The sequence below is a fragment of the Hemitrygon akajei genome, chromosome 2 (assembly GCF_048418815.1).
Source record: "Hemitrygon akajei chromosome 2, sHemAka1.3, whole genome shotgun sequence".
Classification (NCBI taxonomy): Eukaryota; Metazoa; Chordata; class Chondrichthyes; order Myliobatiformes; family Dasyatidae; genus Hemitrygon; species Hemitrygon akajei.
The window spans coordinates 187,751,684-187,873,579 of record NC_133125.1 but is presented as its reverse complement, the minus strand read 5'-3'; the positions used below and the strand labels follow the sequence as shown (position 1 = coordinate 187,873,579).

At 46.1% G+C, this 121,896-nt stretch overlaps 1 protein-coding gene and 1 pseudogene across 1 annotated transcript; both read right to left on the bottom strand.

Annotated features, from left to right (window-relative positions):
* Window positions 1–2,437: 2,437 nt before the first annotated feature.
* On the bottom strand, window positions 2,438–69,342 carry LOC140721658 (E3 ubiquitin-protein ligase TRIM39-like). Its single transcript, XM_073036462.1, has 9 exons — window positions 68,932–69,342; window positions 67,865–67,960; window positions 18,871–18,981; window positions 14,799–15,305; window positions 14,625–14,720; window positions 13,974–14,207; window positions 13,245–13,267; window positions 13,030–13,148; window positions 2,438–3,054 (listed from the first exon to the last, which is right to left on the bottom strand). The coding sequence occupies exons 1-9, from the start codon at window positions 69,340–69,342 to the stop codon at window positions 2,522–2,524; spliced, it is 2,130 nt and encodes a 709-aa protein (XP_072892563.1). The 3' UTR covers window positions 2,438–2,521.
* A 19,949-nt stretch (window positions 69,343–89,291) lies between these two features.
* On the bottom strand, window positions 89,292–98,589 carry LOC140719185 (zinc-binding protein A33-like; annotated as a pseudogene).
* Window positions 98,590–121,896: the final 23,307 nt, after the last annotated feature.

The window sequence follows — 121,896 nt, the reverse complement described above, 5'->3', positions numbered from 1 at the left end:
TCCTCTCCACCCTCTCCATCCGCCCATCACCCACACACTCCTCCCCACACTCTCCATCTGTCCATCACCCACACATTCCTCCACACCCTGTCCATCTGCCCATCACCCACACACACTCCTCCCCAACTCTCCATCTGCCCATCACCCACACACTCCTCCCCAGCCTCTGCATCTGCCCATCACCCACACACTCCTCCCCCACCCTCTCCATATGCCCATCACCCACACAGTCCTCCCCAACCTCTCCATCTGTTCATCACCCACACTCTCCTCCCCACCCTCTCCATCTGCCCATCACCCACACACTCCTCCCCACCCTCTCCATCTGCCCATCACACACACACTCCTCCCCACCCTCTCCATCTGCCCATCACCCACACACTCCTCTCCACCCTCTCCATCCGCCCATCACCCACACACTCCTCCCCACACTCGCCATCTGTCCATCACCCACACACTCCTCCACACCCTGTCCATCTGCCCATCACCCACACACACTCCTCCCCAACTCTCCATCTGCCCATCACCCACACACTCCTCCCCAGCCTCTGCATCTGCCCATCACCCACACACTCCTCCCCCACCCTCTCCATATGCCCATCACCCACACACTCCTCCCCACCATCTCCATCTGCCCATCACCCACACACTCCTCCCCACCATCTCCATCTGCCCATCACCCACACACACTCCTCCCCAACTCTCCATCTGCCCTTCACCCACACTCTCCTCCCACCCTCTCGATCTGCCAATCACCCACACACTCCTCCCCACCGTCTCCATCGGCCCATCACCCACAACCCTCCCCACACTGCTGATCGGCCCATCACCCACAATGATCAGCACCCTCTCCATCTGCCCATCCCCTGCACACTCCTCCCCACCCTGTCCAACTGCCCATCGTCTGCACACTCCTCCCCACCCTTTCCATCTGCCCATCACCCACACACTCCTCCCCAACCCTCTCCATCTACCCATCACCCACACACTCCTCCCACCCTCTCCATCTGCCCATCTCCCACACTCAGCCCCACCTCTCCATCTGCCCATCACCCACACACTCCTCCCCACCATCTCCATCTGCCCATCACCCACACACTCCTCCCCACCCTCTCCATCTGCCCATCACCCACACACTCCTCCCCACCATCTCCATCTGCCCATCACCCACACACTACTCCCCACCTTCTCCATCGGCCCATCACCCACACACTCCTCCCCACCCTCTCCATCTGCCCATCACCCACACACTACTCCCCACCTTGTCCATCGGCCCATCACCCACAACTCTCCCCACACTGTTGATCGGCCCATCACCCACAATGATCAGCACCCTCTCCATCTGCCCATCCCCTGCACACTCCTCCCCACCCTCTCCAACTGCCCATCGTCTGCACACTCCTTCCACCCTCTCCATCTGCCCATTCCCTGCACACTCCTCCCCACCCTCTCCAACTGCCCATCGTCTGCACACTCCTCCCCACCCATTCCATCTGCCCATCGTCTGCACACTCCTCCCCAACCGTCTCCATCTGCCCATCACCCACACACTCCTCCCCACCCTCTCCATCTGCGCATCACCCACACACTCCTCCCCACCCTCTCCATCTGCCCATCCCCCACACACTCCTCCCCACACTCTCCATCTACACATCACCCACACACTCCTCCCCACCTCTCCATCTGCCCATCACCCACACACTCTTCGCCACTCTCTCCATCTGCCCATCACGCACCCTCCTCCCACCCTCTCCATCTGCCCAACACCCACACTCTCCTCCCCATCCTCTCTATCTGCCCATCACCCACACACTCCTCCCTACCCTCTCCATCTGCCCATCACCCACACACTCCTCCCCACCTTCTCCATCTGCCCATCACCGACACACTCCTCCCCACCCTCTCCATCTGTCTATCACTCAAACACTCCTCCCCCCCTCTCCATCTGCCCATCACCCACACACTCCTCCCCACCCTCTCCATCTGCCCGTTACCCACACACTCCTCCCCACCTCCCTCCCTTTACTCAGGGGTGCACTTTCCCCTCCTATCAGATTCCAAAATCTTCAGTCACTGACACCTCTCACCTCCCAGTTTCTGACACATTTCCACCCCTCCCACATCTATTACCCCTCACCTGGATCCGCCCATCACCTGCCAATTACCCTCCACAGAAGTAACCGGACAGACTGGGAGACCCAGGTGCTTTGTGTGTTACCACCACTACATGTCCCGTGTTACCAAGATTCACCCTGACCTCCCTCTGCCAGTCAGCACCACCACCACTTGCCCCAGTTACCCTGTCAGTCCCGGTAGACTTTAGCACCCGGGGGAGCCGGGGAGCTGAGGACCCGCCGCCCGCGGCTGCTGCTGAATCCACAGTGTTTCTGTTCCGTTGACGGATGTGGTGAACGAGTTAAAATTAATGGATCGATAATTCTCACATCGTGTTTATTTCACTCTCCGCACATTTATATTTACACTGACTTACTCCTGACGCCGGTCCCGGGACCCGACCCGTTTACAGACCCGGACCGGAACCGGAGCAGATTCTCAGCCACTCGTTTTTATTCCAAGGCCCGAAGAAAGGATAAAGTTTCTCCGTGAATTTATTCTCGGTGAAGGTGTGGAGATGGGACTTGGTCTCCGCGTTGTAAAATGAAACTGTCCCGGACTCGTAACTGAGATAAACTCCCACCCTCCCGGGGATGGGACCGGCAGGGAGACGGGACTCAGGGTAGGTGTAAACCCACATCACGTCATCAATCCGCGCGATGATCCAGAATCCGGTCTCCGGACTCGGTGTGACCCCTCCCTTCCTCTCCACAGACTCTGCGGCGACTCCCAGATACCACCACCGATTCCCCGTCACCTCCACCTCCCAGTAATGTCTCCCCGATGTGAATCCCTCCGATCCCAGCACACAATGCCAGTTTGTGAACCTCTTCCCGGTGTCAGGGAGATTCCTCCATGTCTCGGTGCATCTCACACTCTTCCGATCCTCAGACACCTCGAGCCGCGGATTCGCCGTTTCCACATCCAGGGTGACAGAGACTGGGGGGAGAAGCAGAGAATTAGAGAGTCCCCGGGGATCGGGGGGGAGACTCGGGCAGCGCGGCCCCGGGGATCGGGGGGAGACTCGGGCAGCGCGGCCCCGGGGATCGGGGGGAGACTCGGGCAGCGCGGCCCCGGGGATCGGGGGGAGACTCGGGCAGCGCGGCCCCAGGGATCGGGGGGGAGACTCGGGCAGCGCGGCCCCGGGGATCGGGGGGAGACTCGGGCAGCGCGGCCCCGGGGATCGGGGGGGGGGGGGAGACTCGGGCAGCGCGGCCCCGGGATCGGGGGGAGACTCGGGCAGCGCGGCCCCGGGGATCGGGGGGAGACTCGGGCAGCGCGGCCCCGGGACCGGGGGGAGAGGCCGCTGGGCCTCAGGCGCAGTTGGGTGGGCGACAGGACCCTTTCCCGGGGTTTTACCCAAACACAGCGGATGGAGAACCGGCATCTTCCTGAGGTTTTTCCTCGACATGGAGAGCGGATTTTCCTCTATCAACAAACACAAAATTCTGGAGGATCTCAGCTGGTTCCGGAGTTCAGAGTTCAATTCCAACACCATCTGTAAGGAGTTTGTACTTTCTCCCTGTCACCTTGTGCATTTCCAATGAGTGCTCCCAATTCATCCCTCAGATTGGGGAGGAGTGGACAGGGAGGAAGACCATCATTACTTGCAGTTGGATCTGGGGCAGCTGGGAAAATGGGCTGAAAAGTGTCAGCTGGAATTTAATGCAGACAAGTGTGAGCTGTTGCTCTTCGGTAGGACCCCAGTGTCGGTCTTTCACAGTGAATGGTCGGGCACTGAGGACTCTGTTCCACAGCAGATCGGGGAAAACAGGTCCAGAATACACCGAAAGTGGTGTTACAGGTAGATAGGGTCATAAAAAAAGCTTTTCTTTGGCCTTCATAAATCAAAGTATTGAGTACAGGAGATGGATGTTATGTTGAAGTTGTATGAGATGTTGGTGAGGCCTAATTTTGAATATATTGCGCAGGTTCAGTCAATGACCTACAGGAAAGATGTAAACAAGTTTAAAATTGTCATGCGGGGAGGTTGGGAACGGACCCAAAAGCAAGACACAGACACTGAACTACCAGGAATAGGACTGGGCATGAGAAGGAAGCAAGGGAAGTGAGGAAGAAAGGATGCTGGAGATGACACAGGCCCCGAACGAGGCAAGGATTCCGGGCCTGGGCTAGGACTAGACGAGGATAGTGGAACCAGGACATGGAACTGAGAACTAGGAGCCTAGGCTTGGGCTTCAAGCCAGAGACTGCACAAGGACCCAGAACCTGGGTCTTGACTCTGGCTCGGACTCCAGAACCAGGTGAGGAAAAGACGTGGCTACAGGACGAGGAGAGTCACAGGACGGGACGAGAGACTCCCGGACAGGACAAGGGAATCCCAGCACAGGACGAGAGAATCCCAGCACCGGGCTAGGCAAGGTATTCCTGTGCTGGGTGAGGCACCTGGACATGATGAGAACACAGAGCCTTGGTCAAGGAAGGACAGGAACGCAGAACACAGAGCCTGGGTCGATTGAGAACAGGAACGCAGAACACAGAGGTCTAATTTGGAATATTGTGTACAGTTTTGGTCACCTACCTACAGGAAGGATGTAAACAAGTTTGAAAGAGTACAGAGAAAATTTCCAGGGATGTAGCTGGGATTGGAGGACCTGAGTCATAAGGAAAGATTGAATAGTTTAGGACTTTATTCCTGTAACATAGAAGACTGAGAGGAGATTTGATAGAGGTATACAAAATTATGAGGGGTATAGATAGGGTAAATGCAAGCAGGCTTTTTCCATGGCGGTTGGGTGGGATTACAACTAGAGGTCATGGGTTAAAGGTGAAAGATGAAAAGTTTAAGGGGAAGATGAGGGGAAACTGCTTCATTCAGAGGGTTGTGAGAGTGTGGAACCAGCTGCCAGCCCAAGTGGTACAAGCAAGCTTGATTTAAACATTTAAGAGAAGTTTGGACGGTACATGGATGGTCGGAGTTGGAGGACCATGGTCCCGGTGCAGGTCGATGGGAGCAGGTAGTTTAAATGCTTCGGTATAGACCAGATGGGCTGAAGGGCCTGTGCTGTTCGTTTCTATCACTCTGTGACATTCATATGTAACGGGGAGTTTTTTTCTTTTTCTTTGTTACTGTGTATGTAATCAAAATGGCGTCTTTGTTTTGTTACAAGTAGGAATGCTGGCGCCTGTATTAATAGTAGGAATGCTAGTGTCTTTGTTATGATAAGTGCTGGAAGCTTGTTTGGGACTATAAACTGATTGTTGGCGGGGCTTTTGGGGGGTCGGCACGATGGAGTGAGAGAGAGAGGACGGGATGCTGGAAGATGGGCGACGGTACGGACCCCGAGCGGGGGGTCCCCGGCCCAAGGTTTTCGGTGAGGAGAGGAGACGGAGACAGAGGAGTGTGGAGAGACTGGTCGATCACCGTGGGGGTCCCAGGAGGCGGGTCGAGAAATTCGGAGGGGATCGAATACCAGAAGACTTCAGTAATTGAGCTCCAACGGTTGTGCACGAAGTGGTTTGGACTTTGATTTTGGCGCCTTTTCTTTTTTTCTCTCTTATTCATATATACTGTATCGTTAATAATCGCTTAGTTATAGTAATCTTTATAAATTGTACTCATTTAATCGCATAAGGTGTACTGTCTGTGTTTTTTGGGGAGGCGGGGACATCACACAGCATCCACACCAGCTGATTACCCAGTTTGGCGGGGCCGAAGGCTGCTCCCCCTAGACTAGAACGAGTTTGAGCGATGCCTGAGGTGACCCAGGGGTTACATTGTGGGGGCTCGTCCGGGATTGATTTCTGTGGAAGCTGTGTGATCGCCCTCTTTAAATTGTGTCTGCGGCGAAGAGCTGGTGTGCCTTTGTGGGTGTGCGATTGCCGGTTATCTCTGCATGTGTGTTGGGTGGGGTGGCTGCTGTTGGTAGCCCGGGGGTCGTTGTTCGAGTTCCGACTAGCGCTGACGAAATGGTGGTGGTACCATGGGTTGTCCGTACTGTTTGGAGAGTGAGGAGTGACAGGTTGGGATGTTTCAACTATGGTGGGCTCCGCCCGGTTGTTGGAATAACGTCCAGCCCTAAAGGGGCGGAGACATGGGCGGAGCAGACCGCTCAGTTGTTGGGTGAGTGGCAGTGCTTGGCTGAGGGAAAGCGACAGGGATTGGTTGAAAGTTTGAGTAGGCGGGCTGGTAGCGTTGTTAGAACTGTCGGGCGCAATTATCTCGAAGTGACAGCTGCCAGTTCTGGGAAAGTGTGGGAAAATGCGTGTGGTTCGACTGGAAGTCAAATGCCGCAGCTGGGGGGCTTACCATATCCGTGGCAGGAGATTGGTGGGAAGTTTTTAGGGTATCCCTTTTGGTTAGGAGGGCAGATAAATTGCTTGCGGAGACAGGGGGATCTGTCAAGGGGATCAGTTGTTCCGTTGATTCGAGAGATGTCGGGAAACTTAGAGGAGGCCCAGTGGGGGAACGGCTTGGGGTCTCTGGGGGAGCACGTTCCCAGCAATGTACCAAGGAACTCCCGCAAGGAACAGACCCTATTCCTGAAGGCTTAGAGGGACCACGCACTCAGGTGTTGTTACGGATGGATGGAAGTCAAGTTAAAGCCATCCTCGGCACCGGGGCACCGGTTAAGTTGCTGTACAGTTTGTTTTATAACCGCTTTTGGAAGCCTTTACCCTTGATGACATTGACGGCACTGGAGATTTGGGGTACCAGTGCCGGTGATTATAAAGACGACGGTTGTTGGTCAGTGAAAATGGACTTCTTAGAGGCAAATGTGGAGGTGACTGAGGTTCGTGAATCGTTAATGCTGATGTGTCCGGACACTGTTGAGACGGGCAGCGTTTCGGTTATGGAGAGAACCAATATCCTGTTGGTGCGCTTGGGGGCCTGCCCGGAGGAGGCGGGTGAGAGCTGTTTGGAGGCATTATCGATGCACCCAGAGTTTCGAGCTGCTTGTGCGGACGTGTGTAGCAGCATTGGGCCAATACCGAATTCAAACGAGAGCCGGTGGTGGTATGGCCTGGAGGAGTATCTGAGGGTGAGACCCTCTTAGTGGACGCTGCGAAATACCACCAGGGAGGGGAGTTGACTGCTGAAGACACCTCGGTGAGGCAGAGGTTGCGGCGACTGGCCCCTACAGCGTGGCAGACGTAGGCAGCGTGTGTGTGGATTATATTGGGCCCTAGAGGCGATGGCCTATCTGAGTGGTGCGAAGAGGTTTAAGGTGCTGGATCTGAGGAGTGGATGTTGCCAGATCCCAATGAGCGAGGCCGCCAAGGAGAAGACGGTGGTTAAAAGTTTCCTAGGAGTCTTTCCGGTCCGAAAAGAAACCACAGGGTATCTCCGGAGCCCTTGCAACCTTCCTGCAGGGCATGTGGAAGACCATGGGGTGTGGAGGTGTTTGGAATTTTGACGTATGTGGATGATCTCCTGGTATTTGGATTTGCCTCAGGAGAATATGAAGTGAGGTCGTTGCTGGAGCGGCTGAGAACTACAGAGTTACAGTGTTTTCTGGACACGTGCCAGGGCTGGCGAAGGTCGCAGCTCGTGAGTGTCTGTCTCTACGGAATCAAGTTTGAAATGAAGACAGAGAGACCGGAGAGAGTGATCTGGAACCATTTGAAAGACTTACAAGTTGGAGAGAACGAAGAAAGTTGTGTGACTGAGGGCCACAGCGAACAGAGCCTGGAGAAGGGAGTTTGCGGAGGTGAAGAAATTGCGGACAAATCTCGGAAGGGGGAAGCGGTAGCTTGAAGGGAACCTGAAGATGACCATCGACAGTTCAAATGAAGTGCAAAACCTGAAGGTTGATCTGGAAGAAGTCATGAGGAGAAAAAAAAAAGAAGCTGGAGAGAAGTGCAGTGAATACTGAACTGGAGGGTGACCAATCTTTAACTGCTGCTTTTCAGGTCGGGGTGGAAGAAGCTGTTGGAGTAACTGCATTCCAGATTGAGATGGCTGGGATGCAGGAGTCAGAACTGCTGAGCCAGGGGCCAGAGAAGATGATAATCTAAATTGCAGGAGGCTGAAGAGACTGCAGGAGCAGTGCAGGTCACGTGTTTCCGTTTGGAGAAGATCAAACAGCAGCTACCGATCAAAGAAATGAGGATGAATACGGATTCAAAGGCTGATGGCTGGATGTGTGGTACATGCTGCCTTTTGCTGACTTTCCCTCGATTGAGGAAGAGACCTTTGGCCCTTCTTCCACTGAGTCAGGTGTAGTGGGGAGGGTTAGCTGTGTGCAGTGTGGGGTATGAGTGAGAGATTGAAAGAGGAGTTGGTAGTGGACCCAAGGTATTCCAGCCTAAGGGTTTAGGTGAGGGGGGTACGGAGGTCTCAGAAGGGTTTGGGAACGCCCAGATAGTTGGCCTATATAGCGCCTAAGGAACAGGGCGTGAGGTTTACTGTGTGGGGAGGAGATGTCACTGCTGGTGTTTGGGTTATGGTGTGTTGGCAGGAAAGGTGACGAGTTATCTAATAGTCATGAGGACATGACTTTTATTTGGTGGGGGGAGAGTGTAACGGGGTTTTTTTTTCTTTTTCTTTGTTACTGTGTATGTAATCAAAATGGCGTCTTTGTTTTGTTACAAGTAGGAATGCTGGCGCCTGTGTTAATAGTAGGAATGCTAGCGTCTTTGTTATGATAAGTGCTGGAAGCTTGTTTGGGACTATAAACTGATTGTTGGCGGGGATTTTGGGGAGTCGGCACGATGGAGTGAGAGAGAGAGGACGGGGTGCTGGAAGCTGGGCGACGGTACGGACCCCGAGCGGGGGTCCCCGGCCCAAGGTTTTCGGTGAGGAGAGGAGACGGAGACAGAGGAGTGTGGAGCGACTGGTCGATCACCGTGGGGGTCCCAGGAGGCGGGTCGAGGAAGTCGGAGGGGATCGAATACCAGAAGACTTCAGTAATTGAGCTCCAACGGTTGTGCACGAAGTGGTTTGGACTTTGATTTTGGCGCCTTTTCTTTTTTTCTCTCTTATTCATATATACTGTATCGTTAGTAATCGCTTAGTTATAGTAATCTTTATAAATTGTACTCATTTAATCGCATAAGGTGTACTGTCTGTGTTTTTTGGGGAGGCGGGGACATCACACAGCATCCACACCAGCTGATTACCCAGTTTGGCGGGGCCGAAGGCTGCTCCCCCTAGACTAGAACGAGTTTGAGCGATGCCTGAGGTGACCCAGGGGTTACACATACAAAGACATAACGGTTTGTAGGTTAAATGGTCATTGTACATTGCCCCATGATTAGGCTGGTTTTAAATAGTTGGGGTGCTGGGTGGAGCGGGTCGTTGGACTGGGACGGCCTGTTTCACACTGTCTCTAAATAAATAAATAACCTCTTCACTGTCCATGAAACCACCAATTTTAGAGTCCTTCACAAACCTACTAAACACGTCACCTACATTCTCTCCAAATCATTCATATGAATGATGAAAAACAGTGGACCCAGCACCGATCCCTGCAGCACAACCACTGGTCACAGGACTCCACCCAGACAACTCTGTATCCTATTCCAGATCGTACTGTCTCCCATGTGATCTAACTCTCTGCTACCTTGTCAAATCCCTCGCTAAACTCCATGGAGACGATGTCTACTGCACTTTCATCAGCTGTAATTTATTTATTGAGATACAGCACGGAATAGGCCCTTCCAGCCCTTTGACCCCCACCACCCAGAAACCCCTGATTTAATCCGAGCCTGACCATGGGACAAGTTACAATGACCCCCAGCACCCAGCAACCCCTGATTAAATCCGAGCCTGACCATGGGACAAGTTACAATGACCCCCACCACCCAGCAACCCCTGATTTAATCCGAGCCTGACCATGGGACAAGTTACAATGACCCCCACCACCCAGCAACCCCTGATTTAATCCGAGCCTGACCATGGGACAAGTTACAATGACCCCCACCACCCAGCAATCCCTGATTTAGAACGGGTTAATTGGATTGTGGGAAGAAGCGGAGAACCTGAAGGAAACCCCCACAGTGCAAGTTACAATTACCAATTTACTTGCCACCCGGTACGGGTTTGGACTGTGAAACCGGAGAACCCGTAGGAAATCCACACGGTCACAGGGAGAACGTACAAACTCCTCACAGGCAGTGACGGGACATGAACCCGGGTCACTGGTACTGTAAACCGTTGTGCTAACCACTATGCTACCGTACCGTCCATGCAGAAAACCAAGCTGGGTCTCCCTGATTAGTCCGTACCTTTCCAAATGAATGTAGATCCTGTCTCTCAGAATCCCCTCCATTAATGAACCCACCTCTGACTTTAGGCTCACCGGTCTGTACTTCCCAGGTTTTTCCCTACAGTCAATCTTCAACAAATGTTCAAAATTAGTCTCCCTCCAGTCTTCTGGCCCCTCACCCGTAGTTATCGATGACACACATATCTCCAAAAGGGCCTCTCAATTTCTTCCTGAGCTTCTCACAATGTCCTGGGATACACTTGATCAGGACCTGGGGATTTATCGACCCTTCTGCATTTTAGGACCTGCAGCACATTTGCTTCTGTAATGTGGTAGAAAATGAAGTCGATCATCTTCTGTAACACGGGGGAATTGAGGGCCCTGTGGAACTGGCACAGAAGAGGAGCTGAGCCCTGGGACTGAGAAATGATGACAGGGAGGTTTAGAAGGATAAGGGCCAAATGCAGGTAAACAGACTGGGAGGTGATCTGACAGAAATATATAAGGTTATGAGGGGTGTAGATTGAGCAGAGGAGAAGGGGAGTGATGAGACAGGAGTCTGAAGTGACTGTGGACTGAAGATTGGTGAAAGATGGCAGGCAGCTTGTTCCAGGTAGCGGAAGGGTGGGGAGTGTGGACTGTGGAGTTGGGAGACACTGGGAAGTGAATGACAGGTGGAGACCAACACAGTGAAAGTTTTGATCGCTAGTCGGAGCGGGGTTGCAGGTAAGTTTGGGAGATGGGAAGGTCGAGACAGCTGTGGGAGGGTGAGAAACAGGAGCACAAAGGCTAACCTGTACTGGAATCTGATCACTAAAGGAGGTTCTACTCTATCTGCCCAAAGGGGAACTTCCCAGTGGCCAAACATTTTAATTCCCATTCCAAAATGTCGGTCCATGGCCACCTCTTGCGCCAAGATGAGGCCATCCTCAGGATGGAGGAGAACACCTTGTATTCTGCCGGGGTAGCCTCTGACCTGATGGCATGAATATTGATTTCCTCTTCAGGTAAATTTTTTCTCACCTCCCTCCCCTCTTCTTCTATTCCCCACTCTGGCCTTTAACCTCTTCTCACCTCCCTGTCACTACTCCCTGGGTCCCCTCCTTCCCTTTCTCTTATGGTCCACTCTCCTCTCCAATCAGATTCTTTCTTCTCCAGCCCTTTAACTTTCCCACCCCCCCCCCCCCGGCTTCACCTATCACCTTCTCGCTAGCCTCTCACCCCTCTCCCCACCTTTTTTATTCCGGCATCTCCCCCCCACTTCAATTTTAGTCCTGAAGAAGGATCACAGCCCAAAACATCAACTGTTTATTCATTACAATAGATGCTGTCTGACCTGCTGAGTTCCTCCAGCATTTTGTGTGTGTTGATTTGGAATTCCAGCATCTGCAGACTTTTTCCTGTTTATGACAATGGGAACCATTAGGGGAGAGATGAATGGCAGATGGAACCAGGACCAGATGGGGGAGATGTGGTGAACTGTGTGTGTAGATGGAAACAGAAGGTGAAGGGGGATGAATATGGGTGTTAAGGGTCTCCTTTCCCACAAACCCTCTCCCCATAGCCCCCCATTAGGACAGAGGATGAATTTGCAGAGACTCTGGCAGATATATTTGCTTCACATTTCCCCACAGGTGAGCTGCTGGAAGACGGGAGGGTGGCTCAGGTGCTGCCGTAAGAACGGCTGGAAGGTCACACCAGGGAACTCCAGGGGAGTCCAGAACTAGAGGGCAGAGATTGAAGGTGAGAGGGGAAAGTTTTTCAAGGGATCTGCAGGGCAACTTCCTCACGGTGAGGGAAGTGGGTACGTGTGGAATTTGCTGCCAAAGGAAGCCGTAGAAAGAGGTAAAATTAAAATATTATAAGATCAATTTAGACAGGTACAACAATAGGCAATGGTTAGAAGGATATGGGACAAACACACGGAAATGTGTCTGTGTCTCTGACAATGTGTCCCACTCCGATGGTGCATTTGCATATTATCAATATATCAATGTATCATTGTGTGCGTGTGTGTTGGTTGTGGTAAATATCAGTGAGTGTGTGTACACAATGAAGGTGAGTGTGCATATTGAACTATTTGGATGTTACAGTGTGTCTTCACATGTCCAGTGTGTGTTGACAATGTGTGACACGTGTGTGAATTGTTCAAATAGAAACCATTCACTGTGTCTGAAGAGAATAGTTTCCAGGTTACTGAGGGGATTAACAATGTGCAATGTTGAGACTCTGACTACAATCTGCTGAACCTTCTTGAGAATGTGTGTGAGGGAGATTTGCCAGACCAGTTATGCTGTGTCCACCAATGTTAAAGCTGGTTGGTGTGTCTGGGCTCAGTCTCAATGTGGTGGTTTGATCACAACAGTGAGACTGGCGAGTCCAGCAGGGGGCAGAGCTGAGTCAATCAGACTGCGGTCACGGACAGGTCAGACAGGGTGAGAGGCTCGAAGGACTGGTGTATTATTCTGACAATCCCCGTCACCACAGTGATACCAGATTTTATCCTCTTTAATGACATTAATGGAATATTAATTCCAGAGCTACCATGTCAGGATTCAAACCCGTGCATTGGTTTGTTTGTCCAGTGCAAATGGGATCAGGATGCAGTGATTCGACCAGTGAATTGTTTGTATATTTGCCCCTGGTTTGGTGTGTTCAAGGGTCTGACATCTCCAGCTGACCATGTGGCAGTGATGCCTCCCGGCAGGTGGGGTTGGTGCCGGAATGAATCTGTATGTTTTACCTCGATTAATGCCGTCAAACGCTTCTCCCAATGCTGTGTCGAACAAATAGGGGTGATAGAATTTTTCAACCAGCAGGGCACCGTCTGTCACTGACAATGTCTTGTCATTATCGCCAATCCTGTAAATATTATACATCTGGTTATAAACTGAACATCAGTGATATTTGAACTATTTTACAAATCCACACAGAGTTTCGGTCAAGACCATGTCCTACCTCCTCTTCCGACGAGCTTCCTCCTGAAATAAATCAAACACAGATCTCAATTGACTGAGACTGACCATCGGCATCCGAACAGCAGGAATCTGAGACAAGTTATTACAAGCTGCTGAAAATTCTCACTTAACTCTCTCCCACTGAAACGAATGGAGAAAGAGGAGAACCACGGGAGAAAGTAGAAGGAATGTTTATGAAATTTATACCATAACTGAGAGGATGGAACTTGCAGGAGAGATTGGACAGGTTGTGTATTTTTATCTGGATATGATGTCAGGGAGGATCAGATGGAGGAATTTAAACCTCTGAATGGATTTGATGGGATGGGAGTGGAGAAAATATTTCTCCTTGTCTGAGACCAATAGTCAAAGATAAAGCATCAGTTAGTTGTTAATAAATCCCACAAGAAATGAGGTGAAGAGAATATCAGAAACACACTCACAGCCTATGACTGTAACTGGGTGTTACTCTGAGTATCGGGGATATTATACGTGGGAATCACAGAAACGACCACCAGCTCAGTGCTCTGATCAGGGTAACTCATTCCCGAGAAGGTTGCAGACTGTCCTGTGATGTACAGATGTTGTGGGAGGCCGGTTTGGGACAATGACAATTCTGAACAGTCAGGACGTCCACATGGTGGAAATCAGTTTCCAGCTACACTATTTGAGATAAATTACATCATATTGTGACTGGGCACTTTTACAGATCCAAACTTAAATCGCTCACCATGAGGAATGTGATATTTTCTTGTTGATCCATCCGTTCCTGTAACTTTGTGATTTCCTCCTGGATGGAACTTAAATTCTCTTGAATCTTTCGAAGATTTTTCTCCATTGGATTCAGAGTCCTCTCCTCTTCTTCCCTGAGATCTCGCAGTGCACGCTGCTCTTTTTCAGTGAGAACCCGGCGCAGTTCAGCAAAATGGGATGTGATCTGGGACTGAAGACTGTGTGTCTGTTCCTGTCAAATGAAAGGAGAGGCTAGTTTACTATTTGAGGCTATTTTTTGTATTTCCTTCTGACATGGAAGGTAACCATTCAGCCCATTAAAGTTTATGCTGGTTCTCAGAACAATCCCCTCCATCACATTCCCCCACATCTCCCTGAAACATATACTCCGTCTCTGACCCACTAACCCCGACCTGAATCACAGACCACCCAACGTCACAAGGTTAATTACAGTCGCCAATTTACCGTTCAACCATGCAATGTCGGCTAAAGGAAGGTACTGGATACAGGGAGAACATGCAAACTCCACGCAGACCGCTCCAAGGGTCAGGATCGATCCCAGGTTACTGGGGCTGCGATGCTCTGCTATTCTGCATTAAAGGGAACAAAACTACACAGCGAATTTGTAAATTCTGTTCAGGAGCCTCACCTGAACTCCAGAAATCTTCTCTTTCTGTTGTTGCTCCATTTCCTCGAAGTCCGATTTTTTTTTAGTGAGAGAGTCTAAGGAAGATTTAACCCGACCCTGGGAATCAGAGAGTAAAGACATTAGACCAAAATCTTCAACTAAGTAAACAGCTGATCAAAACCTGGTTAGTTTTACCTTGTAGATTTCAACGGCTTCGTTAACCGGCATGAAGTTGTGAGACTTGTGTTCCCGCGCAGTCGCACAGATCAGGCATATCAGTGTCTCGTCCATCTCACAAAACAGCTTCAGTTCTTCCCCATGTTTCTCGCAGTGAAGTTTACTTTCCTCCTCTTTCGGATTCAGGTTTAGTTTTCGAGCTTTCTCAGACAGATTTGCCAAGGCCCGATTGACCCTGAGGGTGCGGTCCGCAATCTCCTCTCTACATTCCGGGCAGCGGTTTCTCTGCTCCCTTTCCCAACACTGTGTGATACAGGAGCGGCAGTAGTTGTGTCCACACTCCAGTATAACCGGATCGGTGAAGAAATCCAGGCAGATGGGACAAATTACCTCCTCGGTTAAACTCTCGACCTGTCCTTTCGAAGCCATGTTAACTCCCGATACTTCCCGGTTCAGGGTCCTTTCACTTCCAGGGAGCTGCTGAACGCCTGCGGTACCGCGGCTGTCCACCAGGGGCGCTGCAGTCTGGGGAATGAATGTTCCTTTTCAGTGAAGCAGGAATCGTGTTCATTTCCACAGCAGCGATCAGAAACACATTAAACAAGTCTAACATAGATAAAGCCGGAGAGAAAAGCTTGGTTCAGTCTACGGCAGAACTGAAAGGGCAAGTCCTGAAAAGAGAGACACAAGGGACTGTAAATGCAAGAGTCTGGAAGGAACTAAGCGAGTCAGACATCATTTGTGGAGAAAAATAGACAGAAGATATTCCGGGTTGAGACAGTCCAGACGAAGGTTCTCTACGCGAAATGTCAATTGCCCATTTCTCTCCACAGTTGCTGCCTGACCCTCGGTGTTCCTCCAAAAGCACGTTTCGTTTAGCTGGAGGACTAAAGAGAGACTGAGGTGTAAAAACAGTGAATAATGTAAATTTATAGCAACTATTAAATCAGTTAATGGTATGGGACACGGGATGTGGAGGGAATCTGCTGTGAGGAGACTGATGCTGTGCCGATGACAAAGATGTGTCTGCAGGAATCACCACAGGACTGGACATTGCACGTCACAGTGTGGAAAACATTCAACTCCTGATTTCCATTTCCCTGCTTGACCCGGCCCGGCTCCAAAGATCTGGTCTCACTTGTTCGGAACAGGGTCAACGTGTGGAAATGATTTCCCCGCCTGTCTTCTGAACCCCATCAGCCCCAGAGAGCAGGGGCACTGGGCTGGAATCTCCACTCACAAACACAGGAGATTCTGCAGATGCTGGAATTCCAGAGCAACACACACAATATCCTGGAGGAACTCAGCCGGTCAGGCAGCATATGGAGAGGAATAAACTGCGTTCAAGGGTCTCGGTCTGAAACGAGGACTGTTATCCTCTCCACAGCTGCTGCCTGACCCCCTGAGTTCCTCCAGTATTTTGAGTGTGTTGCTCTGCAATCTCCACGTCGCTGAGTCTGACAGTCTTCATCAGGCAGCGTCCACAACAGCAGCTCGAGGGACAGAGGGACTGGGGGTTGGATTGTGGGTGTGGGGACCCGTCTCCCACTTAAACACGGTTCAGATGGAGCAGCACGGAAAGAACCTGCCAGACAGCAGTGGTGAGTTTCGGGAACAAGTCAGTTTATTCAGACCCTGTTACAGTGAGCATTGGGAAACACTTCGAGTGTGATCTCAAAGATACTCCACTGAGTCAATAATCGTACGGGTTCCTGTTATACAATGGTGACGTGGATTTCACAAAAAATCATCAGAAACCTACATTTCTCTGTAGTATTCAGCCTTTGATTATTTCTATGTGGTGTCTCTCTATCTCACTGACAGTCATTTCCCAATGCTCTCTGTAATTCATTGTCTTCATTTCTGACCCTGTTTTCCTGCCGTGACTCTCCTTATCTGATGATAAACTCTCCTGCCGTGGTCTGCGATCCAACCTCCACCTGTTTACCTTTGATCCAGTGAGCTTCACCTTGCTGACTGAACACGTCCACAGTCTAATCACTGACCTGACTGTCATATCGTCACCTCTCAGTCACCTTCTCCCTTGGTCTAATTAATTTTACCATCATTCCCCAGATTGTAAGGCACCTAGTTTAAATATTTAAGAATTTTCCCAATTCTCATGATTCCCAGAGATTCCTTCCTCAGACATCTGTTATGATACCAGCCCCCTCCTTTGTGAGAATTGCAAGAGCCCTAGTGAAAGGGGGGTCAATGACCCGAGAGAGAGAGCAAGAGAGAGAGAGAGACATACTGAATGGACACAGGAAATGGAAAGACAGCGACGAGCTGGATACCGCATTCCACTGGGACAAAAGCTGGCGACTGTGGCATTGTTCTCAGGAGACACCTGGGAACTGCAGACGTGCCAACTCGCAGGGACATTGTAAAGCCCTCGGGTAAAGTGGGCTGGTTGAGAGAGAGATTGCATCACCTGCAACCTGATTGACACCTGAGATCCCGTGAGGCAGTATAAAGAAGGGTCTGAAAGAGGACCACCCTCAGACGCACCAAGGAGACACCGAGAAGCACGATGCCGCTTCCCGTGGGAACGGGAAGCCATTTTGAAGGAAGCCACGTGCGTTAAATTCCGAATGCGGGGTTTGTGGCTAGAACCAACGGAAAACCGCTTTTATTTAACACCAGGGAAGCCAAATCCTCTGAGGCTGAGGATTTGATTCATAAAGACAACGGCAAGTGTTCTCTTTTCCTAACAATCTCTCTTCTCTCTCTCCAACACGTGAAACCAAAAGGGAAAAGCCTGCAGACTTCAGAGTGACTCTTTATATTTCCAATTGGACTCAGTGTTATACCCTAGACAACGAAAGAGCTTATTTCTGAGTGATTATTAATGTACCTGCGTTTTAGATTGAGTATTGACGCATGTTATCTGAATGTTTGTATTAACCTTAATTTTTGTGCCCCTTTATTAATAAAACTTTTGAAAACAGTACCATTGGACTTCAACTGACATATCTATCTTTGCTGGTAAGTGAAACCAGTTACTGGTTTCATAACACATCACTGCCTGACACTGTGTGGTGTGATTATCACTTGCCACCTATCAGCCCAGGCCTGGATATTGTCCAGGTCTTGCTGCATTTGTGTTGTGGGCTGCTTCATTACCTGAGGGGTGGCAGATGGTGCTGAACATTGTGTCGTCATCAGTGACCATCCCGACCTCTGACCTTACGATGGACAGAAGGTCGTTGAGGAAGCAGCTGAGGGTGTTTGGGCTGAGGACTCTGTCCTGAGGAGTTCCTGCAGAGATGTCCCGTGGCTGCGATGATCGGCTCCCAACACCACAACCATCTTCTTTGTGCCGGGGATGACACACAGATTCCCACTGATTCCCCCATTATTCCTTCACTTGCACTATTTATTTTATAATTCATAGTGATGTTATGTCTCTGCACTGCACTGCTGCTGAAAGCAACACATTTCACATCATATATAACAGAGATAATTAACCCGATTCTGATTCTGTTTCTGCAGATCTGGAGTTTTTGTACCAGGTTGCTCTTTCAGTCCATGCAGTGATCTTATGCTCCATTGGATCAGTTTGTCTGCATAAACAATCGTAGTAGTGTGTTTCTGTAAACACTCTGACAGTAAACCAAGTTCATGCAAGGTGTCATACATTAGAGCTCAGTCCGATAGAAACTGTTCTGAAGAGAGTCTGTTGAACAGACCTTCACAGCGTTTTCTGTCACTCCCAGATCTTGATTCATCCTTCATTGCTTTTTCAAAATAAAAACACAGTGCTTCATCATTTTGCCACACTGCTGAAACTGTTCGAAACGAGCCAGCTATCTACCTGGTGCCCAGAACACAGACTATTTTGTAAATGTGTTGTTCTACTTGAGAGACACATTCAGACAGTTCCTTTTGATTTAGAGGTGATCTACTGTAAACAGAGTACAATTTGTCCATTAAATGATTGGAAATGATTTATTCCATGAACTTCTCTCACAGAATCACCTACTGCAAGTTGTAATCTGTGATTAAGACAGGGCCAAATTATCACATCAGGGTAATGTTCCTTGAGAATTGTAGCAACACTAGATTTGACACCAAGCATTACACTTACCCCATCACTAGCCAATGCTACAAGGTTCTGTTTCAAGTAAGAGTCATCAAACCCATGGTTATTGAGACAGTTCAATCGTTTCAGCTTTCTGATCAGGCTGTTCAATGAGATCTAAAAACAGAAAATGGGGATCACCTTCCTTATCACTTTCACATTTCAAATAAACTATTAGGACAGTCTCAATGCTCAGGCTTCTTGATTCATCAAACAGAACAGAAAATTTGTCATTTATCTGCTTGATATGCTGGCAAATTTGCTTTTTCATATTAATGGTTCTGCGATTAATCATCTCTGTAACACCAGTGTGGGAATGCAGTCCCATTCCAATGTCAATGCCATTTTTTACTGAAGCTCCAATAAGCCAAAGTGATCAGAGTATGGTCTGTCATTCTGAGCTAAATAATATGCAGAACGAAAAATTTCAGCTTCTTTCTGCTTTATTGTGCGAATGCTCGATTTGTTCTGACCGACCTTACGGCCCAATTCGGCAAGCGACATGTCAATTTAAAAAGATATCAGAGCCTGGACTGACACCATCTTACTGCCCTCTACTGTGCCTATTGTCTTGTTTATTATTTATTGTAATGCCCGCACTGTCTTGTGCACTTTACGCAGTCCTGGGTAGGTCTGTAGTCTAGTGTAGTTTTTGTATTGTTTCATGCAGCACCATGGTCCTGAAAACGTTGTCTCGTGTTTACTGTGTACTGTACCAGCAATTATGGTCGAAATGACAATAAAAAGTGACTTGACTTGACTTGAAGCAGAAAATAGCACAATGAATCTTAAATATCATTTTCGGTATACCCGGTATGGCCAGCAGGGGGCGGAATTGCTCCAGTTATTCGCTCTCACTCTCTGCTTTCACCCAGTCGGGACGGAGTGTGTCAACAGATGCCAAGTGCACACTCGCCGCTCCCCACTGTCCAGCAGGGGTTGTGGGGAATCACTCTGGTACACCTCCCCCCCCCCCCATCCTTACCAGGGAGGGAGCATCACAGACTGAGGAGATCACAAGCGAAACCCTCTGGTTTGCTTGGCTGTGTAATTCTCGGGAAGATAATGTCTGGTCTCGTCAAACTTGTGAGATCGAGACGGTTCTCCCACCCCAAACCCCGGTTTGTGTGGATGCTGTGTAATTTGCCACCCTGTTAGATATTAGTGCCACGGAGTAACCGACAGTACACTGCATTCGAATAAAGGAAATATATTTATGTATCTTAACTAAAGGGTTAGTAAAGAAAAACTAATTAAAATAGCCCTTCTCTTTTTGTTTTCCAAATGTCAGTCAAATGTTCACAAGTTGGAGCTCAACGTTTCACCATATTCACCCATCCTCAATCGGTCTCGGCACCGGACCCTCGAATCACGGTCCGGCACCGGATCGAATCTCACGACCTGTTCTCTCTGGAATCTTCTCTCTTCATTGGGGCCAAACAAAAGTCCCAATCCCAACTTCAGTGTCCCTCACCAGAGAAACCTCCCCTAGTTCCACCATCCTGACTGGATGACACACATTCCTCATCATCCCTTATCTTGAACAATGAGCCGAACAGGCTGAGAGCAGAACAGACTGATCTCACAGAGCTGCTGAATGAAATACCTACCGCAGAACAGGAAAAACGTGACCCAGGGCGTTACACAAGGTACAGAAGTCTGGGAACACGGTGACTCAGCAGCTGTCGAGGCAAAAGTCAGCAAGAGCTGACACAGGCATTATAGACAGTCAGAGTCTCTTTATCCTCAGCGTGGGAAAGTCAGATACTACAGGGAGTGAATATAAGGTGAGAGGAGAAGGTTTAAAGCAGATTGATGAGGCAAGTTTATTTTTTACACAGAGAATGGTCGGTGTAGGTGCCTATGTTGTCGGGAGGTGGTGGAAACAATACAACAACAACATTTCAGTGGCATTCAGACAGACACATGAACAGACAGGGCTAATGGCGGGTTGTGGCCAGATACAGGCCACACCTGGACACATCAGGATGCTCTTTATCGAAGCCAGCTCAGCATTCAATACTGTCATCCTCTCAAAACTAATCACTAAACTTCAAGATCTTGGCCTCAATAACTTCTTGTGCAATTGGATCCTCAATTTCTGCGCTTGTCCACCCTTGTCAGGTCAGATTGGCAACATCTCCTCCACAACCTCCATCAGCTCAGATGCACCACAAGGCTGTGTTCTTGGACCCTGCTCAACTCGATTTACACTCCTGACTGTGGCTGAGCACAGCTCCAATGCCAGGGTTAAGTTTGCTGGTGACACCACTATCTCAGGCCAGTCAAAGGTGGTGATGAATCAGCATATCGCAGGAGATTGAAAATCTGGCTGAGAGGCACCAGAACAACAACCTCCTAATGTCAGCAAGACTGAGGAGCTGATTATTGACTTCGGGAAGAGGAAACTAGAGCTCCACGAACCAGTCCACACTGGAGGATCGGAGGTGGAGAGGGTCGGCCACTTTAAATTCCTCAGTGTTATCATTTCGGAGGAACTGATTGGGGCCCAGCACAATTACGAAGAAAGCAGACAGCATGTCTGTTTCCTCTGGGGTTAGCGAAGATTTATCACAACATCTAAAACCTTGACAAACTTATATAGGTGAGTGGTGGAGAGCATATTGACTGGCTGCATCACAGTCTGGTCTGGAATCACCAATACCCCAGCACTGAGCACATCTACACAGACCATTGTTGCAGGAAAGCTGCACACCCCCACCACCCGGCCCATGCTCTCTTCCCACTGCTGCCATCAGGACCCACATGATCCAGTTCAGATTCACCCTAACCCTAACCCCCACCACCCGGCCCATGCTCTCTTCCCACTGCTGCCATCAGGACCCACATGATCCAGTTCAGATTCACCCTAACCCTAACCCCCACCACCCGGCCCATGCTCTCTTCCCACTGCTGCCATCAGGACCCACATGATCCAGTTCAGATTCACCCTAACCCTAACCCCCACCACCCGGCCCATGCTCTCTTCCCACTGCTGCCATCAGGACCCACATGATCCAGTTCAGATTCACCCTAACCCCCACCACCCGGCCCATGCTCTCTTCCCACTGCTGCCATCAGGACCCACATGATCCAGTTCAGATTCACCCTAACCCCCACCACCCGGCCCATGCTCTCTTCCCACTGCTGCCATCAGGACCCACATGATCCAGTTCAGATTCACCCTAACCCTAACCCCCACCACCCGGCCCATGCTCTCTTCCCACTGCTGCCATCAGGACCCACATGATCCAGTTCAGATTCACCCTAACCCTAACACCCACCACCCGGCCCATGCTCTCTTCCCACTGCTGCCATCAGGACCCACATGATCCAGTTCAGATTCACCCTAACCCTAACCCCCACCACCCGGCCCATGCTCTCTTCCCACTGCTGCCATCAGGACCCACATGATCCAGTTCAGATTCACCCTAACCCTAACCCCCACCACCCGGCCCATGCTCTCTTCCCACTGCTGCCATCAGGACCCACATGATCCAGTTCAGATTCACCCTAACCCTAACCCCCACCACCCGGCCCATGCTCTCTTCCCACTGCTGCCATCAGGACCCACATGATCCAGTTCAGATTCACCCTAACCCTAACCCCCACCACCCGGCCCATGCTCTCTTCCCACTGCTGCCATCAGGACCCACATGATCCAGTTCAGATTCACCCTAACCCTAACACCCACCACCCGGCCCATGCTCTCTTCCCACTGCTGCCATCAGGACCCACATGATCCAGTTCAGATTCACCCTAACCCCCACCACCCGGCCCATGCTCTCTTCCCACTGCTGCCATCAGGACCCACATGATCCAGTTCAGATTCACCCTAACCCTAACCCCCACCACCCGGCCCATGCTCTCTTCCCACTGCTGCCATCAGGACCCACATGATCCAGTTCAGATTCACCCTAACCCTAACCCCCACCACCCGGCCCATGCTCTCTTCCCACTGCTGCCATCAGGACCCACATGATCCAGTTCAGATTCACCCTAACCCTAACCCCCACCACCCAGCCCATGCTCTCTTCCCACTGCTGTCATCAGGACCCACATGATCCAGTTCAGATTCACCCTAACCCCCACCACCCGGCCCATGCTCTCTTCCCACTGCTGCCATCAGGACCCACATGATCCAGTTCAGATTCACCCTAACCCCCACCACCCGGCCCATGCTCTCTTCCCACTGCTGTCATCAGGACCCACATGATCCAGTTCAGATTCACCCTAACCCTAACCCCCACCACCCGGCCCATGCTCTCTTCCCACTGCTGCCATCAGGACCCACATGATCCAGTTCAGATTCACCCTAACCCTAACCCCCACCACCCGGCCCATGCTCTCTTCCCACTGCTGCCATCAGGACCCACATGATCCAGTTCAGATTCACCCTAACCCTAACCCCCACCACCCGGCCCATGCTCTCTTCCCACTGCTGCCATCAGGACCCACATGATCCAGTTCAGATTCACCCTAACCCTAACACCCACCACCCGGCCCATGCTCTCTTCCCACTGCTGCCATCAGGACCCACATGATCCAGTTCAGATTCACCCTAACCCTAACCCCCACCACCCGGCCCATGCTCTCTTCCCACTGCTGCCATCAGGACCCACATGATCCAGTTCAGATTCACCCTAACCCTAACCCCCACCACCCGGCCCATGCTCTCTTCCCACTGCTGCCATCAGGACCCACATGATCCAGTTCAGATTCACCCTAACCCTAACCCCCACCACCCGGCCCATGCTCTCTTCCCACTGCTGCCATCAGGACCCACATGATCCAGTTCAGATTCACCCTAACCCTAACCCCCACCACCCGGCCCATGCTCTCTTCCCACTGCTGCCATCAGGACCCACATGATCCAGTTCAGATTCACCCTAACCCTAACACCCACCACCCGGCCCATGCTCTCTTCCCACTGCTGCCATCAGGACCCACATGATCCAGTTCAGATTCACCCTAACCCCCACCACCCGGCCCATGCTCTCTTCCCACTGCTGCCATCAGGACCCACATGATCCAGTTCAGATTCACCCTAACCCTAACCCCCACCACCCGGCCCATGCTCTCTTCCCACTGCTGCCATCAGGACCCACATGATCCAGTTCAGATTCACCCTAACCCTAACCCCCACCACCCGGCCCATGCTCTCTTCCCACTGCTGCCATCAGGACCCACATGATCCAGTTCAGATTCACCCTAACCCTAACCCCCACCACCCAGCCCATGCTCTCTTCCCACTGCTGTCATCAGGACCCACATGATCCAGTTCAGATTCACCCTAACCCCCACCACCCGGCCCATGCTCTCTTCCCACTGCTGCCATCAGGACCCACATGATCCAGTTCAGATTCACCCTAACTCCCACCACCCGGCCCATGCTCTCTTCCCACTGCTGTCATCAGGACCCACATGATCCAGTTCAGATTCACCCTAACCCTAACCCCCACCACCCGGCCCATGCTCTCTTCCCACTGCTGCCATCAGGACCCACATGATCCAGTTCAGATTCACCCTAACCCTAACCCCCACCACCCGGCCCATGCTCTCTTCCCACTGCTGCCATCAGGACCCACATGATCCAGTTCAGATTCACCCTAACCCTAACCCCCACCACCCGGCCCATGCTCTCTTCCCACTGCTGCCATCAGGACCCACATGATCCAGTTCAGATTCACCCTAACCCTAACACCCACCACCCGGCCCATGCTCTCTTCCCACTGCTGCCATCAGGACCCACATGATCCAGTTCAGATTCACCCTAACCCCCACCACCCGGCCCATGCTCTCTTCCCACTGCTGCCATCAGGACCCACATGATCCAGTTCAGATTCACCCTAACCCCCACCACCCGGCCCATGCTCTCTTCCCACTGCTGCCATCAGGACCCACATGATCCAGTTCAGATAACTTCAGATTCACTCGCCCCATCACTGAACTGTTCCCACAACCTCTGGACTCACTTTCAAGTACACCTCATCTCATGTTCTTGATATTATTCTTTATTTATTTATTACCATTTCTTGTTTTTCTTTCTCTTTGTATTGGCAGTTTGTTGTCTTTTGCACACTGGCTGTCTGCCCTGTTTGTGCAATCTTTCATTGATTCTATTGTGATTGTTGGATTTATTGATTATGCCGACAAGAAAATGATTCTCAGGTTTGTATATGGTGACATATATGTAGTTTGACAATAAATTTACTTTGAACTTTGTACTGAATACAGTGAACATGGGGGACAGAGGATGTTCTACACAGAGTGCATTGGTTACCCCTGTGTAATCGAACAGACCGAAGGCCAAAATATTAAATGGCACAAATGTAGATATCCGTATTAAGAAGTTGAGAAATAGCAGCAGATGAGGCCATTTGGCCCCTTGTGCCTACCTTGTCCTTCACTCAGAACGTGGCTGACCTTTGACCTCAGAGCCACTTTCCTGCACCATCCCCATCATCACGGGGCCCCAGAAATCCAGAAACCTTGTGGAGCGAATTCCAAAGTGTCACTGCATTCTGGGTGGGGAAATTTCTCATCTCAGTCCTGCAGAGGCAACCTCTGAGTCTGTGATCTCTTGTTCCACACATCAGCCAGGTGAAACATTATTCCTGCCTCTGCTCTGTCAATAACCTGTGAGATTGTGCCTGTCTCAATCAGTCCACATCTTATTCTTCTAAATCTGAGACAGGCCCAGTCAGTGTAAGCTCCCTGAGGACACTGCATAGAGGATAAGACTTGAAAGTGAGAGGGTCAAAGTTGAATCAGGATGTTATGTTTCAGGACATTACTGTTCTCCTCACTGAATTCCTCATTTTAAATGTCCTTCTCCATAGAAGTATTTATTTCAGACCTCACCCATCTGCTGTATCTCCACACACAGATGACCACACTGATCCTTCAAGGGACATATTCCCTCACTAGTTACTCATTTTTCCCGACAGATTCACAGAATCTGTTAAAGCTATCTCATCTCATCTTTTTGCCCTTCTGATTTCCCTCTTCAGTGTACTCCTACATTCCTTCTATTCCTCAAGGGAATCGCTTCATCCCTGTTACTTTCACCTGACAAACAACTCCGTCATGTTCCTGACCAGATCCTCAATAACCCTCATCAGCCAGGGTTCCCTCATCCCACCAGTGTTGCCCTTCACTCTAACAGAACATGCAGATACTGAACCCTTCCAAACTCTGATAAGGATCCTCACTCACTAGATGTCCTTTACTTGGGAACACCCTCCTGTTCTACACCTCCATTTACTCCCTGGCCTTTTCTGTCCTTCCTCAGTTCAGTCTGTCCATTGATCTGAAGAGAAATAGGGAGAGAAAAGGTCCCCTTCTGGATCTGTGACTGTGTGATCCTGAGTGAGGTCTGGTTCCCGTCATCTCAGTTTACCGTGGAGAAGAGAATGGAAGCTGGTGTATGTCAGGAAGAGAATAAATGGTATTGTCCTAAAGAATGACAAGTGACGAAGTGCTCAAAGTCTTAAACACGTAAAGCTGGATAAACTCCTAGGGTCGGATCAAGTCCTTCCTCGGACTTCGTGGGGAAACAGGAAATAAATTGCTGGGAACACACACAAAATGCTGGAGGAACGCAGCAGGCCAGGCAGCATCTATAGGAAAAATCACTGTCAACGTTTCGGGTCGAGACCCTTCGGCAGGACTGGAGAAAAGAAGCTGAGGAGTCAGAGTAAGAAGGTGGGGGAGGGGAGTGAGAACCTCCAGGTGATAGGTGAAACCTGGAGGGCGAGGGGAGAGAGAACCTCCAGGTGATAGGTGAAACCTGGAGGGGGAGGGGAGAGAGAACCTCCAGGTGATAGGTGAAACCTGGAGGGGGAGGGGAGAGAGAACCTCCAGGTGATAGGTGAAACCTGGAGGGGGAGTGGAGAGAGAACCTCCAGGTGATAGGTGAAACCTGGAGGGGGAGGGGAGAGAGAACCTCCAGGTGATAGGTGAAACCTGGAGGGGGAGTGGAGAGAGAACCTCCAGGTGATGGGTGAAACCTGGAGGGGGAGGGGAGAGAGAACCTCCAGGTGATGGGTGAAACCTGGAGCGGGAGGGGAGAGAGAACCTTCAGGTGATGGGTGAAACCTGGAGGGGGAGTGGAGAGAGAACCTCCAGGTGATGGGTGAAACCTGGAGGGGGAGGGGAGAGAGAACCTCCAGGTGATCGGTGAAACCTGGAGGGGGATGGGAGAGAGAACCTCCAGGTGATAGGTGAAACCTGGAGGGGGAGGGGAGAGAGAACCTCCAGGTGATAGGTGAAACCTGGAAGGGGAGGGGAGAGAGAACCTCCAGGTGATAGGTGAAACCTGGAGGGGGAGGGGAGAGAGAACCTCCAGGTGATGGGTGAAACCTGGAGCGGGAGGGGAGAGAGAACCTCCAGGTGATAGGTGAAACCTGGAGGGGGAGGGGAGAGAGAACCTCCAGGTGATGGGTGAAACCTGGAGCGGGAGGGGAGAGAGAACCTCCAGGTGATAGGTGAAACCTGGAGCGGGAGGGGAGAGAGAACCTCCAGGTGATAGGTGAAACCTGGAGGGCGAGGGGAGAGAGAACCTCCAGGTGATAGGTGAAACCTGGAGGGGAGGGGAGAGAGAACCTCCAGGTGATAGGTGAAACCTGGAGGGGGAGGGATGAAGCAAAGAGCTGGGTAGTTGATTGGGAAGATTAGAAGCCTCCCTCTGGTGCTCCTCCCCCCCCCCTTTTCTTTCTTCCATGACCTTCTGTCTCTTTCACCAATCAACATCCCAGCTCCTTACTTCATCCCTCCCCCTCCAGGTTTCGTCTGTCACCTTGTGGTTTTCTCTCCCCTCGCCACACCTTTTAAATCTACTCCTCAGCTTTTTTCTCAAATCCTGCCAAAGGGCTTCAGCCCAAAACATCGACTTTTTTCCCATAGACGCTGCCTGGCCTGCTGAGTTCCTCCAGCATTTTGTGTGTGATGTCCTGGGGGATGGTGGTCCTTAATGTCACCTTGTTGAGGCATCACCTTTTGGAAATGTCCTCGGTGGTGGGAGATCTGTGCCCATGATGGAGCTGGCTGACTCTGATCCTGTGCAGCGGCCCCTCCACACCAGACAGTGATGTATCCAGTTAGAATGCTCTCCACAGTACATCTGTAGAAATTTAGTGATAGACCAAGTTTCCCCAACTCCTAACGAAATACAGCCACAGTTGTGCCTTCTTTGTATTTGCGTCAATAGGTTGGTCCTAGGGTAGATGATCAGAGATGTTGACACCCAGTGACTTGAAAACTGCTCACCCTTTCTTCTGCTGATTCCTCAATGATGGCTGATGTGTGTTTCCTGGAATTCCCCTTCCTGAAGTCCACAATCAAATACTTGGTGTTACTGAACTCAGGACATCCCTCTCGCTTCCTTGTGTGTTTACAATCTTGCCATCAAAACAACAATCTTCGCCCTCCATTTAGACCACTTATTTCCAGTTTCATTATGATATCCAACCAAGAGTCTTCTGCCCTGGTATTTTCATCATCAAGTCAAGTCACTTTTTATTGTCACTTCGACCATAACTGCTGGTACAGTACACAGTAAAAACGAGACAACGTTTTTCCGGACCATCGTGCTACAAGAAACAGTACAAAAACTACACTGAACTACGTAAAAACAACACAGAAAACAAACTACACTAGACTACAGACCTATCCAGGACTGTATAAAGTTCACAAAACAGTGCAGGCATTACAATAAATAATCAACAAGGCAATAGGGCAGTAAATTGGTGTCAGTCCAGGCTCTGGGTATTGAGGAGTCTGATGGCTTGGGGGAAGAAAGAATGTATTTCCCCATCAGGTAATTTTGAAAATGGAATGCGTGGGGTGTCCAGTGAGGGGTAGCACCTCTGGTAAAGGGCTTGCTCTATTTATTCTGGGGCAGCTCGCTCACCTTCGGGACCTCACTAGACACTCTGCTCTCAACTATGGCTCCAAGTTGGTGTTTGCATGTGACAGCAGCTACACCCTGGTGTAAAACATCAACAGCCAGGCTAATCCAGGGTAGCTGGTGGATCTCATACCCCACTGAGAGAGGGACATGCTTGTGAAATCAACTCTGGCTAACTTGGTGAATGAGATCAACGGTGAGATCCAATGGCCATGAACACTAATGTCTTAGAACAGAAAATCCTACAAAAGTAGTGGATTCGGCCCAATACATCACAACCATTGAACACATCTGCATGAAACACTCTCCTAGGAAAGCACAGCCATCATCAAATATCCTCAGCACCCAGGCCACGCCCTTTTCTCGTGCTGCCATCTGGTAGAAAGAACAAGTGCCTCAGGACTCAGACCACCAGGATCAAGAACAGTTACTGCCGCTCAAGAATCAGGCTCTTGAACAAAAGAGGATGACTGCACTCATCAATTGAGATGTTCCCACAACCAATGATCTCATTTTAAGGACTCCTTATCTTATATTTCATGCTCTCAAGATTTATTGCTGTTGTTATGTATGTACCACAGCTCTGAGGGGCCGAAGGGTGTGAGGGTAGCCCCCTCCTTTGTGAGAATTGCAAGATCACTATTGAGTCAATTCAGGAGACACAGGAAATGAGAGAGAGACAGGCAGAATCCACAAAAGGGTTGGAATGTGTCCTGCCTCCTGGCAGACCCATTGATACCGGCCATTGTCTCTTGGAGACAAATTTGTGGATTGGGGGACTATGCTACCTGCAGCCCTCGGGCAAAGTGGGCTGGTTGAGAGAGAGATTGCATCATCCCAACCTGATTGACATCTGCTACCCGGAGAGTCCAGATAAAAAGAGGGACTGTAGAGACGGCCCCTCAGACACACCAGAAGAGACGCTAGCGATCCCGTAATAACGGGCAGCCATTTGAAGGAAGCCACGTGTGTTCGGTTCCCGTGCCTGGGAGCCGGTGGCTGATACCACAGAGACGATTTTCTTGAACTAACAACGGGGAACCAACTCCCCCGACACATCGGATCGGCCTCATCAAAAGACCCGGGCAAGTTTCTCTTCTCACAAATCTCTCTCTCTCCAACAAGTGAAAACCCAGCGGTCCCCAAAGGCTAAAGCCTGCATGAACTGAGAGACTTTTATATTTCCATCGGGCAATATATTATACCCTAGACAAACGATAGAGCCATTTCTTATTGATGATTATTACTATACCCGTGCTTTAGATTGAGTATTGACGACGTATATTATCTGAATGTTTGTATTAACTTTATTTTTGTGCCCCTTTATAAATAAAGACTTTTAAAAATAGTACCATCAGATTTCAACGGACCTCTCTATCTTTGCTGGTAAGTGACCCAGTTACGGGGTACGTAACAACTTGGGGGCTCGTCCGGGATTTGAAACCAAATTGGAGGGCCAGTGAATCGGGATTGTAAGCCCAAACTTGGATCTGGTACGCGGGTAGCCAGACGGGAAACCAGCAAAGATGGACGTGGATGAATTTATGGAAAACCCGACTCTGGGGGCGCTAGAGGCGGCCACCAAATCAGACTTGGTAAATTTGGCAAAGGGGTTAAGCCTCACAGAGGTGAGGTCGTCAATGAAAAAGCAGGAGGTGCGAAGGGCCATAACTCAGTATTACATTGCGAAGAATGTGTTTGCAGCTGAGGTATTGGAAAATATCCCTGAAAAGGTACCAGCTAGTGGGACGACTCAGTTAGAGTTGGAGAAATTAAGGTGGGAACATGAAATTAAGCTAAAAGAGCTGGACGCAGCTGAGAAGGAGAAGGAAAGAGCTGAGAAGGAGAAGGAAAGGGCTGAGAAGGAGAGGGAGGCAGAGAGAGAGAGGAAACATGCCTTGGAGATGGAGAAGTTAAAGCAAGAGCCACGAAGTCAGGGGTCGGACAGAGATGAGCGGTTTGATGTTAGTCGGGCGTTGAGGTTGGTACCCCCGTTCGAGGAGACGGATGTTGATAGTTATTTCTTGCTTTTTGAAAAGGTGGCAGTGAATCAGAAGTGGCCCAGAGCACAGTGGGTGGCGTTGTTACAAAGTGTGTTAAGAGGGAAGGCACAGCGGGCATATGTGGCATTGTCCACGGAAGGGGAAGAGAATTATGACCAAGTAAAGGCGGCCATTTTACGGGGTTACGAGCTAGTACCTGAAGCCTATAGACAAAAGTTCAGAAATTTACGGAAAGGGTGGAATCAGACGTATACCGAGTTTGCCCATGAGAAGGGGGTGCTCTTGGACCGTTGGTGCACCGCAGAAATAGTGGACGAGGATTATGGGCGTCTCAGGGAGTTAATTTTGATTGAGGAATTTAAAGGGTGTGTTCCAGAGGAGATCCGGATGTATTTGAATGAGAAGCCGAATAAGTCCATCTCAGAATTTGCTAGGTTCGCAGATTAATATGCCCTAACCCACAAGACAAAGTTTTCCTCGACAAAAAGTTACCCGAGGGACCGTGGGAACAATCGAGAAAGTCCGCCGGCTGAAGCAGAGGTCCCGCCGGGAGCTAGTGGTAAGGTTGGGGGGAAAAGGCCAGGCGGCCAGAGATTTCCGGGCTTAACCTGTTTTAATTGTGGGAAGAGCGGGCATGTTGCATCTCGGTGCTTTGCTCCGAGGAGGGAGACGGGAAAAGGGAAAGCAGCAGTCCCTATCGGATGTGCCATGGTAATCAGTAAATCGACAAGAGAGCCCCGGGTAGACAGAGTACAAGAGGGGTCTGAGACTTGTCTGTCACACGGGACCGTGTCTTTGAGGAAGGGGGACCCACCAATTCCCGTACGAATCTGGAGAGACACGGGGGCTGAGCTGTCGTTGATCAGCCGTAAGGTACTCGAGTTTGGTCGAAAAAAAGGCATGGTAGCGGTGAAGGGGATAAATAAAAGGATAGAAATGGTGTCCTTACATAAGGTCATTATGGATTGTGAGCTGGTGTATGGACCAGTTGAAATAGGGGTGCCATCAGAATTCCTGAGAACTGACTCCTCCTTGGTAACGATTTAGCCGGGGGTAAGGTTTGGGCCGCCATGACGCTGATCAAACCCCCTATGCGTGTTGAGGCTCCGCCCCTAGCTCCCAAGAGCTATCCCGCATGTGCGGTCACTCGCAGCCTGTCGAGAGCGGCAGCTGAGACCGAGAGCAGTTTAAATCTGGCCAGTTTTGATTTGGCCGAGACGTTTTTACCGACGCTGTGCCACGAGGGTTTAGAGGGTGGTAAAGCGAAGAGTGGTAAAGTGCAAGAGGGTAAGGGAGAAGAGGTAGATCTGCCCTTAAAGAGGGGCAAGGTTCTAGAGGCAGAAAATAAAGATGAGGAACCGTTAGAGCGGTTAAGAGGTCCAGAGTTGGACATGGATGATCTGTCTGGTGTGGCAGACCTGTTTGACGAAGTTGAAAATTCTAAAGGTGTTCCCGACAATGAAATGAGGGCAGTCCTAGATGAAAAGGGTGCCCTTGCCTTGAAGAAGTCTGCTGGGTTGGCAGATGAGGTTGTTTCAGCCCGTGGGGTTGAGTTTACTCTGGAAGGGAGTCGCCCAGAGAGTAACTGGGAGGATCAGGGGAATTTAGAATTTGAAAAAGGTATGGGTATTGAAAGCCTGGAAGAGGTCAATGTCCCGTTTGAGTGTGTCCAAGATGGGGATGCATGTGGTCCTGAACCTAGTCACGGAGCTCAGAAAAAGTCTGAGGTATTTGATTCAGCTGAACGAGACGGCCGTCCGTTTGGGTCAGATAGACTTGGTTCAGTGGAAAAGGGGTTAACCCTGGTAATCGTGGGAAGTGAGAGTTCCCCGAGGTTTGTGCTCGAAGGGGTGGTGAAACTTAATGCGGAGCTCCAGACTGGGGAGATAAATATTATTAGTGAAGGAGACGGGAAATCTGCAGTTCCCAAATTGAATGAAGAAATGTTAAACCCTGCAGATCGCTTACAGATTAAGCCGGGAGATGCCGGGGCCCCCCACCCTATTGTTATTCCAGAATGGGGTGTGACGAGGCAGAATCTGAAATGCTGCTTGAACAAAGAGTTCGAATTAAAAACCCATAGCCTGAAGGGTCCTGACGAGAGGGCTGGCCACCTGTGTAAAATTAAAGAATTGGGTGGAAATGGTCTAAGTTTGGGACACGGTGTTGATAAAATAACCCCTGTGAACGAGGCGGGCGGAAGTTTACCTCGCCAAACTACCCGAGTTCCTCCCGTAGGAACTCACCAGAAAAGAGACGATGGTTAATGAAGGGCGCCATTTTTAAATAGCCCAGCCGGTTGTACGGGATTTCAGCAAAGCATGTGAATAATAAAGACAAACCCCTTGGAAGCCTGCCTGTTAAGTTGAAAGCAACATAACGATTGATATTTGCATGACCTGTGGTAGCATACACGTAAGCTTAAGATCACAACTTGTTAGTTTTGGTTGCTGAAAAAAAATACAGTTGGTTATTACGTTGAAGAAGCCTGCTGCTATAAGACTTTAGTAAGGTACAAGATGTTAAGCTAGTAAAGGAAGTGACACTGTAATCGTTAACTGTTTAGATGCTGAATTAAATGTATAACTGTATTGCTCTGTAGTGAAAAGAAAAGCTTTTGTATTGTGTTAGATTCTAAAATCCTGTAAGACTCTGTACTATTTCATTTTCACCGCTGGTGAAAACGCTTTGAAGAAAGGGGGTGTTATGTATGTACCACAGCTCTGAGGGGCCGAAGGGTGTGGGGGTAGCCCCCTCCTTTGTGAGAATCGCAAGATCACTATTGAGTCAATTCAGGAGACACAGGAAATGAGAGAGAGACAGGCAGAATCCACAAAAGGGTTGGAATGTGTCCTGGCCTCCGAAAGGCGGACCCATTGATACCGGCCATTGTCTCTTGGAGACACATTTGTGGATTGGGGGACTATGCTACCTTCAGCCCTTGGGCAAAGTGGGCTGGTTGAGAGAGAGATTGCATCATCCCAACCTGATTGACATCTGCTACCCGGCGAGTCCAGATAAAGAGAGGGGCTGTAGAGACAGCCCCTCAGACGCACCAGAAGAGACGCTAGCGATCCCGTAATAACGGGCAGCCATTTGAAGGAAGCCACGTGTGTTCGGTTCCCGTGCCTGGGAGCCGGTGGCTGATACCACAGAGACGATTTTCTTGAACTAACAACGGGGAACCAACTCCCCCGACACATCGGATCGGCCTCATCAAAAGACCCGGGCAAGTTTCTCTTCTCACAAATCTCTCTCTCTCCAACAAGTGAAAACCCAGCGGTCCCCAAAGGCTAAAGCCTGCACGAACTGAGAGACTTTTATATTTCCATCGGGCAATATATTATACCCTAGACAAACGATAGAGCCATTTCTTATTGATGATTATTACTATACCCGTGCTTTAGATTGAGTATTGACGACGTATATTATCTGAATGTTTGTATTAACCTTATTTTTGTGCCCCTTTATAAATAAAGACTTTTAAAAATAGTACCATCAGACTTCAACGGACCTCTCTATCTTTGCTGGTAAGTGACCCAGTTACGGGGTACGTAACACTATTTATTGATATTTGCATTTGCACAGTTTGTTGTCTAATATGCTCTTTCATTGTTTGTTGATCTTTCATTGATCTTGTTTCTAGTTACTCTTCTATGGATTCGCTGAGTCTGCCCACACAAGAAATAATCTCAGGGTTGTATGTGGTGACATATGTGTACACTGATAATAAATTTTAATTTGAACTTTGTACTCAGAACTTTGAAGATGGTTCTGCAATGCCCCGTGGAGACCGAAGGGTTTGACAAGGCATGAAAGAAGTCATGGTCATCCACTGGAACCAAGGAAGACTCCAGTCTGCAACAAATACTCGTACCACTGGACCCAGACTTCCAAGGGTGAGAGAACGGAACGACCTCAGTGCAACAGCTTTCCACTTTAAAATCTCTCCTGCACGGGTTTTCTGTCATTGTTGGATAGATGGAGAACCAGCAACTTTGATAATAACACTTCTGCGAGATACCCAGTCACAGTACACCAAGTACCATGGTGTAGCTTACATGGACGTTATTGTACATGACAAATCAGCAATATGAGTAACTGTCCAAGTCAATGAAATGGAACCATGGCAATGAACCAACCCTTGAACATGAGCATATATCAGTTTACAACGAACACACGGAACCTCGAAGGAAATGTGGTTCTGCTGTGGCTAGCTGCCATTACTGTTTTGTCAAACAGAGCAGGAAGGCCAGGCACTGTCGACATTTTGGGCTGAGACCCTTCGTCAGGACTGACGACAGTGCTTTTTCCTATACATGCTGCCTGGCCTGCTGTGTACCACCAGCATTTTGTGTGTGTGTTGGTTGAAGAAATTGCTGGGACTTTGCCAAGACAATTAGAACAATTTATAGTAATTTTTATATGTTGTACTATAGTCATGCGGTCGAGCAGCATCAGGGAGTGGGGGTGTGGTGGGAGGAACATTTCCCTTCCATAGGTTTTTCTCCAGAAGATGTGGGCATGTGTTCACTGGTGGAGGAGCCTTGATCAAAAGGGATATGTTTCCAGGCGCAGGGTATGCAGGAATTAGAATCGAGTTTATTATGGTGAACATGTTGTGAATTTTGTTTCTTTGCTGCTGCTGTACAGTGTAATAAAGAGAAATCACTGAGGGATATGAAATATGTTTGTACAATAAAAGTCAATAAGTATTGCAAAAAGCAAGAAAATCAGTGAGGTAGTGTTCATGAGTTCATAGACTGTTCAAGAATCTCATGGCAGAGAAGAAGTGGTTGCTAAAATTTGAGTGTGTGTCTTCAGGCTCCTGTACTCCTCTCTGATGGTAGTAATGAGAAGGTGGCATGTTCTGGATGATGAGGGTCTTTCAAGATGGACGCCGCCTTCTTGTGGCGTCACCTGTTGAAGATGTATTCTCTGGTGGGGAGACTTGTGTCTTTGATGGAACTGGCTGAGTTCACAACCCTCTGCAGAGTTTTCTGATCCTACACACTGGAGCCTCCATACCAGGTGGTGGTGCAACCAGTCAGATATCCGTCGAAATTTGACAGGTCTCTGTTGACAAAGCAAATCACCTCCAACTCCTGATGAAATATAATTATGGCATGCTCATCATAATTTCATCAATATGTTGGGCCAAGATAGATCTTCCGAGATGTTGATACCCAGGAACTGGAAACTGCTCACCCTGCCTACTGATCTCTCAATGAGTACTGGTGTGTGTTTCCATGACTTTCCCTTCCTGAAGCCCACAATCAATTCCTTGGTCATACTGACATTCGGTGTAAGATTGTTGTTGTGACCCCACTCAAACAGCTGATCCATCTCACTCCTGTACGCCTCCTCTTCACCATCTAAGGATCTGACAGTAAAGATCTGTAATCGGCAAATTTGTGTTTGAGCTGTGCCGAGCCACTGAGGTCTCACTGCTGGTGGGCAAACATTTGAAGGGTATATTGTTGAAAGAGGAAACATGAGTGATATTGGTACTTTGTACATGGGCTGTATTAGTGATGAAACCACAGACCTGACAGCATTCTGAATGTACAGACAGGGTGATATCATTAATATAGAATCGTGCACTGTTTTATTTCTGTCATAGCTTTTAATGCATTAAGGTTAATCCTGAAATAAAAAGAGGAAATGATCTGTTTTATGGGGGTTGAGAGCTTTATGGTCCGAGTGTGAACATCACCAGCCTGTCCTGATTCATCTACATTGATGTCATCGACAAGAAAGCTCACCAACATCTCTACTTCCTCAGGAGGGCAGCAAAATTGGGCACGGCCTGATCGATTCCTACCTGTTTTTATCAGTGCACCATAGGAAGCATTCTGTCTGGATACACAACAGCTTCGTATGGCAACTGCTCTGTATGTGACAGCAAGAAACCGCAGAGAGCTGTAGACACAGTTCAGCACATCACAGAAAACAGCCTCCCCTCTACAGTCTCTGTCCTTACTTCTTGCTGCTTCAGTAAAGCAGCCAGAATAATCAAAGACCCTACTCACCCCAGGTATTCCCTCTTCTTCCACAAGACTTTGGAGCAGACTTAAGCCATTCATCCTAGCTAGTCTGCTCTACCATTTGATTATTGTTGATTCATTTCCCTCTCAACCCAATTCTAAATGGACATCCCTCTATTCTGATGTTCTGCACTCTGGTTTTCGATTCCCCCATTATAGAAAACATCCTCTCCAATCCACTCTATCAAGGCTTTTCAACATTTGATAGGCATCAATGAGATTCCCCATTCTTCTTCTAAATTTCAGTGCTTACAGGCCTGGAGCCATCAAACACTCGTCTCCTCCCCTCTCTTATCAGAAGCCTGAAAGCACAAACCAACAGCTTCGATCAGACTCTTGAATGACCTCTTCATTGGTTTAATGGTTTCATTTAATATCAGAGAATGTATACAATATACAACCTGAATTTCTTACTCTCCACAGACATCCTCAAAACATAAAAAACCTAAAGAGTGATTGAAAGAAAAAAAGTAAGAACTCAAAAGCTCCTCCCCCTCCCTTGCATAAGCGGCAGCAAGCAGCATTTACTCTCTACTCTCCCCTGCCCCACACTCTAGCACATCCGCATACTCACCTCCCACCAGGCGAGCAACAGCAAAGCCCCCAAGGACAGACCATGGTCTACAGTAGATCAAAAACTAATTGTTCACTTCAACAGTTCGACATCCCTCAGGCCCTCTCTCTCACTAACTTGCATGCCATCTATATAGAAGATCATTTCTTTAAAAGAGAACATTCAGGTGGTTTGAGGGAAAACTATTACAGAATGCAGAAAGCAATGTTCCAGTTACAGAGAAAGTGCAGGCTGACAATAAGGTGCAAGACCATAATCGGGTAGCTTATGAAGTCAAACGTCCAGCTTAATGTACTTGGGCACTGTTCAATAGTCTTATAACGGTGGGATAGAAACTTCCTGAGCCTGGAGGTACGTGCTTTCGGTGTTTGTATCTACTGTCTGATGGGAGGGGGAGATGAGAAAATGTCTGAAATCTCTTTGATTATGTTGGCTGCTTTACCGAGGCAGTGAGAAGTGTAGAAAGCGTCCAGGAGAGGATGTTGGTTTCTGTGAAGTAACGAGCCATTTCCAATATATCTCTGCGGGTTCTTGTGATTTCAGGCAAAATATGGCCAAGACGTGATGCATCTGGGCAGAATGCTTTCTCTTGTGAATCTTCAAAATTGATGAGGGGCAAAGGGAACATGCCCAATTACTTTACCCTCCTGAGAAAGTGGAGGCTTTCATGGTCATGATGCCCAGGTGGTAGGAACAAGAGAGGCTATTTTGATGTTCATTCCCGGTAACTGGGAGCTCTCAACCCTTTCAACAGCAACATCATTGATGTCGTCAGGAACTCAGCAAACACTCCTCACACTGTCTCATAAAGATTCCCAGCGGAGGCACAACACAGATGAGAGTCAGAGCAAACATAAGAATTAACAGCAGGAGTCGGGCTTCTGGCCGTCAAATCTACTTCGCCATTCAATATGATCATGTCTGATCTGCCAGTGGACAACAACACGATAAGATACAGGATAGCAGAACTGGGATATTCTACTGTTGGATGACTCGGCCCCACAGCTGTCTGTGGACATGAGTTCCACAGATTCACCATCTTCTGGTTAATTAATTCCTCCTCACCTCTGTTCTAAAGGGACATCCCTCTGCTCTGAGGCTGTGCCCTCTGGTTCTCAACTCACTCACGACTTAGCTCCACCTACCTTAGACCATAGGATATAGAGAGAGGGAAGGAGTAGTGCGGAGGCAGAGAGGCCAGTGATGGGAAGGAGAGGTCTCGGCTGGAGAGTGCCAAGTAGTGCAAGCAGGGTCCAGTAAATAGAGGGGTGTGGAAGTGTTGGAGGTGAGGTGTCTGAGGAAGGGTAGACTGAGGATAAGCAACAGGGGAAATCCCGAAGGATAGGAAACACACGGATGAGGAGAGAGTTCCAGGTGAGGCTGAGTGGAAGTGAAGAAGAGGCAAATGTCTGAGTTCTCCGTGTGTATTTGTGTATGGTGGAGACAGAGAGAGAGTCTGAGACTTGCTCCAGGCTCCCCAGGTAGATGCAGGGATGATGTTTCTGGTAACGGGAGTGTCAGGATAAGGAGGCTCAGTGAGGGGACAACCATTCAGAGGTGAATAAATGTACTTACCAGCTCATAATCTAATAGGGCTCTGCACATTTACACATTAACTATGTTGAGGAGAGACGTGGATAGAGTTTTGGATACAAAGTGAATCAGTAGAAACAGCATGAGCACAGGGAAGTGGTATTGATCATGTCTAATGGGAAAGCAGGTGTGAGGAGCTGAATGGCCTCCTTGCTTCTGTTTCTGATGTTCTTCAGAGCAGTGTACAGACCAAACAGAGGGAGGATAGAAGGGTCTGGGGAATAAATAGAGGTGTAAAGCAGGAGGGTGAAAAGGTGATTAAATATCAATTATTTAAATTGTCAGTCAAATGTCTTTGACACTGAAATGTGGGATCTTGATGCAGCAGAAGATTGTGAGGTGTTGGATACACTGGGATTACTCAAACACGGATGCAGGAAAACTTCCTGACTTCCCCCCTGTAGAGCCCTGCTCTGATGTAAGGTCCAACTCTTCCGAATTAGACTAATGGAGGTGACAGCACACACACCGGCCCTTCGACGTAACATGTCCCTGACAACCAAGGTGGCTTCCTCAGCACGTCCCATTTGACAGCATTTGGCCAGCATTCCTCTAAACGTTTTCAATCAAGAACTTGTCTAAATGTCTTAAAAAAATATTTCATTTCTATCTGCCTCTACCATTTCTTCTGGCAGATCATCCCATTTACTGACCACTGTTTCTGTGGAAAATTTGCCACTCAGGTCCCCTGCTAATCTTTACCCTCTGCGCTTAAGTCTATATCCTCTAATTTTAGACTCCCCTCCCCTGGGGAAAGACTGTGACCATCGACCTCATCACTGCCCTGCAGGATTTCATAAATCATAATAATGTCAACCTTCAGTCTCCTTTGCTTCAGGGAAACAGTCCAGGTCGATCCAGATTCTCCTGAAGCCCTTGAGCCCCGGTAACATTCCTGTGAATCTTGTCTGCACACATTCCAGCTGAACGTCATCCTTTCTACAGCTCGGTGACCAGAACTGCACCCAGTACTCTGAGTGTGGTCTCCCCAATGTCTTGTACAGCTGTAACACGACAAACCATCTCATGTACTTAATCCCCGATCGATGAAGGCCAGTGTACCAGACCCCTTCTTCCCTACACTGTCTACCTGTGTCTCTACCCTCAGGAACTATGTACTTGTTCCCCTGGGTATTTCAATTTTTGAACACATCCCAGGGTCCTGACATTCCCTGTGTATATTCGGCCATGGTTTTAACTTCGCAAAGTACAACTCTTCGCACATGACTGAGTTAAAGTTATTCTGCCATTCATTTGCCCACATTCCTAGTTGATTGAAGACCTGTTGTAACTTTAGACAATCTTCACTATCCACCACATCACCAATTTCAGTGTCATTCGCAGTTTACTCCTCATGTCACCAGAATTCTCAGTGAAAAAGACACAAAGATACAATTATGTGATTTATTACTGGCTGAATATAATTTCAGTAAGGTATCTGTCAATTCCACTTGCAAAAACTACCCACAGACTCTCAAACTTCCCAATTATTACTCTGAGTTTCAGTTTGAAATCTCATTCTGAATGCCTGAATTACATTCATTCACTGTTTTAGGTGTTCCGTGCGTTATCTCATCGGGACATCCATGTATGAGATGATTTTCCTTGGATTAAATTCAACTGCGTTAAAGTTAGCAGACTGATTTTTGCCTAATTTTCTTAATCTTCATTGATGTTATTTCAGTAGAAAACTCAGACTGTTTACATGTAAAACTCACCCCTATCCCAATAGTTAAACCAGCTGGTGTTGCAATATTTTAGTTTCCATCCCCGGGTCCAGATCGTGCCTTGCACACAAAACACGAACTATCACACTTGGCAGCCCATGCTACACACACAGTGATGGAGGAACTCAGCAGGCCAGGCAGGATCTGTGTGGAAATAAACAGTCGATGTTTCAGGTTGAAATCCCTCGGCAGGACTGAAGAAAAAGGCTGATGAGTAGAATTGAAAGGTGGGGGGAGGGGAGAGAGAGACACCAGGCAACAGGTGAAATTTGGAGGGGGAGGGATGAAGCAAAAGCTGGGAACTTGATTGGTGAAAGAAACAGAAGCCTATGAAGAAAGACGGGAAGGAGGAGCACCAGAGGGATGCGATGGGTGGGCAAGGAAGCAACATGAGAGAGGGAAAGGGGATGGGAAATGGTGAAGGGGGGAGGAGGCATTACTGGAAGTTTGAGAAATCGATGTTCATGCCATCAGGTTGGAGGCTACCCAAATGGAATATAAGGTGTTGTTCATCCAGCCAAAGTGTGGCCTTATCATGATAGTGGAGAAGGCCATGGATAGACATTTTGGAATGGGAATGGCAAGAGGAATTAAAATGGGTGGCACTGCGAGATCTCACTTGTTCTGGTGGATGGAGCATAGAAGCTTGGCAAAGCGGTCTCCCATCTACGTCGAGTCTCATCGATACACAGGAGGCCACACCGGGAGGTCAAACACAGTATATGACCCCCAACAAATTCACAGGTGAAGTGTTGCCTCACCTGGAAGGACTGTTTGAGGCCCTGAGTGGTAGCACTTGTTCTGCTTGCAAGGATAAGTGCCAGGAGGGAGATCAGTGGGGAGGAACGAACAGACAAGGGAGTTGCGTAGGAAGCGATCCCTGTGGAAAGAGGAAGTGGGGGAGAGGGTACATGTGTTTGGTGGTGGGATCCAGTTGGAGGTGGTGGAGGTTTGGAGGATTATATGCTGGACGCGGAGGCTGGTGGGGTTGTAGGTGAGGACAAGAGGAACACTATCCCTGGTAGGGTGGCGGAAGGATGGGGTAAGGGCAGCCGTGCATGAAATGAAAGAGATGCGGTTGAGGGTGGCGTTGATGGTGAAAGGGAGGACATCACCATTATAGAGTGGAAAGCCTCATGATGAGAGCAGATGTGGAGGAGGCAGAGGAATTGAGAGAAGGGGATGGCATTTTTACAAGTAGCACGGTGGGATGAGGTTTTGTCCAGGTAGCAGTGAGAGTGTGTTGGTTTATAATAGACATTGGTGGATAAGCTGTCTCCGAAGATAGCTTATCCACAGTGAGGTTGAGAAAGGGAAGAGAGATGTTGGAAGTGGACCAGTGAATTTGAGGGCAGGGTGGAAGTTGGATGTAAAGTGGATGAGATTGACGAGCTGAGCACGGGTGCAGGAAGCAGGAAAAGTGCGGGACGGTCACCAGTGTAAGCTTGGAACATAGACTGACAAACAGGCAGGCATGGCTACCATTTTTCTTTGAAGGAAGTGAGGGGAGCCAAACAAGAAATTATTAAGAGTGAGGACAAGTTCTGCTAGGCAGAGGAGAGTGATGATGGAGGTCTGATTGGGTCTGGTGTCCAGAAAGAGGTGGAGCACTTTGAGGCCTTCCTGTTGGGGGATGGAGATGTATAGGAACTGGACATCCATAGTAAAAATAAGATGATGGGAGCCAGGGAACCTGAAAGATCCAGCACATGTGAGGTGTTGCGGATGTAGGTGGGAAGGGACTGAACCGGGGGATAAAACAGAGTCAAGGTTTTCAGATATGAGTTCAGTGGAGCAGGAACAAGCTGAAACTATGCAGAAGCGGGTTTGCAAAGTTTGGGTAGGAGATAGAAGCGGGAGGCGTGGGCTGCGGGAACTGTGAGGTTCGTGGTGGTGGATGGGAGATCCCCGAAGTCAATAAGGACAGAGATGACATCCTGGTACAAGAGGGAAAGCAATCAGAAGTCGTGATACATGTTGGTACTGTTACGTACCCTGTAACTGAATTGTCAAAACCGCAGAAACAGAAACACTTGTTGGAGTCTGTAATTACTAGAAACTAATAAAGTTTATTAGTAAATTAAATAATATAGTACACTAAATGCAAGGATATAAATGTAACAGGTTAGCAATGATAATATACACATATACACAGAAATATGGGAATAGGAATCCGCCAAGCTCTATTGAAGTCTAGGGGTAAATGATCAGTCTTCACGTGAAGAAGAGTTCAGATCAGTTTTGTGTAGTTCGAGGTAGTTGAGGTGGTACCATTGGAGAGAGAGAGAAAGAGAGATTGAGAGATACAGCTGAAATTTCAGGCAAACCTCCCGTTGTGGTCACCGACTGTGACCCCTCCGTTCCAGATGCGACCGTTCTTCCGTGGTGAACTCGTCACGCAGCCAAGGGTGGACACACAACAGGTCCCCACCAGTCGTACCTTTACACCCTGTGAGCCTCTGACCGATTCCCGCGAATCGGTCCTCCAAACTCCCACCAACTTGTGGGGGCACAATGCTCTCTCTAGGGTCTCGTGGCGTGTCTCCTGTGTCTTAGCAAACCCGTTATTTTATCCCCCCCGATGGGGTATCACCTGTCCATCAAACTTCACCACTTCCTGTTGTCTCAGCAGGAATGTTAACGAGCAGTTCATGTTCAAAGCAAATGTCCGTGGCAGTATCACTGCAGATGCCAAAATACTGAATTATGTGTGTGTCTCTCTCGTTATCTCCCTCTTATTAGCATTTTGGATGGCTCTCCTTTACCTCTCTCTTATTAGCAGCAACCATTCTGCAGCTCTGCTTGGCTTCACACATAACACCCCCACCGACACAGGCAGGAAGAGGGATGAGGTCCTGAAGTGTGAGTTTCAGGAACTAGGCAGAAGGCTGAAGAACAGGACCTCAAGGGTGGCGTTCTCAGGATTGCTGCCAGTACTACATGATAGTGATGGTAAGAATTGGAGGAGATGGCAGTTGAATGCGTGGCTGAGGAGTTGCTGCAAGGGGCAGGGTTTTAGATTTTTGGACCTTTGGGATCTCTTCTGGGGAAGGTGGGACCTGTACAGATTGGATGGGTTGCACCTGAACTCGAGGGGGAGCAATATCCTTGCTGGTAGGTTTGCTAGCATGGTTCAGGAGGATTTAAACTAATTTGCAAGGGGGATGGGACCCGGAGCGATAGAGCAGTGAAAGAAGTGCATGGAGTAAAGCCAGATCTAACATATAGAGAGGCTTTGAGGAAAGAGCAGCAGAATAAAGGGTGTAAAGGTAGTAAGGTAGAAGGGCTAAAGTGTGTGTACTTCAATGCAAGAAGCATCAGGAACAAAGGTGATGAACTGAGAGCTTGGATACATACATGGAATTATGATGTAGAGGCCATTACGGAGACTTGGCTGGCACCAGGGCAGGAATGGATTCTCAATATTCCTGCATTTCAGTGCTTTAAAAGGGATAGAGAGGGGGGAAGGGGAGGAGGGGTGGCATTACTGGTCGGGGATACTATTACAGCTACAGAAAGGGTGGGTAATGTAGCAGGATCCTCTTTTGAGTCAGTATGGGTGGAAGTCAGGAACAGGAAGGGAGCAGTTACTCTACTGGGGGTATTCTATAGGCCCCCTGGTAGCAGCAGAAGAGCAGATTGGGAGGCAGATTTTGGAAAGGTGCAAAAATAACAGGGTTGTTATCATGGGTGACTTTAACTTCCCTAATATTGATTGGCATCTGATTAGTTCCAAGGGTTTAGATAGGGCAGAGTTTGTTAAGTGTGTCCAGGATGGATTCCTGTCACAGTATGTTGACAGACCGACTAGGGGGAATGCCATACTAGATCTAGTATTAGGTAACGAACCGGGTCAGGTCACAGATCTGTCAGTGGCTGAGCATCTGGGGGGCAGTGATCACCGCTCCCTGGCCTTTAGCATTATCATGGAAAATGATAGAATCAGAGAGGACAGGAAAATTTTTAATTGGGGAAGGGCAGATTATGAGGCTATAAGGCTAGAACTTGCGGGTGTGAATTGGGATGATGTTTTTGCAGGGAAATGTACTATGGACATGTGGTCGATGTTTAAGGATCTCTTGCAGGATGTTAGGGATAAATTTGTCCCGGTGAGGAAGATAAAGAACGGTAGGGTGAAGGAACCATGGGTGACAAGTGAAGTGGAAAATCTAGTCAGGTGGAAGAAGGCAGCATACATGAGGTTTAGGAAACAAGGATCAGCTGGGTCTATTGAGGAATATAGGGCAGCAAGAAAGGAGCTTAAGAAGGGGCTGAGAAGAGCAAGAAGAGGGCATGAGAAGGCCTTAGCAATTAGGGTAAAGGAAAACCCCAAGGAATTCTTCAACAATGTGAAGAACAAAAGGATGACAGGAGTGAAGGTAGGACCGATTAGAGATAAAAGTGGGAAGATGTGCCTGGAGGCTGTGGAAGTGAGCGAGGTCCTCAATGAATACTTATCTTCGGTATTCACCAATGAGAGGGAACTTGATGACGGTGAGGATGATATGAGTGAGGTTGATGTTAAGTGAGGAGCATGTTGATATTAAGGGAGAGGAGGTGTTGGAGTTGTTAAAGTACATTAGGACGGATAAGTCCCCGGGGCCTGATGGAATATTCCCCAGGCTGCTCCACGAGGCGAGGGAGGAGATTGCTGAGCCACTGGCTAGGATCTTTATGTCCTCATTGTCCACGGGAATGGTACTGGAGGATTGGAGAGAGGCGAAAGTTGTCCCCTTGTTCAAAAAAGGTAGTAGGGATAGTCCGGGTAATTATAAACCAGTGAGCCTTACATCTGTGGTGGGAAAGCTGTTGGGCAAGATTCTTAGAGATCAAATCTATGGGAATTTAGAGAATCATGGCCTGATCAGGAACAGTCTGAAGTTCCTGAGCAGGAACAGTCTGCTTTGTGAAGGGCATATTGTGTCTAACAAGCCTGATAGAGTTCTTTGAGGAGGTGACCAGATGAGGGTAGTGCAGTGGATGTGGTCTACATGGATTTTAGTAAGGCATTTGACAAGGTTCCACACAGTAGGCTTATTCAGAAAGTCAGAAGGCATGGGATCCAGGGAAGTTTGGCCAGGTGGATTCAGAATTGGCTTGCCTGCAGAAGGCAGAGGGTTGTGGTGGAGGGAGTACATTCTGATTGGAGGGTTGTGACTAGTGGTGTCCCACAAGGTTCTGTTCTGGGCCTTCTACTTTTCATGATTTTTATTAACGAACTGGATGTGGAGGTAGAAGGGTGGGTTGGCAAGTTTGCAGATGACACAAAGGTTGGTGGTGTTGTAGATAGTGTAGAGGATTGTCGAAGATTGCAGAAAGACATTGATAGGATGCAGAAGTGGGCTGAGAAGTGGCAGATGGAGTTCAACCTGGAGAAGTGTGAGGTGGTACACTTTGGAAGGACAAACTCCAAGGCAGAGTACAAAGTAAATGGCAGGATACTTGGTAGTATGGAGGAGCAGAGGGATCTGGGGGTACATGTCCACAGATCTCTGAAAGTTGCCTCACAGGTAGATAGGGTAGTTAAGAAAGCTTATGGGGTGTTAGTTTTCATAAGTCGAGGGATAGAGTTTAAGAGTCGCAATGTAATGATGCAGCTCTATAAAACTCTAGTTAGGCCACACTTGGAGTACTGTGTCCAGTTCTGGTCGCCTCACTATCAGAACGATGTGAAAGCATTGGAAAGGGTACAGAGGAGATTTACCAGGATGCTGCCTGGTTTAGAGAGTATGGATTATGATCAGAGATTAAGGGAGCTAGGGCTTTACTCTTTGGAGAGAAGGAGGATGAGAGGAGACATGATAGAGGTGTACAAGATAGTAAGAGGAATAGACAGAGTGGACAGCCAGTGCCTCTTCTCCAGGGCACCACTGCTCAGTACAAGAGGACATGGCTTTAAGATAAGGGGAGGGAAGTTCAAGGGGGATATTAGAGGAAGTTTTTTCACTCAGAGAGTGGTTGGTGCGTGGAATGCACTGCCTGAGTCAGTGGTGGAGGCAGATACACTAGTGAAGTTTAAGAGACTACTAGACAGGTATATGGACGAATTTAAGGTAGGGGGGTTATATGGGAGGCAGGGGGGATACAATGGGGGGGATGATGCTGGAAGCAAAACAAATGGTTTCTGTGTCTGTAATTCTCGATCAGATGGAACTCTGTCAAAGGGATCTGATCAGGTAACTCTTGTAGGGCTGTGGGTAAACCAAAGGGTGGTGTGGGAGAGGCTGGTGACTGTAACAGTAATCAGTATCTTCCCGATTGGGTGGGAGAGAAGGTTGGTTCTCAGCACACTCCCGGACAGTATTCCTGTCTCAGTTGGAAATGCTCGGTGTCACACAGTAGTTAGCGGGATCTTCTTCAGCAGCAAAAATTAAATTGCTGGGAGAACTCAGTGGGTCAGGCAGTATCAGTGGAGACAAGGAGGTGGCCAAGATCATGATTCGGGAAGAAATTAGGCTGCATTGCTGGATTCCAGCATCAAAGTACATTTCTCATCAAAGTATGTTGCAGTGTACGACCCTGGGGTCCAACTTCCCACAGGCAGCCAGGAAACTAAACAACAACATGAAACATGTTCAAAGAAAACAAACAACCAAAGTGCGAAACAAAGAAATTGTAGAAACAGCAAAAAATGATCAAATAACACACAGAATATTAAGCATCAAACTGCAGAGTCCTTCAAATGGTCTAGGAATGTTCGGTGTAATTCTGTGCCGTTCAATTTAGCACAGTGCCATCACTGACTGCAGGCCACAGAGACAGTCCACATCAAAATGCCCTGGACTAAATTGCTCAAAATATCAATTTTTTAAAAAAGAGGAACTAAAAACCAGAAACACATGGAACATGAATGCTAGAGTCCTCTATAAATGAGACCAATCAACAAGCTACATCAATCAAACAATGCCTAAGACACAAGATTCTGCAGCTTCATAAAACATAGAAATTTACAGCACATTACAGGCCCTATGGCCCAAAATGCTGTGTTGACCGTGTAACCTACCAGTACTTGAGAGAATGCCAAGAATTACTCTCGAGACTGCCTAGAATTTCCCTGGAGCATAGCCCTCTATTTTTCTGAGCTCTATGTACCTGTCTAAGAGGCTCTTAAAAGACCCTATTGTATCCACTTCCACCACCACCACCAGCACTGCATTCCACGCACCCACCACTCTCGTGTGAAAAAACTTACCCCTAACATTCTCTCAGTACCCACTTCCAAGCACCTTAAAACTATGCCCCCTTGTGTTAGCCATTTCAGCCCTGGGGAAAAGCCTCTGGCTATCCACACGATCAATATCCGTCATCAGCCAGCGAGAGGGAGGGAGACCAGTCAAGTGCAGGCAGACAGCGCTGAACACCCACTCGCCTTCCGCTCTTGTCCTTGACAATTTCAATCTTGCTTGATAGTTTTATCAGCGACATCAGCAAATAACTCGCTCTGTCATTAGGCCACAGACTCCGTTCTCAACCTTGCCTTCAACACTTGGATTCAGGGCATTAATAACAGTGAAAAAGAGAAAGAAAAAATGTAAAAGGCTTAGCTCTATTTGTCAACTGCACATGTCACTGAAAGGTGTTGTTTTGTATCAATGACCAACACAGTCTGTCTGAGGATTGTGCTGGGATCAGCCTGCATGTGTTGTCTCACTCTGACACCAAAATAGCATGTCCAAACAGAACATTGATTTCTCTAATGGCCCACTCTCCTTTCCTATCAGATTCCTTCTTCTTAATCCCCCGTCAGGAGGAAATTAGACTGCACTCCCATTCCATTTTGAATCAGATGCTGGAAGAACCAAAACAAGACTGAAAATACTTGAAATCTGCAGCAGAATTGGCAACGTGAATCAATTCCTGGACATCAACGTGGAACGCAAACTCTGTTCATCTCTCCACAGATCCTGACTGACCTGTTGTGATTCTCATGCATCCAAAAGTGGGTCCAAAACTGAATATGCAGTTATGGAATAGGCAGTTAGAGTGAGCACCCCCTCAAAAACAAGAATACCGCTTTTGATACTTTTGTGGGGATGACCTCCTGGGAGAATGCCACAGCGACCGGGTTACAGGCACTGAGCATGGGTCTGTGGTGCAGAAGGGAAAGACAGAGAAGAAGGGTGCGGAAGTGATAGGGGACTCGATAGTGAGGGGAACAGGCAGGAGATCCTGTGGATGTGAACAGGACACCCGGATGGTGGGTTGCCTCCGGGACCCAGGGTCAGGGATGTCACATATCCTGTCAACATTTTGGAGAGAGTCCTGAAAAGAAAATTTAGAGAGCTGGGTAGAAAGCTGAGAAACAAGACTGCCCAGGTAGTAATTTCTGGATTGCTGCCTGTGCCACGTGCCAGTGAGGGTAGAAACACGATGATCTGGCAGGTAAATGTGTGGCTGAGAAGCTGGTGCAGGGGGCAGGCTTCAGGTTCTTGGATCATTGGGATCCCCCTGGGGGAGGTATGACCTGTTTTAAAGTGACGGGTTGCACCTGAACCCGAGGCGGACCAATATTCTTGCGGGCAGGTTTGTTAGAGCTATTGGGGAGGGTTTAAACTAATTTGGCAGGGGGTTGGGAACCAAAGTGAAGGGACTCCGGATAGCACAGATGGTAAAGAAGTAAAGATAGTGTGCAGTCAGACTGTCAGGAAGGGCAGGCAGGTGATGGGACTCAGTTGCAGCCAACAGGCTGAGTATCAAAACTTTAGGGATGCAGAATCAGAAAGGACAGCAAATATGGTAAGCAAGGTGTTGTATCTAAATACGCGTAGCACAAGAAATAAAGTGGATGATCTTGTTGCATATTACAGATTGCCAGGTATGATGTTGTGGCCATCACTGAATTGTGGCTGAAGGATGGTTGTAGCTGGGAGCTGAATGTCCAATGTTACACATTATATCGGAGTGATAGGAAGGTAGGCAGAGGGGGTGGTGTGGCTCTGCTGGTAAAGAATGGCATCAAATCAGTAGAAAGATGTGACATAGGATCAGAAGATGTTGAATCCTTGTGGGTGGAGTTAAGAAACAGCAAGCTCTCCTAGGCAGTAAAGTTGAAAACGCTATCGCATGTTGAGCGGAAGCAGACACTTTGCTTGCTTCCTCTGGAATAATCCCAAAAATTGCTGTAAGTGAATTGGGTTGAACATCCACATCTATAACTTTAGATAATATTCCAAACACATCCCTCCAAAAATGGTTTAAGCTTACACATGACCAAAATATATGAGTTAGAGTAGCCACTTCTGTGTTACATCTGTCACAAATAGGGATAATATTAGGAAAAATATGCGCCAATTTATCTTTGGACATATGGGCCAAAGATATGGTTCTAACTTAAATTGAATTAAGGTATGGCGTGTGCAGATAGATGAATTATTGACTAGTATCTTGCTATACTGGAAAGAATCTAATCCACCTACTGGCAGTGATCACAGTATGATTGAGTTCAACTTGAAAATTGATAGGGATAAAGTAAAGTCTGATGTAGCAGTATTTCAGTGGAGTAAGGGAAATTACAGTGGTATGAGAGAGGAGTTGGCCAAAGTAGATTGGAAAGAGCTGCTGACAGGGATGTCAGCAGAGCAGCAGTGGTGTGCGTTTCTGGGAAAAATTAAGAAGGTGCAGGGCATGTATATTCCAAAAAAGAAGAAATACTCAAATAGAAACATAGAAAACCTACAGCACAAAGTTGCGCCGAACATGTCCCAACCCTAGAAATGACTAGGCTTACCTATAGCCTCTGTTTTACTAAGCTCCATGTATCTATCTAAAAGTCTCTTCAAGACCCTATCGTATCCGCCTCCACCACCTTTGCCGGCAGCCCATTCCACACTCTCACCACTCTCTGTGTAAAAAACCTACCCCTGACATCTCCTCTGTACCTACTCCCCAGCACCTTAAACCTGTGTCCTCTTGTGGCAACCATTTCAGCCCTGGGAAAAAGCCTCTGACTATCCACACAATCAATGCCCCTCAACAACTTATACACCCCTATCAGGTCACCTCTCATTCTTCGTCTCTCCAAGGAGAAAAGGTTGAGTTCACTCAACCTATCCTCATAAGACATGCTCCCCAATCCAGGCAACATTCTTGTAAATTTCCTCTGCACATGTTCTGTGGCTTCCACATCCTTCCTGTAGTGAGGCGACCAGAACTGAGCACAGTACTCCAAGTGGGGTCTGACCAGGGTCCTATATAGCTGCAACATTACCTCTCCGCTCCTAAATTCAATTCCAAGATTGATGAAGGCTAATACACTGTACACCTTCTTAACAACAGAGTCAACCTGCTCAGCTGCTTTGAGTGTCCTATGGACTCGGACCCCAAGATCCCTCTGATCCTCTACACTGCCAAAAGTCTTACCATTAATAATATATTCTGCCAAAATGAACCACTTCACACTTATCTGGGTTGAACTCCATCTGCCTCTTCTCAGCCCAGTTTTGCATCCTATCAATGTCCCGCTGTAACGTCTGACAGCCCTCCACACTATCCACAACACCTCCAACCTTAGTGTCATCAGCAAATTTACGAACCCATCCCTCCACTTCCTCATCCCGGTCATTTTTAAAAATCAGGAAGAGTAAGGGTCCCAGAACAGATTCCTGAAGCACACCACTGGTCACCGATCTCCATGCAGAATATGACCCATCTAGAAACACTCGTTGCCTTCTTTCGGCAAGCCAGTTCTCGATTCACAAAGCAATGTCCCCTTGGATCCCATGCCTCCTTACTTTCTCAATAAGCCTTGCATGGGGTACCTTATCAAATGCCCTGTCAAATGCCATATACACTACATCTACGGCTCTTCCTTCATCAATATGTTTAGTCACATCCTCAAAAAATTCAATCAGGCTCGTAAGGCAAGACCTGCCCTTGACAAAGCCATGCTGACTATTCCTAATCACATTATACCTCTCCAAATGTTCATAAATCCTTCCTCTCAGGATCTTCCCATCAACTTACCAACCACTGAGGTAAGACTCACTGGTCTATAATTTCCTGGTCTATCTCTACTCCCTTTCTTGAATAAAGGAACAACATTCACAACCCTCCAGTCCTCTGGAACCTGTCCCGTCCCTATTGATGATGCAAAGATCATCGCCAAAGGCTCACCAATCTCCTCCCTCGCCTCCCACAGTAGCCTGGGTTACATCTCATCCAGGCCTTCTCATGGCCCCTTCTGGCTCTCCTAATTTCCTTCTTAAGCTCCTTCCTAATAACCTTATAATCTTCTAGATCTCTAACATTACCTAGCTCTCTGAACCTTTTGTAAGCTTTTCTTTTCTTCTTGACCAGATTTATTACAGCCTTTGTACATCACGGTTCCTGCACCCTACCATAACTTCCTGGTCTCATTGGAATGTACCTATGCAGAACTTCACACAAATATTCCCTGAACATTTGCCACATTTCTTCCGTGCTTTTCCTTGAGAACATCTGTTTCCAATTTAAGATTCCAATTTTCCGCCGGATAGCCTCATAATTCCTCTTAATCCAATTAAATGCTTTTCTAACTTGTCTGTTCCTATCTCTCTCCAATGCTATGGTAAAGGAGAGAGAATTATGATCACTATCTCCAAAATGCTCTCCCACTGAGAGATCTGACACCTGACCAGATTCATTTCCCAATACCAGATCAAGTACAGCCTCTCCACTTGTCGGCTTATCTACATATTGTGTCAGGAAACCTTACTGAACACACCTAACAAACTCCATCCCATCTAAATCCCTTGCTCGAGGGAGATACCAATCTATATTTGGGAAATTAAAATCTCCCATCATGACAACTCTGTTATTATTACACCTTTCCAGGATCTGTTTCCCTATCTGCTCCTCGATATCCCTATTACTATTGGGCGGCCTATAAAAACAGCCAGTAAAGTTATTGACCCTTTCCTGTTCCTAACTTCTACCCACAGAGACTCTGTAGACAATGTCTCGACATCCACCTTTCCTGCAGCCGTGACACTATCTCTGATCAACAGTGCCACACCCCCACCTCTTTTGCCTCCCTCCCTGTCCTTTCTGAAACATCTAAAACCCAGCACTTGAAGTAACCATTCCTGTTGCTGAGCTATCCAAGTCTCTGTAATGGCCACCACATCATATCTCCAAGTACTGATCCACACTTTAAGCTCATCTGCTTTGTTCACAACACTCCTTGCGTTAAAATAGACACATCTCAAGTCTTCGGTCTGAGCGCCTCCCATGGGAGTTGAATTTCCCCATGGGGATGAATAAAGTATCTATCTATCTATCTATCTCACACACTGTCTCCTATCTTTCTCTATTTGAGAGCCAGATGCCTCTTCCCCAGTCTCCTCTATTTGGCACCTGAGAATATTTCTATCACATACAAACCCTGGATTTCTGTCCACACAAGAAGTCCTCGTATGACCTTTATCCTCCTCCACCTCACCATCTGCTCTAACACTCTGGTTCCCTTCCACTCAAATGGTAAAATAGTACATCCATGGCTGACAAGGGAAGTCAAAGCTATTGTAAAAGCAAAAGAAAGGGCACACAAGAAAGCAAAAATTAGTGGGAATGTAGAGGATTGGGAAGTTTTCAAAACCTACAAAGAGCAACTGAAAAAATCATTGGAAGGGAAAAGATTAAATATGAAAGCAAGCTAGCAAATAATGTCAAAGTAGATAGTAAAAGTTTTTTCAAGTATGTTGAAAATAAAAGAAAAAGTAAGAGTGGATATAGGACCGCTAGAAAGTGAGGCAGGAAAAATAATGATGGGGGTCAAGGAGATGGCTGATGAATGAAATGAGAGAAAAGGTGAAAGCTGAAGAGAGCTAAAAGCTGAAAGACCTAAAGGTACATGAGTCACCCAGACCAGAGGAACTGCACCCTAGGATTCTAAAAGAGGTAGGTTAGAGATTGTGGTGGCATTAGAAATGACCTTTCAAAAATCATTAGATTCTGGCATAGTGCCGGAGGACTGGAAAATTGCAAATGTTACTCCACTCTTTAAGAAAGGAGGAAGGCAGCAGAAAGGAAATTATAGACCAGTTAGCCTGACCTCAGTGGTAGGGTAGATGTTACAGCCAATTGTTAAGGATGAAGTGATGGAGTGACACAGGACAAGATAGGACAAAGTCAGCATGGTTTCCTTCAGGGAAAATCCTGCCTGACAAACCTGTTGGAATTCTTTGAGGAGATTACAAGTAGGACAGATAAAGGGATGCAGTGGATGTTGGACTTTCAGAAAGCCTTTGACAAGGTGCTACACAAGAGGCTGCTTACCAAATTACAGCCCATGGTATTAAAGGAAAGTTACTAACATGGTTAGAGCATTGGCTGATTAGTAGGGGGCAGCAAGTGGGAATAAAAGGATCCTTTTCTGGTTGGCTGCCAGTGACTAGTGGTGTTCTGCAGGGGTCGGTGTTGAGACCACTTCTTTTATGCTGTATATAAATGATTTAGATGATGGAATAGATGGCTTTGTTGCCAAGTTTGCAGATGAAATGAAGATTGGTGGAGGGGCAGGTAGCGTTGAGGAAACAGGTAGGATGTAGAAGGACTTAAGACAGATTAGGAGAATGGGCAAGAAAGTGGCAAATGAAACACAATGTTGGAAAATGCATGCTCATGCACTTTGGTAGTAGAAATAAATGAGTTGTAAATGGGAAAAAAAATCATAAAATCTGAGATGCAAAGGGACTTGGAAGTCCTTGTGCAGAACACCCTGAAGGTTTCCTTGCAGGTTGAGTCTGTGGTGAGGAAGGCAAATGCCACGTTAGCATTCATTTCAAGAGGTCTAGAATACAAGAGCAAGGATGTGATGCTGAGGCTTTATAAGGCAGTGGTGAGGCTTCACCTTGAATGCTGTGAACAGTTTTGGGCCCCTCATCTTAGAAAAGATGTGGTGGTATTGGAAGGATCCAGCAGAGGAGAGGAGGTTCACAAGGATGATTCCAGGAATGAAAGGGTTATCATACGAGGAACGTTTGATAGCTCTGGGTCTGTACTCATTGGAATTCATAAAGATGGGTGGGGGGGGGGTGGTGATTTCATTGAAACATTTTGAATGTTGAAAGGCCTAGACAGAGTAGATGTGGAAAGGATGTTTCCCATGGTGGGAGAGTCTAGGACAAGAGGGCACAGCCTCAGGATAGAAGGGCGCCTTTTCAAAACAGAAATGTTAAGAAATCTCTTTAGCTACAGGGTGCTGAATTTGTGGAATTTGTTGCCCCATGCAGCTATGGAGGCCAGATCATTGGGTGTATTTAAGGCAGAGATTGATAGGTTCTTGATTGGACACGGCATCAAAGGTTACGGGGTGAAGGCCAGGAACTGGGGTTGAGGAGGAGAAAGAAAATGATCAGCCATGATTGAATGGCGAAGCGGACTCAATGGGCTAGATGGCCTAATTCTGCTCCTATGTCATGGTCTATCTGATTCAAAGCAGAGATACTGGTTCTATTTGTCTCATAACAGCTTCCCAAGTTCTGCCTGGGCAGCCTGCAACCTGGTGGCATGAACACTGAATTCTCAAACTTCTGGTGGTCGCTCCCTCTCTGTCACTTTTCCTATTTAATTGTCTCTCTCCTCCTGATTCACCAACCCCATCATTATATCTCTTTTCCCTCCTTTCCCACCCTCTCCATTGCCCATCACCCACACACTGCTCCCCACCCTCTCCATCTGCCCATCCCCTGCACACTCCTCCCCACCTCCCTCCCTTTATTCCAGGCTCCAATTTCCCCTCCTGTCAGATTCCAAAATCTTCAGCCCTTTGTCACTGACACCTCTCACCTCCCAGTATCTGACACATTTCTGCCCCTCCCTCATCTATTACCCCTCACCTGGATCCACCCGTCACCTGCCCATTTCCCTCCATAGATGTTAACTGACACGCTGGGAGACACCGGTGGTTTGCATGTTACCACCACTTGTCTCAGTTGCCCTGTACTTGTGCGGGTGGACTTTAGGACCTGGGGGAACTCAGGACCACGGCTGCTGCTGAATCCGCAGTGTTTCTGTTCCGTTGACGGATGCGGTGAACGAGTTAAAATTAATGGATCGATAATTCTCACATCGTGTTTATTTCACTCTCCGCACATTTATATTTACACTGACTTACTCCTGACGCCGGTCCCGGGACCCGACCCGTTTACAGACCCGGAGCGGAACCGGAGCAGATTCTCAGCCACTGGTTTGTATCCCAAGTCCAGAAGAAAGGATAAAGTTTCTCCGTGAATTTATTCCCAGTGAATGTGTGGAGATGGGACTTGGTCTCCGCGTTGTAAAATGAAACTGTCCCGGACTCGTAACTGAGATAAACTCCCACCCTCCCGGGGATGGGATCGGCAGGGAGACGGGACACAGGGGATGTGTAAACCCGCATCACGTCATCAACCCGCGCGATGATCCAGAATCCGGTCTCCGGACTCTCTGTGACCCCTCCCTTCCTCTCCACAGACTCTGCGGCGACTCCCAGATACCAGCGCCGATTCTTCGTCACCTCCACCTCCCAGTAATGTCTCCCCGATGTGAATCCCTCCGATCCCAGCACACAAAACCAGTATGTGAACCTCTTCCCGGTGTCAGGGAGATCCCTCCGGGTCCCGGTCCATCTCACACTCTTCCGATCCTCAGACACCTCGAGCCGCGGATGCGCCGTTTCCACATCCAGGGTGACAGAGACTGGGGGGAGAAGCAGAGAATTAGAGAGTCCCCGGGGATCGGGGGGGGGAGACTCGGGCAGCGCGGCCCCGGGATCGGGGGGAGACTCGGGCAGCGCGGCCCCGGGATCGGGGGGAGACTCGGGCAGCGCGGCCCCGGGGATCGGGGGGGAAGACTCGGGCAGCGCGGGCCCCGGGACCGGGGGGAGACTCGGGCAGCGCGGCCCCGGGATCGGGGGGAGACTCGGGCAGCGCGGCCCCGGGACCGGGGGGAGACTCGGGCAGCGCGGCCCCGGGGATCGGGGGGGAGACTCGGGCAGCGCGGCCCCGGGGATCGGGGGAAGACTCGGGCAGCGCGGCCCCGGGGATCGGGGGGAGACTCGGGCAGCGCGTCCCCGGGGATCGGGGGAAGACTCGGGCAGCGCGGCCCCGGGGATCGGGGGGAGACTCGGGCAGCGCGGCCCCGGGACCGGGGGGAGACTCGGGCAGCGCGGCCCCGGATATCCGGGGGAGACTCGGGCAGCGCGTCCCCGGGACAGTCGGGTGGCCGACAGAAACCTTTCCCGGGGTTTTACCCAAACACAACGGATGAACAACGAGCATCTTCCCAAGAATTTACTCGACATGGAGAGCGGATTTTTCCCGATCAACACACACAGAATTCTGGAGGAGCTCAGTGGGTCAAGCAGCATGTGTTAAGTGTTTCAAGGTTTCAAGGTATTTCCTCAAAAATGGAAAGAAAGGGGGATAACAGTAGATAGATGTGAGGAATGGATGGAGCAACAGCTGGATGAGGTGAATGAACATTTAAAATGGAGCTGAGGCCGAATTCATTCGTGCTGACCAACTTATTCTATTGATCTAGTTCCACTTGCCTACATTTGCCATTATTCCTTTAAAGCTTTCCTACCCACGTACCTGTCCAAGCAACAAATACAAAATGCTGGAGGAACCCAGCAGTCCAGGCCAACATCCACGGAAAAAAGTAAAGTCAACGTTTTGGGCTGAGACCCTTTATCAGGACTGAAGAGGAAGGGGGAGGGTGGGAAGGAGAAGGCTGGTAGGTGCCAGGTGAAAAACCAGTAAGGGGAAAGATCGAGGGGGGGGGCAGGGGAAGCAGGGAGGGGATAGGCCGGAGAGGTGATGACGGAATGTAAGGGGAAAGCACTATGGGTAGTAGAAGAAGACAGAATCAGGAGAGAGGTGATAGGCAGTTGAAGAATTCGATGTTCATATCAGGGGCTGGAGACTACCCAGACGGTATATGAGGTGTTGCTCCTCCACCCTGAGTTTGGCCTCATCATGGCAGTAGAGGAGGCCATGTATGGACATATCCGAATGGGAATGTGAAGCAGAGTTGAAGTGGGTGGAAACCGGGAGATCCTGTCTGTTGTGGCGGACGGAGCGGAGGTGCTCGACGAAGCGGTCCCCCAATCTGCGTCTGGTCTCATCGATGTAGAGGAGGCCAGACCGGGAGCACCGGCTGCAATAGATGACTCCAACAGACTCACGAGTGAAGTGTTGCCTCACCTGGAAGGACTGTTTGGGGCCCTGAATGATGGTAAGAGAGGAGGTGTAGGGACAGGTGTAGCACTTACGCTTGCAGGGGTAAGTACCAGGTGGGAGATCTGTGGGAAGGGACGTGTGGACCAGGCAGTCGCGGAGGGAACGATCCCTGCAAAAAGCAGAGAGGGGTAGAGAGGGAAAGATGTGCTTAGTGGTGGGGTCCTGTTGAAGGTGGCAGAAGTTGCGGAGGATAATATGCTGGATCCGGAGGCTGGTGGGGTGGTAGGTGAGGACAAGGGGGACACGGTCCCTGTTGTGGTGACGGGAGGATGGGGTGAGGGCCGAAGTGCGGGAAATGGAGGAGATGTGGGTGAAACCTGGAGGAGGAGGGATGAAGTAACAAGCTGGTAAGTTAATTGGCAAGATGAGCTGAGAGAGGGAAAAGGGGATGGGAAATGGAGAAGGGGGAGGTGCGGTTTGGGGGAATTACCGGAAGTTTAAGAATGATGTTCTTGTCATCAGGTTGGAGACTCCCCAAATGGAATATAAGGTGTTGTTCCTCCAACCCAAGTGTGGCCTTATTCTGACAGTAGAGGATATATCAGAATGGGAATCGGGAGTGGACACTGGGAGATCTTGTTCTAGCGGATGGAGCGTAGATGCTCGGTGAAGCGGTCTCCCAAACTACGTCAGGTCTCACCGATACAAAGGATGCCACACCGGACACAGTGTCTGACCCCAACAGACTCACAGATCAAGTTTCCCCTCAGATGGAAGGACTGTTTAGGGCCCTGGATGGTAGTGCGAGAGAATGTGTAGAGGCAAGTGTAGCACGTTACCTTTGCAAGGATCAATGCCAGGATGGAGATCTGTGGGGAGGGACGAACAGAGAAGGGAGTTGCGTGGGGCAGGAGGGAAAAAAAAATGCTTGGTGGTGGGATCTCATTGGAGGTGGCAGAGTTTCAGAGAATTATTTGGTGGATGCAGAGTCTGGTGGGATGGTAGATGAGGACAAGAGGAACCCTATCCCTGGTAGGGTGGTGAAGGATGGAGTAAGAGCAGACGTGCGTGAAATGGAAGAGATGCGGTTGAGGGTAGTGTTGACGGTGGAGGAAGGGAAGCCCCTTTCTTTGAAAAAGGAGGACATGTCCTTTGTTGTAGAATGAAAAGCCTCATCCTGAGAGCAGAATCGGAGGCGACAGAGGAATTGAGAGATTGGATTCGCATTTTTACAAGTAGCAGGGTGGGATGAGCTATGGTCCAGGTAGCTGTGAGAGTCCATTTATATTAGACATTTGTGGATAAGCTGTCACCAGAGATAGAGACAATGAGATCAAGAAAGGGAAGGGATGTATTGGAAATGGACCAGGTGAATTTGAGGGCAGGGTGGAAGTTGGAGGCAAAGTGGATGAAATCAACATGTTCAGCACAAGTGCGAAGCAACACCAATACAGTTATTGATGTAGCATAGGAAAAGTCACCAGTGTAGGACTGCAACATAGACTGTTCCATGTAGCCAACAAACAGGTGGGCATCACTGGGGCCCACGTGAGTGTCCATGGCTACACCTTCTGTCTAAGTGAAGCGGGAGGATCCAAAGGAGAAACTGTTGAGATTGAGGACAAGTTCCGCTGAGCGGAGGAGAGTGGTGGTGGAGGGGAACTGGTTAGTTCTGGTGCCCAGAAAAAAACAGAGATCTTTGAGGCCTTTCCTGTCCCGATGTCTTTTCAATCATTGTAACTGTATCCACCTCCACGGTCTCCTTTGGCAGCCTCCTGAGCTCCAGGAAAAAATCCCAGAATATCCAGCCTCTCCTTATAACCCAAACCCTCCAGTCCCAGTAACATCCTTGTAAATCTGTTTTATACCCTCGCAGTTTAATAACATCCTTCCTGTAGAAAGATCACCAGCACTGTACAGAGTGATCCAAATCATAAAGACAAGCTGGGTATCCCTGATTAGTCCTCGCCTTTCCAAATGAATGTAGATCCTGTCTCTCAGAGTCCCCTCCATTAATGTACCCTCCACTGACGTTAGGCTCACTGGTCTGTACTTCCCAGGCTTTTCCCAACAGCCGATCTTCTATAAATGTTCAACATTAGTCTCCCTCCAGTCTTCTGGCCCCTCACTCACAGCTATCGATAACACACATATCTCCAAAATGGGCCCCACACTCTCCTCCTGAGCTTCCCACAAAGTCCTGGGATACACTTGATCAGGACCTGGGGATTTATCGACCTTTCTGCATTTTAGGACCTGCAGCACATTTGCTTCTGTAATGTGGTAGAAAATGAGGTCGATCATCTTCTGTAACACGGGGGAATTGAGGGCCCTGTGGAACTGGCACAGAAGAGGAGCTGAGCCCTGGGACTGAGAAATGATGACAGGCAGGTTTAGAAAGATACGGGCCAAATGCAGGTAAATGGACTGGGAGGTGATCTGACAGAAATATATAAGGTTATGATGGGTTAGATTGAGCAGAGGAGAAGGGGAGTGATGAGACAGGAGTCTGAAGTGACTGTGGACTGAAGATTGGTGAAAGATGGCAGGCAGCTTGTTCCAGGTAGCGGAAGGGTGGGGAGTGTGGACTGTGGAGTTGGGAGACACTGGGAAGTGAATGACAGGTGGAGACCAACACAGTGAAAGTTTTGATCGCTAGTCGGAGCGGGGTTGCGGGGATAGTTGGGAGATGGGAAGGTGGGAGACAGCTGTGGGAAGGTGAGAAACAGGAGCACAAAGGCCAACCTGTGCTGGAATCTTATCAGTAAAGGAGGTTCCACTCTATCCACCCAAAGGGGAACTTCCCAGAGGCCAAACATTTTAATTCCCATGCCAAAATGTCGGTCCATGGCTGCCTCTTGCGCCAAGATGAGGCCATCCTCAGGATGGAGGAGAACACCTTGTATTCTGCCTGGGTAGCCTCTGACCTGATGGCATGAATATTGATTTCTTCTTCAGGTAAAATTTTTCTCATCCCCTCCCCTCTTCTTCTATTCCCCACTCTGGCCTTTAACCTCTTCTTACCTCCCAATCACTACTCCCTGGGTCCCCTCCTCCTTCCCTTTCTCTTATGGTCCACTCTCCATAGAACATTACAGCACAGAAACAGGCCTTTTGGCCCTTCTTGGCTGTGCCAAACCATTTTTCTGCCTAGTCCCACTGAGCTGCACCTGGCCCATATCCCTCCATACACCTCTCATCCATATACCTGTCCAAGTTTTTCTTAAATGTTAAAAGTGAGCCCGCATTTACCACTTCATCTGGCAGCTCATTCCACACTCCCACCACTCTCTGTGTGAAGAAGCACCCCCCCCCAATGTTCCCTTTAAACTTTTCCCCCTCCACCCTTAACCCATGCCCTGTTTTTGTTTCCTCCCCTAGCCTCTGTGGAAAAAGCCTGCTTGCACTCATTCTTCTATACCCATCATAATTTTATACACCTCTATCAAATCACCCCTCATTCTTCTACGCTCCAGGGAATAAAGTCCTAACCTATTCAACCTTTCTCTGTAACTCAGTTTTTCAAGTCCCGGCAACATCCTTATAAACCTTCTCTGCACTCTTTCAAACAACACACACAAAATGCTGGTGAAACGCAGCAGGCTAGGCAGCATCTATAGGAAAAAGTACAGTTGACGTTTTGGGCCGAAACCCTTTGTCAGGACTAACTGAAACAAAGGGTCTCGGCCCGAAACGTCGACTGTACTTCTTCCTATAGATGCTGCCTGGCCTGCTGCGTTCCACCAGCATTTTGTGTGCGTTGCTTGAATTTCCAGCATCGGCAGATTTCCTCGTGTCTGCACTCTTTCAACCTTGTAATCCCTGTAATCTTGAATCCTGTAATTCGGTGACCAAAACTGCACACAATACTCCAAATTCGGCTTCACCAATGTCTTATACAACCTCACCATAACATTCCAACTCTTATTCTCAATACTTTGATTTATAAAGGCAATGTGCCAAAAGCTTTCGTTACAACCCTATCTACCTGTGACGCCACTGTTAGGGAATTATGTATCTGTATTTCCCGATTCCTCTGTTCTACTGCACTCCTCAGTGTCCAACCATTTACCTTGTATGTTCTACCTTGGTTTGTCCTTCCAAATTGCAATACTTCACACTTGGCTGCATTAAACTCCATCTGCCATTTGTCAGCCCATTTTTCCAGCTGGTCAAAGTCCCTCTGCAAGATTTGAAAACCTTCCTCACTGTCCACTACACCTCCAATCTTTGTATCATCAGCAAATTTGCTGATCCAATTTACCACATTATCATCCAGATCATTGATATAGATGACAAATAACAATGGACCCAGCACTGATCCCTGTGGCACACCACTGGTCACAGGCCTCCACTCAGAGAAGCAATTCTCCACTACCACTCTCTGACTTCTCCCATTGAGCCAATGTTTAATCCAGTTTACTACCTCACCATGTATACCGAGCGACAGAATCTTCCTAACTAACCTCCCATGCGGGACCTTGTCAAAGGCCTTACTGAAGTCCATGTAGACAACATCCACTGCCTTCTCTTCATCCACTTTCCTGGTAACCTCTTTGAAAAACTCTAATAGATTAGTTAAACATGACCTACCACGCACAAAGCCATGTTGACTCTCCCTAGTAAGTCCCTGTCTATCCAAATACTTGTAGATCCTAACTCCTTCCAATAAATTACCTACTACTGATGTCAAACTTACTGGCGTATAATTTCCCAGATTACTTTTAGAGCCTTTTTTAAACAATGAACAACATGAGCTATCCTCCAATCCTCCGGCACCACACCCATGGATACTGACATTTTAAATATATCTGCCAAGGCCCCCTGCAATTTCAACGCTAGTCTCCTTCAAGGTCCGAGGGAATACCCTGTCAGGTCCTGGGGATTTGTCTTCTCTGATTTGCCTCAAGACAGCAAGCACCTCCTCCTCTTCAATCTGTATAGGTTCCATGAGCTGACTACTTGTTTGCCTTAGTTCCATAGACTCATTGCCAGTTTCCTTATGTAAGGGGGTTTCTTCTTTCTTTATGTTACTGCGTGTGTTAATCAAAATGGCTTCTTGTTTGTTAAAAGTACAAATGCTTCTTTGTTATGCTAACTGGTGAGAGAGTGCTTTCTCTTGAAGCTTGTTTGGGTTATAATTACTGATAACGAGAATTGTATTCGTTTGTTTACCAATTGGGATAGAGGTTATACTTTCTTGTGGGTTTGTAAGCTAGTGTAGAGTGGGCTTTTAAGGAGATGGCGCGAGGGGGGTTAGAAGGAGAAGAAGCGATTTTGTAAACTGGGCAACGGAACAGCCCCAAGAGGGGGTCTGAGGCCCAGGGTTTTCGGCGAGGAGAGGAGACGAGGACAGATTCATGTGGAGCGTCTGGTCAACCACTGTTGTTGGTCCCAGGCGGCGGGTCGAGGAGGTCGGAGGGGATCGAATGGTGGCAAGAAGGCTTTGTTAACTGAGCTCCAACGGGTTGTGCACGAAGTGGTTGGACTTTGATAACTTTGGCGCCTTTTTTTCCCTTTCATATTGTGTCTCTATTAAGTACATAGCTCCAGTAAGGTCTATAAAGTGTAATCATTTAGTTGCATATGGTGTTCTGTCTGTTACTTGGCGGGGTGGGGACATCACACAGCATCTACACCAGCTGATTACCCAGTTTGGCGGGGCCGAAGGCTGCTCCCTCTAGACGGAAATGAGCTGAGCGAGCCTGAGGCGACCCAGGGGGCTACACTTAATAAATACAGATACAAAAAAACCCATTTAAGATCTCCACCATTTCTTTTGGCTCCATACCACTCTGATCTTCAAGAGGACCAATGTTATCCCTTACTATCCTTTTGCTCTTAACATACCTGTAGAAACTCTTAGGATTATCTTTCACCCTGACTGCCAAAGCAACCTCATGTCTTCTTTTAGCCCTCCTGATTTCTTTCTTGAGCATTTTCCTGTGGACCTTTCCTAAATTACTTTTCCAATTTATAAAGTTTAACAGTGCACAGACTTTTATGTATATTTTTATCTTCTCTTCTTAAGTGAATATGTCTTTTTTCCCCCTAATTATCCATTGTCATCCATCAGCTTTTTTCTTTGGTAGTTGGTCGGGGGTTGACTTTTTTTTATATAAAAAATTTATTTTATGATGTTTTTGATTACAGTGTGGTATACCTTTATGTGTTATGCTATAACATTTTGATCAATTTTATTACAATATATGAATGTACACAAGTTATGTTGAGATGTATCTATGTGTTGAACTCTGTAAATCTTGGTTTTTTTCTTCTGAATAAAAATATTGTAAAAAGAGAAAAGTATTTTCTTGCACGTTTTATACTCCTCAAGCACCTTATTTGCTGCTTGTTGCCTATACCTGTCATAAAACTCTCTCTTCTTTATCAGATTTCAATATCCCTCAAAAACCAAGGTTCCTTATTCTTATTCACTTTGCCTTTAATCCTGACAGGAACATACAAACTCTGAACTCTCAAAATGTCTCCTTTGAAGGCCTCTCACTTTTCTATCACATCCTTGCCAAAGAACAACCTGTCCCAATCCACGCTTTTTAGATCCTTTCTCATTTCTTCAAATTTGGCCTTTTTCCAGTTTAGCACCTCAACCCGAGGACCAGATCTATCTTTATCCATGACCAAGTTGAAACTAATGGCGTTATGATCACTAGACTCAAAGTGTTCCCCTACACACACTTCCGTCACTTGTCCTAACTCGTACCCTAATAGGAGATCTAATATTGCATCCTCTCTAGTTGGTACCTCTATTTATTGATTTATAAAACTTTCCTGAATATATTTTACAAACTCTAACTCATCTAGACCTTTAACAGTATGGGAGTCCCAATCAATATGTGGAAAATTAAAATCCCCTACTATTACAACTTTATGTTTCCTGCAGTTGTCTGCTATCTCTCTGCAGATTTTCTCCTCCAATTCTCCCTGACTATTGGGTGGTCTATAACACAACCCCATTAATGGTGTTATACCTTTCCTGTTTCTCAGCTCCACCCATATGGCCTCGGTAGACAAGCCCTCTAATCTGTCCTGCCTGAGCACTGCTGTAACATTTTAATATTTTCCCTGACTAGCAATGCCACCCCCCCTTCATCCTTTTGCCTCTATCACATCTGAAACATGGGAACCCTGGAACATTAAGCTGCCAGTCCTGCCCCTAATGGCTATAATGTCATAATTCCATGTGTCAATCCACGTTCTCAGCTCGTCTGCCTACCCCACAACACTCCTCGCATTGAAATAGACACACCTCCGAAGATTATTACCACCACACACAACCCTTCTATTTCTGACTTTGCATGAACTTTTAATATAACTTATTTTCACCCCCGCCCCACTATCTGCTCTGGAACTCTGGTTCCCATCCTCCTGCAAATCTAGTTTAAACCCTCCCCAATAGCACTAGCAAACCTCCCTCTCCAATCAGATTCCTCCTTCTCCAGCCCTTTAACTTTCCCACCCCCCCCAGCTTCACCTATCACCTTCTCGCTAGCCTCTCTCCCCTCTCCCCACCTTTTTATTCCAGCATCTCCCCTCAACAATTTTAGTCCTGAAGAAAGATCACAGCCCAAAACAGACTTTCTCACTTTGACGGAAATGGGTATATGTGGAATTTGCTGCCAAAGGTATAATTAAAATATTATAAAATCACTTTAGGCAGGTACAACAATAGGCAATGGTTAGAAGGATATGTTAGAAGGACAATGTGTGAATTGTTCAAATAGAAACCATTCACTGTGTCTGAAGAGAATAGTTACCAGGTTACTGAGGGGACTAACAATGTGCAATGCTGAGGCTCTGACTACAATCTGCTGAACCTTCTTGTGAATGTCTGTGAGGGAGATTTGCCAGACCAGTTATGCTGTGTCCACCAGTGTTAATGCTGGTTCGTGTGTCCGGGCTCAGTCTCAATAGGTGGTTTGATCACAACAGTGAGACTCGCGAGTCCAGCAGGGGGCAGAGCTGAGTCAATCAGACTGCGGTCACGGACAGGTCAGACAGGGTGAGTGGCTCGAAGAACTGGTGTATTATTCTGACAATCCCCGTCACCACAGTGATACCAGATTTTAACCCCTTTAATGTAATTAATGAAACGTTAATTCCAGAGCTACTGTGGCAGGATTCAAGCGCATGCATTGACATATTTTCCCAGCATGAATGGGATCAGGATGCAGTGGTTCATCTGATAGTCCCGTGAATTGGTTATATTTTGACCCAGTGTTGGTGTGTTCAGGGGTCTGACATCTCCAGATGACCATGTGACAGTGATACCTCCCTGCAGGTGGGGTTAGGGCCAGAATACACTTCACTTCCCTATTATTACAGCCAAATTTTGTGTCCAATTATTAATTAATTGTGTCTGAAACAAGAACAAATGAATCTGTATGTTTTACCTCGCTTAATGCCATTAAACGCTTCTCCCAATGCTGTGTCGACCAAATAGGGGTGATAGAATTTTCCAGCCAGTAGGGCACCGTCTGTCACTGACAATGTCTGGGCATCATACCTGCTCCTGTAAATATTACACAGCTGGTTATAAACTGAACATAAGTGATATTTGAACTATTTTACAAATCCATACAGAGTTTCAGTCAAGACCATGTCCTACCTCCTCTTCCGACGAGCTTCCTCCTGAAATAAATAAAACACAGATCTCAATTGACTGAGATGACCGTCGGCATCCGAACAGCAGGAATCTGAGACAAGTTATTACAAGCTGCTGAAAATTCCCACTTACTCCCACTGACACACACGGAGAAAGAGGGAGACTGAACCACGGGAGAAAGTATTAGGAATGTTTATGAAATTTATACCATAACTGAGAGGATGGAACTTACAGGAGAGACTGGACAGGTTGTGTATTTTTATCTGGATACAATGTCAGGGAGGATCAGATGAGGGAATTTTACATTCCAAATGGATTTGATGGGGTGGAATGGAGAAAATATTTCTGCTTGTGTCAGCCCAAAAGTCAAAGACAAAACATCAGTTGGTTGTTAATAATGCCACAAAAATGTGGTGAGGAGAGTATCAGAACCACACTCACAGCCTGTGACTGTAACTGGATGTTACTCTGAGTCTCAGGGGATATTATACGTGGGAATCACAGAAACGAACACCAGCTCAGTGCTCTGATCAGAGTAACTCATTCCTGAGAAGGTTGCAGACTGTCCTGTGATGTACAGATGTTGTGGGAGGCCGGTTTGGGACAATGACAATTCTAAACAGTCAAGACGTTGACATGGTGGAAATCAGTTTCCAACTACAGTATTTGTGATAAATTACATCATTTTGTGACTGGGCACTTTTACAGAAACAAACTGAAATCTCTCACCATGAGGAATGTGATATTTTCCTGTTGATCCATCTGTTCCTGTAACTTTGAGATTTCCTCCTGGATAGAATTTAAATTCTCTTGAATCTCTTGAAGATTTTTTTCCATTTGATTCAGAATCCTCTCCTCTTCTTCCCTGAGATCTCGGAGTGTGTGCTGCTCTTTCTCAGTGAGAACCCGGCGCAGTTCAGCAAAATGGGATGTGATCTGGGACTGAAGGCTGTGTGACTGTTTCTGTCAATGAAAGGAGAGGCTAGTTTACTATTTGAGGCTATTTTTTGTATTTCCTTCTGACATGGAAGGTAACCATTCAGCCCATTAAAGTCTATGCTGGTTCTCAGAACAATCCCCTCCATCACATTCCCCCACGTCTCCCTGAAACATATACTCCGTCTCTGACTCGCTAACTCTGACCTGAATCACAGACCACCCAACGTCGCAAGGTTAATTACAGTCACCAATTTACCGTTCAACCATGCAATGTCGGCTAAAGGAAGGTACTGGTTACGGGGAGAACATGCAAACTCCACACAGACGGCTCCAGGGGTCAGGATCGATCCCAGGTTACTGGAGCTGCGATACTCTGCTATTCTGCATTAAATGGAACAAAACTACACAGCGAATTTGTAAATTCTGCTCAGGAGCCTCACCCGAACTCCAGAAATCTTCTCTTTCTGTTGTTGCTCCATTTCCTCGAAGTTTGATTTCTTTTTCGTGAGAGAGTCTAAAGAAGATTTAATCTGACCCTGGGAATCAGAGAGTAAAGAAATTAGACCAAAATATTCCTTTAGATAAAATTAAAAACCTTTGGGAACAAGATTTACAGATTTCAATTTCTGAGGACACTTGGAATGAAATTTTTTAAATTGGTTAATACCTCATCGTTATATGCCCATTATTCTCTTCTACAATTTAAACTGGTTCATAGAGCCCATAAGTCTAAAGATTAGCTGTCTCATTTTTATTCGGATATATCTCCCTATTGTGATAGATGTAATAATGGAGACGCCTCACTAATCAATATGTTTTGGGCTTGTCCGAGTCTTAAAAAATATTGAAGGAAGTATTTCAAACTTTTTCGGTGCTTTTTAAAGTAAATTTTAAACGTAATCCTATGACTGCCTTATTTGGTATTGTTGGAGGAAATTATATTATTTTGGAGACACATGATTTGTATATTTTGGCCTTTATTTCTCTAATAGCCGGGAGGGCATTGTTGCTTATGTGGAAGGATGCCACTCTGCCTACTCATACTCATTGGTTACATGATGTTATGTCTTGCTTAAATTTAGAGAAGATTCGTTGTTCAATTTCTGAACCTGGACAAGATTTTTTAACACTGTGGGGACCTTTTTTAAATTACTTTCAAAATCTTTGATTTGCTAATAAGTACAGATGTTGGCTAATAATATGTTTCACTATATGTTAAGGCTTTTTTCCTTTTCTTTTTTTTAAGCAAACAGCTGTTTTTTCTGGTAGTCGGTTTAGATTTTTTGTATAATGAAATTATTTCTTTTCAATTTTATGTTTAAATTTAATCCATATGGATATAGAGCAATTACACATAATATGTGATTTCAGTATATTGTAATCGATATATATCATATATCTTACTGTACCCTGTATTCTTTTATGTAGATATTAATAAAAGTATTGAAAAAGAAAGACCAAAATATTCAACTAAGTAAACAGCTGATCAAAACCTGGTTAGTTTTACCTTGTAGATTTCAACGGCTTCGCTAACCGGCATGAAGTTGTGAGACTTGTGATCCCGCGCAGTCGCACAGATCAGGCAGATCAGTGTCTTGTCCGTCTCACAAAACAGCTTCAGTTCTTCCTCATGTTTCTCGCAGTGAAGTTTATTTTCCTTCTCTTTCGGATTCAGGTTTAGTTTTCGAGCTTTCTCAGACAGATTTGCTAAGGCCCGACTGGCCCTGAGGGTGCGGTCCGCAAACTCCGCTCTACATTCCGGGCAGGAGTTTCTCTCCTCCCTTTCCCAACACTGTGTGATACAGGAGCGGCAGTAGTTGTGTCCACACTCCAGTGACACCGGATCGGTGAAGAAATCCAGGCAGATGGGACAAATTGCCTCCTCGGTTAAACTCTCGACCTGTCCTTTCGAAGCCATGTTAACTCCCGGTACTTCCGGGTTCAGGATCCTTTCACTTTCGGGGAGCTGCTGAACGCCTGCGATACCGCGACTGCCCACCAGGGGCGCTGCAGTCTCGGAAATGAATGTTCCTTTTCAGTGAAGCAGGAATCGTGTTCATTTCCACAGCAGCGATCAGAAACACATTAAACAAGTCTAACATAGATAAAGCCGGAGAGAAGAGCTTGGTTCAGTCTATGGCAGAAATGAAGGGACAAGTCCTGAAAATATGTTTTAGTGGCCACTACAGAAACCTGGTTGCAAGGTGGAGATGCCTGGGAATTAAAAATCCAAGGGTATCAGGTAACACGGACAGATAGGCAGGAAGGCAGAGGAGGTGGGGTGGCGCTCTTGATTAGGGATGAGATCAGGGCGATTGTGAGAGACAATATAAGATCTACGGAGCAGATTGTTGAAGGGAAAAAATCATGGTGTTGTCTATTGGCAGTGGCAGAGGTGATTAATCAGGAAGTAACTGAGGCTTGTAAGAACTGAACGGCTCATGGGAGGTTTTAACTTTCACAAAGATTGGGTGAAACAGGTTGGTCAAGGAAGTCTTGAAGAGGACTTCATAAAATTCGTCCGTGATGGCTTTCTTGAGCAGCATGTTAGCGAACCTACAAGGGTAAATGTTTTCTTAAATCTAGTCCTGTGCAATGAGACAGGTAAGATTAACGATCTTGTAGGCAGGGATCCTCTTGGAAAGAGTGATGATAGTATGATTGAATTTCGCATTCAGATGGAGGATGAAATAGTTAGATCTAAAGCTAGTGCATTATGCTTTAACAAGGGAGACTACAACGGGATGAGGGAGGAGTTGGCTCGTGTGGTTTGGGAGCACAGGCTATTTGGTAGGACAGCTAAGGAACAGTGGAATTCTTCCAAATAGATTTTTTCACAGTGCTCAACAAAAGTATATTCCAATCAAAAGTAAGAACAGTAAGTGTGGGGAGAGCCAGCCTTGGATAACTGAGGAAATAAAAGATAGTATCAAATTTAAAGCTCATGCGTCCCTTGGAAGATGAGAAGGGGAAATTGGTATTGAGTGATGAGGAAACGGCTGAGGCATTGAACGACTATTTTGTGTCACTCTTCATGGTGGAGGACACATCTAATATGCCAAAGACGGATGTTACTAACGAAGTGGGTGGTGAGGACCTCGATAAGATCACTGTCACTAAGGAGATAATGATTCAGAGGGTCTGAAGGTTGGTAAGTCCCCTGGTCCTGATGGGATGCATCCCAGGGTGCTTAAGGAATTGGCGGAGGTTATAGTAGACGCGTTGGCAATCATTTATCAAAACTCTCTAGACTCTGGGCAGGTCCTGGCGGACTGGAAGACAGCAAATGTCATGCCACTTTTTAAAGAAGGATGTAGGCAAAAGATGGGCAACTGTAGGTCAGTTAGCTTAACATCATTAGTCGAGAAAATGCTTGAAGCTGTCATTAAGGAAGAAATAGCGAAACATTTAGAAAGGAGTGGTTCCATTAGACAGACACAGCATGGATTCAGAAAGGGCAGGTCCTGTTTGACAAACTTACTGGAGTTCTTTGAGGACATAATGAATGCAGTGGATAGAGGGGAACAGGTGGATGTCATATACTTGGATTTCCAGAACGCGTTCGATAAGGTGCCGCACAAGAGGCTGATAAATAAGATACGGATGCGTGGAGTCGGAGGAAGTGTATTGGCGTGAATAGTGGATTGGTTAACAAATAGAAGGCAGAGAGTTGGTATAAATGGGTGTTTCTCGGGTTGGCAGTCAGTGGTGAGTGGGGTGCTGCAGGGGTCGGTGCCAGGCCCACAGCTGTTTACCATTTACATTGATGATTTGGAAAAAGGGACTGAGTGTAGCGTAGCAAAATTTGCCAATGACACTAAACTGAGTGGAAAAACACATTGTACAGAGGACGTGGAGAATCTGCAGAGGGATATAGATAGGTCATGTGAGTGGGCCAAGGTCTGGCAGATGGAATACAACGTTGGTAAATGCGAGATCATCCACTTTGGAAAGAATAATAGAAGAGCAGATTATTATTTAAATGGTGAAGGATTGCAGCATGCTGTTGTGCAGAGGGACTTGGGAGTGCTTGTTCATGAATCGCAAAATGTTGGCTTGCAGGTACAACAGGTTATTAAGAAGGCAAACGGAATGTCGGCCTTCATTGCTAGAGGGATTGAATTCAAGAGCAGGGAGGTCATGCTGCAACTATACAGGGTACTGGTGAGTCCGCAGCTGGAGTACTGTGTGCAGTTCTAGTCACCATACTTGAGGAAGGATATACTGGCTTCGGAACCAATGCAGAGGAGGTTCACCAGGTTGATTCTGGGGATGAAGGGGTTAACCTATGAGGAGAGATTGAGTTGCCTGGAACTATATTCTCTGGAGTTCAGAAGAATAAGAGAAAATCTTATAGAAACATGCCAAATTTCAAAAGGGATAGGTAAGATAGAAGTAGGAAAGTTGTTTCCATTGGTAGGTGAGACTAGAACTAGAGGACAATGCCTCAAGATTCAGGAGAGAAGATTTAGGACAGAGATGAGGAGAAACTGTTTTTCCCAGAGAGTGGTGAACCTGTGGAATTCTCTGCCCAGGGAAGCAGTTGAGGCTTCTTCACTAAATATATTTAGGATAGAGTTAGGTAGGTTTTTACACAGTAAAGGAATTAAGGGTCATGGGGGAAAGGCAGGTAGATGGAGCTGAGTTTATGGACAGATTAGCCATGATCTTATTGAATGGTGGGGCAGACTCGATGGGCTGAATGGCCTCCTGCTCCGATTCCTTATGTTCTCATGAAGAGAGAGACACAGAGACTGTGGTTGCAGGAATCTGGACGGAGAATAGAGCAGCTGAGGAACTCAGAGGGTCAGACAGCATTTGTGGAGAAAAATGGACAGAAGATATTCCGGGTTGAGACAGTCCAGGTGACGGATCTCAAACCGAAATGTCGATTGTCCATTTCTCTGCACAGATGCTGCCTGACCCTCGGTGTTCCTCCAAAAGCTCATTTTGTTTAGTTTGAGGACTGAAGATAGTCAGAGGTGTAAATACGATGGTGAAAGGTAAATGTATTGCAACTATTAAATCAGTTAATGGTATGGGACACGGGATGTGGAGTTAATCTGCTGTGAGGAGACTGATGCTGTGCCGATGACAAAGATGTGTCTGCAGGAATCACCACAGGACTGGACATTGTACGTCACAGTGTGGAAAACATTCAACTCCTGATTTCCATTTCCCTTCTTGACTTCACCACTAAACTCTAAACGTCCAGTCTCGCTTGTTCTGAACAGGGCCTTCTTCCTAAATTTTGTGTGTGTTGAATGATAAGAATTATTTTGTTTCTGTTCTGCAACTACTGCAGACTTTTGATATTTCTATTCGTATTGCATTTGTGTTGGTTCTAATGAGGTGTTTTCTTGTGGCCTTGAACACGTGTGCAGCATCCGCTTTATCTGTGAATGTATATGTGAATACCCTGAGCTGAATCAGAAAATAATACAGACTGAATCTTAAATATAATTTTCTTTATACCCTGTCCGGCCAGCAGGAGGTGGAATTGCTCCAGTTATTTGCTCTCACTCTCTGCTTTCGCCCAGTTGGGACAGAGTGTGTCAACAGATGCCAAATGCACACTAGCCACTCCCGACTGTCCAGCAGGGGTTGTGGGGAATTACGCTGGTCCATGCCCCCGTCTCCTTACCAGGGAGTGAGCATCACAGACTGAGGGTATCACAATCGAAACCCTCTTATTTCCTTGGCTGTGTAATGTTACGTAACCCGTAACTGGGTGTCAGACCAGCAAAGATAGAAGTATCCTTTGGAGTCTGGTGGTACTATATTCAAAAGTGTTTATTAGTAAAGTAAGCAAAACAATACCAATAATGCAAGTATACATATAACACAAGTTAGCAATAATAAACCTAAAAGTGTAGGAATAATAATAAGTAATAATAAACAAGCTCTATCGATGTCTGGGGGTAAATGAATTGTCATAGAAAAGTATAAAGTTCAGTTCAGTTCATGCACTGAGGTAGGTATAGTTGTGGTGTGGTAATCGTTGGAGAGAGAGAGAGAGAGAGAGAGAGAGAGAGAGAGAGAGAGAGAGAGAGAGAGAGAGAGAGAGAGAGAGAGAGAGAGAGAGAGAGAGAGAGAGAGAGAGAGAGAGAGAGAGAGAGAGAGAGATGTAACAGCTGCAGCAGGCAAACCTTTCTGTGGCTTTTTGATTCCGTTGTACCGTTGTGGTCGTTCGGCTATGACCCCTCTGTCCTTCAGCTAGACCGTTCTTCTGTGGTGGACTCATCACTCTGGCATGAGTGGACACACACACAAGTCCCCACCGGTCCTGCCGTTACACTGAGAGCTTTACTAACCGATCTACTGATTCGGTCTCCGATGCCCCCACCTTTCTGTGGGTTCACAACCCTCAGTCAGGGTCCACTGGTGTGTCTGAGGGGTGTCTCTCCAGACCTGTCTTTTATCCCTACTAACGGGGTCCCAGCTATCCATCAACTCTGAATGACTGTGTCCATCAAATCAGGCCACTCCTGCAGTCTCCTGAGGAATGTTAACGAGCAAAATAATGTCCTTGTAACGGAAAGGTAAACAATCCAGGAAGAGTCACAATACAATAAATCAGCAGCCTCCCTCTCTCTTATCTGTTGCAGATATTTTTGCCTGTGTTTCGTCTCTCACTCTCCTATGAGTGAGCATAGCAACAGAAATAGTTCATGGTTCTCAGGGAGGGGGATGGTTAACTCTGTACCCCATTGTCCATCAGGTCTATTCATCACTCATAACAGTAAATCTCAGGAAGATACTGTCCAGTCCCGTCAAATTTGTGAGATTGAGTCGGCTCTCCCACCCAAACCCCGGTTTGTGTGGATGCTGTGTAATTTGCTGCCCTGTTAGATATTAGTGCCACGGAGTAACCGACAGTACACTGCATTCAAATAAAGGAAATATATTTATGAACCTTATCTTAACTAAAGGGTTAGTAAAGAAAAACTAATTAAAATAGCCCTTCTCTTTTTGTTTTCCAAATGTCAGTCAAATGTTCACAAGTTGGAGCTCAACGTTTCACCATATTCACCCATCCTCAATCGGTCTCGGCACCGGACCATCGAATCACGGTCCCGCACCAGATCGAATCTCACGACCTGTTCCCTCCAGCATCTTCTTTCTTCATCTACCCCTGAACAAAAGCCCCAAGCCCAACTTCAGTGTCCCTCACCAGAAAAACCTCCCCTAGTTCCACCATCCTGACTGGATGACACACATTCCTCATCATCCCTTATCTTGAACAATGAGCCGAACAGGCTGAGAGCAGAACAGACTGATCTCACAGAGCTGCTGAATGAAATACCTACCGCAGAACAGGAAAAACGTGACCCAGGGCGTTACACAAGGTACAGAAGTCTGGGAACACGGTGACTCAGCAGCTGTCGAGGCAAAAGTCAGCAAGAGCTGACACAGGCATTATAGACAGTCAGAGTCTCTTTATCCTCAGCGTGGGAAAGTCAGATACTACAGGGAGTGAATATAAGGTGAGAGGAGAAGGTTTAAAGCAGATTGATGAGGCAAGTTTATTTTTTACACAGAGAATGGTCGGTGTAGGTGCCTATGTTGTCGGGAGGTGGTGGAAACAGATACAACAACAACATTTCAGTGGCATTCAGACAGACACATGAACAGACAGGGAATGGCAGGTTGTGGCCAGATACAGGCCACACCTGGACACATCAGGATGCTCTTTATCAAAGCCAGCTCAGCATTCAATACTGTCATCCTCTCAAAACTAATCACTAAACTTCAAGATCTTGGCCTCAATAACTTCTTGTGCAAATGGATCCTCAATTTCCGCACTTGCCCACCCTTGTCTGGTCAGATTGGCAACATCTCCTCCACAATCTCCATCAGCACAGATGCACCACGAGGCTGTGTTCTTGGACCCTGCTCAACTCGATTTACACTCCTGACTGTGGCTGAGCACAGCTCCAATGCCAGGGTTAAGTTTGCTGGTGACACCACTATCTCAGGCCAGTCAAAGGTGGTGATGAATCAGCATATCGCAGGAGATTGAAAATCTGGCTGAGTGGCACCAGAACAACAACCTCTTAATGTCAGCAAGACTGAGGAGCTGATTATTGACCGGGAAGAGGAAACTAGAGCTCCAAGAACCAGTCCACACTGGAGGATCGGAGGTGGAGAGGGTTGGCCAGTTTAAATTCCTCGGTGTTATCATTTCAGAGGAACTGACCGGGGCCCGGAACGATTCAGTACAATTATGAAGAAAGCAGACAGCGTGTCTACTGTTTCCTCTGGGGTTAGCGAAGATTCAGCACAACATGTAAAACCTTGACAAACTTATATAGGTGAGTGGTGGAGAGCATATTGACTGGCTGCATCACAGTCTGGTCTGGAATCACCAATACCCCAGCACTGAGCACATCTACACAGACCATTGTTGCAGGAAAGCTGCACACCCCCACCACCCGGCCCATGCTCTCTTCCCACTGCTGCCATCAGGACCCACATGATCCAGTTCAGATTCACCCTAACCCTAACCCCCACCACCCGGCCCATGCTCTCTTCCCACTGCTGCCATCAGGACCCACATGATCCAGTTCAGATTCACCCTAACCCTAACCCCCACCACCCGGCCCATGCTCTCTTCCCACTGCTGCCATCAGGACCCACATGATCCAGTTCAGATAACTTCAGATTCACTCGCCCCATCACTGAACTGTTCCCACAACCTATGGACTCACTTTCAAGTACACCTCATCTCATGATCTTGATATTTATTGCTTATTCATTTATTTATTTATTACCATTTCTTGTTTTTCTTTCTCCTTGTATTGGCAGTTTGTTGTCTTTTGCACACTGGTTGTCTGCCCTGTTTGTGCAATCTTTCATTGATTCTATTGTGGTTGTTGGATTTATTGAGTATGCCCACAAGAAAATGAATCTCAGGTTTGCATATGGTGACATATGTAGTTTGATAATAAATTTACTTTGAACTTTGGACTGAATACAGCAAACATGGGATACAGAGGATGCTCTGTACAGAGTGCATTGGTTCCCCTGTGTAATCCAACAGACCGAAGGCCAAAATAGTAAATGGCGCAAATGTAGATGTGTGTATTAAGAAATAGCAGCAGATGTGGCTTTTTGGCCCTTTGTGTCTGTCCTGTCCTTCACTCTGAACATCTGACCTTTGACCTCAGAGCCACTTTCCTGTGCCATCCCCATTATCACGGAGCCCCAGAAATCGAGAAACCTTGTGGAGAGAATTCCAAAGATTCACTGTGTTCTGGCTGAGCCAGGTGAAACATCATTCCTGCCTCTGCTCTGTCAATACCCTGAGAGACTGTGTCTGTCCCAGTCACACCACCTCTTATTCTTCTAACTTTGAGACAGGCCCAGCAGTGTAATCTCTCTGAGGACACTAGTAGAGGATAAAGCTTTAAAGTGAGAGGGTCAAAGTTGAAACAGGGTGTTATGTTTCAGGACATTACTATTCTCCTCACTGAAACCCCCAGTTTCAAACTGATCCGTCAAGGGACGCATCACTAATTACTCTTTTTCTTCCAACAGATTTACAGAATCTGCTAAATAATCTTGTGTCTTCTTTTTGCCCTCCCGATTCCTCTCTTCAGTGTACTCCTACATTCCTTCATTTTCACAATGGAATCGCTCCATCCCAGTTACTTTCACCTGACAAACAACTCCATCATTTTCCTGATCAGAGTCTGAATGACCCTCGTCAGCCAGGGTTCCCTCATCCCATCAGTGCTGACCTTCACTCCAACAGGAACATGCTGATCCCGAACCCCTCCAAACTCTGTTCAGGATCCTCACTCACAAGATGTCTGTTTACTTGGGAACACCCTCCTGTTCCACTCCTCTTACCCCCGGCCCTTTCTATCCTCCCTCAGTTCAGTCTGTCTATTGATCTGAAGAGAAATAGGGAGAAAAAAGTTCCCCTTCAGTGTCTGTGTGTGGAGCAAAGAGGGATGAGTGAGGTCTGGTTCCCCTCGTCTGTGTTTACTGGAATGGAAGCTGGTGAATTTTGGGAAGAGAATAAATAGTATTGTCCTGAACCACAACAAACAAGAGGTGATGCTGGAAGCCTTAAACACATAAAGCTGGATGAACTCCTGGGGGCTGATCAAGTCCGTCCTCAGACCTTGTGGGGAAGCCTAGGAAGAAGTTGCTGGGGCTTTGCTGAGATAATTTGAATATCAAATACTGAACTTTACCCCACACCAACAGCCCCTGTGGCATGAGGTCCTGGGCGAGCTGATACAAAACTGGTTTGTGGTTGGAGGCAGAGGGTGGTAGTGGAGGGTTGTTTTTCACACTGGATGTCCGTGACCAGTGCTGAACCACGGGCATCGTTGCTGCCTCCATTCTGTTTGTTATTCATGTTAATGAATTTGATGAGAGTGTAGGTGTGTGGTTAGTAAGTTTGTGGAAGTGAGGCAAGAGGGAAAAAAATGAAAGGGGCCCTGAGGGCAATGTTTACACAGAGAAGGTGGTGGGTGTATCGAACGAGCTGCCTCAGGAGGTGACAACGGCAGGTAACTACACCATTTAAAAGACATTTAGATAAATGTATGCACAATAAGAACATAAGATAAAGGGGCAGAAGTAGACCATTCAGCCCATCAAGTCTGCTCTGCCATTCAGTCATGTGCTGATCCAATTCTTACAGTCATCCCCACTCCCCTGTTTTCACTCCATACCCTGCCTAATGGTGCATAGTTCCCTAAATGTGGAATCTCATGTGGATAGGGTTGTGAAGAAAGCCTTTGGTATGCTGACCTTTATAAATCAGAGCATTGAGTATAGGAGCTGGGATGTAATGTTAAAATTGTACAAGGCAATGGTGAGGCCAAATTGGAGTATTGTGTACAGTCCTGGTCACTGAACTATAGGAAAGATGTCAACAAAATAGAGAGAGTGCAGAGGAGGTTTACTAGAATGTTATCTGGGTTTCAGCACCTAAGTTACAGAGTAAGGTTGAACAAGTTAGGTCTTTATTCTTTGGAGCGTAGAAGGCTGAGGGGGTCTTGATAGAGGTATTTAAAATTATGAGGGGGATAGATAGAGTTGATTTGGATAGGCTTTTTCCATTGAGAGTAGGGGAGATGCAAACAAGAGGACATGAGTTGAGAGTTAAGGGGCAAAAGTTTAGGGGTAACATGAGGGGGAATTTCTTTACTCAGAGAGTGGTAGCTGTGTGGAACGACCTTCCAGTGGAAACGGTAGAGGCAGGTTTGATATTGTCTTTTAAAAGAAATTAGATAGTTATATGGACAGGAAAGGAATGGAGGGTTATGGGCTGAGTGCAGGTCAGTGGGATTAGGTGAGAGTAAGCTTTCGGCACAGACTAGAAGGGCCGAGATGGCCTGTTTCTGTGCTGTAATTGTTATATGGTTATAATCAAGAACCTATCTATCTCTGCCTTAAATACACCTAATGATTTGGCCTCTACACCGCAACAACTTCCACAGATTTACCACACTCTGATTAAAGTAATTTCTCCGCATCTCAGTTCTAAAAGGATGTCCTTCAATCCTGAAGTCGTGCCCTCTTGTCCTAGAATCCCCTACCATGGGAAATAACTTTGCCATATCTAATCTGTTCAGGCCTTTTAACATTTGGAATGTTTCTGTGCGATCCCCCCCTTATTCCCCTGAACTCTAGGGAATACAGCCCAAGAGCTGCCAGACATTCCTCATACGGTAACCCTTTCATTTCTGGAATCATTCTCGTGAATATTTTCTGGACCCTCTCCACAGTCAGTATATCCTTTCTAAAATAAGGAGCCCAAAACTGCACACAATACTCCAAGTGTGGTCTCACGAGTGCCTTAGAGCTTCAAAAAGACTGTCTAAATCAGTGTTTTATTGGCACTTGTGAACAGTAAATGACTAATATAGCTCCAATGGAAAATTGCTTCTCCCATTTCTGATGGTCTAATATTGTAAATGAAGACGCTGATGATGTGAAAGTCTTCAAAGGCAGAGAAGTCAAGGTTCAAAGCTCAAGATAAAATTTATTATCGCAATACTTGTGTTACCATATGCTACCCTGAGTTACTGCAACCATTCAAATTTGATCTGCAACCTTTTCAGGCAGCATAACTACACGTAAAATAAGCTAAGCTTCTCAGTTATGTTCAAGGATGCAGTTTTTGGAGTGTGTGTACCTCTTTCTGTGACCCACATCCCTCTGACAGCACGAAGGTTACATGTAATGTACCCTACTCTTATAGGGAGACAGACCTGTGCCCAGTGATGCCTGCATGGTAGAATACAGTGATAGCCCCCTGCCCATCTGTTTTTCACCCTACTCCAAGCAGTGCCAGACCTGACCAACAGTCCTATACTCACTGTACGGTACCCCTGCTTCCTACTGTGAATGATGTAAGCGATTAGCATTATTCTCAATTTGCAGTGACAAGCCTGTTCCTTTGAACAAAGTATATTTTCATCTGGAACTGGCTACAGAGACGCACCACCGGGACGGCCGGAGATTGGATCAAGCTCACGATGAATGGTCCCAGGTCTCAAATCATATTCTGGATACATCAATACCTGTGCTGATGTTGTCCTCTGACAGGAGCAGCATATTTCCTCGCCCTTTCTTCTCCAGTTCCAACATGTTCTCAATGTCGTATGCACTATTTCTGCCGTACCCCTTCACTATCTAACTAACCCTCAGCCATCAGGCTTTTGAACTACCCCGTCACTGAAATGTTCCCAGTACCTATGGACTCACTTTCAGGGTCTCTTTATCTCATGATCTCTAGAGTTATAGCTTAGTTACTTAATATTATTGTGTTATTTTGTTTTTATTTGCATATTCTCTACTGGGTTTTGCACATGGCAGATGGAGTTTAATGCAAACAAGTGTGAGGTATTGCACTTTGGAAGGAAAAACCAAGGCAGAACATACAAGGTAAATGGTAGGGCACTGAGGAGTGCAGTAGAACAGAGGGATCTAGGAATACAGATACAAAATTCCCTAAAAGTGGTGTCGCAGGTAGATAGGGTAGTAAAGAGAGCTTTTGGTACATTGGCCTTGATCAATCGAAGTATTGAGTATAAGAGTTGGAATGTTATGGTGAGGTTGTATAAGGCATTGGTGAGGCCGAATTTGGAGTATTGTGTGCAGTTTTGGTCACCGAATTACGGGAAGGATATTAATAAGGTTGAAAGAGTGCAGAGAAGGTTTACAAGGATGTTGACGGGACTTGAGAAACTGAGTTACCGAGAAAGGTTGAGTAGGTTAGGACTTTATTCCCTGGAGCATAGAAGAATGAGGGGAGACTTGATAGAGGTGTATAAAATTATGATGGGTATAGATAGAGTGAATACAAAGAAGGCTTTTCCCACTGAGGCTAGGGGAGAAATAAAACAGAGGTCATGGATTAAGGGTGAAGGGGGGAAGGTTTAAAGGGAACTTTGGGGGGCTTCTTCACACAGAGAGTGGTGGGAGTGTGGAATGAGCTGCCAGATGAAGTGGTAAATGCGGGCTCACTTTTAATATTTAAGAAAAACTTGGACAGGTAAATGGATGAGAGGGGTATGGAGGGATATGGTCCAGGTGCAGGTCAGTGGGACTAGGCAGAAAAATGGTTCAGCACAGCCAAGAAGGGCCAAAAGACGAGTTTCTGTGCTGTAATGTTCTATGGTTCTATGAGTCGGGGATCACGGGACTCTCTGCACGCAGCTATTGCGGAATTCGCGGACGTGGCGATTATTTCCAAGTGCGAAGGATGCAGATAACACGTTAAAATCAGCAGAGCTACGGCATAAATTAAGTCATTCAATCATGGCAGATCCAATTCTTCCAGTCATCTTCGGACCCTTTTCAGACTCACAGTACAGTCTTTGGGGATTAAATGGAGCCTGTTCAGCGCAGCTTCCGTCCCACAGCCGATGAGCTGCGCTCCTCACGCCAGTCCCAGGACCATTATCAAAGTTTACAACTCTGAAATTCTTCAGTTCAAACAGGCATTTAAACAGGGAAATGAACAGGCAGGGAATGGAGGGTATGGAGTGTTGTAGAATAGAGATACCCAGGGGAACAAGTACATAGTTACTGGAGAGGAGACACAGGTAGACAGTGTAGTGAAGAAGGGGTCTGGTACGCTGGCCTTCATCGATCGGGGATTAAGTACATGAGATGGTTTGTCGTGTTACAGCTGTACAAGACATTGGGGAGACCACACTCAGAGTACTGGATGCAGTTCTGGTCACCGAGCTGTAGAAAGGATGACATTCAGCTGGAATGTGTGCAGACAAGATTCACAGGAATGTTACCGGGGCTCAAGGGCTTCAGGAGAATCTGGATCGACCTGGACTGTTTTCCTGAAGCAAAGGAGACTGAGGGCTGACATTATTGTGATTGATGAAATCCTGCAGGGCAGTGATGAGGTCGATGGTCACAGTCTTTCCCCCAGGGAGGGGAGTCTAAACTAGAGGATACAGATTTAAACTCAGACGGTAAAGATTAGCAGGGGACCTGATGGGCAAATTTTCCACACAGACGGTGGTTGGTGTATTGGAGGGGTCGTGACTGTCACCTGCCGATTACCTGGTCGAAAGACACACCACTTGCCAATCAAAGTTTGACCCCTCCTCGTCCAACAATGCACACCTGGCCATTGGCTCCTTTAATTAGCCCTGTACTTGGCCTCGGGCAATTAGCCTTTGTAATCAGCTTAACTCGACTGGCACCGAGCCATTGGCTTCCCTGTGAACTACCTGGGCTGGACTCACCAGTCCTGCTGCACTATAAAGGAAGCCACGTGTGTTTGAGCCGCTGTCATTTTTGCTGTCTCCGAGGGACCACCCAGCTGTCGGTGAGTTGTGCATTGAATAGGGTTGGAGTGTGAGTATTGTCCCTGAGCAGAAGAGCCGTGCCTGCACAAGTCAAGGGGGGCGGATATCGTATTGAGTGAGTGTGAGTGTGTGTGTGTGTGTGAGTGATTTTCCCATGTTCGTTATTAATTGTCTGCTTGCCGATCCAACTCCTGATGAAGGGTTTCGGCCCAAAATGTTGGCTACTCTTTTCTCACGGATGCTGCCTGACCTGCTGAGTTCTTCCAGCGTTGTGTACGTACTGTATATTGTGTGGGTGTGTTTGTTGCTCCTGTTGTCATTTTCCCACATTTGCCTTCTGTAATTAAAATCCTTTACTACCAAGACTGCGTGTCCAGAGTCCTTGTCTGTGACACCTATCGAATCTGTTTCCTCACTCACAACAGTCGGTAAATGGGATGAGCTGCCAGAGGAAATGTTAGACGCTGATAGAACTGAAAAATTTTAAGACATTTGGGCAAGTTCTTGATTGAAAACGTTTAGAGGAATGCTGGCCAAATGCCGTCAAATGGGACGTGCTGAGGAAGCCACCTTGGTTGTCAGGGACATGTTACGTCGAAGGGCCGGTGTTTGTGCTGTCACCTCCATTAGTCTCATTAGGAAGAGTGGGACCTCACATCAGAGCAGGGCTGTACAGGGGGGAAGTCAGGAAGTTTTCCTGCATCCGTGTTTGAGTAATCCCAGTGTATCCAACACCTCACAATCTTCTGCTGCATCAAGATCCCCCATTTCAGTGTCAAAGAGATTTGCCTGACAATTTAAATAATTGATATTTAATCACCTTGTCACCCTCCTGCTTTACACCTCTATTTATTCCCCAGACCCTTCTATCCTCCCTCAGGTCAGTCTGTACACTGCTCTGAAGAACATCAGAAACAGAAGCAAGGAGGCCATTCAGCCCCTCACACCTGCTCTCCCATTAGACATGATCAATACCACTTCCCTGTGCTCATGCTGTTTCTACTGATTCACTTTGTATCCAAAACTCTGTCCACGTCTCTCCTCAACATAGTTACTGTGTAAATGTGCAGAGCCCTGTTAGATTGTGAGCTGTGTAAATACATTTATTCACCTCTGAAAGGTTGTCCCCTCCCTGTGCCTCCTCCTCCTGACACCGCCGTTACCAGAAACATCATCCCTGCATCTACCTGGGGAGCCTAGAGCAAGTCTCAGACTCTCTCTCTGTCTCCGTCATGCACAAATACACACAGGGGCTTCACCATTTACATTTCTCCATTGCGTCAATGACCAACACTTCATTCTTCAATCTTTTTGTTGATTTTCAGTAAAGAAATATACAAAGCAGAGGAGAAGTTTAGCAAACAGGTAATGTAAAAGACATATAAACAGCAATAAAGTATATATTGTCAAAATCAAATAGGTATAATATTGCACTGTTATATATACAGTATAATCAAAAAACCACAAACCCTCTTCACAAATCGTTAAAAAAAACTGGAAAATGTTATTTATATAAAGGAAAAAGCCCACTAAACAAAATTGAAATTTAAAAAAAATAAAAGAAAGATTGGGCAGTCCATTTGAGGATAAATGTTGAAGAAAAAAGAAAGAAAAAATATCCTTCCAGTCACCTCCGAACCTTCATGGATAAGGATTTTCCCCAAAGAGAATAAAGAAAAATAAATAAAAAATAAAGTAAATCACATGAAAATATCGAATAAAGGGTCGCCAGACTTGCACAAAATTAGAAGATGTGTCGAACATCCGGCTTCTAATTTTCTCCAAGCTTAGACATGACATAATGGAGGAGAGACAATAGAAAACAGTAGGCGGATTAGATTCTTCCCAGTATAACAAGATAGCTGTCCTGGCCAGTAAAGTTGAAAAGGCTGTCACATGTTGAGCGGAAGCAGATACTCTACCTACTTCCTCTGGAATAATCCCAAAGATTGCCGTAAGTGAATTGGGTTGAACATCCACATCTATAACTTTAGATAGTTTTCCAGACACATCCCTCCAAAAACTATTTAAGCTTACACAGGACCAAAACTTGTGAGTTAGAGTAGCCACCTCTACGTTACATCTGTCACAAATAGGGCTTATATTAGGAAATATATGCGCCAATTTATCTTTAGTCTTGTGGGCCCAATGTACTATCTAAAACTGAATTAAGGAATGACGTTAATAGATGAATTATTAACTAGATAATAAATTTCACTCCATTGATCACCTGAAAGAGAATGTTGAAGTTCTACTTCCCAGATGCATTGAACCTGATCATTAGGCGACATGCGAGCATTCATTAACTGTTTATAAATAATAGCTATTAATCGTTTTTGAAATGGTTTAAGCTGAAAAGTAGCATAAGCCAAATTTGAAGAATAGGCCAAGGGATAATTCGGTAAAAAATCACGTAAAAAATTCCTAACCTGTAAGTATCTAAAAAAAATGTGTGTTTGAGATATCATATTTATCCATTAACTGCGAAAAAGACATTCAACAATCCTGTAAGAACAAATCTAAAAAAGTTTTTATTCCCTTAGTTTTCCATATTAAAAAAGCCTTATCCAGAGTTGATGGTTTAAAAAAAATTAGAATAAATATTACTAGAGAGTAAAAAAATTATTTAATTCAAAAAATCTACGAAACTGAAACCAGATTTTTGAAGTATGTTTAATGATAGGATTGAGAGCTTGTCTACCTATTCTGGAGAACGAAAAAGGAAGGGGAGCTCCTAATAAAGAAGTTAAAGAAAACCCCGTTACCGAATTTTCCTCCAAATGTAACCATGGAGGGCGATCCTGGTTATTTATATCATAAATCCAAAAAGTAATATAATGAATATTGATTGCCCAATAATAAAATAAAATAAAATAATTATTCATATTGCATTAATTTGACCCTTCAATGACATTGACATAGGCGATCATTTAGAAAGCGCTTGTTGAGTATATTCAATTAGAAGGGAGAAATTATATTTATATAGGTCCTTAAAATTTTTAATAATTTTGATACTGCGGTAAGTTTAATGGTTTTTAGCAATATTAAAAGGTATTTGATCATAATAATCAGAATAATTATTAATAGGAAATAATTCACTATTATGTAATAGTAAATTCCGTAAATATAGATAGCATTAAAGGAATAGATTTCATAGGGTTTGAAATGTAATCTAATAAATCATCCGCATATAACGAAACCTTATGTAATTTATCCCCTCTCTTAATACCCTGCACAGAATTAGAATCCCTAAGAGCGATAGCAAGTGGTTCTAAAACCAAATTAAATAATAAAGGACTGAGAGGACAACCCTGACGGGTTCCTCTATATAATCTAAAATAAGAAGACTTTTGATTATTAGTTGTAACCGCAGCCACCGGGGTATGGTAAATCAATTTAGTCCAGGAAATAAATCCCGGGCCAAAATTAAACCTCTTTAAAACCTGAAATAAATAAGGCAACTCCACCCTATCAAAGGCTTTCTCTGCATCCAGAGATGCAATACATTCAGATTCTTTGATTTTCTTTGATTTTATTAATAAGCACTGACCAACACAGTCTGCCCGAGGATTGTGCTGGGATCAGCCTGCATGTGTTGCCACACTTCCGGCTCCAAAATATCATGTCCACGTCTCTCTCCCCTTCACCGTACCTCTCCAGGTAGTTCCAACCTGAGCATCGGTTTCTCTAATGGTCCACTCCCCTCTCCTATCACATTCCTCCTTCTTTATCCCCCTTCCGGAGGAAATTACACTGCACTCCCATTTTTTCTTCAATCAGATGCTGGAAGAACTAAAACAAAACAGAAATTACTTGAAACCCACAACAGAGCAGGCAGTGTTTGAATCAATTCCGGGAGAGGTCACTGACATGGAACGTGAAACCTGTTTCTCTCTCCACAGATCCTGACCAACCTGCCGTGTTTTTCCAGCATTTCCTGGTTATATACTGGGTCCGTTTTGGATGCTGTTGAGGGGGGTGACCCTGACAGAGGATGACTACAGTGATCGGGTCTCTGGCACTGAGCCTGGTTCTGTGGTGCGGAAGGGAGAGAAGAAGATGAGGAATGCGGTAGTCAGAGGGGATTCCATAGTGAGGGGAACAGACAGGAGGTTCTGTCAGCCTGATAGAGATACCTGCATGTTGTGTTGCCTCCCAGGTGCCAGGGTACGGGATGTCTCGGATCGGGTGCAGAGTATTCTGAAGGGGGAGGGTGACCAGTCGGAAGTCTTGGTACACGTTCGTACCAATGACACTGGTAATAAAAGGGAGGAGGCCCTGAAGAGAGAATTCAGGGAGTTGGGTAGGGAGCTGAAAAGCAGGACCTCTGGGGTAGTAATCTCAGGATTGCTGCCTGTGACAAGTGGTAACGAGCACAAGAATAGCATGAACAGGCATATTAATGTGTGGCTGAGAGACTGGTGTAGCGGGCAGGGTTTCCGGTTCCTGGATCACTGGGGGAGGAACGACCTGTACAAAAAGGACACGTTGCACCTGAAAATCCTGTCTGACTAACCCACTGCAAATTGTTGAGGAAATTACAAACAGGGTAGGCAAAGGAGATGGAGCATCTGTGGTGTACATGAGGCTGCTTAGCAAGATAAGAGCCCATGGAATTACAGTGAAGTTACTAGCATGGGTGGAGCATTGGCTGGTTGGCAGAAAACAGTGGGGATAAAGGGATCCTACTCTGTCTGCCTGCTGCTTACCAGTGGAGTTCCACAGGGGTCGATGTTGGGATCAATGCTTTTTACGATGTATGTCAATGATCTGGACTATGGGATTAATGGATTTTTGGCTAAATTTGCCGATGATACAAAGATAGGTGGTGGAGGGGGCAGTGTTGAGGAAACAGAGCCTGCAGAGAGACTTAGATAGTTTAGGGGAATGGGCAAAGATGTGGCAAATTAAATATAATGTTGTTAAGTGTATGGTCATGGACTTTGATGGAAAAAATAAATGGGCAGACAATTATTTAGATGTGGAGAGAATTCAAAATGCAGAGATGCAAAGGGACTTGGGGGTCCTTGTGCAAGATTAACCTCCAGATTGAGTCCGTGGTGAAGAAGGCAAATGCAATGTTGACATTCGTTTCTAGAGGTGTAGAATACAATAACAGGGATGCGATGTTGAGGGTCTATCAGGCACTTGTAAGACCACACTTAGAGTATTGTGTGCAGTTTTGGGCTCCTTTTTATTTTAGAAATAGAAATAAATTTATTTTGAAAGTTATTTATTTATTTAATGAATAAAATTTAATTATTTATTTTCGAAAATATATACTGACATTGGAGAGGGTTTACAGAATATTCACGAAAATTATTCCAGGAATGAAAGGGTTACCATATGAGGAACATCTAGAAGCTCTTGGGCTGTATTCCCTAGAGTTCAGGAGAATGGGGGGCGGGGGGGACCTCATAGAAACATTCCAAGTGTTAAAAGGCCTGAACAGATTAGATATGGCAAAGTTATTTCCCATGGTAGGGGATTCTAGGACAAGAGGGTATGACTTCAGGATTGAAGAACTTCCTTTTAGAACTGAGATGCGGAGAATTTACTTCAATCAGATGGTGGTAAATCTGTGGAATTTGTTGCCACGAGCGGCCATGGAGGGCCAAGTTATTAGGTGCTTTTAAAGCAGAGAGAGATAGGTTCTTGATTAGCCAGGGCATCAAAGGGTATAGGGAGAAGGCAGGGGATGGGGATGTCTGGAAGAATCAGATCAGCCCATGATTGAATGGCAGAGCAGAATAGATGGGCCGAATGGCCTACTTCTGCTTCTATATCTTATGGTCTTAAACTGAATATCTGATTCAATGTGGAGATCCCGGCTCCATTTGTCTCATAAATTAGAGGAACGGCTCCTCATGTTCCACCAGGGTGGCCGGCAACCTGACATCGATTTCTCAAACTTCTGGTAGTCGCTCCCTCTCTGTCACTTTTCCTGTTTAATCGTCTCTCTCCTCCTGATCCACCAGCCCCATCACCCTATCTCTTCCCCCTTCTACCCTAACCTCTCTCTCTCTGCCCATCACCCACACACTCCTCCCCAACCTCTCCATCTGCCCATCACCCACACACTCCTCCCCATCCTCTCCATCTGCCCATCACCCATACACTCCTCCCCACCCTCTCCATCACCCACACACTCATCCTCACCCTCTCCATCTGCCCATCACCCACACACTCCTCCCCACCCTCTCCATCTGCCCATCACCCACACACTCCTCACCACTCTCTCCATCTGCCCATCACCCACACACACCTCCCCACCCTCTCCATCACCCACACACTCATCCGCACCCTCTCCATCTGCCCATCACCCACACACTCATCCGCACCCTCTCCATCTGCCCATCACCCACACACTCCTCCCGACCCTCTCCATCTGTCCATCACCCACACACTCCTCCCCACTTCCCTCCCTTTATTCCGGGCTCCACTTTCCCTTTCTGTCAGATTCCAAAATCTTCAGCCCTTTGTCACTGACGCCGCTCACCTCCCAGTTTCTGACTCATTTCCACCCTCCACCCCTCCCTCATCTACCTGGATCCACCCATCACCTGCCAGCTCTGTCTCCATCCCTCTCTCCACCATTCTGCACAGATCATCTTCACTCTGACTTTCAGTCCAGATGAAGGACCTTGAGTCAAATCGTCAACTGTCCATTTCCCTCCATAGATTTTATCTGACACGCTTTTTTAATTATTTTTTTAAATTTATTTTTATTTTTATTTTTTTTAAATTTATTTTTATTTATTTTTTTATTATTATTTTTATTATTTTTTATTATTATCTGGGAGTCTCTGGTGCTTTGTGTGTTATCACCACTACATGTCCCGTGTTACCAAGATTCACCCTGACCTCCCTCTCCCAGTCAGCACCACCACCACTTGCCCCAGTTACCCTGTCAGTCCCGGTGGACTTTAGCACCCGGGGGAGCCGGGGAGCTCAGGACCCGCCGCCCGCGGCTGCTGCTGAATCCGCAGTGTTTCTGTTCCGTTGACGGATGCGGTGAACGAGTTAAAATTAATGGATCGATAATTCTCACATTGTCTTTATTTCATTCTCCGCTCATTTATATTTACACTGACTTTCTCCTGACGCCGGTCCCGAGAACCAACCCGTTTACAGTCCCGGAGCGGAACCGGAGCAGATTCTCAGCCACTCGTTTTCATATCCAGTCCAGAAGAAAGGATAAAGTTTCTCCGTGAATTTATTCCCACTGAAGGTGAGGAGATGGGACTTGGTCTCCGCGTTGTAAAATGAAACTGTCCCGGACTCGTAACTGAGATAAACTCCCACCCTCCCAGGGATGGGACCGGCAAGGAGACGGGACACAGGGGAGTTGAGAACTTTCATCTCGTCATTAAACCGCCCGATGATCCAGAATCTGGTCTCCGGACTCGGTCTGACCCCTCCCTTCCTCTTTACAGACTCTGCGGCGACTCCCAGACACCAGTTCCGATTCCCCGTCACCTCCACCTCTCAGTAATGTCTCCCCGATGTGAATCCCTCCGATCCCAGCACACAATGCCAGTTTGTGAACCTCTTCCCGGTGTCAGGGAGATCCCTTCGGGTCCCGGTCCGTCTCACACTCTTCCGATCCTCAGACACCTCGAGCTCCGGATGCGCCGTTTCCACATCCAGGGTGACAGAGACTGGGGGGAGAAGCAGAGAATTAGAGAGTCCCCGGGGATCGGGGGTGACTCGGGCAGCGCGGCCCCGGGACTGGGGGAGACTCGGGCAGCGCGGCCCCAGGACCGGGGGGGAGAGGCCGTTGGGCCGCAGGCACATTCGGGTTGCCGACAGGACCCTTTCCCCGGGGTTTTACCCAAACACAGCGGATGGACAACCGGCATCTTCCCGAGGTTTTTCCTCAACATGGAGAGCGGATTTTCCTCGATCAACGCACACAAAACCCTGGAGGATCTCAGAGGGTCAAGCAGCATGTGTTAAGGGAGATGTACAGTCGATGTGTCAAGCCAAGACCTTACCTCACGAACGGAAATGAAAGACGGGAGATAGCAGTGGAACCGGGTGTGAGGAAGGGGCGGAGCAACAACTGGATCCAGATGAGGATGGGGTGAGTAAACACTGGAGGCATTTAAAGAGGAGGTAGGGCAGAATTCATTCGTGCCGACCAACTCGTTTTAATGAACGAGTTCCATTTGCCTGTTTTGTCCATTATTCCTTTAACCCTTTCCCACCCACGTACCTGTCCAGATGTCTTTGTACAAAAATCACTGTAACTGTATCCATCTCTACAGTTTCCTTTGGCAGCCTCCTGAGCTCCAGGAGAAACTCCCAGAATATTCAGCCTCTCCTTATAACCCAAACCCTCCAGTCCCAGTAACATCCTTGTCAATCTGCTTTATACCCTCTCAGTTTTATGACATTCTTCCTGTAGAAAGGTCACCAGCACTGGACAGAGTGATCCAAATCATAAAGACAAGAAAGTCTGCAGATGCTGGAAATCCAAAGCAACACACACAAAACCTTGGCCCAAATCATTGAGTGTTTATTCATATCCAGAGCTGCTGCCTGACCTGCTGAGTTCCTCCAGCAGTTTGTGTGTGTTACTCTGCTCCAAATGTGGCCTTCCCAATGTCTTGTACACTCATAACGTGACGTCCCAGCTCCTGTACTCAGTATTCTGACTGATGAAGGTAATCACCTCCTGGTCTCTCTGTTCCACAACACTCTCCAGGGCCCCCGATTGATGTGTAAATCCTGTCCTGGTTTGCCTTCCAAAATGCAACACCCTCATCTCTCTGAATTAAAATCAATTTCCATCCAATGGCCCAGAGACCCAATTAATCAAGATCTCGTTGTAATCTTGGATAAACCATGAGCAAGAGGATTATGTATTGGATAACACAACACTGTTGCACCTTAGGGCAATCCAGAGTTCAGAGTTTAATTCCGACACCATCTGTAAGGAGTTTGTACTTTCTCCCTGTCACCTTGTGCATTTCCTCCGGGTGCTGCGGATTCATCCCTCAGATTGGGGAGGAGTGGACAGCGAGGAAGACCATCATTGCTTGCAGTGGGATCTGGAGCAGCTGGGAAAATGGGCTGAAAAGTGTCAGCTGGAATTTAATGCAGACAAGTGTGAGCTGTTGCTCTTCGGTAGGACCCCAGTGTCGGTCTTTCACAGTGAATGGTCGGGCACTGAGGACTCTGTTCCACAGCAGATCTGGGAACACAGGTCCAGAATACACTGAAAGTGGTGTTACAGGTAGATAGGGTCATTAAAAAAGCTTTTCTTTGGCCTTCATAAATCAAAGAATTGAGTACAGGAGATGGATGTTATGTTGAAGTTGTATGAGATGTTGGTGAGGCCTAATTTTGAATATTGTGTGCAGGTTCGGTCAATGACCTACAGGAAAGATGTAAACAAGTTTGAAAGAGTACAGAGAAAATTTCCAGGGATGTTGCTGGGACTGGAGGACCTGAGTCATAAGGAAAGATTGAATAGTTTAGGACTTTATTCCTGTAACATAAAGACTGAGGGGAGATTTGATAGAGGTATACAAAATTATGAGGGGTATAGATAAGGTAAATGCAAGCAGGCTTTTTCCATGGAGGTTGGGTGGGATTACAACCAGAGGTCATGGGTTAAAGGTGAAAGATGAAAAGTTTAAGGGGAAGATGAGGGGAAACTGCTTCATTCAGAGGGTTGTGAGAGTGTGGAACGAGCTGCCAGTGCAAGTGGTACAAGCAAGCTCGATTTCAACATTTAAGTGAAGTTTGGACGGTACATGGATGGTCGGAGTTGGAGGACGATGGTCCCAGTGCAGGTCGATGGGAGCAGGTAGTTTAAATGCTTCAATATAGACCAGGTGGGCTGAATGGCCTGTGCTGTTAGTTTCTATCACTCAGTGACGTTCGTACAAAGACATAACGGTTTGTAGGTTAAATGGTCATTGTACATTGCCCCGTGATTAGGCTGGTTTTAAATAGTTGGGGTGCTGGGTGGAGCGGGTCGTTGGTCTGGGACAGCCTGTTTCACACTGTCTCTAAATAAATAAATAACCTCTTCACTGTCCATGAAACCACCAGTTTTAGAGTCCTTCACAAACCTACTAAACACGTCACCTACATTCTCTCCAAATCATTCATATGAATGATGAAAAACAGTGGACCCAGCACCGATCCCTGCAGAACAACCACTGGTCACAGGACTCCACCCAGACAAATCTGTATCCTATTCCAGATCGTACTGTATCCCATGTGATCTAACTCTCTGCTACCTTGTCAAATCCCTCGCTAAACTCCATGGAGACGATGTCTACTGCACTTTCATCAGCTGTAATTTATTTATTGAGGTACAGTACGGAATAGGCCCTTCCGACCCTTTGACCCCCACCACCCAGCAACCCAATTTAATCCGAGCCTGACCATGGAACAAGTTACAATGACATCCATCACCACCCAACAATCCCTGATTTAATCCGAGCCTGACCATGGGACAAGTTACAATGACCCCCACCACCCAGCAACCCCTGATTTAATCCGAGCCTGACCATGGGACAAGTTACAATGACCCCCACCACCCAGAAACCCCTGATTTAATCCGAGCCTGACCATGGGACAAGTTACAATGACCCCCACAACCCAGAAACCCCTGATTTAATCCGAGCCTGACCATGGGACAAGTTACAATGACCCCCACCACCCAGAAACCCCTGATTTAATCCGAGCCTGACCATGGGACAAGTTACAATGACCCCCACCACCCAGAAACCCCTGATTTAATCCGAGCCTGACCATGGGACAAGTTACAATGACCCCCACCACCCAGAAACCCCTGATTTAATCCGAGCCTGACCATGGGACAAGTTACAATGACCCCCACCACCCAGCAACCCCTGATTTAATCCGAGCCTGACCATGGGAGAAGTTACAATGACCCCCACCACCCAGCAACCCCTGATTTAATCCGAGCCTAACCATGGGACAAGTTACAATGACCCCCACCACCCAGCAACCCCTGATTTAATCTGAGCCTGACCATGGGACAAGTTACAATGACCAATTAACCTGCCAATCGGTACGGGTTTGGACTGTGAAACCGGAGAACCCAGAGGAAATCCACACGGTCACGGGGAGAACGTACAAACTCCTCACAGGCAGTGACGGGACATGAACCCGGGTCACTGGTACTGTAAACCGTTGTGCTAACCACTATGCTACCGTACCGTCCATGCAGAAAACCAAGCTGGGTCTCCCTGATTAGTCCTCGCCTTTCCAAATGAATGTAGATCCTGTCTCTCAGAATCCCCTCCATTAATGAACCCACCTCTGACTTTAGGCTCACCGGTCTGTACTTCCCAGGCTTTTCCCTACAGTCAATCTTCAACAAATGTTAAAGATTAGTCTCGCTCCGGTCTTCTGGCCCCTCACCCGTAGCAATCGATGACACACATATCTCCAAAAGGGCCTCTCAATTTCTTCCTGAGCTTCTCACAATGTCCTGGGATACACTTGATCAGGACCTGGGGATTTATCGACCTTTCTGCATTTTAGGACCTGCAGCACATTTGCTTCTGTAATGTGGTAGAAAATGAGGTCGATCATCTTCTGTAACACGGGGGAATTGAGGGCCCTGTGGAACTGACACAGGAGTTGAGGCCTGGGACTGAGAAATGATGACAGGGAGGTTTAGAAGGATACGGACCAAATGCAGGTAAATGGACTGGGAGGTGATCTAACAGAAATATATAAGGTTATGAGGGATGTAGATTGAGCAGAGGAGAAGGGGAGTGATGAGACAGGAGTCTGAAGTGACTATGGACTGTAGATTGGTGAAAGATGGCAGGCAGCTTGCTCCAGGTAGTGGAAGGGTGGGGAGTGTGGACTGTGGAGTTGGGAGACACTGGGAAGTGAAACCAACAACAACACAGTGAAAGTTTTGATCACTAGTCGGAGCGGGGTTGCGGGGATAGTTGGGGGATGGGAAAGTGGGAGACAGTTGTGGGAGGATGAAAAACAGGTGCACAAAGACCAACCTGTGCTGGAATCTTATCTGTAAAGGAGGTTCCACTCAATCCGCCCAAAGGGGAACTTCCCAGTGGCCAAACATTTTAATTCCCATTCCAAAATGTCGGTCCATGGCTGCCTCTTGCGCCAAGATGAGGCCATCCTCAGGATGGAGGAGAACACCTTGTATTCTGCCTGGGTAGCCTCTGACCTGATGGCATGAATATTGATTTCCTCTTCAGGTAAAATTTTTCTCATCCCCTCCCCTCTTCTTCTATTCCCCACTCTGGCCTTTAACCTCTTCTCACCTCCCTATCACTACTCCCTGGGTCCCCTCCTCCTTCCCTTTCTCTTATGGTCCACTCTCCTCTCCGATCAGATTCCTTCCTCTCCAGCCCTTTAGCATTCCCACCCCACTGGCTTCACCTATCACCTTCTCGCTAGCCTCTCTCCCCTCTCCCCACCTTTTTATTCTGGCATCTCCCCCCCACTTCAATTTTAATCCTGAAGAAGGGTCACAGCCCAAAACATCAACTGTTTATTCATTCCAATAGATACTGTCTGACCTGCTGAGTTCCTCCAGCATTTTGTGTGTGTTGATTTGGATTTCCAGCATCTGCAGACTTTTTCCTGTTTATGACAATGGGAACCATTAGGGGAGAGATGAATGGCAGATGGAACCAGGACCAGATGGGGGAGGGGTGGAAAGCCTGTGGTGAACTGTGTGTGTAGATGGAAACAGAAGGTGAAGGGGGATGAATATGGGTGATAAGGGTCTCCTTTCCCACAAACCCTCTCCACACAGCCCCTCATTAGGACAGAGGATGAATTTGCAGAGACTCTGGCAGATATATTTGCTTCACATTTCCCCACAGGTGAGCTGCTGGAAGACGGGAGGGTGGCTCAGGTGCTGCCATAAGAAGGGCTGGAAAGTCACACCAGGGAACTCCAGGGGAGTCCAGAACTAGAGGGCAGAGACTGAAGGTGAGAGTGGAAAGTTTTTCTAGGGATCTGCAGGGCAACTTTCTCACTGTGAGGGAAGTGGGTACGTGTGGAATTTGCTGCCAAAGGAAGCTGTAGAAAGAGGTAAAATTAAAATATTATAAAATCAATTTAGACAGGTACAACAATAGGCATTGGTTAGAAGGATATGGGACAAACAGAGGGAAATGTGTCTGTGTCTCTGACAATGTGTCCCACTCTGATGGTGCATTTGGATATTATCAATATATCAATGTATCAATGTGTGCGTGTGTGTTGGTTGTGCTAAATATCAGTGAGTGTGTGTACACAATGAAGGTATGTGTGCACATTGAACTATTTGTATGTTACAGTGTGTCTTCACATGTCCAGTGTGTGTTGACAATGTGTGACACGTGTGTGAATTGTTCAAATAGAAACCATTCACTGTGTCTGAAGAGAATAGTTTCCAGGTTACCGAGGGGAATAACAATGTGCAATGCTGAGGCTCTGACTACAATCTGCTGAGCCTTCTTGTGAATGTGTGTGATGGAGATTTGCCAGACCAGTTATGCTGTGTCCACCAGTGTTAATGCTGGTTGGTGTGTCCGGGCTCAGTCTCAATGTGGTGGTTTGATCACAACAGTGAGACTGGCGAGTCCAGCAGGGGGCAGAGCTGAGTCAATCAGACTGCGGTCACGGACAGGTCAGACAGGGTGAGTGGCTCGAAGGACTGGTGTATTTTTCTGACAATCCCAGTCACCACAGTGATACCAGATTTTATCCTCTTTAATGTCATTAATGGAATATTAATTCCAGAGCTACCATGTCAGGATTGAAACCCGTGCATTGGCGTGTTTGTCCAGTGCAAATGGGATCAGGATGCAGTGATTTGACCAGTGAATTGTTTGTATTTTTGCCCCTGGTTTGGTGTGTTCAAGGGTCTGACATCTCCAGCTGACCATGTGGCAGTGATGCCTCCCGGCAGGTGGGGTTGGTGCCAGAATGAATCTGTATGTTTTACCTCGCTTAATGCTGTCCAATGCTTCTCCCAATGCTGTGTCGAACAAATAGGGGTGATAGAACTTTTCAACCAGCAGGGCACCGTCTGTCACTGACAATGTCTTGTCTTCATCACTAATCCTGTAAATATTATACATCTGGTTATAAACTGAACATCCGTGATATTTGAACTATTTTACAAATCCACACAGAGTTTCGGTCAAGACCACGTCCTACCTCTTCTTCCGGCGAGCTTCCTCCTGAAATAAATCAAACACAGATCTCAATTGACTGAGACTGACTGTCGGCATCTGAACAGCAGGAATCTGAGACAAGTTATTACAAGCTGCTGAAAATTCCCACTTAACTCACTCCCACTGACACACATGGAGAAAGAGGGACAGCGAACCACAGAGGAATGTTTACGAAATTTATACCATAACTGAGAGGATGGAACTTACAGGACAGACTAGACATCGTGTGTATTTTTATCTGGATACGATGTCAGGGAGGATCAGATGGAGGAATTTTACATTCCAAATGGATTTGATGGGGTGGGAGTGGAGAAAATATTTCTCCTTGTGTGAGACCAAAAGTCAAAGATAAAACATCAGTTGGTTGTTAATAAATCCCACAAGAAACGTAGTGAAGACAATTTCGGAAACACACTCACAGCCTGTGACTGTACCTGGGTGTTACTCTGAGTATCGGGGATATTATACATGGGAATCACAGAAACAATCACCAGCTCAGTGCTCTGATCAGAGTAACTCATTCCCGAGAAGGTTGCAGACTGTCCTGAGATGTACAGATGTTGTGGGAGGCCGGTTTGGGACAATGACAATTCTGAACAGTCAGAATGTCTTGACTGGTGGAAATCAGTTTCCAACTACAGTATTTGAGATAAAATGCATCATTTTGTGTCTGGGCACTTTTACAGAACCAAACTGAAATCGCTCACCATGAGGAATGTGATATTTTCTTGTTGATCGATCTGTTCCTGTAACTTTGAGATTTCCTCCTGGATAGAATTTAAATTCTCTTGAATCTCTCGAAGATTTTTTTCCATTGGATTCAGAATCCTCTCCTCTTCTTCCCTGAGATCTCGGAGTGCACGCTGCTCTTTCTCAGTGAGAACCCGGCGCAGTTCAGCAAAATGGGATGTGATGTGGGACTGAAGACTGTGTGACTGTTCCTGTCAATGAAAGGAGAGGCTAGTTTACTATTTGATGCTATTTTTTGTGTTTCCTTCTGACATTGAAGGTAACCATTCAGCCCATTAAAGTCTCAGAACAATCCCCTCCATCACATTCCCCTACGTCTCCCTGAAACATATACTCCGTCTCTGACCCACTAACCCCGACCGGATTCACAGACCACCCAACGTCACAAGGTTAATTACAGTCGCCAATTTACCGTTCAACCATGCAATGTCGGCTAAAGGAAGGTACTGGTTACGGGGAGAACATGCAAACTCCACGCAGACAGCTCCAGGGCTTAGGATCGATTCAAGTTACTGGAGCTGCGATATTCTGCTATTCTGCATTAAAATGGAACAAAACTACACAGCGAATTTGTAAGTTCTGCTCAGGAGCCTCACCCGAACTCCAGAAATCTTCTCTTTCTGTTGTTGCTCCATTTCCTCGAAGTCTGATTTCTTTTTAGTGAGAGAGTCTAAGGAAGATTTAACCCGACCCTGGGATACAGAGAGTGAAGACATTAGACCAAAATATGCAACTAACTAAACAGCTGATCAAAAACGGATTAGTTTTACCTTGTAGATTTCAACGGCTTCGTTAACCGGCATGAAGTTGTGAGACTTGTGTTCCCGCGCATCTCTACAGATCAGGCAAATCAGAGTCTTATCCGTCTCACAAAACAGCTTCAGGTCTTCCCCATGTTTCTCGCAGTGAAGTTTACTTTCCTTCCCTTTCGGATTCAGGTTTAGTTTTCGAGCTTTCTCAGACAGATTTGCCAAGGCCCGATTGACCCTGAGGGTGCGGTCCGCAAACTCCTCTCTACATTCCGGGCAGGAGTTTCTCTCCTCCCTTTCCCAACACCGTATGATGCAGTAGCGGCAGAAGTTGTGTCCACACTCCAGTATAACCGGATCGGTGAAGAAATCCAGGCAGATGGGACAAATTACCTCCTCGGTTAAACTCTCGACCTGTCCTTTCGAAGCCATGTTAACTCCCGGTACTTCCCGGTTCAGGGTCCATTCACTTTCGGGGAGCTGCTGAACGCCTGCAGTACCGCGATCGCCCACCAGGGGCGCTGCAGTCTGGGGAATGAATGTTCCTTTTCAGTGAAGCAGGAATCGTGTTCATTTCCGCAGCAGCGATCAGAAACACATCAAACAAATCTAACATAGATAAAGCCGGAGAGAAGAGCTTGGTTCAGTCTACAGCAGAACTGAAAGGGCAAGGCCTGAAAAGAGAGACACAAGGGACTGTAAATGCAAGAGTCTGGACGGAACTCAGCGAGTCAGACAGTATTTGTGGAGAAAAATAGACAGAAGATATTCCGGGTTGAGACAGTCCAGGTGAAGGATCTCAAACTGAATTGTAGATTGTCCATTTCTCTGCACAGAAGCTGCCTGACCCTCGGTGTTCCTCAATAGGCTCGTTTTGTTTAGCTCGAGGACTGAAGATAGTAAGACTGAGGTGTAACGACGGTGATTAATGTAAATTTATAGCAACTGTTAAATCAGTTAATGGTATGGGACACGGGATGTGGAGGGAATCTGCTGTGAGGAGACTGATGCTGTGCCGATGACAAAGATGTGTCTGCAGGAATCACCACAGGACTGGACATTGCACGTCACAGTGTGGAAAACATTCAATTCCTGATTACCATTTCCCTTCTTGACTTCACCATATACGGCCCGGCTCCAAAGGTCTGGTCTCACTTGTTCTGAGCAGGGTCCACGTGTGGAAATGATTCTCCCCCTGCCTGTCTTCTAAACCCCGTCAGCCCCAGAGAGCAGGGGCACTGGGCTGGAATCTCCACTCACAAACACAAGAGAACATAGAATACAGAATTGTACAGCACATTACAGGCCCTTTGGCCCACAATGTTGTGCCGACTCTCAAATCCTGCCTCCCATATAACGCCCCACCTTAAATTCCTCCATATACCTGTCTAGTAGTCTGTTAAACTTCACTAGTGTATCTGCCTCCACCACTGACTCAGGCAGTGTATTCCATGCACCAACCACTCTCTGAGTGAAAAACCTTTCTCTAATATCCCCCCTGAATTTCCCTTCCCTTACCTTAAAGCCATGTCCTCTTGTACTTAGCAGTGATGCCCTGGGGAAGAGGTGCTGGCTGTTCACTCTGTCTATTCCTCTTTAATATCTTGTACACCTCTATCATGTCTCCTCTCATCCTCCTTCTCTCCAAAGAGTAAAACCCTAGCTCCCTTAATCTCTGATCATAATCCATACTCTCTAAACCAGGCAGCATCCTGGTAAATCTCCTCTGTACCTTTTCCAATGCTTCCACATCCTTCCTATACTGAGCCGACTAGAACTGGACACAGTACTCCAAGTGTGGCCTAAATAGAGTTTTATAGAGCTGCATCATTACATCGCGACTCTTAAACTCTATTCCTCGACTTATGAAAGCTAACATCCCATAAGCTTTCTTAACTACCCTATCCTATCCTATCTACCCTATCTACCTGTGAGGCAACTTTCAGGGATCTGTGGACATGTACCCCCAGATCCCTCTGCTCCTCCACACTGCCAAGTATCCTGCCATTTACTTTGTACTCTAAGAGATTCATCAGATGCTGGTATTCCAGAGCAACACACACAATATCCTGGAGGAACTCAGCCGGTCAGGCAGCATATGGAGAGGAATAAACAGCACTCAAGGGTCTCGGTCTGAAACGAGGACTGTTATCCTCTCCATAGCTCTGCCTGACCCCCTGAGTTCCTCCAGTATTTTGAGTGTGTTGCTCTGCAATCTCCACGTCGCTGAGTCTGACAGTCTTCATCAGGCAGCGTCCACAACAGCAGCTCGAGGGACAGAGGGACTATTTCCCTGTAATATTTGACCTTTGATTATTTCTATGTGGTCTCTCTCGATCTGACTGACAACCATTTCCCAATGCTCTCTGTAATTCATTGTTTTCATTTCTGACCCTGTTTTCCTGCCGTGACTCTCCTTATCTGATGATAAACTCTCCTGCCGTGGTCTGCGATCCAACCTCCACCTGTTTACCTTTGATCCAGTGAGCTTCACCTTGCTGACTGAACACGTCCACAGTCTAATCACTGACCTGACTGTCATATCGTCACCTCTCAGTCACCTTCTCCCTTGGTCTAATTAATTTTACCATCATTCCCCAGATTGTAAGGCAGCTAGTTTGAATATTTAGCTATTTCCCCAATTCTCATGATTCTCAGAGATTCCTTCCTCAGACATCACTGCCTGACACTGTGTGGTGTGATTGTCACTTGCCACCTATCAGCCCAGGCCTGGATATTGTCCAGGTCTTGCTGCATTTGTGTTGTGGGCTGCTTCATTACCTGAGGGGTGGCAGATGGAGCTGAACATTGTGTCGTCATCAGTGACCATCCCGACCTCTGACCTTACGATGGACAGAAGGTCGTTGATGAAGCAGCTGAGGGTGTTTGGGCCGAGGACTCTGTCCTGAGGAGTTCCTGCAGAGATGTCCTGTGGCTGAGATGATCGGCTCCAAACACCACAAACATCTTCTTTATGCCGGGGATGACACAAACATTCCCACTGATTCTCCCATTATTCCTTCACTTGCACTATTTATTTTATAATTCATAGTGATGTTATGTCTCTGCACTGCACTGCTGCTGAAAGCAACACATTTCACATCATATATAACAGGGATAATTAACCCGATTCTGATTCTGTTTCCGCAGATCTGGAGTTTTTGTACCAGGTTGCTCTTTCAGTCCATGCAGTGATCTTATGCTCCGTTGGATCAGTTTGTCTGCATAAACAATCGTAGTAGTGCGTTTCTGTAAACACTCTGACAGTAAACCAAGTTCATGCAAGGTGTCATACATTAGAGCTCAGTCCGATAGAAACTGTTCTGAAGAGAGTCTGTTGAACAGACCTTCACAGGGTTTTCTGTCACTCCCAGATCTTGATTCATCCTTCATTGCTTTTTCAAAATAAAAACACAGTGCTTCATCATTTTGCCACACTGCTGAAACTGTTCGAAACGAGCCAGCTATCTACCTGGTGCCCAGAACACAGACTATTTTGCAAATGTGTTGTTCTACTTGAGAGACACATTCAGACAGTTCCTTTTGATTTAGAGGTGATCTACTGTAAACAGAGTACAATTTGTCCATTAAATGATTGGAAATGATTTATTCCATGAACTTCTCTCTCTGAATCGCCTACTGCAAGTTCTAATCTGTGATTAAGACAGGGCCAAATTATCACATCAGGGAAATGTTCCTTGAGAATTGTAGTAACACTAGATTTGACACGAAGCATTACACTCACCCCATCACTAGCCAATGCTACAAGGTTCTGTTTCAAGTAAGAGTCATCAAACCCATGGTTATTGAGACAGTTCAATAGTTTCAGCTTTCTGATCAGGCTGTTCAATGAGATCTAAAAACAGAAAATGGGGATCACCTTCCTTAACACTATCACATTTCAAATAAACTATTAGGACAGTCTCAATGCTCAGGCTTCTTGATTCATCAATGAGAACAGAAAATTTGTCATTTATCTGCTTGATATGCTGGCAAATTTGCTTTTTCATATTAATGGCTCTGCGATTAATCATCTCTGTAACACCAGTGTGGGAATGCAGTCCCATTCCAATGTCAATGCCACTTTTTACTGAAGCTCCAATAAGCCAAAGTGATCAGAGTATGGTCTGTCATTCTGAGCTAAATAATATGCAGGATGAAAAATTTCAGCTTCTTTCTGCTTTATTGTGCGAATGCTCGATTTGTTCTGACCGACCTTACGGCCCACTTCGGCAAGCGACATGCTAATTTAAAAAGATATCAGAGCCTGGACTGACACCATCTTACTGCCCTCTACTGTGCCTATTGTCTTGTTTATTATTTATTGTAATGCCTGCACTGTCTTGTGCACTTTACACAGTCCTGGGCAGGTCTGTAGTCCAGTGTAGTTTTTGTGGTGTTTTACGTAGTTCAGTGTACTTTTTGTATTGTTTCATGCAGCACCATGGTCCTGAAAACGTTGTCTCGTGTTTACTGTGTACTGTACCAGCAATTATGGTTGAAATGACAATAAAAAGTGACTTGACTTGACTTGAAGCAGAAAATAGCACAAATCTTAAAACAACACACACAAAATGCTGGTGGAACACAGCAGGCCAGGCAGCATCTATAGGAGAAGCACTGTCGACATTTTGTCAGGACTAACTTCGTCAGGGTCTTAGCCCGAAACGTCGACAGTGCTTCTCCTATAGACGCTGCCTGGCCTGCTGTGTTCCACCAGCATTTTGTGTGTGTTGTTTGAATTTCCAGCATCTGCAGATTTCCTCGTGTTTGCTCAATGAATCTTAAATATCATTTTCTTTATACCCATTTTAATTAAACAGTTAAATGTTCACAAGTTGGAGCTCAACGTTTCACCATATTCACCGATCCTCAATCGGTCCCGCACCGGACCCTCGAATCACGGTCCCGCACCGGATCGAATCTCACGACCTGTTCTCTCCAGAATCTTCTCTCTTCATCTACCCCTGAACAAAAGCCCCAAGCCCAACTTCAGTGTCCCTCACCAGAGAAACCTCCCCTAGTTCCACCATCCTGACTGGATGACACACATTCCTCATCATCCCTTATCTTGAACAATGAGCCGAACAGGCTGAGAGCAGAACAGACTGATCTCACAGAGCTGCTGAATGAAATACCTACCGCAGAACAGGAAAAACGTGACCCAGGGCGTTACACAAGGTACAGAAGTCTGGGAACACGGTGACTCAGCAGCTGTCGAGGGAAAAGTCAGCAAGAGCTGACACAGGCATTATAGACAGTCAGAGTCTCTTTATCCTCAGCGTGGGAAAGTCAGATACTACAGGGAGTGAATATAAGGTGAGAGGAGAAGGTTTAAAGCAGATTGATGAGGCAAGTTTATTTTTTACACAGAGAATGGTCGGTGTAGGTGCCTATGTTGTCGGGAGGGGGTGGAAACAGATACAACAACAACATTTCAGTGGCATTCAGACAGACACATGAACAGACAGGGAATGGCAGGTTGTGGCCAGATACAGGCCACACCTGGACACATCAGGATGCTTTTTATCGAAGCCAGCTCAGCATTCAATACTGTCATCCTCTCAAAACTAATCACTAAACTTCAAGATCTTGGCCTCAATAACTTCTTGTGCAATTGGATCCTCAATTTCCGCACTTGCCCACCCTTGTCAGGTCAGATTGGCAACATCTCCTCCACAATCTCCATCAGCACAGATGCACCACAAGGCTGTGTTCTTGGCCCCTGCTCAACTCAATTTACACTCCTGACTGTGGCTGAGCACAGCTCCAATGCCAGGGTTAAGTTTGCTGGTAACACCACTATCTCAGGCCAGTCAAAGGTGGTGATGAATCAGCATATCGCAGGAGATTGAAAATCTGGCTGAGAGGCACCAGAACAACAACCTCTTAATGTCAGCAAGACTGAGGAGCTGATTATTGACTTCGGGAAGAGGAAACTAGAGCTCCAAGAACCAGTCCACACTGGAGGATCGGAGGTGGAGAGGGTTGGCCAGTTTAAATTCCTCGGTGTTATCATTTCAGAGGAACTGACCGGGGCCCGGAACGATTCAGTACAATTATGAAGAAAGCAGACAGCGTGTCTACTGTTTCCTCTGGGATTAGCGAAGATTCAGCACAACATCTAAAACCTTGACAAACTTATATAGGTGAGTGGTGGAGAGCATATTGACTGGCTGCATCACAGTCTGGTCTGGAATCACCAATACCCCAGCACTGAGCACATCTACACAGACCATTGTTGCAGGAAAGCTGCACACCCCCACCACCCGGCCCATGCTCTCTTCCCACTGCTGCCATCAGGACCCACATGATCCAGTTCAGATAACTTCAGATTCACTCGCCCCATCACTGAACTGTTCCCACAACCTATGGACTCACTTTCAAGTACACCTCATCTCATGATCTTGATATTTATTGCTTATTCATTTATTTATTTATTACCATTTCTTGTTTTTCTTTCTCCTTGTATTTGCAGTTTGTTGTCTTTTGCACACTGGTTGTCTGCCCTGTTTGTGCAATCTTTCATTGATTCTGTTGTGATTGTTGGATTTATTGAGTATGCCCACAAGAAAATGAATCTCAGGTTTGCATATGGTGACATATGTAGTTTGATAATAAATTTACTTTGAACTTTGGACTGAATACAGCAAACATGGGATACAGAGGATGCTCTGTACAGAGTGCATTGGTTCCCCTGTGTAATCCAACAGACCGAAGGCCAAAATATTAAATGGCACAAATGTAGATGTGTGTATTATGAAATAGCAGCAGATGTGGCTTTTTGGCCCCTTGTGTCTGTCCTGTCCTTCACTCAGAACATCTGATCTTTGACCTCAGAGCCATTTTCCTGTGCCATCCCCATTATCACGGAGCCCCAGAAATCGAGAAACCTTGTAGAGAGAATTCCAAAGATTCACTGTGTTCTGGCTGAGCCAGGTGAAACATCATTCCTGCCTCTGCTCTGTCAATACCCTGAGAGACTGTGTCTGTCTCAGTCACACCACCTCTTATTCTTCTAACTTTGAGACAGGCCCAGCAGTGTAATCTCTCTGAGGACACTAGTAGAGGATAAAGCTTTAAAGTGAGAGGGTCAAAGTTGAAACAGGGTGTTATGTTTCAGGACATTACTATTCTCCTCACTGAAACCCCCAGCTTCAAACTGATCCGTCAAGGGACGCATCACTAATTACTCTTTTTCTTCCAACAGATTCACAGAATCTGCTAAATAATCTTGTGTCTTCTTTTTGCCCTCCCGATTCCTCTCTTCAGTGTACTCCTACATTCCTTCATTTTCACAAGGGAATCGCTCCATCTCAGTTACTTTCACCTGACAAACAACTCCATCATTTTCCCGATCAGAGTCTGAATGAACCTCGTCAGCCAGGGTTCCCTCATCCCATCAGTGCTGACCTTCACTCCAACAGGAACATGCTGATCCCGAACCCCTCCAAACTCTGTTCAGGATCCTCACTCACAAGATGTCTGTTTACTTGGGAACACCCTCCTGTTCCACACCTCTTACCCCCGGCCCTTTCTATCCTCCCTCAGTTCAGTCTGTCCATTGATCTGAAGAGAAATAGTGAGAGAAAAGTTCCCCTTCAGTGTCTGTGTGTGGAGCAAAGAGGGACGAGTGAGGTCTGGTTCCCCTCGTCTGTGTTTACTAGAATGGAAGCTGGTGAATTTTGGGAAGAGAATAAATAGTATTCTCCTGAAACACGACAAACAAGAGGTGATGCTGGAAGTCTTAAACACATAAAGCTGGATGAACTCCGGGGGCTGATCAAGTCCGTCCTCAGACGTTGTGGGGAAGCCATGGAAGAAGTTGCTGGGGCTTTGCTGAGATAATTTGAACATCAAATACTGAACTTTGCCACACAGGAACAGCCCCTGTGGCATGAGGTCCTGGGTGTGCTGATACAAACTGGTTTGTGGTTGGAGGCAGAGGGTGGTAGTGGAGGGTTGTTTTTCACACTGGATGTCCGTGACCAGTGCTGAACCACGGGCATCGTTGCTGCCTCCATTCTGTTTGTTATTCATGTTAATGAATTTGATGAGTGTAGGTGTGTGGTTAGTAAGTTTGTGGAAGTGAGGCAAGAGGGGAAAAAATGAAAGGGGCCCTGAGGGCAATGTTTACGCAGAGAAGGTGGTGGGTGTATCGAACGAGCTGCCTCAGGAGGTGTCAGCGGCAGGTAACTACACCATTTAAAAGACATTTAGATAAATGTATGCACAATAAGAGCATAAGATAAAGGGGCAAAAGTAGGCCATTCAGCCCATCAAGTCTGCTCCGCCATTCAGTCATGGGCTGATCCAATTCTTACAGTCATCCCCACTCCCCTGCTTTCACTCCATACCCTGCCTAATGGTGCATAGTTCCCTAAATGTGGAATCTCATGTGGATAGGGTGGTGAAGAAAGCCTTTGGTATGCTGACCTTTATAAATCAGAGCATTGAGTATAGGAGCTGGGATGTAATGTTAAAATTGTACAAGGCAATGGTGAGGCCAAATTGGAGTATTGTGTACAGTCCTGGTCACTGAATTATAGGAAAGATGTCAACAAAATAGAGAGAGTGCAGAGGAGGTTTACTAGAATGTTACCTGGGTTTCAGCACCTATGTTACAGAGAAAGGTTGAACAAGTTAGGTCTTTATTCTTTGGAGCGTAGAAGGCTGAGGGGGGGGGGGACTTGATAGAGGTATTTAAAATTATGAGGGGGATAGATAGAGTTGATTTGGATAGGCTTTTTCCATTGAGAGTAGGGGAGATTCAAACAAGAGGACATGAGTTGAGAGTTAAGGGGCAAAAGTTTAGGGGTAACATGAGGGGGAATTTCTTTACTCAGAGAGTGGTAGCTGTGTGGAATGACCTTCCAGTGGAAACGGTAGAGGCAGGTTTGATATTGTCTTTTAAAAGAAATTAGATAGGTATATGGACAGGAAAGGAATGGAGGGTTATGGGCTGAGTGCAGATCAGTGGGACTAGGTGAGAGTAAGCTTTCGGCACAGACTAGACGGGCCGAGATGGCCTGTTTCCGTGCTGTAATTGTTATATGGTTATAATCAAGAACCTATCTATCTCTGCCTTAAATACACCTAATGATTTGGCCTCTACACCGCAACAACTTCCACAGATTTACCACACTCTGATTAAAGTAATTTCTCCGCATCTCAGTTCTAAAAGGATGTCCTTCAATCCTGAAGTCGTGCCCTCTTGTCCAAGAATCCCCTACCATGGGAAATAACTTTGCCATATCTAATCTGTTCAGGCCTTTTAACATTTGGAATGTTTCTGTGCGATCCCCCCCTTATTCCCCTGAACTCTAGGGAATACAGCCCAAGAGCTGCCAGACATTCCTCATACGGTAACCCTTTCATTTCTGGAATCATTCTCGTGAATATTTTCTGGACCCTCTCCAAGGTCAGTATATCCTTTCTAAAATAAGGAGCCCAAAACTGCACACAATACTCCAAGTGTGGTCTCACGAGTGCCTTAGAGCTTCGAAAAAACTGTCTAAATCAGTGTTTTATTGGCACTTGTGAACAGTAAATGACTAATACTTCCTTAGAGGGTTGGCATCATTCAATGTCTGTAGTGAGATGCTGAAGATGTTCTATAGGTCAGTTGTGGAGAGCACCCTCTTCTTTGTGGTGGCATGTTGGGGAGGCAGCATTAAGAAGAGGGACGCCTCACGTCTTAATAAGCTGGTAAGGAAGGCGGGCTCTGTCGTGGGCACAGAACTGGAGAGTATGACATCGGTAGCAGAGCGAAGGGCGCTGAGTAGGCTACGGTCAATTATGGATAACTCTGAACATCCTCTGCATAGCACCATCCAGAGACAGAGAAGCAGCTTCAGCGGCAGGTTGCTATCGATGCAATGCTCCTCAGACAGGATGAAGAGATCATTACTCCCCAATGCCATTCGGCTTTACAATTCAACCGCCAGGGGTAAGATATGTTAAAGTGCCGGGGTTAGGACTGAGCTTAAGTTACCATTCAATGTATTTTAGTAAACTATTTAAGAACTTTTTAAAAGCTATTTATTAATGCTTTTTGAGAGGGTGATTTTAGATGCATATCATATTTATACTGAGTTAAGTATTGTATGTAATTAGTTTTGCTACAATAAGTGTATGGGACATTGGAAAAAATGTTGAATTTCTCCATGGGGATGAATAAAGTATCTATCTATCTATCTATCTATCTATCTATCTATCTATCTATCTAATATAGCTCCAATGGAAAATTGCTTCTCCCATTTCTGATGGTCTAATATTGTAAATGAAGATGCTGATGATGTGAAAGTCTTCAAAGGCAGAGAAGTCAAGGTTCAAAGCTCAAGATAAAATTTATTATCGCAATACTTATGTGTTACCATATGCTACCCTGAGATACTGCAACCATTCAAATTTGATCTGCAACCTTTTCAGGCAGCATAACTACACGTAAAAAAAAGCCAAGCTTCTCAGTTATGTTCAAGGATGCAGTTTTTGGAGTTTGTGTACCTCTTTCTGCCTGTTCGCTCTATCGTGACCTCTGTAACCTCTGACAGCACGAAGGTTACATGTAATGTATCCTACTCTTATAGGCAGACGGACTTGTGCCCAGTGATGCCTGCACGGTAGAATACAGTGATAGCCCCCTGCCCATCTGTTTTTCACCCTACTCCAAGCAGTGCCAGACCTGACCAACAGTCCTATACTCACTGTACAGTACCCCTGCTTCCTACTGTGAATGATGTAAGCAATTAGCATTATTCTCAATTTGCAGTGACAAGCCTGTTCCTTTGAACAAAGTATATTTTCATCTGGAACTGGCTACAGAGATGCACCACCAGGATGGCCGGAGATTGGATCAAGCTCGCAATGAATGGTCCAAGGTCTCAAATCATATTCTGGATACATCAATACCTGTGCTGATGTTGTCCTCTGACAGGAGTAGCATATTTCCTCGCCCTTTCTTCTCCAGTTCCAACATGTTCTCAATGTCGTATGCACTATTTCTGCCGTCCCCCTTCACTATCTAACTAACCCTCAGCCATCAGGCTTTTGAACTACCCCGTCACTGAAATGTTCCCAGTACCTATGGACTCACTTTCAGGGTCTCTTTATCTCATGATCTCTAGAGTTATAGCTTAGTTACTTAATATTATTGTGTTATTTTGTTTTTATTTGCATATTCTCTACTGGGTTTTGCACATGGCAGATGGAGTTTAATGCAAACAAGTGTGAGGTATTACACTTTGGAAGGAAAAACCAAGGCAGAACATACAAGGTAAATGGTAGGGCACTGAGGAGTGCAGTAGAACAGAGGGATCTAGGAATACAGATACAAAATTCCCTAAAAGTGGTGTCGCAGGTAGATAGTGTAGTAAAGAGAGCTTTTGGTACATTGGCCTTGATCAATCGAAGTATTGAGTATAAGAGTTGGAATGTTATGGTGAGGTTGTATAAGGCATTGGTAAGGCCGAATTTGGAGTATTGTGTGCAGTTTTGGTCACCGAATTACGGGAAGGCTATTAATAAGGTTGAAAGAGTGCAGAGAAGGTTTACAAGGATGTTGACGGGACTTGAGAAACTGAGTTACCGAGAAAGGTTGAGTAGGTTAGGACTTTATTCCCTGGAGCATAGAAGAATGAGGGGAGACTTGATAGAGGTATATAAAATTATGATGGGTATAGATAGAGTGAATGCAAGAAGGCTTTTCCCACTGAGGCTAGGGGAGAAATAAAACAGAGGTCATGGGTTAAGGGTGAAGGGGAAAAGTTTAAAGGGAACATTGGGGGGCTTCTTCACACAGGGAGTGGTGGGAGTGTGGAATGAGCTGCCAGATGAAGTGGTAAATACGGACTCACTTTTAACATTTAAGAAAAACTTGGACAGGTACATGGATGAGAGGGATATGGTCCAGGTGCAGGTCAGTGGGACTAGGCAGAAAAATGGTTCAGCACAGCCAAGAAGGGCCAAAAGACGAGTTTCTGTGCTGTAATGTTCTATGGTTCTATGAGTCGGGGATCACGGGACTCTCTGCACGCAGCTATTGCGGAATTCGCGGACGTGGCGATTATTTCCAAGTGCGAAGGATGCAGATAACACGTTAAAATCAGCAGAGCTACGGCATAAATTGTCATTCGATCATGGCTGATCCAATTCTTCCAGTCATCTTCGGACCCTTTTCAGACTCACAGTACAGTCTTTGGGAATTAAATGGAGCCTGTTCAGCGCAGCTTCCGTCCCACAGCCGATGAGCTGCGCTCCTCACGCCAGTCCCAGGACCACGCCGTTTTACCGATTCTAATTGTAATGGCAGCAGATTCTCAGCCACTCGTTTTCATTCCAAGTCCAAAAGAAAGGATAAAGTTCCTCCGTGAATTTATTCCCAGTGAAGGTGTGGAGATGGGACTTGGTCTCCGCGTTGTAAAATGAAACTGTCCCGGACTCGCAACTGAGATAAACTCCCACCCTCCCGGGGATGGGATCGGCAGGGAGACGGGACACAGGGGAGGTGAATTCATAAAAACTGTCAGCACTTCGCCCAATGGCCCAGACGCCAAACTTCGGTTTCAGTTTGATTTCTTTCTTCCTCTCCACAGACTCTGCGGCGACACCCAGCCCCCATCTCTGACTGCTCGCCACCTCCACCTCCCAGTAATGTCTCCCCGATGTGAATCCCTCCGATCCCAGCACACAAGGCTGAGCAGTGAACTTCTTCCGGTCATTCAGAAAACCGAACAGACTCCAGGTCGATCTGCGTACCGGCTCGTATTGGGACAATCTGACCCGCTTCCGATCCTCAGACACCTCAAGCTCCTGAGAGGCTGCTTCGACATCCAGGGTGACAGAGACTGGGGAGAGAAGCAGAGAATTTGTTACTTACCGGTGACCCAGAGGACAGCAGGGCAGCGCGGTCCCGGAACCGGAGGAGATTCATAGGGGAAGGGATCTACCACAGATTTATCATCGTAGGAGACTCCGCCTCCAGTTTTCGGGCATGTAAGACCCTAGTGCTTACTGTCCGCCTTTAATCTCTCCCTTTTCCGATTTAAACTTTGAAATTTCAGCTTTATTCAGTCGAATTTGCACAGCAATAGTTATGGCTACTTCGAGGACCACCAGACGAACTCCGGACCCGCCTAACAGAAGATGTGAGAAGACCGACGAGTATGCGGAAGAACCCCCTTGGGTTAAGAGATTAGAGTCTCGAATCAGCAGTATATGCACTGAAATAACTCAACTAAAAGGGAAATTTGAAGAAAAAATTGACTCTTTGAGCATCGATCTTAAAGAAGTCAATCGAAATGCGGCTGATCTCTCCTCGTTTGGAAAAGGCTCAAAAAAGAATCGTGGATTTGGAAGCTCGATCACGTCGGAATAATATTCTAATTGTTGGATTAAAAGAAAAAATCTGCCGACACACTGGAGTATTTTGCTAAAATGTTTCAGTCTTTATTTCCGGAGGTTTGTTCGCAACTCCCGGAGATGGAATCGGCTCACAGAACCGGTGCTTTAAAATCCCTGGATGAAGGTAAAAACAGGCATATTGTGGTGCGTTTTCTCCGTTTTAGAGACAAGGAACGCGTTATTAAGCTTGCAAGAAAACAAAGAATATTTTCATTTCAAGGCTCAGAAGTCCGGTTTTTTTTTGGATGATTTTCCACGTGAAATTGTGTAACAACGCGCTGCTTTTGGTCCTTCCATGAAACTAGCTTTTCAAAAGAAGCTTTTTCCATCACTACAGTATCTAACGAAATTAAGGATCAGTATTAAAAATTCTGGAATTCTTATGTTCCATGATCCAGCTGAAGCATTGCGTTTTATTAACTCTTTGTCTGGCGAGTCCGATGGCGAATCTGAAGTTTGAAGATTGAATGATTTATAATAGTTTGATTGTCTCGTGGTGTAAAGTGAAGAAATTGGAAGATTTGATGGTTATAAAACTTTTTACCTTAAAATGTATTTTTATCTCTGAAAAAGTCTGGTTTAGAGGGTTTTAACCGAAGATATAGCGGGAGAACTGTTGAAAGACTAGATAATTCTGAACAATTTAGACTTTTTTTTCTGTAGCATCTAATGTACTTACTTTTTTTTTGTTTCGTGTGCTTTTGTAAAGTTTCTTTTAAGTAATTATCTGGATTTTCTTACGTTTTAAAGAAAGACTGGACAATTTAAAGAATGCGATTTTTTTTCTTCTTTTCAAGTATTTCAATGACGACGAATTTGAAGCCTGAAGTTGAATGACTTATAATGGTTTGAGTGTCTCGTGGTGTAAAGACTTCCGGTGGCTGTAATGGAGTAGGTTGCAGTAGCTACGTGCTCCGAAATTATTCGCTTACTTTGCTGTTTAAACCTATCTCGGTGAGAGCACCAGGAGTAGAAAACACTCTAGAAAATATGGTATTTTAGAGACTTTGGCTGAAATGTCTCAACAAATGTCAGAGAGACTCGAAACACTGGATAAACTGGATGACTTGGAATCCAAGTTTGACTTGTTACAGAATTCCTTCGACCTGGTTAAATCTGAACTGAAAACGCTTAATCGGAAATTGAAAGTATACAGCAGACTGTGAATGACCATGGAATTCATATTAAGCTACACGAAGCATCTCTGCCCGTGTTGCAGAAGGATATCGAAGGTTTCAAGAAAATTTCTAAGGAACAACTGAAAAAATACGACGCGTTACTGAAGAAACTGACAGATTTGGAGACCAGGAACCGAAGGTGCAATATCAGAATTCTTGGGCTTCCTGAAAAACTGGAGGGTAATCAGCCTATCGATTTTTGTGCTCAAATGCTGAAAGATTTATTCCCTGATATACTATCGGAACTACCAAAATTTGAGCGCGTTCACCGAGTTACCCCGCCTAATTGGGATCCTGCCAAACCTCGCTCTATTATCATTCGCTTTTATGACTATCAGATTAAAGAACAGATCCTTCGTGAATCAAGGAGGAAACGCATATTACAATTTTGTGATCAACAGTTTCGGATCGTTCAAGATTATCCACCGGAAGTTCTAAGAGCTAGACAGGCTTTTAAAGAGGTCATGTCTGATCTTTTTAAGCTTGGCTGTCGCCTTTCTCTCAGAGATCCGTGTAAACTCAAGGTCACTACTTCTGATAACAAGGTTTCTTGGTTTACGGAGCCTGAAGAAGCTAAAAAAAATTTATATAGTCTCCATGCTTTAATTTAACCTTGAGTTGCTTTATGCTAAATGTTTTAATTTCAGGTGTTCAATCAAGTAATTGGCGCTTTGTTTGTTTTACGAAGTTTTAATCATTTGTTTTATTAAGTAACTGGCGCCTTGTTATCTTTCAAACTATGCAAAATATGCAGGCAGACTGCACCCATTTTCTCTTTTGTTGTTTTCCGCCTTTATATGGGTCCTCTAATGTTACTTTCTCGCAGTTCTTTTTAAACAAAACGTCATAGTCTCTCAGTGTTATTTTTATTTTTACCTTCCTTTTAGTAATTTGACTGAAAGGAATTATGTAGGGTATACATGCAGTAATTACTGAGGAATGAAACTATAGGGTGTTTTGCTTTACTTTAAATTCATTCAGATTTTTCCTATCTTTTGATTATTTATACACTTTTCGGTCTTTTACTGTTTTTCAATAGTATACAATATTCTATTGCTGGTTTATGGGTTTTTTCCCCATTATTTTACGTTTTATCATTTTGTTTTTTTCTCTCCCTTGAATGCCTTAAATTAGCCATGTAGGAAGTTATCTAAACCGCTTCCCTTTCTAATTATTTTCTATTTGTTTCTTTACTCTTTTTTTGCACCCGCGAGTATATGTTGTTTTACTTATTGATTTTCCTTATCTGTCTTTCCTTTTTACCGAGACTAATACTTATATTTTCCCATGGTTTTTTCTCGTAAATAGCGAACTTATTTACTTTGATATTTTGTTTTTGTACACATATATTTACAATCGTTTATTCAGCACAGCTAAACATATATATTTTTGGAGCCACCGGAGTTTTGGGTTGGGAACGTTAGAATTAGTCTTCAGTCTCCCTTGGCTGATTTCTCTCTTTGGGGGGAGGGAGGGGGGGGGAGAAATAGGTTCTTCCAGAAAGCTGATTGGAGGTTTTTACTGTTTTATTTATTCGCTATCTTCATGTCTGTGATTACCTTTTATACATTACTAAAGGATACCTGATGGATTATTTTATTAATATACTCAGCTTTAATGTGAAAGGTCTAAATAACCCTGTTAAACGAAATAAGATTTTCTCTTATATCAGGAAACTTAAAACTCGTATAATCTTTCTCCAAGAAACCTATATTCATAAAGATGATATTTCATGATTTTTCAAAGGATGGAAGGGTATACATTTTCATTCACCCTCTCAATCTAGATCGAGAGGCGTCTCTATCCTGTTTGATCAGAATGTATCCTTTATTCAACATAATGTAATTTCTGATACAAATGGGTGCTTTGTTATTGTTTCAGGTAGTCTTGAGAATAAACTAATTGTATTTGCGAATGTATACGCTCCAAATACAGATGACTCCTTGTTCTTTGAACGTCTTTTCTCTTTTCTGCCTGATTTGAATCGGTATTCCTTAGTGATGGGTGGAGATTTTAATTTTTGGCTTGACCCTATATTAGATCGCTCTTCAGGGAAAACCCCTGTCACTAATAAATCAGTCCTACTTTTTAAATCTTTTCTATTTCAATGTGATATTCTCGACATTTGGCATTTCTTACACCCCCAAGAAAAGGAATATTCATATTTCTCTCAGGTTCATCATATGTACTCTCGGATTGACTACTTTTTTATAGATAGAAACTTGCTTCCACTGGTTAGATCCTGTGATTATAAGGAGATTGCTTTGTCTGATCATGCACCTGTGCTTCTGGCTTTAAGATTACCTGTTTACTCTGTACCAAATAGAAGTTGGCGTTTTAACTTATCATTGTTATCTGATAAAAATTTTCTAAAGTTTTTGGAAAACCATATTACTTTTTTCTTTATAGAAAATTTTAAAGGAGATACTGCTGGTACTATAGTCTGGTATACTTTTAAAGCATATATTCGTGGAGAAATTATCTCTTACTCTACCTATATAAAGAAAAAAGCTGACAAAGAAAGGTCTGACCTAGCAGCGATATTAAAAGATCTTGATCAAAAGTATGCCCTATCTCCAGATCCAACTATATATAATAAGCGTATTGAAATCCAATCCAAGTATAATCTTCTGCTGACTTACCCAATTGAACGACAGCTGTTGAGAGATAAAACTCAATTTTACATTCATGGGGATAGAACAGGTAGTTTATTAGCCAATCGCTTAAAATCTTTTACAGTTAATCGTCAAATCACAGAAATTTTTAAAGATAATGGTACTAAGATATCCGATCATTCTGAAATTAACAACGTATTTAAAGACTTTTACCTTAAGTTGTATCAGTCTGACTCTTCTTTAGATGATACCTATATGAATGCTTTCTTCAGTAATATCAACATTCCTACATTGTCTGCTGATAGCCTAACACAGTACCACAGTAGGTGGTACCAGCCTATTTCCAATGAAGAAGTGGCTGAGGCTATACGTGCTTTACATTCTGGTAAGACCCTAGGACCTGATGACTGATGACTTTCCTGGGGAGTTTTATAAAACTTTCACTACATTACTTACACCTTATTTATCCTCTGTTTTATCAGAGTCCTTTAAATCAGGTAAACTCCCTCAATCTTTTTATGAAGCTTTTATTTCTCTTATTCTTAAAAAAAAATAAAAATCCAGCTGAATGTTCTTCATACAGACCGATCACTTTATTAAATGTTGATGCAAAAATCTTATCCAAAATCTTAGCTCAAAGACTTGAAAATATTTTACCATCTATTATATCACATGACCTGACAGGATTTATTAAAAATCGTTACTCACATTTTAATATACGTCGGTTATTGAATGTGATATATTCACCATCCAAAAAAATATCAGAGTGTGTATTATCCTTAGATGCAGAAAAAGCCTTTGATAGGATTGAGTGGAATTATCTTTTTAAGACCTTAGAAAAGTTTAATTTTGGGCCTAATTTTATTCGTTGGGTTAAATTAATTTACTTGTCTCCTACCACTCAGGTTATTACTAACTCTCAAATTTCTAAGCCCTTTAAATTACAGCGGGGAACTAGACAAGGTTGCCCTCTTAGTCCTTTACTTTTTGCTTTAGCTATAGAACCCTTAGCAATAGTATTTCGAGAATCTAAGGACATTTCTGGTATACTAAGGGAAGGTATGACTCATAAAATTTCATTATACGCTGATGATATTTTACTTTTTATCTCTAACACTGAAACTTCTTTACCTTCTGTTCTTTCTTTAATTTCCCAGTTTAGTTCTTTTTCAGGATATAAGCTGAACCTACATAAAAGTGAGTTATTTCCTTTAAATGACCTAATGTCATCAAATGCCAAATTTCCGTTCCAAGTTGTTACAAGTCAATTTACATATCTAGGTGTAACAATTACTAAAAACTTCAAGAATTTATTTAAAGAAAACTTAAACCCCTTATTGAATTATGTGAAAAAGACACTTTCTAAATGGTCTCCTCTTTCTTTATCTCTAATTGGTCGAATTAATTCGATTAAAATGAAGATTCTTCCTAAATTTTTATATCTTTTTCAGGCCTTACCTATTTTTATCCCTAAGACCTACTTTGATTCTTTAGGTTCAATTTTAACATCTTATATTTGGAATAATAAGCAAGCTCGTTTAAGTAAAGTTTACCTACAAAGAAATAAAGAGATGGGTGGATTAGTCCTACCCAATTTTAGGTTTTACTATTGGGCTGCCAATATAAGGAATATTACTTTCTGGTCTTATTATATTTCCCGCGCAACACCCCTGTCAGCTGGTCATTGCCGCCATACCTGTCCTTCATAGAGAAGTTCTTTCAGGTCAATGCCTTTGGCCACAGGCCCATCAGGCAGTGGTCAGCACGTAAGGTCCTGCAGGCACTGCAGGAGAAGGATGAGATGGACACAGTGGGGTGGTTCCCTGATCAGACTATCCAGTTCATCTGGCAAAATGCCTCATCGCCAGACCTCACCAACAGGCACCAAGACCTCGCCTGGCTGGTGGTGAGAGGGGCCCTCCCAGTCTGATCCCTCCTGTACGCCCGGAACGTCGTCTCCACACTCCTCTGCCCACGGGAGGACTGCAGTGAGGAGGAGTCGGTGACCCACCTCTTTGCACACTGTGGGTTCGCGGAGAAGGTGTGGAGGAGGATGGAAGGGGCTGTGTCGACGTTCATCCCCAGCAGCTGCGTGACAGAGGACTCTCTGATCGACGGGCTGTTCCCGGGGACGCACACCGAGACCAACATCCAGTGCTGGCAGATCATCAACTCAGTCAAAGACGCTCTTTGGTTGGCCCGAAACTTGATGGCCTACCAGCACACGAAGATGTCCGTGGGGGAATGCTGCCGACTGGCACATTCTCGGCTGCAGGAGTACGTGCTGAGGGACGCACTCAAACTCGGTGCAGCCACCGCAAGGGCCCAGTGGGGAAGGACCACAGTCTAGGGTCCTTCTCCCACGGGAGTTGATGTATGAGGGGTTGGGGGTATACCCCCTGAATGTAAATATGAAAGAATAAAGTGCCATGTGGGTGGCAAAACATTAGAACTGTGAAAATGTAAAGACAGTAATGGTACCAATTGTAAAGAATTGAAAGTCTTTGAATGGTTATTGTATATAATTTTATTTTGGAATAAAGTATATTTTGTTTAAAAAAAAATTATTGTAAAGATTGCCCATCATGGGTCTCCTTAGAAGTTAATTCTGTAAAAAATTCCTCTATTGTCTCTCTTCTTGGATCATATTCTTCTTTTTCAGCAAATAAAATAACAGATAACATAATTGTTAAGCAAACTTTAAGGATTTGGTCTCAATTTAGGAAATTCTTTGGTTTAGCGAATTTTTCATTATCATCTCCCATTCTCCTTAATTATTTTTTTATCCCTTCCATGACTGACAAAGTCTTTAAGGATTGGGATGAACTAGGTATTAAGTGTTTTTGGGACCTGTTTATCTCAGGACCTCTTGCTTCATTTGACCAATTGTCAACTAAATTTGCACTCCCAAAAACACATTTTTACAGATACCTTCAAATTAGAGATTTCTTATGTTTCCAATTAACTACTTTTCCTATAGGTCCTGATAAAAAATTACTGGACGATCTTTTAAATTTAAAACCTTTTGTTAATGGTTCTATTACCGGTATCTATAACTTGTTGATTGAATCTAGACAAGACTTTTTAGATAGAATAAAAAAAGCTTGGGAGGATGACCTAAATAGTCAGATTTCTGATGATAGATGGAATAAGATTCTTAAACGGGTTAAGAAATCATCTTTCTGTGCTCGTCATACTCTTCTACAATTTAAAGTGGTTCATAGAGCTTACATTTCTAAACAGAAGCTGTCCAGTTTTTATTCGAATGTTTCTCCGCTTTGTAAAAAAATGCAACTCTGCTGATGCCTCTTTAATTCATATGTTTTGGTTTTGCCCTAAAATTGAAAAGTTTTGGCGGAAAGTATTCCATACCTTCTCACAACTTTTTAGGGTCCAATTTGACCCAAATCCCCTTACTGCCTTGTTTGGTATTATTGCAAATGAAGATATAACTTTAAATACTCCGAACCTACAGGTTTTAGTTTTTACCTCTCTTTTAGCAAGGAGAGCAGACTTGCTTAAATGGAAGGAGTCTACCCCTCCTATACATCTTCAATGGCTACATGATATTACGTCTTATTTAAATTTAAAAAAGATCCGCTGCTCAGTCTTAAATTCGAAACAATCTTTTTATGATATCTGGGGACCTTTCCTAAATTATTTTTCCAATTTATAAAGTTTAACAGTCCACAGACTTTTATGTATATTTTTATCTTCTCTTCTTAAGCGAATATGTTTTCTTTTCTAATTTATCCATTATCATCCATCAGCTTTTTTCTTTGGTAGTTGGTAGGGGGTTGACTTTTTTCATATAAAAAATTTATTTTAAGATGTATGACCTATCTTTAAATTTTTGATTACAGAGTGGTATACCTTTATGTGTTATGCTATAACATTTTGATCAATTTTTTCACAATATATGAATGTACACAAGTTATGTTGAGATGTATCTATGTGTTGCACTCTGTAAATCTTGTTTTTTTTCTTCTGAATAATGATATTGTAAAAAGAAAGAATACTCCAAGTGTGGTCTCACGAGTGCCTTATAGAGCCTCAACATCACATCCCTGCTCTTATATTCTATACCTCTAGAAATGAATGCCAACATTGCATTTGCCTTCTTCACAACCGACTCAACATGGAGGCTAACCTTCAGAGTATCTTGCACAAGGACTCCCAAGTCCCTTTGCATCTCTGCATTGTGAATTCTCTCCCCATCTAAATAATAGTCTGCCCATTTATTTCTTCCACCAAAGTGCATGACCATACACTTTCCAACATTGTATTTCATTTGCCCATTCCCTAAACTATCTAAGTCTCTCTGCAGGCTCTCCGTTTCCTCAATACTACCCACTCCTCCAGCTATCTTTATATCATCGGCAAATTTAGCCACAAATCCATTAATGCCATAGTCCAAATCATTGACATACATCGTTAAAAAAAAAGTGGTGGTCCCAACACCTATCCCTGTGGAACTCCACTGGTAACTGGCAGCCACCCATAATAGGATCCCTTTATTCCCACTCTCTGTTTTCTGCTGACCAGCCAATGCTACACCCACTCTAGTAACTTCCCTGTAATTCCATGGGCTCCTATCTGACTAAACAGCCTCTGGGGCCAAGGTGAAAAGCACAGTACCAACAGTCACACAGTACAGAAAGAAAACATTAACCATACAGTCACATACAGACATGTATATTGCCCAAGTCCCTGAATGACATGGTACCATGGAGACTCGTCCGAAAACTCCAACAAACTTAATGGAATCAATGAAAGATCACATCCAACAGGACAGAAAACAACTGATTTGCAAAAGACAACAAACTGTGCAAATACAAAAAGGAAACAAAAATAATAATAACAATAAATAAAGAAGCAGTAAATATTGAGGACATGAGATAAAAGTAATTGAAAGTGAGTCCATATCTTGTTGGACAGTTCAGTAATGGGGTGAGTGAACTTGAGTGAAGTTATCCCCACTGGTTCAGTGCCTGATGGTTGAAGGGTGATACCTGTTCCTGAACCTGGTGATGTGGGTCCTGAGGCTCCTGGACCTTCTTCCTGATGGCAACGGTGAGAAGACCGAATGACCTGGGTGGCTGGGGTCCTTGATGATGGATGTTCCTTTCTTGTGATAGTGCTCCCTGTAGCTGTGTTCAATGGTGGGGAGGGCTTTAGCAATAGTGGACTGGACCATAGCCACTACTTGTAGGATTTTCTATTCAAGGCTATTGGTGTTCCCATTCCAGACCGCGATGCAACCAGTAAATATACTCCATCACACATCTCCAGAATCCATAGAAATAATGGTGCATCGGTGCTATTGGCAAGAACAAGCAGATCTCCACAGTCTGCAGACAAATGTACACATGCACACACACAAAACAGCTTGTCTTCCACCGAGCGAACACTGAAGGGCAGCACTGATGGGAGGGGCAGCCTGCAACCGAACATGGACACTGCGCCACATTGCCTCTGGTGTCTCCTCTCCTGGATTTCTGCAACATGCACACCCGCGGCTTGAGGCCTAGTCATCGCCACAGCTGAGGCCACACAGCTCCTCTGCCATCTGTCTCCCCAATAAACAAGGGAAACGACCTGGCTGTATTTTACATTAACGTTATTTAACAAGGTGTTGTGATCACAACAGAAACGGTCAAGACAATCACACATTGTTTGATTGCATGCCACCTTCACGCACTGACTCCTGTGCCTTTCTGTAGCGGACAGTAACACCAAGTCCAGCTCGTTCATCAACGAGCAGCTCATCGATGGCGTAGCCCTTTAGTACTTGAAGTTCTTCAGGCACAGTATTGTCTTGTATCGTAAAAGAGATGTTAAAAAAAAACAAAGACACTTTTTGTTGTCTCTGGGACGGCTGCTGTATCCAATCTTGGCACCATCTTACAGGAGGCCCAGAAGGGGCTACATTCAGAATAAGGATTGAAGCTGTGCTGGAGCCTGGTGGTACATGCTTTCAGGCTTTCTATATCTCCTGCCCCAGGGGAAAATCGGGTGAAGACAGAATGTCCAGGGAATGTTGGGCCTTTGACTACGCTGGCTGCTTTACTGAGACAGTGAGAAGTGTAGACAGAGTACGTGGAGCAGAGGATGCTCTCTGTGTTGTGCTGAGCTGTGGTTACAACTCTCTGCAGTCTCAGGCAGTGCAGTTCGTGTGTCAAGCCTTGACACATCCAGTCAGGCTCCGATCTGATAAACAGGCAGGACAATCTTGATGGGCTGAATAGTCCCCTCAAAGTACTCTCATTGTACATCTTCGTTTGTGTGGTTTAATGTTTGACACTTTACTGCCTGATGGCATGGAAATAAGTTGGAAATTTTGCTGGCCATCCCTCACTGAAAGAGAGTTAAACTCAGCTGAACTTTTACTTCCTGAGATCAGCTGCGGATGGGATTTGAAAATTGTGGTCCTCTGGGCCTTGCGTGATTTGGCTGACACATAAAGTCAGGGAGAATATTTCCTTTCACGGCCACATTTGAGCCAAGAAACATCATAAAGGTGGACATTGTGGTGGGAGGGTATCTCTGAGATGGGTTTTGGGTTTGTCTCGGAGATCTGCACACATCATTGCCTTACTGGGGTGGGAAATATGTCTTCACTCAGAGTAGGACCAACCTCAATACGGCGCCTCCTCACACACTCTTCCCACACCCACGCAAGTACTCATCAACCTCCTGATTCTTGAACAGCTCTTTCCAAAGGCTGGTTTTAGTTTGGTGCCAGATTCCCTGACCTTCTCCTGCTGTGGAACCAGG

Coding starts and splice junctions, on each gene's coding strand:
- LOC140721658 (XM_073036462.1), bottom strand. CDS start 69,342: ATGGCTTCGAAAGGACAGGTCGAGAGTTTAACCGAGGAGGCAATTTGT. Junction 18,982..67,864: donor AGAAGATTTCTGGAGTTCGG/GTGAGGCTCCTG, acceptor TTCTGTTTTTAG/ATCTCATTGAACAGCCTGAT. Junction 15,306..18,870: donor TAGCATTGGCTAGTGATGGG/GTAAGTGTAATG, acceptor TTCATTCCCCAG/ACTGCAGCGCCCCTGGTGGA.